This window comes from Miniopterus schreibersii (genome assembly GCF_964146895.1).
Source record: "Miniopterus schreibersii genome assembly, chromosome: 4".
Lineage (NCBI taxonomy): Eukaryota > Metazoa > Chordata > Mammalia > Chiroptera > Miniopteridae > Miniopterus > Miniopterus schreibersii.
Genome location: NC_138105.1, coordinates 16596378 through 16740556, shown reverse-complemented (window position 1 = coordinate 16740556; position 144179 = coordinate 16596378). Strand labels below are relative to the sequence as shown.

The window sequence follows — 144179 nt, the reverse complement described above, 5'->3', positions numbered from 1 at the left end:
GACATTGCACTATGTCATCAAGGTCATTCATAAAAGCATCACTTATTACCTGAGTATCAAAGAGTGAAAATAATGGTTTCATATCTAAGGTGATTTGAGCTCAAATGTTCCATCAGCCACAGGAACTGTTCCCAACACACACCATTGTCTTCTACTTTTGTGTTTCTAGCACTTGGACTCTAAAGCCAGCAAACTTTCTAAAGCAGATGAGAGGTGTGCCTACTACTCCTTTATACTGGTTTTTATTATTACAGAAGTTATACATGTAAAAAATTCAAACGGCATAAAACCATCTAAGGGAAAATGTGTCCTACTCCCTAAAAGTAACTATGTCAACAGCTTTTGGGATACCTTTCTAGAAATTTTCTCCATATGCATAGAGCCCCTCTTTTAAAAAAAAAGATAGCCCTGGCAGGCTTGATTCAGTGGTTGGAGCGTCGACCCTTGGACTGAAGGGTCCCTGGTTTGATTCCGGCCAAGGTCACGTACCTCAGTTGCAGACTCAATCCCTGGCCCCAGTCGGGGTGTGTGTGGGAGGCAACCAATTGATGTGTCTCACAGCAATGTTTCTCTCTCTCTCTCTCTCTCTCTCTTCTTTCCACTCTCTCTGAAAAGCAATGGAAAAAATATCCTCAGGTGAGGACTAAAAAAAAAGTATCAACATATAAATATATACCTATATAACATAAATGGGAGCATGCTACCACTGTTATATGCTTTGTTTTTAAGTGTAATAATAATTTTCAACATCTTTCCAAATAGCATACACACATTGACTTCTGTCTGATGCATAGTACCCCACTGTACAGTCGGGGTACCATCATTAATTTAACTAGTCTCCTGTTAATAGACATTTGTTTCTACAGTTTTGCTATTATAAATGTTGCTGCAACAGATTCACTTGCACGTATAGCTTGATACATATGTACCAATAGATCTGTTGGAGTAATTCGTAGAATGGGAATTGCTAGGTGAAATGGTATTAAATATGTACATAGTCATTTGCACTCCCACCACCGGTATCAAGGCTGCTTTTTAAAATCAGGTTTCCATCAGAAGCCACAATTTGACATCCACTTCATTTCCTATTCACTTATTACTTTGGCTGTTTGGGTTTCTGTTCAGAGAAAGCATGGCATCTGACTTTTTCAAAAACAAATGAGAAGCAGGTGAGTGATCTGCTTCCATATAATACTGTGTATTGTTTAAACTGCGTTCTGAGCAAGAGTTCCACCTTATTGCTGAAGAGATACTGGTGCTTGTTATTTAAGTTATGGTCATATGAGTGCTCAAGAAATGAAGGAGCTAGCTAGAGAGCTCTGGGGAGAAAGGCTCAGGGATGCAACTAGGAATATAAAGGCCAGTCTTCTGGATCCCACGTTCCAGAGAAGTTATTCCACCACAAAGACAGAGGGACTTTGAATATCACTGGAAACAGAGAGATACTTATGTAAGGGCTGGGAGGAGGTCCCAATTTAGGGCTTATTCAGTATCCTGTGATCTCAAACTACCTATCCATCCCTACGTTGAACACTTCCCCTCTTTTCTCCGAATCTTTTCAAAACAACCTTAGAGTACACACCGGTAGTAGGGAAGTGATGTAGGTTTTTCTCGCATTATCTGTAGTGCCCAGTGGATAAATAATTAGAATAAAAGAAGCTTTGCATCTGTTCGTCTGTGTTCATGCTCCCTAGTTTCCTGTCTGTTGTCCATTTAATTTAAAAGAAGAGTTCCTTGTATCAAAGGAGGACACGGGAGTTGGAACATTTTCCCTGCACTGGTAAAAGGGCTGCTCAGAAGCTCAAACCCCACCCTCATTTCAGGGGACAGGCCCTGCCCAGCTTTCTTAGCGGGCCTAACTTGGAAGTAGGTAGCACCCTCTCCTGGGCTAAATCCAAATGTTTTCTGTTTGTCCTGAAGTCGTCTAGGATAATAACCAGCATTTCCCTTTCTCTGGCAAGCTCTGCCCCATCACTGCCCCCTCCTGGCCCCTTCTATTTTTTATTTAAACGCTGCACTGATCCATTTGCCAATCCAAAGGAGTAAAGTTGGAGATTCCAAGCAAGATTTGTTGGGGAGCAAGAACTTACTTGACTACTTACTATGTGCAGGACCACAGAGCAGAGGTGCGAATGGAAAGAAAGAAAAGCTTGTAGTCAGCATAGATAAGGAATATGGAGCATGAATAACTAAATGCACACAAAATACTATTTTAAACAATTACAAGACAACAATAGTGGTGAAGGGACTCTACATATGGCAGAAATCCTAGAGCAGTGAGGCAGTGTTTGTAACCTGAAATGGCGGATTCTAGGACAGGAGTTGCCCCAAAGAGGGGGGCAATTCCTCTTCTCTAAGTAGTCTCTGGAAATAGATGTTCTGGAAGGTTCTTTTATTGAACCAGTTAACATAAAATTGCAAATTTGAGTCCTCTAGGACACCTTTACCACCAACTTCTACAGTCTTTTTTTCACCAGGCATTTGTTTCTCAATGAAATTTGCAGAAAACTAAGAGATGTTAATGCTACCCTCTCAGTTCTACTCAGTATTTATTCTACTGAGTAGTATTTATTCTAGTTTCTGTTACATCCAAACATTTATTCTAATTGGCATATAAATTCTGCTTTACTTAACTCCATCTACATGATAAAGACCATGTGCATTGTTTATTTAGCTTACAAGTTAAGAATTACTTATGTCTGTTTTGCTTGTTCAATTTCAATGCAACAATAACAAAAATAATGATATAGCTTTCGCTTAGTCCTTACCTGAAGTCAGGTACATAATAATTTTCCTTTTTTTCACCTGATGCTCACGATTACCTGATGAGATAAGAGCTAGCTTTAGTATCTGTATTTTTACATATGAGGAAATTATGGTTCAGATATGTTCAGTAACTTGCCAAGTAGCAGGGGTGGGATCTGAATCTGGAGGTCCAGCCAGAGACCTTGTTCATATCCACATGCATATTGTCTGCCTTAGTATTTGCAAGTAATTAATAAATGTGTGACTAAGGAAATGACCATGTTATCAAGTATAGTTTATTTCATAAAGATTAATGCGATTTGGGCATCACGAAATTGAGCTAGGGAGGAAGTAAAGCATTTCTGGTGCCTTGGGAACATTTTGTTAATAAAGAGGCTGTGAGAGCAGGATTGGCTTACTCTAACAAAGCGCACAGCCTAGACCTTCAGGGTCATGGCCAAGCCTTAATGAATGCTTACTGTGTCCAGGAAGTGCACTCGCTCAGACTGTAACCTGATTGTTTCATTTAATCCCCACAACAACCTCACCTTACAGAAGAGGCTCAGAAAGGTGAAGCTACTTGCCCAGGGTCACACAGCTAGTGATGGGTCGAATCAGGGCACTTGACCACCGCTCCCCTGGACTCCTCTCAGGTGCCACAGGGGGAGCTTCTAAGACCCAAACTCTCTCAGGCCAAGTGGGAAAAGTCAGATTGTCCCACAGACCCCTGGACAAATGTCCCACCATCTCCTAGAGGTTCCCCCCTGAGTGAGGTGGGGGACAAGCAGAGGGCCAGAATCTTCCAGGATTCTGCAAATGTGTGTGCTGAGAGAGACTCCATGTTCCTGAGGGTTGGAAGGCGTGTGTCTGCTCCAGGCTAACCCAGAATGGGCCTAGGATTATCATGTCAAGGCCCAGAAGAAGACTGCTGATATACTTGGACTGTAAGTCTGTAAAATGTGACCTCTTGTCTTCAGAAGCAGGAATGGGTGTTGTAATTTCAAAGCATCTAATTCTGCTGGTTGCACCATCAGTACTGAATAGATACACAGGGACGAACAACCGAATAATGGAAAAGGCGAAGGGAGCCCCTGGGTTTGGGTAGGAGTCTGCTTAGAAACCCCTTTCTTCCAGACACATCCAGAAAATAATGCTTCTGGCTGCTCTCATGAAAAATCTCCATAAAATGTGTTATCAATTGGATGCTGAGTTTGGGGCTCTGGAGGTAGAGCATCTGGGTTCAAATTCTAGCCACTCCCAGCTCTTTATCTGTGGCCAGCGCTGAGCCTCCCTAGGTCTGTCTCAGCCGCAGGGCCGTGCGCTGGCAGGTGAAACACCTGGCTGGAGTGAGCATGTGGTAAAGGCGCAGGGTGGTCACGCAGTGCCAGTGCCAGTGCCAGTGCCAGGCCAGCGGGAATCCTCGCTGCCTCTGTGCTTTACGACACAACAGCGATTTGTGTCCCCCGCGTGGGAGTGCATCCCAGTCCCAAACTGAACCCAAGCGTAGGGGAACAAACACCTGGCCCCCAATATAATTTCCTCTTGCAGCTCATTGCAGCCTGAGGAGATCGCCGGGGGGCAGGGCTTGGGAGCACCGGCAGCCCCATAATTTCCAGAGCCCTTCTCCTGGACTGACACGTAATTGTCAGATTGTTTTATGAGAGCAGCTTCCTGCCCCCTTCCTGCCTCGCTTCCAAATGTGCTCATTCCCGAGGAAGCCTCACTTCTCCCTCTCGCCCTTAATCACTCCTTTCCTGCCCGCCCAGCCCCGGGCCGCGATTTCCTAAATCACTCAGGACTGGCTTCCAGGCGGCGCCCAGGGTGGGCTGGGGCAGACGCAGCGTTTGTTCTAAGTGGCTGTGACCCGGGGGTCAGAGATGCTTCCATTCTGTTTGATGTCTTTCCCGGGGGGCCTTCCCTCACCCACTGCTTCTCCTTCCCTCCCGAGCTGGTTTTAATTCTAAAGTCAGGAAGGGATTAGGGAATTGGGTCCCGCTGCTCTTCCTCCCCAGGCGGCGGGAAGGCCCGGTGGAGGGCAGCAGCCCTGCCTCAGGTCCTCAGCCCCCAATCCCTCCCACCCGCAATGCAGAGGTTTGCAGAAAACTCCGTTTCGAATTGAGCTCTGTAAGATTTCACACGAGAGATTCCTCTCCTTATGGCATTTCCCCTTCTCTGCAAAAGCTCTTAAGAGGAAGTGAAAAGTCTTAACATTTTAATTTAATTTCCCCCATTTGAAGAATTTCCGAGGAAGTAGCATGGGACCTTTTGTATTTTAACTATATATTTTTTATTGCTAAAGCAATACACAATCATGGTAAAAATTTCAAACAGAATCATTTCCAGACATAACCACAGTTAACAGAATTTTGTATATCCTTTCAGGAATGTTCTAGGCACACACAAGCATACAAATGTATATATATAATTACATATACATGTATTTTTACACAAGTGGGAACACATTGGACATCTTGTTCTACAACTTGTTATTTTCACTTAGTACATTTTGGATGTTTTCATCCAATGTAGATTTCAATAACTCTAGATTTAATGTGTTTCACCAGCCCGCTATTAATGAATACTTAGGTCGTTTTGCTTTATTGCAAACAATGCTACAATAAATGTCCTAAATCTACATCTATATGTTATATTTTTAAAATAACTTCCACTTAGAGGTATATATATTTTTGGGTTAAAGGACCTGGGAAGTTAAAATTTTGACAGATATTGTCAGGTTGTCCTTCAAAAAGTTATGCCATTTTAAACGCCAGAAGGAATGTGTGAGAATGCCTGGTTTTGTACAGCATCACACATACATGAACACTCAAGCTTTAAACTTTGCCAATCTTAAAATAAGCACATTCTATTATTATTTAAATTAATATTTCCTTAAGAGTGAGCTTCCAAACTTCTTCCCAAATAATCACCTTTTTTTTTTCCTGTGATATTTTCTCCCATATAATGTTTGAAAATTTATTTTAATGGCAAATGTATTGTTTCTTCCTTTGTCTCTCTCTCTTGCTTTCTTCGTTTCTGGACATGCTTAGAAACTCTTCCATAAACTAAGTTGTGGTTTTTTTAAAGTGACCATGTTCTCTATTTTTTACATTGAACTCTTTAATCCAACTAAAATTGGGGGGAGAATAAATCATGCAACAGAGGTCAACTTTATTTCTCACCCACCTGACCAGTTGTTCTCATCCTGTTTATTAACAAGTGCATCTTTTCTTGGCATTTTAAAAAATGAAACTTCTTAATATAAGCAAAACCCTTATTCTATCATGATGGCTTTCCCACTCTGTGAAGCTCTTTAGAGAAGAAAGTAATCTGATCCTTGACTGACTTTAAAGATGCTGAGACCCATCTTCCAGAAAGCAGCACAAATTAATTGCTGGTATTTGACAAATCTTTGGGAAATGCATGAATCGTAGGATGGATTCCTGAGGCCGTGTTTTCCATTCATTCAGGGAAGCAGCACTCGTGGCCTCTATGTGCTGCGGCCTATGGGATCTCAGAAATGGTTATAAATGATACTTGCCCTCAGAAAGTTTATAATCTAACAGGGAAGTGTCAGGTCTTTCACTTTGGGTGAAAGTGTGTGTGTGTGTGTGTGTGTGTGTGTGTGTGTGTGTGTGTGTGTGCGCCTGCGCATTTACAACCCTTCAGTGCGCCCTGCTTCCTGGGGCCTTGACAATGTAAAAAAAGGAGATTCAAACTTATTGAATTGAGTCTTTTGAGAAATAAGCTATTGAATAATTGAAAGTTGGAACACAACATCAGAAAATATCTTAAGGTACCTGCCTTTTAAGAAAGTATAAGCTGTGTGTATTCCTGTGTGTTTTCATTTGTCTTAGAAACAAAGCCTTTCTGAGGAGAGCGCCCCCCTCAGGTTTAGAATCTCAGAGTTGGGGGGCAAGAAGGAGGGTAACTATTTTCTGTTATCTCCATTTTTCTGAACTAAAGCCCTGCGTTGTACCCCACCACAAAGCAGCAGAGGCAGAATTGTAATCCAGCGCTTTCTACCTAAGCATCATGGCAGATATTGTTAGGTGTCTACCCTAGCTACCCCCACCCTTTATATGCTGCGAACGCTGGTTTTGTATGGGGTGAGAATGCCCAGCCTAAAGTAATCAGGCCATCCCATTTCCTTTCCTAAGTCTCCTTTTTACACTCTTTTGCAGCTAGGAGACCGAGTTAGTTTGCTAGGGCTGCCATAACAAAATCCCACAGACTGGTGGCTGAAACAACAGAAAGTATTTCTCAGCCTAGAGGCTGGAAGTTCAAGATCAAGGTGTCAGCAGGATTGTCCTCTGAGCCTCTCCCTTGGTTTGCAGATGGTTGCCTTCTTGCTGTGTCCTCACATGGTCTTTCCTCTGTGTGCATGCATCCCTGATGTCTCTATATGTCCTAATTTCCTCTTAAAAGGACACCAGTCACATTGGATCAGGGCACACCCTAACGGCCTCGTTTTAATTTATTCACATCTTTAAAGACCATGTCTCAAAATAAAATGACATTTTGAGGTATTGGGGTTTAAGGCTTCAACATATGAATTTGGGGGTGGGGGCAGGGTCCACTCAGCTCATAACAGGAACCAAAACTAGTTTGGCCATGGAGACCTGGGGGGAGGTTTAAACCGAGTATGAAGGGGAAGCTTTTATCCCCCTGCCTGCTTCTTTAGTTTAGAAAGCTGATGCCTGGAGCTGTGGCAGCTATCTTGTGATAATGAGGTGGGGAGGGGGAAGCATAATCACCTCTATGCTGGGTATGATTAAGCAGAAGGATGGAAAGACCTGCAACCTTCACAGAATTGCTGAGCTGCTGAATGAATCCTGAGATCATCCATTTCCAGACTTCTTGTTAAGTAAAGAAAAAATGTCCTTACAGTGATTCTACCATTGTTTATTAGGTTTTCTGTTATTTGCGGCTGAAAACATTCCCAACCGATATGGAACTTCATTATTCCTTCACTGAACTGTACTGATTCCCTGGGAAAGCATGGCTGACCTGTCTCATGTTCATTTTAAAACAGTAGGATGCTGCTTAAATCTCTTCAGCTTCCCTCAACAGCCTGCCAGTGCTCATCAGCCAAGAATTGATCTTCTACCTTCCTGAGCCCCTTTACTTTTTCTGTTCATGTCAACTCCCTTGAGAGAGAGTTTCACTCTCATAAAGTTCTAAGGGCTATCGGGACTCTCAAGTTCAAGGATTTGATGAACAAATCTATATTCTCTCTGTACACTAACTCTGATTTTTATGGACCTCAAACAGAGCCCTTCTTGCTCTGATCATTAGAACTAGAGGTGGGGTGTCTAGGGAGGGTTTTTGATTTTCCTTTTAGGTCCTTCTTTATAGTGTTACCCTGTTCAGTTATTTTATTATTTAAAACATGAATACAAATCGTGATAACTTGGAAAGGGGGGAACAGAGCCTATCTCTTCATTTCCCTCTTTCTAAATGAGAGCCCTAATAGTTTTACTTTTGTTAGATGTTCTTTTCTCTCTTTGACTTACTGTTCAAGTAAGTGTTTCCCCATCCTGTGAAGAAAAGAAATGGTGGAAGAATAGGTGCAGTGGCATAGCAGATAAGAAGCAGCCTTTGGAGTTATTCTGTTTAGGTCTCAATTCTACCTCTGCCCCTATCAGTTTTGTGACTGGGCCAGTTACCTAGCCTCTCTAAGCTTCAGTTTCCTCATCAAAAAGATGGAGGTGTAATGAGGATTCATGTCATAGAGTTGTTGAGAGGATTTGATATCTACTGTCAGCCAAGGGCTTGGCTCAGTGCCTAGTTTATCATAAATGCTCGCTAAATGTCTGCCATCCCCGTTGCTATGAGGTTCTTATGCAGTGCCATCATCATGGATTTTATTTTTTTCAGATTTTCCTTTTTAAAACATTTTGTTTTGGAATAATGTTAGGTTTAAAGAAAAGTTGCAAAGAAGTTCAGAGAATTTTTGTATCCCCTTACCCTAGTTTCCTTCATTTTTAAATCTTACATTACCATGGTACATTTGTCAAAACTAAGAGACATTACTGTGAACTAAACTCCAGAATCCAGTCCAAGCTATCACATGTCTCCCCAGGCTCCTCTAGTCTGAGAGTTGCTTAGTTTTTCCTTGTTTTTCTTAAGAGAAACAATTTTCAGTAGCAAAAGTAGAAAAATCCATGTACTTCTCCCTTTTCTAGAGTCACCTGAGCCCACAGAAAAAAGTAGAGAGCATTGATCAAAGGAGGTGAACTGGGTCCTGCCTCTCTGAAGGTGTACATCTGCCTTTGGAGGGGATCCTTTGAGAAGACTCCACCTGCATATGGGTTCTTTGTGTCCGTGGAGGGCAGAATGGAGATACGTGGGTAAAGTGGAGAGTCCTGGGGGGAAACTTTGATGTATCTGTGGTAAGCCTGATAACTGGTAACTCTTGTTTCTTATTTCTGTTATGTCCTGGGCGACATCAGAAGCTCTGCCAACCATCATCCTCAACCCTGTTGGCTAGCCCTACAGCTATTCCCTTCAAGTTGTAGGTGTGCAGGGGGCAGAATTCATCTCTAAAGGAAGGAGAAAGTCTCCAGCTGAGCAGATCCACAGCCACGAATACTATTAGCTTCAGGGGCTTAGTACTTTTCCATTCATGGTCATGTTCAGACAGCCCTGAAGGACATCTGAGGCCCATTAAGTCCAGATTTACACCCTTCTCCAACAAATGGCAGCGATTCAGAAAGTTTGTTTATTTAACATAAAGTGCAATTTAAAAAAAGTTTTAGCCGCTAGGGCCCAGGAGTTTATGTGACTTCATGCCCCTCTTTCTGGGGTAGAATAAACAAAACAGGGAAATGGCAAAGCCTATAGGGTTTTTCCTCCTTCCTTGTGGATGGCTAGTCTTTTTTGTTTATAATACTGTGGGGCGCAGCTCCCATGGAGGAAGGAAAAAGAAAGATTGTTTTCTCTTGAGCAGAGTTGTTTGTGTTCATATTTATGGAAGCTGATTAGTTTGGGAAAACCTAATTCCTTCCTTATCACTTTTCAGTTAACTTTATTGTTTCTACTTCAAGTTGGGACATTTTATTGCCTGTGTTTGTGTAAAGTCTTGGGATGGATCTTAGAATTGGTGGTACCAAATTATTTCAAACTGTTCCTTGTGCACTCCACACACATGCCCGACTTGTTCTCCTAAGGCTCTGTCATAGCCTACAGGGTTGGTCAGTTCCAGCAGAGCTTTCAAGTTAACCAAACCCAGAGTAAGGAGATACCCGTGGAGTCAAGCAGTCCTTCTCAGAGTGAATTTCAGAGATTTAAAACAATTTTTAAACAGCTTTATTGAGATATAATTTATATACTGTAAATTCACTTTCAAAAATTGAGGTGCAGTTGACATATAATATCATGTTAGGTGTACAACGTAATGATTTGATATTTGTATACATTGTGAAGTGATCACCACAATAAATCTAGTTAACATCTGTCACCCAGAGACGCTCTAAAGAGTCTTTGAGCCAAGAGATGCCATTTTGGGGTGGATCAGGCATCAAGATCAAGGCAGAGGAGCAGAGAGATGACATGTAAATAACGAATGATCATAATGGTATTTGAAAGAGAAGCGGGTCTTGATATTAAATGTCTCAAAGTGCTATACAATTATCAGCCATTGGTGAGACTAATGTGTCAAAAGTTATTCAATATTTGACTAGAGGGTTTTTCTCCTCCATATTAATAGGTCAAATTTAACATTTAAAAACTCCAAGGGATTATCATTACTCTTGGGTGGTACTAGAGTTATGTGGTATTAAATATTGCCAGAAATAAGTGGGTCCTGGGAAGAGTTTGGGATTGTTTCTGTTGCAGTTGCATTACTATAATGGGATTTGGTCTACATGGAACCAAAACTTCCTGCCAGCACAGTTTCGTTAAAATCCATACATCTCTCAAAGGGTTTACAGTTGTTTTTTTGAATAATATGAAGAATTACCTAGTTCTCATGTCAGAGATGCGGGACACACTGAGAGGTTTGGCATAAAGTTGTGCAGCAAATTGTTGACAGGCAAATTCCTGGTCACAGCCTCTCCAGGGCTCTGAAAATCAGTGTTCTGAGCTTCTTTCCTATTCTGGAGTCTGCTGTACTTCATAAGTAGCACTAGGAGCGAGACTGAGGACCTAAGGGTCCTGGAGGATGAGCCACCATTGCTCTTGGAATAAGCAGTCTGGGGCAGGGGAGATATGCGGAGGTAAGGCCAGGTCCTAGTGTAAAAGTGGTCAGCCTGGAGCTGGGGACTCGCTGTCCACATCGCCCACCCCAAGGTTCTGCGCAAGGGTGTAAAAGAGGCTCCACCCTTGAACTTCCTTCCCGTGTGGACTCTCAGTCTTGTTTTCATGCTGCTTTCTCTAATGTCTTTCATCATGATTCTAATACCATCATGTCATTACCTTTGAGAGTTGTCAAAAAGGTACCACTTTTAGAGAACGTTCCATGGGAGAGCAAGGGTGTCTCCTCATGCCACCCCAGTCCCGGTGGCTCCTTTCCCTAAATGAATCTGTTTAATGACTCAAGAATATTCCATTAACCAAGTGGGTGCGGTTGCCAACGGTAATGTTCCAAAGAAAATAAATGAAAACTTGTCTACTCTGTACTGTTTTGATGGGCAGTCTCTTGTTAAAGTCATGGTGCCCGGCTGGCTGTTTCTTCTCAGGTTGTAGCATATTAGAACAAACTTACACTGAAAAGTCTGGAAATGTTTTCATTCAGTGATAATTCACAGTTCAAAATTTACAGTACTTTACACTCCTCTTTTTTTAGTGCCTAGGACACTGCTGGGTAAGAAACTAAACATTGAAGAAAGCACATTAACTCTTTGGAGCCATGGCTTGAAGATCTAAACAGTGAATGCAATTACAACGACAAAGCACTAACAACGATTATTTAAAAATGCAATCTATTGATCAGACCTTATATAAATGCTATCATATTTCTTTAAATGACACGTCCTTGTCAAATAAGTTTGAAGGAGTGGAGGAAACACCATCAAATGACCAATGATATACTTTTCTCCACTTTAGAAAATAAAGAATTCTCTTTGGTAGGAACTGATGACTCCAAAGCCATAACGTTGAAGGGATTAATGTACCTCTTCAAGCTCCAAACTCTCCTGCTTAGTATTATTCCTACTTTTCAGATGAGGAACCTGCTTCTCTTTAGCTAACTAGTCAAGACAGCCCCTGTGGTAAAGTAGTTAAGAGTCTTGACTTGGTCTTAGGCAGACCTGAGTTCAAGCCCCAGCTCTGCCACCCACATATTGTATAGTCTTGAGCAAGTTATTTAACCTCTCTGAGCACGCATTTCGCCAACTATAAAGTGAACAGCTGTGAGAATTTTAAAAAGGTCATATATGTGGAACCCTTGGATCCGTCCAAGGAGACAGACAACCAGCAAGATGATTAAGAGCAGCGACTTTAGAGTCAGCCAGGCTCTGTCTAAATTCTAGCTGAGGACAAGTCACTTAACCTTAACCTTGCTAAGCCTCAGTTTTGTCATCTAAAAAGATGTGACAATAATGTCACGTATATCATGAGAATTAAATGACACATACTAGAAGAATTTATCAGAAGGGTGAGGAGTCGCTCAAAGGTGTATGCTCTTGGAGAATAGGAACCAAGGCAGACCTGGAGACCCACTGAGCATGTTATCAAATAATAAATCCATTCCTTTTCTCTATGTCTTTTTCATTGGACAATTTAGTCCATTTACATTTAAAGTAATTATTGCTAGGCAAGGACATATTATTACTACTTAGTTAATTATTTTATGGCCATTTTGTAGTTCCTTTCTTCCTCTCTTGCTCTTTTCTTTGTGATTTGATGATTTTCTGTAGTGATGTGCTTTGGTTCCTTTCTTTTTATCTTTTATGTATCTACTATAGTTTTTTGTTTTGTAGTTACCATGAGGCTTACATAAAACATAGTTATAGACAATAGTGCAGTGAAGGCCTGGGTCAGGGGGTGGGGGTGTAGTGTAGAGGGAGTCAATGAGGAGAAAAGGGGACATCTGTAATACTTTCAACAATAAAGATGAATTTAAAAAAACATTTTACAGTTATAACAATCTGTTTTAAGCTGATAACTTATGCCTGGGTTGCGGGCTCGATCAATGACTCTCTCATCATTGATGTTTCTATCTCTCTCTCTCCCTCTCCTTTCCTCTCTCTGAAATCAATAAAGATATATAAAAAAATAAATAAGCTGATAACTTAAATTTAAATGTATATAAAAGCTCTACATTTTTATACTCCCCACTTCATTTTAGGTTTTTGCTGTGACAATTTACATTTTTATATTGTGTATCTATTAACAAATTATTGTAGTTATAATTACTTTAAATATTTAATTTTAATCTTTTAACCTTTATACTAGAGTTATAAGTAATTTACTTACCACCATTTCAATTTAGAGTATTCTGAATTTAATTATATATTTACCTTTACCAGTTAGTTTTATACTTTCATGTTTTATGTTATTAATTACCATCCTTTTGTTTCAGCTCAAAGAACATCCTTTAATGTTCATTATAAAGCCAGTCTAGTGGTGATGAATCCTTTTAGCTTTTGTTTGTCTGGGAAACTCTCTTTCCTTCAATTCTGAAGGACAACTGTTCCAGTAGAATATTCTTGGTTAGCAGTTTTAGTCTTTCAGCACTTTTAATATATCATCTTACTCCTTTCTAGCCTGCAATGTTTCTCTGAAAAATATGCCAATAGCCATATAGCGGTTCCCTTGTACATAACAACTTACTTTAACTTTTGACAATTTAATTATAATGTGTCTAATTGTGGGTCTCTTTGGATTCTTTTTTTAGTACGGTTTCCCGGATCTGGCTGTCTGTTTCTTTCCCCAGGGTCAGGGAAGGAAGTTTCAGTCATTATTTCTTTGAATAAGCTTTCTGCCTCCCTCCCTCTCTCTTCTCTTTCCGAGACATCTGTATTGCATATATTCATCCACTTGATAGTGTGTCATAAATCCTTTAAGTTATCTTCACTCTTTTTTTTTCTTTTTTTCTTTTTGCTCCTCTGATTGGATGATTTCCACTGCCCTATCTTCAAGTTCACTGATTTGCTTAATCTAGTCTGCTGTTGAACCCCTTTATTGAATTTTTCAGTTAAGTTATGATATTCTCTACCTCTATGATTTCTGCTTGGTACTTTTTTATATTTTTAGTCTTTTTGGAAATTCTCACTTTGTTTATGCATTGCTCTCCTGACCTCAGTGAATACCTTCATGACCATTATTTTGAACTATTAGATAAATCACTTATCTTCATTTCACTAAGTTTGGTTTTTAGAGATTTATTTTGTTCTTTTGTTTGGAACATATTCCTTTGTTTCTTCATTTTTCTTGACTCTCCGTGTTGGTTTCTGCACATTTGATAAAACAGCCACCTCTATAGTCTTGACAGATTGACCTTATGTAGGATATAAACCTCACCAATCAGCTTAGCCTGAGCTCTTGGTTGCCTCTCAAACCTTTGTGATTGTCCAAGACACATCTTTGTCCTTAGTGGTTCCCAGTAGATGAGGGTGTGCCAGGACTTTCAGTGTCCCGGAGGCATGGGAAATGCCCACATGCCTGCTCAGGTTCCCAGAGGACTACTAACTGCTTTGCCCCTTCAGCTCCCAATCCAGGCTAATTGGAAGCCTGACCTTCAGGCAGCAGCTGGGAAAGTCAGAACATTGTAGTCTAGCCCAGATCAGGGAGAAACTGGGATCTGGGTTTTTTTGTTTATTTGCTCTGTGTTGAGGCAGAGAGAACAGTTGTTGGGCATGCTTATGTGCCAAAATAAAACTGCCTCTTTATTTTGTGTGTTCCTAGGGGACTTGTGAATGCTGAGCCCATCAGTTCCAAGGGCTAAATGATTTGGGAGCCAGTCCCTTGGATGGCAGCTGTAATAGTTGGCATGCTAGATGTGTGGGCAGGCTTCTTACAGGGAGAAACTAGAGACTTAGTTTTACTGTTGGAGGGAACCATGGGGAGACAGTGGGGGATGTGCCTCCCAGCTCTCTCAGGCTTCTAGGAGGATCCTAATCAGCTCCCAAATGCAGGCTGATTAGAATCCAGAACCCCGTGCAGCAGCTGGGAAAGTCTGCAGTCAAAATCCTTTAGGGGTAAATGGGGAGCTGGGCATTTTGCCTGATCCCTCTGTGCTGAGCTGGGCAGTGGCTTGAGGTGGTGGTGGTGGTTGGTTAATAGGTGTGGGGAGTACTTGTGTGCCCATTTAACAACTGATTCTTTGTTTGTTATAGTCCTATGGGAATTATGAACGCAAGCCCATTGGTTCTCAGGTTTGGGGGACCCATTCTTCAGGTGCAGCCTTAAGAGCTGGGACATTAGATGTGAAATCCAAACCCTTTGCTCCCCAGAGAGACGCTAAGTTCCTTTCTAATGGTAAGGTGCTGTGCAAGAGGTGGGGTTTATGGTGAGAGTGTTTCTCAGCTTTTCTTACCTGTCTTGGTGTACTTTCTCAGTTCCCAATGTGTAGGAGTCATTCAACTAGTTTCTGAGTTTTCCTCAGAGGGAATTGATCTATGTATAGCTTTATGTTCAGTGTATCCATGGGAAGAGGGAAAGTCAGGAGCTTCCTATGCCACCATGGTTTAATGGCTTCAGAGTTTTAGTTTGTGCACAACAATGTGAATGTACTTAAGGCCACTGAATTGTATCTTTAAAGATGGTTGAAAAGGTAAATTTTATATTATGTATATTGTATCATAATAAATTTTTCAAAAATTCATGATGACTAAAATATCAAAATTGCCCTTTCGCATTACTAATAGTGTCTTTTGATTAACAGAAATACATAATTTTGTATTAATAATAGAAGTATTAATTTGTAGGTCAGTATTGTCCAATTGGTCTTCCCCAAGATGATGAAGATATTAATGTATTCTCCTAGAAACTTTATTGTTTTATATTTCATATTTAGATCTTCAGTCTTTCTGAAATTTATTCATGGATATGGTTTGAAGTACGGGTCAAGATCCGTATTTTCCATATGAATATCTAATTAACTCAGGCCAATTTATTGAAAAGACCATCTTTCCTCATGGCAGTGTAATCTCGTATGTGGGTCTATTTCTCAACCCTCTAGTCTGTTTCAGTGGTCAGTTTCTCTATCCTTGCATGAGTTAATATAGCCAATTAATGCCTTAATTAATATTGCTTTATAGTATGTCTTGGTATTTGGTAGTTTTAGTCCCTAAATTTTATTTTTAATTCAAGATTGTTTATTTTATTCTAGCTCTCTGTATTTTCATATGAATTTTAGAGTTAGCCAGTCAATTTCTAGGAAAAATAAAAAGCAACCATGCTGAAATTTCGTTTGCATTTGCATTGCATCTGTAGATCAGTGTGAGGAGACTTGACATCTTTGAATAGTGAACTTTCTTGTCTGCAAACATATTGTATTTCTTCGTTTATTTTGGTGTTATTTTTCTCAGCAATATTTTGTAGTTTTCTGTGTAGAGGTCTGGCACATCTTTAATTTATTATCAGGTACTTCGTGCTTTTTGACCCTATTATAAATGGCATCATTTTAATTTTTCTATTTGTTGTTTGCATAGAAGAAACATTTTAATATCAGTCTTAAACCAGTGACGTCGTTATATTTACTTATTAGACTTAATAGGTTCTTCTATATTATCCACATCTGCAATCATGTTATCTCAAAATAGTGACAATTTTATTTTCTTTCCAATCCTTGCCCTTCTATTTATATTTTCTGCTTTACTCTCAGTAGGACCTCCAGTACAATGTCAAAAGCAGGTATCTTGTTCTTATTCCACCTGTCAGGCAGAAACTTGCAGTATTTTCTAGTACTTGGGTTAACCTTTGCTGGGATAAGCCACTTCAAAACACAGTGGCTTAAAATAATAATGATTTATTGTTCCTCACATTCCATGGACTGGTTGGCAGTTCATTTGCTGGTTGCATATAGGTTCATTCATGTGGCTGCTTAGCTGCAGTTCATCTGCTGGTTGCAAGTAGGTTCATTCATGAAGATCTAAGGTGGCCTTACCCACATGCCTCTGTTGGTGAGGATTCGTGGCTTGGGCGTCTTTTTGTTCCCCAGGAGGCATCTCCTTACCCAGCAGCTAAGACTGGCTTCCTTAGTAGTGGCCTTAGGGCAGCTTTCTAAGATGCAGCTTGTCTTAGTAATAAACGGTGGCTGACAATTGCAATTAGGCATGGCACCTAGAAAGGAGAAAGCAAAACTAAAGACCTGGGAGTTGTATAGATAATTACCTTATGAAAATCTTATGCAAGAATTCTTTTTAAGAACTTGTCTTGGAGCTTTGCAAATAATCCTGGGTGCAGAGGAGTGGGTGAAGATCTAGGAAATGTGGAAAAGTACTTTACTTTTGTATTGTGGAGTTATCATCTGGAATTAGGGAAGAATGGATCTTCCCAGCAACTTGCCATTTGAAAATGATGTTTCTTCTAATGCAGACTAAAAACATAATCCTGGCCCAGGTGAGCCCCCCCCACAGTGATCAGTGGGACATCCTGGCGCCATTTCCATCATTTCTCAAAGTAGGATATAAAAACAAAAACAAGAAAACCTTTTGAACAACTGTATTATAAAAAAATGTGTAATTCATTAGATTTTTGTTTAGAACTCAAATAGTTTTAAAGGTAGGTTTTGGAATGCTATAAACTCCATTGATTTCCAAAGAGCCATGTGTCAGTCCCACCTCTGCTGGATATTATGCTGCTATAATGGCAAGTTTCTAAGGAAAATATTTTAATCAAAACTTTTTAAGGGGAAAAATGGTATTTGATAAATTGCTATCACACAGTGAAAAGTCAAGGGAGAATATTTTACAGATTACTAAGAAACCATTTGATTATACCTGGAAAATCCCGTCTTTAAAAATGAAAACATAGTTTTACTTAGAGACTTCGTTGTATATTTATAAGATTGATGTACTAAAAGTCCTGTGTCTGGATTTTAAGTAAAATGTAGCTTTGAAATTGTAGTGAATTCTGTATGTAGAATAAAATGTTAAATATACTTTCCTTCAGAAATCAAAGAAAGTCTGTTAGCAAAATTAGGTTCCATACTGTAATCAAGAAAAATCTTTGGACTCAAACAGAAGATCTACTATAAAAATATTGTCTCTTCCATATGAAATTTAAGTACTTGGAATTATTCAGGTAAAACCATAGGGGAAATTAAGAGTTTAATGTTAGTGACATGAACCAAGAGATATACATATTTTTAATTATTTTCATCTTGAAATGTAATGAAAAGAAAGATAGAATAATGAGATTGATTCTTCTCTTTTTTTTGTGTTTTTTTTTTTTTTTTGGTCTAATAAAGTCTATGGAGTTCCTAGATATGGTTACTGTTGTTATAACATGCATTACGTTTTCTCTTGATGCTATAACAAATGACCACAAACTTAGAGGCTTAAAACAATACAAATGTATTATCTCACAGTTTTGTAGGTCAGAAATCTAGGTGGGCTTCGTCTTCTGTTCTTGGTCTCACAGACTGAAATCAAGGTGTGGCCAGGTCTGAATTCCTTTCTGGATGCTCAGGGGATGAATCCACTTTCAGGCTCATTCAAGTTGTCAGAATTCAGTTCCTTGTGGTTGTAGGACTGAGGTCTCCATTTCCTTACTCGCTGTCATGGGGCACTTCCTTGAGCTCCTGGGGATCTCTCATGAGGAAGCCTTGTCAACAACAACAACCAAAAGGCTTTAGGACTTAAAAGAGGAGCGTTAAACCTTGTAAGCCTTGAAGTCTAAGCTCTCAGGGACTGTCAAGGGACATTAAGCCTATGGCTGTAAGACATAATGTCTCTTCTATTTAGTTATTGATTATTCAAACTCTCACAGAGTTTGGCTTGGTTGCTTTATGCTGTTGTCACTGTCACCACCTTTCCCAAAACTACCTTGTCACCACTCCAGGGAATCCTTGGTGCTGTGAGTTTTTACCCTTATAATTATCATTTTCTTGGCCAATTCCTCCAAATATTGTGGCTTTTTAAAGCATAGCGCCTTCGTTAGACAAGTTTGCTTTTGCAGATTAAAAAACACACACACATTTATTGAGCTATAGTTTACATATAATAAAAAGCACCTAGCCGTGGCCAGTGTTGCTCAGTGGTTAGAGCATCAGCCCATCACCAAAGGGTCGTGGGTTTGATTCCTGGTCAAGGGCATTTACCTGGGTTGCAGGTTCCATCCTTAGCCCCAGTCAGGGCGTGTGCAAGAGGCAACCAGTTGATGCGAGAGATATATCTATGTTTCTCTCTCTCCCTCTCTCTCTCCCCCTTTCTCTCTAAAAAAATCACTGAAAAAAAATCCTCAGGTGAAGATTAACAAAAATAAAATAATAAATATAAAATAAAAATCACCTGTGTTAAGTGATTTTGGTAAGTGTTTGATAAGTTTTGAAAGACTCATACATCCATGTAATTGCCACCACAATTAAGATATACATTTCCATCACCCCAAAGTTCCCTTGGGCCTCATGCCATTCAATTCTTACCCTTCATCTCCCCCATCCCAGGCAACCACTGATACACACACACACACACACACACATACACTTTTGTCTGGCTTCTTTAACTTTGTGTAATGTTTTTGAGAGTCGTCCATGTTGTCATTTTTATCAGCAGTTCCTTCCTTTTTGTTGCTGAGTAGTTTTCTGTTGTATAGATATACCAGAATTATCCTTTTTTTCTGTATCACTAAATTTGCTCATATTTTCTTAAACATTTTTATACTTACATTAATGAGAGATGTTGGACTGTAGTTTTCTTAAAGGACTTTGTCTTGTTTTGGTATCAGAATAATACTGGTCTCATAAGTTAAGTTGGGAGGTATTTGGGACTTTTATTGTTATCTCCAGATGGCTTTTCTTGGCCATTTGTTGAGCATTGCTTCTCCAAGAGGCCCAGAGATGTCCTTCAACAAGCTTTTGTACAGAGGAGGGCTCTTGGGTTTTGTGGCTTAGCAGCAATTCCCCATTTCTGTTCTGGGTGTAGCACATCAGTAGGGCACAGATGTTTAAATGCTATACACCAAATCTCCAAAATCCTGACCTTCCAAAGAACTTCAACCACCTTCTTGAGTCTGGCTGCTTCCGCTTCTCTGGTGCGAGGCAGAGGCTTCCATTCTGGGATGACCTAGTATATTCCTCCTAAATCAAAAAAGCAGTTTAGCTGTAAGAGGAGGAGTAAAAGAGAGGGAAGGGGGGTGGAGAAGGGGTGATGAGAGGGGTAGGATGCTCACGCTTTAAGAAATGAATTCAGGCCCTGGCCAGGTGGCTCAGTTGTTGGAGCATTGTCCCATACACCAAAAGGTTGCAGGTTCGATTCCAGGTTAGGGCTCAGACCTCGGTTGTGGGTTCAATCCCCAGTCTGGGAGCGTACAGAAGGCAACTGATTGATGTTTCTCTCTCACATCGATGTCTCTCTCTCTCTTCCTCTCTCTCTAAATATCAATAAAAACATATCCTTGGGTAAGGATTAAAAAAATAAAAAAGAAACAACTTAAGGCCTTGACTGAAAGTAGAACAGGGAAAGGAAACACTTAATGTTCCATTGTGAGTACCCAGAAACAAAACTTCAAGAAAAAAGTTAGTCTTCCCCTTAAACATTTTCTATCAAACCAAGGAAAATTTAGATCTACATATAAACTTTCAGGAAAGGAGTTTTACATATCATATGATGTCCCTCCTCAGCCATTTATCCTTTGCTGATGTGGAGGCAATCCCTCATCTCCATCCCTCAGACACAGCCAAAGATATTTGAACTACTATTTTATGGGGTTTTGGGGGCTCCAGGCAAATAAAATTCCTGCTGACCTAGGCTGATTCCCCATATATCCTGAGTTGGCATGCAGATCAGGCTCTCGGCGTTCTGGCTAGCAACATCAGGACAAGGAACACAGTATGATGATTTCCAGCCCAGGATGGAGTTTACTGCATGGTGCTACATAAAATCCCCTGATCTTCAAGTGCCTTTGTTGATATCTTTGGCCAAATAGTACAGCAAGAATCCTCCTCCTCAATATATAGGTTCTAATTCTTTTTCTTTTTAAAGATTTTTTATTGATTTTTTTTTTATTGTATTTGGGTTTTTTTGTTTTGTTTTAGTTTTTAGAGAGAGAAAGGGAGCAGAGAGAGAGAGAGAAACATCAATGTGAGAGAGAAATATCCATCAGCTGCCTTCTGTATGCCCCCTACTGGGGGTTGAGCCTGCAACCCAGGCATATGCCCTGACTGGGAATCGAACCAGCAACCTTTTGGTGCATGAGTTGACGCCCAACCAACTGAGCCACACCAGCCAGGGCAGATTCCAATTCTTATCATGTGAGTTTGTGTGTGTATAAACACACATACATGTGCAGTTTTAATAGTTATCATATGATTAAGACATTAGTATCTTGAGAATTTTGAGAGTCTGTTTCCCTGTGTTGTTTGGGGGACTCACCATAGACTCCTACAGAAGCTGGAACAAATTACCTGAACCATGGCCACTCACAGAGACTCAAGGATGTCAGTCCCCATTACCAAGTAACTCCACTGTAAACCTGGCATGTTGCTTAGATGGGAAACTAGAACCGAGTGGAAAGTTTATAGGACAAATTGATTGGTTGGAGGAGCTGGGGTTTGACTCGAAGTATAGCAAGATATTTGGGTAAACCAGTTCTCAGGAGCCAAGGAACTAAGATGGTGCTGGGAGGCCATGTAGTAGAGCCTAGGAGGAGTGAACCTTAGGATAGAGGGAAGGAATCGAGGCCTTATTTTTAAGAGTAGTAGCTTGAGAAAATAGAAAGTACTTAGGATGGGAGGTAAGTGACCAAGTTTAGGTTCTGCCTTTGCCACACTACAGTTTTGTAGCCGTGGGCCTTAGCTTCCTCATTTATAAAAAGAAAGTTAAAGAGGCTGATGATTAGATTATGTCTAGATTTCTAGTCTTAAAACTATATGTGAGGACATGTGTTCTTTATTATTATTTGCTTGTTTGTTTTATAATGTTCTTTCTAAAGTTGTTAGCTGGTTTGAGATGTTATAAGTGGAAACAAAGAAAGAAGATCTTGTCTATGCCTCAGTTAGAGGCAGGGGTCAGGCACAGCAGAAGACCCTCAGAGAGGGAGCAAGAGTTAGGGACTGCTCAACATTCATTCATTCTAGAAGATTTTTCTCACTTTCTTTAGAAGATTTTGTATTTTATTTAAGCATATGGTGACTTTCTTTGAAGGAAGCTAGATATCCCAAGACTTAAGCAAATTCCACATAAATTTTATAATTTTCCTTACGACCAATAAGATAGGTCCTATCAGTAATCATACTGAGCATAAATATTGACAGCTCTTAGAGTTCTCAGTATATCATTTCGCCAACCTACCCAACTTTCAAGGAATCACACCTGTCTCCTGGGAATTGCTCCCTAACCCCTCTCCCTCTTACGTCCCCACAGCCATCCACCCAGCCTCAGGGAGAGAAGGCAGAGCCATCCAATGCGGTCACTCTCTGGCCACCTTCTCCTTGCTGGAACCCTGCTTGTTTTGAGACTGAAAAAGCATCACAGGAATCATTTTGGAGTAATATTTGCTTCAGAGCTCAGAATTTTCATGAGTGAATATAGGAGGAGGAATAGATTTGGGACTGAGGAAGGGACAGCTGATGACTTTCAGGGTGTTTACCTATCATCCACCTGGCAATGTCCAGGGGGCAGTTGAACTTACTGACCCACAGTCCCCAACAGAAGTACAGATACAGCTGGTGATTCATCAGGGAGCAGGCTCCCTTTTAAAGCACGGCAACAGCTGTAGTAGCCCAAGGAGAATGGAAGAAGCCAAGAGCAGGCCCTTATGCAAGAGAAGAAAGAGCGGCCGAAAGAGGTTGCAAAAGATGGTCAGGGCTGTGGGCGAGGCCTGCGTCACTGTCCTTTACTCTCTAAAGAGTCACTCATGTGCCCCCTGTCTGTTCTACAATCACCAGTTTTTGATATTTTGTGTCAAGGATGTCAACGTTTCCAGGATATATTAGCGTTCCAGCTTGTCTAGCAATCTGTCTACATGCACCATTAGTTGCTAACTAGGTGAGATAAATATCTGGCCTTGCTGTCTTGGCCACAGTTAGCATCCCTTCCGTCCTGTGCAGATTGACAAAAGTACCCATTAGGCCTTTTGGAAAGGATCCAAGTGACTGGACAGCAATGCCGCAGCCCTGGTAACTTGCTGTAGGCCAAAGAAAATAGGTTAAGCATTAGGATCTATCTTTTTGACTCTTAATTTCTTATTTTGATGGGGAAAATGGGCTCTGTAACTTTCTTCTTGTAGGGAACCAACAGAGGAAGGGATTCTGGCTCTTGGGAGCAAGTGAGAATGTCAGAGACTCAAATGAGACCTAGAGTTTTTGGATCCTGCCCTTGGCCTTTGTGAGATCACTTGGGACCATGTCCCTAAGTCTCAGCAAATTCTACCAGGAATGAGATGGAGTCGGATGCCTTCTTCCAATAGACCCAAGTATCTGCCTCCCATTCCCATGATACCGGAGATAGACTCAAACACATAGGAATATTGGTTTGGTTGGGTGAATATTTTTATATTTCAGTTTACAAGTCATGAAAAACAAATGGACATGGTTTCAGTTTGAACTGTATCCCTAGGATTTATTTATGCATTTAAAGCAAGTTTGTTTTGCCATTCAGTAAAAAACAAAAGGAATACTTGGACTCAGTTCAAAATTCACCAAATGTGCAGTTTTGAGTACGCAGTATGGTTCAAGTCCTGAGCTGTCTCCTTCAGAGAGAAGTAGGGTAACATGTTCCCCTTTATTAGAAAGGCCTATGAAAAATCAGCTACTTATTATTCCTACTGTATTTTCCTCTGGGTAACAGTGAATATTCCTAAATTTTGTAAGTCTAGGCAGATCTTCCTCTCCTTGTCATGTCCTTCCTGTTTTGTTCGTGATCTGGCACAACTCTTGGGGTCAGATGGGGAATAATTTTTCAGGCCAAAAGTTGCTATCTCTTTTTCTGCTTGAGGGCTCAGGACACAACCTATGTAGTAATTCCTGAGACTCCTGCCCTCGACAGAAGAACGGTGACGAGGTTAACGAGGTGTCAGAAGATGACAAAACCAGCTCCAGTGCTACGCCTTCCAACTTTTTAATTAGGAGCCCTGATGAATGGCTTGCTTATATAATACCCTTTCCCTGGGTGACACCCCACCCAGCAAGGAGAGGTGAGGAAGTACATGATGAGATAAAGCGGGCCGTCCATCTAGCTCTGCTTTCTCCCAAGTTTGTCCAGCTCACATCCAGGGCCTGGAGCTGCCATAAATAACATCCTGGGGGCTTCCAGAGGCTCTCAAAGGCCACAGCTTCCACGATGACGTGAATTACCATGGAAACATGCGATAGCTGGGAGCTTACGATTTTTCTCCTGCAGACCCTTGGTTTGGATCCAGAGTTTCCCACAGTGTGTATGTGTGTGTGTGTGTGTGTGTGTGTGATTAGATGAAGCCTTAGATTTGGACTTTTGTGGAACTGGCTACTTCCAGGTCCTCATGGTCATGGAACCAGAAGGTTTTCTGGGGCCATTCTTACTAAACAACCTAGGAGACTTTCACTGGGAGAACACACATTTTGCCAAGTTTATTCCTCAGAGGAAGCGCGCTGAGTGTTCCCCTCATTGTGCCGTGATGGATGTGTGCTCTCAGAATTTCCAGGACCCCGTGGACATTATCACTGGGACCCAGCCACGTTTCTTTTTCCCAAGTGAATAAAGTTTTGTTCAGGAAACACATCAAGGCTAGAAAGACAAACAGCGTGATTCCATGTGGATGGATGAGGTGTGGGGAAAAGAATCCCTCCTCGGGAGAGAAATGGGGACCTTCCTTCATCCTTTACAAAGCGTGTTTTTCAGACTGTGCTCTTGGAACATTTTAAGGGATAAAGAAATCCATGGGGAGCACAGGGGGCTTTGAGAGAGGAGGCAACGACCATGGTTATGAGGGCAGTGATGGCCCTTAGTGCCGTTTCTCCTCTACTCCCCTTTTGACTTTCAAAAATTTTGATTAGTTCGGAATTTTTTACATATGTATAGATTAATGTAACCACCACCACAATCAGGGTGCAGAATAGTTCCAGCACCCCCCAATTCCCTTGTGCTGTCTCTGCACAAGCACACTCTTCCCTGCACCCTCAACTCCTAGCAACTGCTGATCTGTTCTCCATCCCTGTAGTTTTGTCTTTTTGAAAAAGGCATATAAATACAATCATACGGTATGTTACCTTTGGAGCCTGGCTTCTTTCACTCAGCATAATGCCTTTGGGATTAATCCAAGTTGTTATATGTGTCAATAGTTTGTTCCATTTTATTACAACATATGGATATACCATATTCGTTGAAGGACATTTGGGTTGTTTCCAGTGATTTCAGTACCTCATTTTAAGGAATTGCTGTAAAATATGTTTAACATAAAATCTGCCATATTAACCATTTTAAGTGTCTAGTTCTATCGTATAAATTACATTCACAATGTTGTACAAGTATCGCTGCTATCTGCTTCCAAGCTTTTTTGTCACCGCACACAGAAACTCTGTAGCCACAAAGCAATTACCCTTCACTCCCTCCAGCCCCTGGTAACTTCTAACCTACTTTCTTTCTCTGTGAATTTGGCTATTCTAGATATCACATAAGAATGGAATCATCCAATATTTGTCTTTTCGTGCCTGGATTATTTCCCTTAGTACCATGTTTTCAAGGTTCGTCTGTGTCCTAGCGTGTGTCAACACTTTGTTCCTTTCCATGGCTGAATAACAAGTGTCCATAGTATGTATATACCTCAGTGTTTATCCACTCACTTGGGCTGCTTCCACCTTTTGGTTAATACATATACTACTGCTATGAACATGGGTGTACAAGTATCTGAGTCTTTTCTTTCAGTTTTTTGGCCACCTCTACTTTTTCATTGACGGTGGGGGGAGCATATGTATCGGGAAATTCCATTTTCTAAGAATCCAGTATTTTGTCTGAATCTGGTCATTGTTCTTTGTACTTGATGTTCCTCAAAATTTGATGAATTCTAGCAAATTTTGGTTCACTAGTCTCCTCAGTATCCTGGAGGAGAAAGGCAGTCACAGTCCAGGAATGGGGAAAGTGGACTCACAATGGGCTGGAACCTGGGCCATGGAGCTAGCCTCTGTGTGCAGCTATCTCAGGTCGTGGTGCAATGGCTTGGCTGGGTTGAAGTTGTCTTTAGTAAGTATGTCACATGGCCTACTTTCGCTGTCCTTTGCTCCATTTCCCCACCGAGTTTGCTGTGCCATCAGGAGAGGACTTAAGGATGGGGGCAGAAAGTACCAAGTGAGAAGTAACTTTCTCACTCTGCAGGATCTGCTTTTATTTGTAGAATGTGCCTGCACCTACCCAGACTCAGACAACCCAGCTCATTTCTCACCCACTTAGAATAATTGGAAATAGGACGAGTCTGAACTAGAAGAAATATGCGGAATAGATTATGATTACCTTCTAGGATATACCTTTGGGACCAAGAGCTTAATAGACTTTCTTTAATTAAGAGATACCTCTGATTTATTTTTAAGCGGCTGCATTTCTATACAGCAGGGGCTAAAGTCATTTAAAAATGGTTGTATTTTTAACCAGTGACAAGTTTCTCCTTCAGTGTTGCTAGTTTGTTTATTAAATTTCTCCTGATAAACATCTTAGAGATAGTTCAGGCCAGCCTTCCTTATCATTAATTGCTAGCCCATAAAAACTAAACCTACAATGTTTTATTCTGTACAGACTGGCTTGCCTTCTTTGTAGCCTGAATATATAGTGGATTTTAAAAAACGTTATAAGCATTCTTTTGCCCCTAGAGGATGACAAACCCTGTCCTTCACCGGCCTCCTTCCACAGCTGCCACCAAGTCCAGTTCTCACCCTTGGAGTAACCCCTTTGGCTTAAAACCCTTCACATTTCCAGGAAGTTGTTAAGTCTAACAACCCCGTGACTCAGTCTGGCCACACTCTTTTAGTTCCCAGGTTTGCATGGGAGTTTATGCTCACTCTGGGACCAAGGGAAGGCCACTGCCATCCCACTGCAGAGAAGAACAAAGAGGAAGCATGGTTACAAATTGAGCCATCGAGGGCTTCCACTGACAGAGGTATTCTGCTCAAAAGCCCTGTGTGATTGGCACCTTTTTCACTGCATGTGAAGATGCAGCAGAGAGTTAGCTTTGTTAGGTCCCAAGTTCATTAGGCATTAGGATTTTTTCCTTAAATGGGATTTTTGGGATATTATATTTGGGGCTACCTCATCAACTTGATTAGCCTTTCAAAATAATGGAATAGAAGTTAAAATAGGTTTATTTATCAAAAGGGACAAATTACAACAACAACCATAATAATAACATAAAAGAGCCCCCCCCCCCTTTTTTTAAAATATTCTAGAGCACTGGGCTAAGTACTTTCCTTGCATTGCTGCACTTAAACCTCACAGCATCCCTAGGAGTAGGCGCTCACGATCTTCATTTTACAGGGGAGGAATGGAGACAAAGAGGGATTTCAACCCAGGAAGTCTGACTCCAGACCCATCTGTCGGAGCCTCCCTCTGTGAAACAGAAGACACACAACTACATCTTTCTGCTATTAAACACAATTTCAGTCATTTAATTTCAGCAAAACAACATCACCTGTCAATATCAATATTTTGTATTTTATTGGCATTGTAATTTTGTTTTTAAATTTTTTATAAGTAAATCATGTAGATAAATTCATTTTGGTTTAATAGCTATAAGAACTATAAGCATAAGAGTTTATACCTAGTTTTATATATTTGTGCATATTTACGTAATATTATAATAAAAATGGCTTAGGTCAACACTGGCAGTCCACAGTATTAAGTCATTAACACCCTCAACACATTAACACTGTTTACTTTAAATAAAATCCCTTAATAGTTTAAGAGACTGGACATATTTTGATAGACTGGGAATGACGAGGTGATGTGAAGTCTCAAAACAGAAAGTGCTGTTCAGTAACGACTCTGCAGCTGGTTATGAGATACCCACAGGGAGGGAGTTGACATTTATTTTCTATCAACACTTTGAAGACCAGATTCTGCTCTCTCTTGGCCACCGTTGTTGGGTCAAAAAGTCTGCTGCCAGTATAAATGCCACTTTATAGGTAATTCCTCTTTCCTTTTTAAAAAAAATTCCCATCTCCCTCTCCCCTTCCCTTTGGCAACTATCTTGTTTTCTGTATCTATGGGTCTGTTTCTATTTTGTTTTTTGTTTTTTTCGGTTCCATATGTAAGTGAAATTATATGATATTTGTCTTTCTCTGTCTGACTTACTTCACATAGCATGCTCTCTAGGTCCATCCATGTTGTTGCAAGCGGCAAGATTTAGTTCTATTTTATTGCTGAATGACATTGTACATGCCTCATCTTCTTTATGCATTCATCTGTTGTTGGACAACCAGGCTGCTTCTATATCTTGGCTCTTACTAGTAATGCTGCAATGAATATAGAGGTGCATATATCTTCCTGAATTAGTGTTTTTGTTCTCTTTCCTCAGCTGTTTTTAAGATATTCTCTATGGCATTCTCTGTGTTCACAACTGTGTGTCTAGATGTGGATACAGTGTAATTTATACTTCGTAGGACTCTATGTGCTTCCTAAACTTTAGGGTTCATGTCTGTCATCAAAACTGAAAATTTCTCAGGGAAAAGTCCTACCAACATCACCAGTCCACATATCCACTCTTCTCTTATATTACAACACCTCCTCTTATTGTATTTTTTTGTGTTTTTTGACCTCCCATTGATCTCACCATGTTACATTCTGGTTAATTTCTTTCAGTTAATTTTTCCGTTTACCCATATTCTCTCCTCAGATATGCCCAATATAATATTTAATTCATCCATTTGGATTTTTTAGTGGAAGGGATAGATGTATCCTATCATTTCCATTTTAATCAACTTTATTGAGCTATAATTGATGTACAATAAAGCACACCCATTTAAATTGTACAATTAGATGGGTTTTGATAAATGTATACATGCTTGAAACCACAGTTAAAATACAGAACAGTTCCATCACCCCTAAGAATCTTCTTGTGCCCCTTTGAGAAGTTTTCAGTAATTAATTTTTCAAATATATTTTTATTTTTTCTCTTTCTCCTTTGCCTCTGGAATTCCAATTATGTGTGTACTGAACATTTGGATATTGTCCCTCCGATTTTTGAGGTTCTCCTCACTTTTCGCTCAATCTTTATTCTCTCTGTGGTTTGGATTGGATATTTCTATTGCTCTACCTTAAAGTTCACTGATTCTTTCTTCTGCCATATCCAGTATGTAGTTGAGCCCATCTAGTGAACTTTTTAAATTTCAGTTTTTATACTTTTAAGCTGTAGAATTTCCATTTTAATTTTTTTTTAGTTTTCATTTATTAATTGAAAGTTCATAGCTGTTCATTCAATATGATACCATATTTTCCTTTAATTCTCTGAACATATTTAAAAGAACTGTTTTAAACTCTTTGATAAATCCAACATCTTTCTGTGTAATTTGGTGGTTATTCAAGGATTTCAACAGAGATGAAGATCACTCTCTTTTTATTTTCTTGTTTCTAGAGATTCCCCTCTCCCTAATTTTTAGCTATTTGGTTGATTTTAGGTTCTGTCTTTGATATTTCAAGCCTATAAGATTCAACTTTCTGGCACCTGATTTGTGCATGATTGGGAGGTTTACTCAGTTTAAAAAAAAACAAAAAGGTGCCCTGGAACATCATCCCGTACACCAAAAGGTTGTGGGTTCAATTCCAGGTCAGGGCACACACCTAGGTTGCCAGTTTGATCCCCAGTTGGGGTGCATACAGGAGGCAACCAATTGATGTCTCTCTCTCTCTCTTTCTCTCTCTCTCTTCTTCTCCCTAAAAATCAATGAAAAACATATTCTCAGGTGAGGATTAAAAAAAAAAAGTCAGTGAATTCACAGATAGGGCCACACATCACTCTGTTATTCAATAGCAAATTTCTTTCTGGTTTCTGTTCACTTTTTCACCAAGCCCCTTAGGGCCTCCTCCCACACATGCGTAGTTTAGTTCTTGGCCAAGGATTTGGATAGAGTTCATACTCAGAGTTTAATACTCCTTCTGTAGGTTTTCTGCTGCCAGTACTTTTCCTGTAGATTTCTAGATGTTTTCAGCCTTGAACTCTGATATCTGGTACCTTGGCTGGTAAAGCTGTGGTTTTCCACTGCTGTTATTTTTATAGCAATAGCTGTAAGAGTTGGGTATCACCGTCAGGCCAGGAAGACATAAAGTCAAGTCTTGCCCCTTCCTGTGGCAGATTTTTGAGATTAAACTTTCCTTCTGCTTCTGTATGATTTTGGACCTCCTCCAGGTTCTTTAAATAGTTATTCTTAAAAAATACTTTTTAAATCTTGTTTTTGTCATTGTTTTCTCTGGGAGAATTTTATGACCACTTCACTCCTCTGACATTTTTGGAAGTAGTCCACCCATTAGATTTTTAATTTAAATATCTCTGTTTTTCATTTGAAGTTCTGTTTGATTCCTTTCTGAATTAAATGTGCTTTGTGTTCTGGATAGTCTTTTTATTTCTCACCTTATAAGTCATTTTTGAAAAATGTATTTGATTACTTCAAATATACCTATTTTACAGTCTATATTAAGTTAACATCCAGTAATTCCAGTTTGTGAAATTCTTAGGTGATCATTGGTGCCGTTTGTTGTTTTTGCTGATTCTTCTCATTCAACTTTTTGTAAGTAATTTTTCGATTAGGAGCCAGTGATTGGGAGTGCATTAAATATGGAAAAAGCATACTTCCTAATTTGGGGGTTTGAATCTGCAGAGAGGTTTTTGTTTGCTTTTTCCTGGTGTCCAAAGAATATTATGGACCATTGTCTTTTATTAATTTCTAAGACTAGAGATTCCTAGGCCAGGAAGGTAATATAAATCTATAGCCCAATTCCACCTGAGGACAGACTCATGTTTATAAATTTGTAGAGGGAAATGTTTCCTTTTCATGATACAGAGCTGAGGACAGCCATATCCTAGGCCCACGGTAGACTTCCCCCACAATCCATCCCTTCCAGGCAGTATAGCTCTTTGAATATCCTGGTTAGCAGTAGTTTCAATTGTAGTTTTTACTTACTTCCAGCTCAAGACTTAGTCTCCTGCATCCCCACTCCCTCCAGGAGCTTTCAAAACCTCATTTACATGATTACCATGAGAAATGAGATGAACCCCAAATTTCCCAGTTCCCACTTACTGCTTGGATTTTTTATTTTCTCATTTAATTCAAGTTTTTATTCTGGGAACATAAGAGTAAAAAGAAAAGTACAATACACACCCGTACACCCATAATCTACATTTATTAGTTGTTAACATTTTGCCATATTTGCTTTATTTGTATGTGTATATGTGTTTGCTGAACCATTTTAAAGTAAATTATGTACATCATGACATTTTACCCCTAAATACTTTATTTAACATGCAGTGTCAAAAAAAATGAGGCTTTTCTCTATAAAACTATTACTATTTTCATACTTAACAAATTGTATTAGTCAGGGTTCTCCAGAGAAAAGGAACCAATAAAATGTGTGTGGGGTGGGGTGGGGTAAGAGAGAAAATGAAGTAAGTAAATGGGAAGGAGAGAATTATCCAAGAAATTTTACCAGAAAATTCCCTAGAACCAAAGATCATACATTTCTAGATTGAAAGAGCTCACTACAAACCCCAAACAGTCCACACCAGGGCACATTATTATAATATTTCAAACACTGGAGCCAAAGAAGACATTGAAAACTTTAAGAGAAGAAAAGAGGTAACACTTTTCAGAAATCAGAATGGTTTCATACTTCCTCACATCAGTACTGTTAGCTTAGGGCACAAAAGAGCAATTCCGCGGGAGAATAATTTCCTGAGACTTCCATACCCAGCTAAACTGTCAACCAAGTGTAAGGTTAGAATGAAGACATTTTTAGGCACAAAGGCCATCTAAAAAGTAAATTTCTCTTTACCATTTGTAAAAAAGCTCCTGGAGGAAATATTAAAAAGTGGGGTTGGGGGCTAAATTAAAAAAAAAAAAAAAAGTATTGCATAGGATCCTGGACTAGCACATCTAAAACAGAAGAGAGGGACAAGGAATCCCAAGAAACTAGTGGAGGGAAGCCACAGGGTGATAGTTCTGCATGAGGCCCTGAGAACAGCCTCACAGATTGGAGGGCTCCAGGAGGGACATCTCAGTGAGAAGTTGAACTGATAAACAATGTGGTTGATTGTATTTAGAGGCTTTTTAGAGTTTCTCAGAAAGTTTGGGGTTGAATTAGCAATGAATAGGATGAAAATGGAGGAAATGAAAACCAGATACTTGTATAAGAAAAGACATACAATCGTCCATGTGGCTTATATGTAACTAGTAGTTATATAATTTTACTAATGCAAACATTGAATCCTGAGCTAACCAGTGGTGCACTTTATAGGGAGGGTGGGAAGGGCACTGAGATGGGATGGAGGCTGTGTATATATATATATATAGCTGGTGAATAGCGTAAAAAGCTAAATCCTTATCTTCCATAGAATGTAGCCAATAAACATTGTTTAGTATTGAAGAAAAGTCAAGAAATGATATTTCAACATGTTGTTATCAGAATAAATGAAAGTGGTTGCCTCTGGAGAGCAGGACGGGAGTATGGTGGGGAGACCGCCGTTTTTTGTTATAAAAGTTGTAGGGCTATATGACTTTTAAAACTATCTGCATTAGTTTGATTAAAAAAAAGTTTTAAATATAAAAATTAAAAATCCATTAATTTCACAGTTTTAAATACTCTTTGTAATTAATTAGTTGACTGTGACAGATATCACAGTGCATCATAATATCACCATGTTGGTAAAGTTTCAAGTTATCCTCACCTTCTTCAAGGGCAGAGCATGCCACCTCCTAAATTTGCATGGTCCAATGCAGTATCCACTAGCCACATACAGTTATTTAAATTAATTAAAATAAAATAAAATTCAAAATTCAATTCTTCAGTTACACTAGTCACATTTCCAAGCATTCAGTAGCCACATGTGGCTAGTGGCTACCATGTTGGACAGCACAAGTATAATTTCCATCACTGTAGAAAGTTCTATTGAACTGCACTGTCCTAAATCATTCTCAGATTCATTTCTTTTTCCCAGCTTATTACCATTCTCTCATCGGCAACAGAGAGTAGTGATTGAAGATGTGGGCTCTGGAGTCAGAGTAGAGCAGCTCAAGTGTGGGCTCCATCCGTTATTAGCTGTGTGACTTTGGACGTATCACATAACCTCTCATTGCTTCAGTTTCTCCATCTGTAAAATGGGGATACTAATAGCACCATCACCTCCTAGAGGTTTAAGGAAAGACTGTGATAATGTGTTTAAATGAAGGGTTTAGCACCATACCTGGTGCATGGTAAGAACTCAGTACAAGTTACCTCCTGCAACTGGTATTGTCATCATCATCATCATCTTTCTCATGCTTTGCCATATATCCCTCGAGTCACGTCTGAGCTCGCACGCAGCCTGATGGCCAGTCCCCATACGAAACGACTGCTTCCACGTCAACGGCTGGCCTCTCTCTTTCTCTGCCAAGGACTTTCTTGGGTGTTACAGGGGTTTGTTTAGTCTGGAGGCAGAGTCCAGAAGTGCCTCGAGTGGAAGTGCTCAACCAGAGAAGGAGGTGCCAATGGATAAAAAGAACCCCACTTCCCTGGTTGGGGCAATTCTGGGATGTCTTCTCCACAACCCCTCAGAGGCTCACTTGTCCACGGCAGTGACCAGCTCAGCGAAGCAGCCTTTGTTGGCCCTTCTCCTGTCTTATTTCCTTTCTCAGGTGTGCTGCTTAGGATCTCCTCCCAATCTGCACTCATGTCGTGGTCTCAGGGTCTGTTTTGGGGGAACCCACACGAAGAAAATCGTCATCACCGTCACCAGTTCAGGTTCTTATCTCAAACCCAAGCTCTTACAGTAGCCTCCTGACTGGTTTTCCCATCTTCTTTTCCACTACAGCCAGAGCTCTCTCAGTTTAATCTAAATGTGGAGTTATGACTAACCTGGTGAAAGTCTCCATTGGTTTCCTCTTGCCCAGAGGCAGAATTTAAGCTTAGTTCTGTGATAAAGAACCTTCACAAATTCTCCAGAGCTTACCCTACCGGCCTCACCCTTGTTTACTTAGGCTGTTCACTACTCTTTAAACACACCATTCTTTGCTCCTCGGTGTCCTCACACACGCTGCCTCCTCTGATTGGAGTAATAACAAACATTCCTCCCACCTGTGCTCCTGTATGAATTTTTCTAGTGCTCTCCTGTGTTGCATCCTAATGATTTGTTTATATACCATGTATCCCAGCCACGCTGTGGACTTCTCAATAGGGCCTTTTCTTTCTTCATTCCCGGGAGTCTGGTTACAATCCCTCTTCCACAGCGGGGATTCAGGAACTGTCTTCTCTGTTTGGTTGTCAGGGAGGTAGGTCCCTGTGCCTTCGAGAAAAGGGAATGAGATCAATTCAGAATGGTTCAGATGGCATCAGTCATGTTTCTTACAGAATCCAGGATACTGAAAATTATCTGTTCTATCTCTGTTCGCTTTCTGTCTCTTTGGTTCCTTTGTTCTTTCTAGGAGGTCACTGTTTGACCACAGGACTTTAAGAAGCCCGTATCTGTGGGGTAATGTGGGCTACTGGGTTTTTCTCATGAGGTCTGTGTAAACATGTTTGTGTTTTCTCTTTCATAGCCAGATTAAGACATCTCCAGCCAGCCAAATCCCTCCCCAAACCCTGAGACTGGCACCATCTCTGAAGAGTCTCCAAGTTGCCTTTCTGTTTTTCTATCTTGTGAAGGATGTGGTTTTGGGTTGTGTGATTCTTTTTTAAGCCGCTTCATTTGTTTCTGGACTGATTAATAGCATAGCTACCCAAACTTGGACACAAATGTCAAAATCCAGAGTTTCTGGAAGCACAGAAATAAGAAGCTCCTGAGTTCATGTTTTCCATCTGAGTGAGACTCAGACACACAATCGCTGCTTCCTTGTTTTCTCTCTCAGCCTTGGCAGTGCTGGCAAACCTTGGTTTTCCTTTCGGATATAAGGGATTTGCTGGGAACAAAAAGCGTTTCCCTGTACTCCACCTGCTGGATGGAATGAATGAAAGCCTCAGGGAAAGATCTCAATATTTAGCAAATATAACCTCAGCCCTCAAAGTTTCAAGTCTGGAATACATTTCACAGTCTCAGATTTGAACCCAAGCCAGAAACATGCGTGTTGATACTAATTATTTGTGTCCTTTGGCAGAGGGTTTAGAAAAGTGTTACAATTCAGTCGCATGGGGAGAGTAATTGTGTACATAAAGCTTCGCCTGGTACCTACAGATGTTGGAGAATGGAGTCCACCTAACTTCCCTTGTCCATCACCTGCCTCTACCTTGCTGTCTGGCCTCAGTTCACATCTTCCCCCCTACCCCTTGCTCTCCACACTTTTCTGGAGTCTCACTGGCATTGTGTTCCCTCCTGCTACAGGGCCTTAGCACATGCCGTTGCCTCTATCCAGAATGTTCTTCACAACCCACACTCCACCTCTTTACCTAGCCACCTCTCCCTCCTCCTTCTGATATCAGCTCATTTCCTCCCAAAGCCCTGAGTGAGTTCAATCCCCCTATTATGTATTTTGAGGACACTGGACACTTTTCTTGTGTAAGCGCCTGTCCCACCTGCAATTTTACATTTCTTTATGGGATCCTTTGTGTAAATTGCTTCCTAAAGTGTAGTATATGTATATGACACAAATAGTATGCAGCGTTCATTCTTTTATTTTAAAGTTATATGTTTGTTTTAATGTGTATTAGGAAAAATATCTATAGAGTTAGCAGCCTATCCTTTTGTGAATGTTTTTGCTTACGCCAGGCCTAAAATAGATAAAGCTAGGAATTCACCTTCCACAAGCCATATGAATTAGAAGTACCATGGTTAGGCAATGGGCATGTAGGCAAACATTTTAGAAAGAGTATACGAATGACTGAAACTGGAAATAATATTTTCATAGATTTCCCCTCACTAGATTGTAAGCTCCAGGAAAGAGCTTTTTTGTGTGCCATTCTACCCCCATGTCTGGTACATATTTAGGCCTTAATAAATATTTGTTGGAAGACTGGACAAGTGATTGAATGAACAGTTTAATGATTCAATAAGGGCCCCTCCCAAGTGACATCAGGCCAGCCACAGATCAGATCATTAGAAAGAAGGGTGAGATTTCTTTTGAGTCTCATCTACATGGATTGCACACAGTAGAGAGAGGTTGGAACTTTGTCGACTTAGAACATTCAGCTTCAGAGGGACAAAGACTTTGCAGAGTCACAGGCTATAGGGGACCTTTGCAGTTATCCTGCTCAGAGTAGTGCCTCTAGCATCCTGGACAGGTACTGTCATATCTTCATTCTGCGATGAAGATCGGCATGCAGGAAGTATCAGAAATTTTGAGATCACACCTATGCAAGGGAAGGAGGCAGGATGGGGCAGGAGAAGTTGAAGCAATTTTCAGTAGAGGCCTCAGCAGACTTCATGAGAAATTCTGAAGCTGGAAAGGTCCTTAGAGCTGACCGTAGTCGAGGCAAAAGGACCAGGCCGTGATGCCCCTGTGCAGACCAGCCCAGAGGGGCTTGCAGCTGTCCTCCCCAGGGCCATCACTGAAGGCTGCTGATGTCGAAGGCCTGCTGCAGGCAGTGCTCTCAGCAGCTGGGAGGGTCGCTTCTGAAGGGCGAGCTGGGTGACACATCACAGAGTCTACCCCGGGTCTCTACCCACACTCTGTATGAAAAACTCCAGGAGGGGCAGATCAATCACACTACCTATGGATGGGCTTCAACCACGGTTGGATGCTATAGAAAAAATTTTTCTTCATATGGAACCAAAAAATACTGCCTTGTCAAGATCCAAATACCTATATTCGTTTTGATTATCAGAGCAAGAAAAGCAAAATGACCCTTGAGCTATCTGAAGAGAGCTCTGACATCTCGTTTTAAATCTTAACTAAACACACCTCGTTTCTTTAGCTGTTTGTTTTGTTTTGTGTATGTTTTTGCTGGCCCCTTACTATTCATCTGTTACCCTCTATACTACATTTTTTCTTCATTTGTAAAACTTCATTTACTATGAACATCTGGAATGAGATACAATAGTGCATATGTGGCCTGGCCAGCTCGAACTGCAACAGGGCACTTGCATCCCATAATCTGTGCCGTACAGAAGGGCCCTGGGAGTCGACTGAGGTTCTCATATCTCTTTCAAAGGAGTGGCTGTGAAGCGAGATCTCTCCAAATATGGATTCATAAAATTGATCGTTGGGAACCTAAATGGAAAATCCAAAAGAGAACTTTAAGCAGTGTCGTATTATTATATAGTATGCATGCTTATTTTTATTGTAATAAATAGCAAATGCTTGGTTAATCTTTATCCTAGGCCAGGTGTTGTGTTAAAAACACTTGCGTGCCTTCATCTCACTGGGTGCTCCCCACAACCCTGTGAGGCTGGGACCATGTGTACCTTTATCCTATAGAGGAGGAAGCAGGGCACAGATGAACTCACTTGCCCAGAGTTACAAGGTCAGTAAGTGGAGGAGCCAGGATTTCAACTCGGCCAGTCTGGCTGCAGAGTTACCTTCTTCTGTGTGTTACATTGGTTTGGGTTGATTTAAATCAGGGAATGACTTAACAACATGACCTTGAACATACATGGTGGTTTTCAGAGAAGCTCAGAGGGCTTAGAAAGACAGTAGCTTTTGAAAAAGAAAACAAAGCCAAAAAAAAAGATTGATCCTGAATTTCATGTAGAGACTTTCACTACGGTAATAAGCTTTTTCAGGGAAAAGGCCACATGTATCCATCTTTTAAGACTGTGTCTAGCAGAGTCGCTAAACCACGGCTATGCGTTATCAGTGTATTGCCTAGGCTCCCAATCCCCTCTCCTTGGCCACATCGTGCGACACTGGGGCTGGGCCCTGGAAACATCTCCCTTTGCCAGCTGATGCAGCTCCAGGTTTGTCAGTAGAGGGCACTGGAGGGACACTGCGAGAGGAAGGGGCTTTTCTTTGAGGTTCTTGTGCTTTCCTTGTTGCTCCTAAGCCCGTGGCCAGTGGGCAGCTTGCTGTGGGAGACCTAGTGGCCCACAACCCCAGCGAGCCCCTCGGTGTCCTGCGGGCCGCAGCCGTTCCTTCTCCCAGGGAGCCTGCGTCCCATCCTTGAGAGGAGGCCAGCGCTCACGTTGGTTCCTTCCCTGAGTGCTTTCCTCAGGCTTGGGGCCAATACCTGCTGTTCCAATATTCTCTAGACATCTCTTTACTCCTCTTGGTGGTTAATCATTCTTTCCATTAAAATTAAAACTCCCCCATTCAAATTGTTGGTGTGGTTTCTATCTCCCGACTGGGCCCTGACTGACACAGTGGTAGACAATAAATGACGAATGGATGGAGGAGTTTGTGAGGGGCTTAAGGAAAGGGGCCTCATTCTCACCAGTTCCTGCTGTGTGCTCTGCAGGACTAGCCTGTTAGGCGTAGCCCTCTGCCCTCCCGAGCCTTCCCAGATGCTCAGGGTGCTTGGGAGTTCCACATTCTCAAGCAACCCATGGAATCCGCCTCTTCCTCACCTCAGTTAAGTATTATATGACAGATTCCGGTAGCACCAAGAACAGAGAAACACGTTTGCCCCTCATTTGTCCTCTCTGTACACCTGCCCTGGGTTTGCAGTTTTGTCCCGTATCATCAGGAATCATCTGGCCAGCCCTAAAACCCGTGCCTTCCCAGGTCAGAATCCAGGTTTCTCAGGTAGATGTTCTATTTCGAGAATGCCATCAGTTTTACTGTTCATTGCTACAGGCAGTTGCTGAATTCTTAACAGAGCTGACAGACCTAGGCTGTGAACAGTCCTGTTTTAACAATCCACACAAAATGAGGTAGTGTGTAACAACATTCCTGCAACTTATTTTGGAGAAAAAGTTTTGGGCCAAGGCATATCAGTAAAATAATCTAACAAGATATCTTGCTCTTATGTATCTCTGGGTCAGACAAAAAAAATTTTTTTCCCCTAAGGCAGGAAAACATGAAATATGAAAATCACAATGAAGTGTGTTTCGGTGATGACTGGCACAAGTCACCTGCCTACATCTACACCCCCAAACACAGCAGCCAAATGAACCAATCCTGAAATTGAACACAGTTCCAAACAGGGAATGCCCAACCCTTCATTAGGGTTGATAGGAAAGCACATCAAAGACATGGTGAGGTTTTGCTTGATGATGTAATAAAACAGACACCAATGTTTAGCTGCTGAGTGTGTAAATTTAGCGTGTGTGATACTGGGAAGCTAGGGGAGAAGGAAGCAATTTGGGAAATACCTCCTCCCCACATCACAAACATTCTCAGAAGACCCCCAAAAGTAGGCCCTACAATATATGCATTTTATAAAGCAAACCCAGCCCCTAGTTTCAGGCCCTGTGTGACCTGGTTTCTCTTTTAAATTTTATAACTAGGGCAGAAAGCTAACAGTGTAGTATGTCATGGTCAATATGTCAACCACAACGTGGGTACAATATTACCGAAAGATCCCAATAGTTGTTTAGTAAATTTCCCTTTAACTTGAGAGAATGTTAGATGAATCCCTGGGATCTAGAGCCCCGATGTCAGATCCCCACACCTCAGGCTCTGAGTTCTCTAGATTTTAGAGTAAATTTTACGTATACAGTGGCAAAAGAAGTTGCTTTCTAGGGGTGGAGGACAGATTTAGGGAGCAGAGTAGGAAGGGGGGTATCACTTTTTATGAGCCATAATCTCAATTTTAACATTTGCCAAATCCCTAGTAATTTTGAAATGGAGAACATACAAGTCCCACTGCTTGGTTGGGCTTAAGTATCCCTACATTGCACTACTGCTCCTGAAAATAATTTTTGTTCACTTGTGAAAGTGCAGCTGAAGGCACATCTTTGTTTGACAACCCAATAGTGCTAAGGGTTCAGGATTCCCCTCCCCTGCCTGCCCCAGCTCTCAGATAGATATGAAAAGTGATGACTTCATTTATATTTTTTTCTTTGTGGTCCAATTCACCCATAAGAGGCCAATTCTCAGCTACTGCAAGCCCCTCAAATGTTTAGGGCATGGAGTTAGTTACTTTTTTCAATTGATTCAGCAAAGATGAGAATTTTTAAATCCCTGGGTAGGATGCATTCCAGTAGCAATGGCGTTTATCTTGTGACTGAGTCATGGATGGTAAAAACTCTTCTTTGGGTAGATAAGAGGGTAGATAAGATGGTAATCTTCAGAAAGTGATGGGGGCTGGGTTTCTAGCTTTTTCCTGGCTCAGCCTACTTTTCATATCTTGTTTAGAAATGCTTATGAAGTAGGAATTTAGGGGCAAAAGAGAAAGATGAAGTGAAGACTGTGGGATTCAGGGAGGGAATGGCCCAAAGTGATGAGACTTCCAAACGAGGAGAGAGGATCCAAGTCCCCAGGCTCGGAGGGCGGAAATCTGCCAGGACCAGCGTTGAGGCAGCAGAGGGTGCCTGTGGAGTCTGCCACGTTGCATGCGTTTTGCACGATTGGTAGCAAACCTGCTAAAAGAATTCACCAAGCTCTTAGAACAGGTGGTTTCTGGGTAACAGGATGTCCAATTGTCTTCTTTCTTTGAGAACAAACTGTGTCTTTGAAAACACAGACGTCATAATACAGGATTCTAAGTGAGCCTTGTCTTTGGGAAGGAGAATGTTTACTTTAAGCCATTTTTCAAACTTTGATTGTGACCCATTAATGTTGTGTCCCAATTTAATTGTTCTTGACCAGCATATTTTAGTAGAATATAATAGAAAAATCTGAGTGCATCTCATATATAGTTTTGTGACTTTTTTTCAATTGTATGTATGTAAAAGAGTATGTCCGTGCTGGGTTGTAATGGAAAATGTCATTCTTAGTGTGGATCAAGCTCCAAATAGTGGAAAAATACTGCTTTAGGCAACTTTAAAAGGAAATGGAGAGACTGATTGTGATATGTAATTAGCAGAGTGAGCACACACGGCTCAATGTTTTTTACTGGTGCACATGCATGTGTGACTATGGGTGTGTGCGCACATGTATAAGTGTGTGTGTGCATATATGAGTGTGTATATGCATGTGTGTGAGTGTGCATGTGCGTGATCTGATTCTACCGAGAGGTCTAGGAAACAGCGTACTTTCTCCTAAGAGTAAGAAGTTACAAGATTCAGAAATTTAAGAAGACATTGTTTAGTATGATAATTTCAGAAAATCTGCTGGGGAAATCTATAGTCCCACATCAAGGCTCTTGAGATGCAAGAGATGTGCCTCTGACCATTGACTTAAAATTGTAAATAAGTCTCTGAATTTTTTTCAGGTCACAGTACCCTTGCCTAAGCACAAGCTGGTCAGCTCTACAATAGTAGCATTGTTTTGCATGATTTATACGATGAAGCTGAAGAGTGGACCGAGTTAGTTACGGTGCTTGGCTCTTCAGGGGGCAAATTTCCTTACTATATGTCCCTAGTGGATCCCTAGGAAAGCACCAATATTGCCTCAGGTTTCCAAACAAAATGAAACATGTTGCTGCCTTACCTTTTCCTATCAGTCTTTAAAGTTTCATACCTGGTGACAAGGTAAGGGTGGCAAACAGAGCAGCCCCACCTCGGGGATGCCGGGGCAGTCCTTCCCTAGGAAGGTGAGACACCACGATGCAGAGAAACCCAGAGACGTTTTACCTATTGGAACATTTATTAATACTCATAAGGTGCAAAAAAAGAGAGACAGTGATGTAACATGACAGGCGTCTTCCTCATCCGAGGTCTGCTTTGCCTCCCAGGAGCTCTGTTGGTCTAGGCACCACGTTCTACAAGGACCCGGTCTTCTGTAACATGTGATGCCCCACTTAATTTTTGTACGTGCACACTGTTGGCCATAGGAGGCTTTGTTACCATCCCTTCCAGGGAAACAGGCCACCACCGGCTCCACCAGCACATTGGAAACCATCAAACGGGTACACACACGCCTGATGCTTTGTACAGAATGTCAGGCAGCTCATAGCCGTCGGCCTGAAAATGAACCCACATGAGAGGCACATGGCAGGCAGACGGCTGCAAGGCCGACTCAAGGAAGAGAGAGAGCCACAGGCATGCTCCGTGTTTAAGGGGCTAGCGCATATCCAAACAGCGTGGGGAACGGCTACCCGCTGCCTTCCTACCAGGTCCTACCTGATTTGAAAGTGAGCAGTTGAAAATCTCAGCTTTCCCTTGCCATGCCCTCTGACACTTTGATAGGGGTTTATCTTATGCGGGGGGTGCTAATTCTTCCCAAACCTGGGTTTCAGGGACTTGCTGTCTGTCCAGCAGGAACCTGCGAAAGTCTGTTTTTACTTGACTGAAAGAAAAAAATCCACAGCGTCTCCCATCACAAATCTAATGCCCTGGGAGAGACTACAGCAGTAAACCCAACAGACAAGGTTCTCGGGGGCCCCGGTACCCAGCACAGTGCTGGGCACACGGCCGGCACTCAATAAATATTCGTTGAATGAATGCACGGGTGAATGACTGGCCTGAGGGGGTCGAGGTCACAGTAGAGTTTCTCCTACAGTGCTTTGGGTCTCTGAAGCCACAGACTTCTGCCTCATCTGTTAGCAACAGTATTTACATTTTCTTGGCCAATGTTATCCTTGAATTTGATTCATACGCTAAAAATTATGGACCACTATAAATATCTTGGATTTTCTCTCCGGGTACCTTTTTCTAGCCAAATCTTCATAGTCAAGAGATGTTAAGCCACACTGTACTATCTCCAACTTGCCTGCAAAGATTTACTAATATGACATAGAATAGTGTTATCCAAGTTATAAAAACAAAAACAGTTGTGAAATCGTTTTGCTGTAGAGACAAACGCAGGATGGTATTATTTACAACGGTGTTAACTTGATTCAGTCCTCGATTCCACTGTTGCTTCCAGCTTTCACAAATTGTCACTGTCCTTCCATTCTCAATATGACAGTTCAACCAGGAATTGTTTTTCAGTTAATCACTTTAGTTCCTCATAAAACATGAGCTAACACTCTCATCAGTTTTATCCACAATTAACCACATCATTGCTTAAGAATCCCCATTTTCAAAGAAAAATGTCTAAATAGTACAGTGGAAAACAAAGGAAAAAATCTCATTTTACAGGTAAGTGTAGTGTGAGTAGTAGATAATTGAGTTGATTATACATCGTATCCTATTATCATTCTCAGTGGCTGGATGCTAATCAGTTTAACTGCCTTTGAGCTATATATTTTTAAATGTGATTAAAACATACAGTCTCACAGTAAATTTAAATGGCTTATTAAAGGCCTTTACAGGGCAACGGTATCATATGTCAAAGATGAATGGTGTTTCTAATTTGCTAGCCACTTGGGTCAAGTTTACTTTAAGCAGGAAGCATATTTATACAAGTAATCGTAACACAAATGACCTCTTGGGAAAAGCTGTTTGTGAGGGTTTAACATTTTTGAAGTATGCTTTTGTTTATCTTCTGAATGGGCATTTTATAGGCAATGGGCCAAAGCGCCTTAAATACATGCTCCTTAGCACGGCATAACCGCCGGGATGCTGCCCGAAGGCTACAGTGTTTTCAAGGGTGAGGAGAGGGGTGGGGCGGGAGGGCTGGGCCAGCTTCATTGGCCTAACATCCTGCAGGACCCAGACTTAAAGGATGGTAGGGGGACAGCAGCGACATCCACAGCAACTGGGCGCTTGTTAGAAACGCCCAAACTCCACCCCAGGTCCACCGAACCGGAATCTAATGCAAACAAGCTCCCCCTTCGTGGTTCACGAGCACTGCCCCGGGACCCCAAAGCCTCTACTTTCTGGTGGCCAAGCACACCTCCTGGCGTCCCTTCTCTTTCCTTCTCACTTGTAGAATCATCCTCTGTAGAGGACAACAACCCCTCAGCCCCGTCTCCCTTTCCCATCGCTCCCACACCCACTCCTCAGGCCCAAATGAACTGACCAGCATCCGATGCCTTTTGATCAAGAACCCGCTTCTTGTGCTGACATCTGACATCCCCCAGGGGCTCCTGTTGCCAAAGAACCTTCGGAAAGTCAAGGCCGCGCGAGGACTTCCAAGGGCCCGCGTTTCGCCTGCTTCCCGGCCCGAGCCTCCGCCAGTCGCTGGTTCTGCACCGAGACCCAGAAGGCAGCCCCCCTGCCATCTTAATCCCTTTCGGGACACTGCCTTCCTCTAACCTAGCCGTAAGCCTCTCTGCTAATATTCGTGGGGTGGGGTAGGGTGAAAGGGAGCATGGCCGGTGTCTGGGAGAACTGCGGACAGGCTTTACTCAGCAGAGGGACCCCCTCAGCGGCCCCCTGAACACGCTTCTTTTGGCCCCACCTTTGCTCTGAGAGACTCAGCCTGCAGCGGGCGCCCAGAGGCTACTGGACCTCCAAACCAGACCCACACCCACCAGCCTGTTGGCCCCTAGAAGCGATTTGGTCCCCTCTGTTCCAAACTGTGCTGGGGTAAAGGGCTCTGCGAGAAAATGAACGGCATTTTAGAAGCGCATTGCTTACAGATTCGGGCTCTGTGGGCCAGGGGTTAGCGCAGCCAATGGTCAAGGGAACATTCTGGGGTCAACCGGCGAGGACCCCTTCAGGCTCCTCTGGAGTGCTCAGCACTCGGAACAGATTTCTCTAATCAGAGGAGACTGGCAGGGGGAGAAACAAGATTGCTTTCTGGCCATAGTGAGTCCGAGGACCGCGCTTGCAGCTTCCATTTTTCTTGAGCCCAACGAACCAATTCTTTTCTGCGTGCTTCTTGGATGTGTAGGTGTTGTAATGGTTTTCCTCCAGCCTTTCCAGGAACAAACACTCCTCATTTGGTGTTTGCTAAAAAGGGAAAACCAAAAGAGAATAAAACTATCAGTGAGTGGTTTTAGGTGGTGGTGGTGGTGGTGGTGGTTCTCTGCTTAAAGCTGTGTGACCTTGGGCAAATTACTGAGGCTCTCTGTGCCTCCGTTCCTTCTTCAGTAACATCAGGGTAATAAGGGAGCCCATCTCTGGGGGTGGTAATGGGGACTTAGAACAGGACCCAGCACATAATGAGCCTTCAATATACATTTGCTATTGTTATAAGCTCCCCTTCCATTTGTGGTCTTCAGGACCCTATAGTCTGCCATTCGGAGATCCTGAATGACTCTAAGCACATTAAGGGTGGGCTGAGCCTTTTGTCTCTGTGGAGGGTTGGCACACAGGCATGACCACGAAAAATGTCCAAACCAGGTAAAAGCAGACGGTGATGCAGTGGGGGCTTTTAAGTTTGGACTTGAAGAATAAATGGAAACCTACTAATATTACTTTTTATCCTGGCAATTGTCACTAACAATAGCAGGATTGTACCTTAGCATTGTGGGCAACATAAATGCTTGCACAAAATGTGACCTACGCCTACAACACATCCTGGAACTTAAAGTTTTTTAAAAAATGAAAAGAGCTTTATCTTTTAATATTTATCAAAAGAATTGTACTTTTTAAAAATTACAATTTTACTTAAAAAAAATGAAAAAAAAAAGAAACCACCCCAAAGCCCACCCACCCAGATATAGACAACTGTTAACAGATGATAAACATCTTTCCTTGTGTCTTTACGTTCATACACACAGCAAGAAATAGATGAGACCAGATGGATATAGACTTAGGATGCTATCACAATGGTATGCTATGTCTGCTGTTTTAAAAATTGGCAAAAAGCCTATGAAAACATTCAATCTCACTAGCAAGAAAATGCAAATTAAAATATGATTTAACATAAGTTGGCGATGCTATCTGCAAAGAGAAAAAAGGTTTACAAGTCTTAGTGTTGGTGAGAGTGTAGGAAATGGGCATTCTTGTGCACTGTTGGTGAGATAAATTGGTGGAAACTTTCTGAGGGTAATTTGGCAATATGTATCAGAGTTTTAATGTGCATTACCTTTCACTCAGCAATTTCACATCTAGGAATGGGCCCCTAAGAGATATCTGAGCAAGAGTAAAACTATATTTTCAAGGATAGTCTTTGGATATAATGGTAACAAACTGGAAATAACCTAAATACGCATGGACAGGTGATTGGTTAAGTAGATAGTGGTACATACATACAGTGGAATCCAACTCAGTTGTAAATTTGTTAAGCTGGAAAGATAGCTACAACATATTAAATAGGGCAGTTGCTTTTTTAAAAAGTCTACCAACAATTATTTTTTTACTTGGAATGTATCTCTTAGAGAATGGGAGGAACCCCAGTTATTTGGACTTCCTATTCATCAGGATTTTAGAATTACGTTTATTATATTTGGATATAAACCAGTTAAGTATATTAAAATATTTATATTGACTTCGCTCCAATTCCAGGTCATGTGGTCTCTACATTGTCTCTTCACCCACAGTGCTTGGCGAGCCCCTTTCTGGTGGTTTCCAATCCTGTTGTCCCGTGTTCTCTGTTTGTAGGCACGTTTGTCTATTAGACTGTAAGGCCTTCTGAGGGAAGAGGTGGAATCTCGTCAGCCTTTTATCTACCCCTAGACACAGAACCTTGCAAATAAAAGGTGCTCACCGTCTAGGTGGGGAATTTAATTTGCCTCTTGAGATCATGTAAAGCCCTCAGTCAAGTTACCTTTGATCGGTAAGGAACTCTGTGACAGGAAGCAGGCTGCTGCTTAGTCACCTGAGTTCAGTGCAGTAACAACTGGGTGACACACTGGATCATCTTAGAACAAGGTGGGACATAGACGTGACATTTAATTGGGTGACTCTGATGCCTTTGAAGGAACTAATCCAGACATTAGTGTTTGATGCACAGTCAGGGGTGGGAGGAGGTGGGCCGTTTTGGACCTGCGTGGGAGGGCTCACCCTCTGATGTCCCTCACTGGGCATCAGGCCCCCGCTCTGTGACAAGGCTGAGGATGGCCATGCCCCCCATGATGTCTCCATTATACTACGGTAGCAGCCACACAGAGAATGACTGAGTCACAGGCTGAGTCAGCAGGCCAAGTCGGAGGTGCTACGTCTGTCCCCCAACCAGGATTTGTCAGCTCTCCTTGCACATTATGAGCAATGCCAAGGGCCTGGGAAGTAACAGTTGATTCATGGCAATTGTTTTCATTATTTTCTTTTCTATATTTAGCGTGCTTCCCCCCAATGACATAGGTGGTGTGTACCCGCTGTAGGAAACTCGGAAAATACAGGAAGGCATCCACACATTATAAAATCAGCCATTTACCACCCTCAGAGATAAATGAGTTAATGTTTTGGTATATAACCTTTCAAACTTATTTTTTAAAATAAATATGTTCTTTACATACACACACACACACGCACACACAGATTTGTACCAGGATGGATTGATACCTAAAGTCGGTTAAGAGTATGAGACTGAGCTCTGAGATATGTTAGAACGTGTCTTTATCAGTGGGGAAATTATGAGGCATCGTATATTAAGGTCACCAACTGAATATTTCAGGTGAATTGTAGTGACAGCCAGGACTATGGTGGGAGAAGGGCATGTTTGGAGCCTACAGAAGATTGGATTTGGGAGGTTCTCTCTCAGTATTTTTACACAACTAAAAGAAGGTTATACTAAACATCAAAACTGATTTAAAGAGGGAAAGCCATAAAACTCTAATATATAACCTAAGAAATAATGAGGGCAAGGGATGTATAAACAAATAATTTGTTTCACGGCTGCTGCTGATGGGGCTCCTCCCTGCGCCGGCCGGGCTGGTGGGCGGGCTCCGCTCGTTGCCTTCCCGCCTCGCCTCAGCCCTGTATTCGGGTAGCTGCTTTCCATTACCATCATTTTAGCCAAGGCTCGGGGGGGGGGGGGGGGCACTGACTTGCCCAAGTGGCAGAGGCATGAGATTCAATTACAGGCCTGAGAATGAATGGTTGATTGGTCAATGGATTTTATTACCAGTTGAAAGAAGCACCTTTTAAAAATAAAAAATCTGCTCGCTATGTAGTGGTCACTGCCTGGCTCCAAACCCTCTCATGTTGTCCCACTTGATCTGTATTTCAGCAAACAGCCTACTAGAGCTTACCTATAACTCTGATGATCCGGGCTCCTGACCCCTAGTGGGGAGCGTGAAAAAAAAAAACTGAACTGTGTTCTCATTCCCAATTCTGGCTGAGATTACAGCTTCAAGAGAGGGTTTCCTGCGCCCACTGCCTCTTGACAGTTTGATGTAAATTAAAGGGAGCCCCAGACTAAAACCCCACCCCTGGCTGCCTTTCTGTAGACATACATCTTAATAAAAGGGAAGAAACGGGTTTGGCTTGGCCTATGAGTTACAGCCAAGCCTTAACTATCGGTTCTTAGGATACAGAGAAAAGATCATTGAAATCCAGAAATAATTTCAAAACCTGGGGCCATTGGCTTCCACTCTCTTTCTTGTCAAATCTTGTACCAGAGATACCAGTAAGGGGAAACTCTGACTGCCTCTATTTCTGTTCTTTTCTCACAAAGACCACCATAAGCGGAGTCAAACCTATGTGAAGCATTAACTAGAAGAGGGATGGAGACGGTGATTTAGAGAATGTCAGCTACTGAATAAGTTCTTTGTGCTTCTCGAGGGCAGGGATGTGGTTTCATTCATCTTTACATCCCTGTCAGTACCTAGCTGTACTTAGACACTGGAGGCATTTGATAAACGTTTGTAGAATTGACTTATTGAACATATTATTTAGGAGACCCTTTCAAAGTTTCATGTGTGACATGTTAACTGCTAGAATCTGGGCTGTGCAGTTCTTATAAAAAGCACAGGGGGCCACGCCTATAACATGTGGTGGGTACTCAAGAAACATTTTTGGAATGAGTGAGTGAAGTGGAACTAGGTCTTCTGCAATGAGTGATGGATGAGTTACCAAAATTTCAATCAATGTCTCCTCTATGTGATAATCCGTTTGAGTATTTTGAGAGAATGCCACAAGAAACTCTTTTATGTTTGTGCCTAAAATAAGGCAGGGTGGAAGGCAGGAATCCTACTGGAAAAAATAACAAACAGAGACTAATTGTTGCTTTATAGTGTGTATCACTCAACGTAACAAGATTTCTGGAAACCTCAAACCTTGGCCGAGTCTGGAAGCGTGTCAGCCTCATACTTACCGAGCCGTACAAAAGTCCGTCGGAGTCCATGGCCAAGTACTGGCCACTCTCGGTGCTCTTTATATACACCTCCCCCACGCTTTCCGCGCTGAGCTGCAGCTGAACTGAAATAAAAATAACACGAGCAAAAGTAAATAAACACTAGGCCTTTGCCAACAGGGCCCGGCGGCCTGGACAGTTAGCCATGGAAAATCCTGCTCATTCATTTCAGGGCCCTCAAGGATGAGCCTCAGGTGAGTCAAAACATAGAAATACAGCTCCTTTTTCTTTGCCCTCCAAAGAAAGCTGTCCATTGGGAATTATGTTCTTGAGAGAAGGAGAGATGAACCAGGCGTGCCCGCCCGTCCTCATTTGTCACAGAATGACGCCTCTCTCCCTTCTCTCTCTTTGTCAGCGGGAGGAAACTAAGCGCAGGAGGAAGCCGCACTCACTTCCCCGGGCTCCCGTTCCCAGCCAGCCTGGGGTCCTGTGGAGCGGGCCCCTGGGCAGCCTCAGTGTGTCCCGCCTCAGTTATCAACCTGCCTTGGGGGTGTCTCTTGACAGCCTGGGCCTTCCAGGAATGAGAGCTTCCCCTGGGCAAGTTGAGTCAGTGCCCCCACCCTCTGTGGCAACCAACTGGGTAGAGGCAGAGGGGAACCCTGGCTTCTGATGGGGAGAGTGAGGCTCTTACCTGGAATTGCAGGGTAAGCGGTGCTCACCTGGGGAGTGATTTTGTTATCTAGGGGACATTTGGCCATGTCTGGAGACCTTTTTGGTGGTCCCACCAGGGGTCGGATGGTGCTGTTAGCATCCAGCAGGTAGAGGTCAGGGATGCTGCTAAACATCCTACAGTGCACAGTGTGGCCCTTCACAATAAGGAGTTATTCAGCCGAGGTTGAGAGACCTCGAGGTTGAGGGCAAGGATGCGAGCTACCCTGAGTTACGCTCTCCCCAGTTACGCCCACTGATACTGTGCGCTGCTGGGTACCTAATCGGAGTCCAATACCCATTGGGTAAATTATTCATTTGTTCATTCTTTCCAGGGTGGCTCTGGAGGGAGGTGCTTTGATGGTTCACATTTGGGAATCAAAATTAATTTTGGACTCTTCTGGACAATTCTTTGGTCACTAGACTGTCACAACCATCGTTACGACTAGGAGTGAAATCTCGACCAGGGACCAGTGAGCACTAAGTGGTTCCACCAGGAGATGAGTTGACCTAGAGGTCAGCTTTGTCAGAGGCCAAGGGGCAGAGGGAGCTGAAAAGAACACAGGGTTTTGGTTGGCACATCTAGACCCCCTCATGGCCTTTTCTTTATTTTCCTTATTTATTTAACTTCTTTGAATAAGAATGATATTCTCATGTTTCAAATTTGGAAACAATATAAGAGGAGACAGTGAAAAGCCTCCCCTGCCCCTCAAAGCCTCCCATTTGCAACCAATGGGGATACAGCAGTAAACAGAACAGATGAGACCCTGTCCTTCCTCCCAGGACACCTTCTCCTGGGGAGACAAAGACAAACAAGTAAACCCCTCCTAGATACATTTTAGATGCATCCTCTAGACAAATTTCATGCATATATGAGAAAATACATGTTTTCCCTCCTGCCTTTTTTTACACAAGTAGTAAGATACTACACACACAGTTCTGCACACTGAGTTTGTTTGTTTTTGGAGATCTTTCCATTTCATTACCGAAGGATTTAACCTCACTCTTTTTTGCCAGTTGAATTGTGTTCCATTATGTGGCTATACCACAATCATTTAACCACTTCCCTTTTAATATGCCTGTATTTTCTTATTTCCCTCTGTTTTCTTTATCTTCTGGTTCATTCCAAGGGGGATACATAGTTGCATTACGCTACCAAAGATGCAGTTTTCTTGTCCTTGGAAGTCTTTGCTACAGAGACTCCAGGCCTCCTCTAGCTTCCTCTGGTAAATGGAGTTTATCTCATTTATAGGAAGGAGAATGGAAGCCACCAGTCTCCTTTCCCACAGGTCCTCCTGACTTCAGTTAGCTCTGAGAGAACAGGCCAAAGGGCCTCCGTTGTGATCTGGGCCCTCCCCGTTCTAGCCTCAGATCACACCACTTGCTCACTCAGTCACTGCTTCACCCGTTTGACTCCTGCAACACACCAAGCTCTTTGCCACCTCAAGATCTTTGCATGTGCTCTACCCTATGTCTGGCACCATCTTAGCCCTGATACAAAGTTGGTCCTTCTGCTCCTCAGGCCTCAGCCTAACACCCCCTCCTCAGAGAGGCCCTTCCCACCCAAGTACCCTGTGTATTCTATATAGAAGGTTCTTTCACCCTTCCCACCCCACCCCCCACCTCACTATCCCTGCCACTGCCACCTTGGTCTGCACATCATCATCTTTCTCTGTCCCTTGTTTGTTTCTTTCATGGCACTTTTTACAAAGTATTAATCACTTTAGGGGTTACTCATTTATTTCTGCCTCCCTAAGAAAATGTGCACTTGGGAGAAAGGACAAGGGTTTTGTCTATCCTGTTCCCAATTAGGTCTCCAGTACCTCACAGAGTGCCCTGCCCTCAGGGGACAGCCAATATATATTTGTTGAATGAGTCATGCTTTGCTAATATTTGCAGAGATGACTCTCCTGGCCCATCATGAATAAGCTGTGAACTTTGAATTATGCTTCCAGTATCGCCTTGTAGAGTGAAGTAAGATGGGACCAAGTTGAGGATTGTAAGGCTCAAGGATGGGCTCTGCCACCAACCCTTCATGTGACCTTGGCCAAGCTATTTAACCTCTAGGCCACAGTTTTCTTATCGGTAAAAGGAGAGGCATCTGGATTCCATCTCTAAAGTTTTTCTAGCTCTAACAGTCTATGAAGCAAGTAAATACAGTTGATAACAATACTGTATACAATAGAATATTATTCAGCTATGAAAAGAAACAAGGTACGGATGCATGCCACCACATGGATGAATCTCGAAAACATGCTAAGTGAAAGAAGCCAGTCACAAAACACCACATATTTGGTGATTCCACTTAAGTGAAATGTCTAGAATAGGCAAACACATAGAGACAAGAAGTAGATTAGTGGCAGCCGGGGGCTGAGAAGGGGAGTGGGGGAGAGAGAAGGGAGAATTCTCTCTTAGGAGGTACAGGGCTTCTTTCTGGAGTGCTGAAAATGGTCTAAAATGGATCGTGGAGATGGTTGCTTAACTCTGAATATAAGAAAAACCACTGAATCGTTCACTTTAAATGTGTGAATTGTATGGTATGTGAATTTCTCTCAATAAAGCATTTCTTAAAAATTCTCTGTGTTTTCATTTATGGTTTTAGATAACTTTCACATACATTTTTCTATCAATTTCTCAGCATAATCCTGTATGTTTAAGGGAGACCAAAGGAAGGGGATAACCATTTATTGCATCTACAATGGGCCAGGCAGCGAGGGCGCTAGTTTCTATTTTGGTACAGATAGTGTAAAATTAAGGGTGTAGGCTCCATAATCAGACTTCGTGAGTTTAAGTTCTGGTGTGACTGTGTGTTAGCTGTGAGATCACTGGGCAAGTTATTTACCCCTGTTTCCTTACCTATACTGACAGTACCTGCTTCATGGAGTTGTTGTGAGGATTAAATGATCCGATGCATGGAGCGTGCCCAGTACTAACTATCATTTCTCCTGTGCTTAGGTGTCTTCATCGCTCCTCACAGAACCCCCTGGAGGAAGGTGGCTCTGGCTGTGTCCTACAGGTGAGAAGACTGAAGCTTGGCTACAGTTTGACTTACCCAACGTTATACTTATAACCAGGGGTAAAACCATGGCCCAGGTTTAAGCATTCGAAATATCCTGCTTTTCCCTCTCTTTCATAAAATACACTGAGCTCCAGTTATGGGAAACATTGGTCCCAATCAAGCCATACTCACTCCCTCCTTGGATTCCCTTGTGTTCAAGCTCAGACATGCGCAAGATAGCAGATGGTCATCCAGGATCCCTTTTTTTTTTTTTTTTTTTAATATGTCCTTATTGATTTCAGAGAGAGGAAGGGAGAGGGGAAGAGAGAGAGAAACATCAATGATGAGAGAGTCATTGATCGGCTGCCTCCTGCACTCCTCCGACTGGGGATCGAGCCCGCAACCCGGGCATGTGCCCTGACCGGGAATCAAACCTCAATCTCCTGGATCCTAAGGTCGATGCTCAACCGCTGAGCCACGCCCGGCCAGGCTCCAGGATCCCTTTTGTAGCCATAGCATGTTGTTAGTTCCCTGGGACTTTTTTCAATTGACCACCCCTATAGGTCGGTATTTAGTCAAACACATTGTAGGTGCAACATAAATCCCAAAGGGCAAATCCTTTTAGGTAATCGAAGAAGGTGTTTTCTTAAAGTAGACTTTATCTTTTAGAGCAATTTTAGGTTCATAGCAAAATGAGGGGAAGGTGCAGAGATTTCCCATATCCCCCCTGCCCCCCAAATGCATAGCTTCCCCCATGATCAACACTCCCCACCAGAGTGGTTCATTTGTTACAGCTGACGAACCTGCACTGACACATTCTTATCACCAAGGAAGATTTTTATAAAGCTTTTTATTTCGTAGTTCGTGCCTGTTCTATGCCTTAAATAGTTCCCATTCATCTTGCTGTGGGGTGAGCCGGGTTGACTTTGCCGTCTGTGGAGTCCCCTTTGGCTGTGCAAAGGCCTCACGGAGTGTGAGCCAGCGCTGCTTGGCACACGAGTCAGTTCTCGGCCATGAGCCCCAGCACCAGGGTTGTTACACTGGTGAGAGTTCGTCTCAAGAGTTTCCTCTGTAAATATTATTTCTCCAGGATGTCCAAGTTTCATAGCTCATTTTCACTGGATTTCTTTCTGGCTAAGTTTCCTAAACATATATCCTTGTGCGAGCAGGGCTGGCAGGAAGGAGTAACACCCAGCCCGAGCTGCTCGTGTAACCGGCTAGGTGTCCAGCTCCCTGGTGTGACTTCATTCCAGTTTTCCAAGCCTACATCCCCCTGCAGCTGCTGCCAAGGAAGAGTAGGAAGGAGAGAGCTCGAGAAAGGGGCTCAGAAGGAGAGGGAGGAGCTGGCCGCACAGCCTGGCTGCCGCCGGAGCTCCTCCCTTTTGGAGCCGAGGAGAGAGCCAGTCAGTCAACACACACGCATTAGCCAGCTATGGTGTGCTGGGAGCTGAGCTCAGGGCTAGGCAAGGGCCCTGCCTTCCGGGGCATACGCCCAGTTAGGGGTACAGGTGGCCCTGTGAATGGTAAAGCAACGCAATAGCAAAAAACCCCAAACACTTGTTTTTGTGCTAAAAACAAACAAGTGCAACAACTACAATACTCTTCCTTTCTCTCTCCCTCCCCCCCCCCATATATATATATGTTTTTTTCTTTCAAGGAGAAGCAGAAAATAATGTACAGTGAAAACAAATTGCAAAAGAATATAGTAAATCCTTGATGAAAATTTTGTAAAAATCACAAGCCAACGTGCACAGCTCATGAATATATAGGGAGTAAATAGAAAAATGTACCCCAGATACAGACCAAATTCAGACAGCAGCTGCTCTGGGGGGGAAGAGGAAGACTAAGGCTGGGGAGGGGAGTGAGGGGACTTTCCCTTCATCCCAACTCTTCATTTCTTTGAAAACACAATTCTGAAGCCAGAGCTGTCAGCTGGTAACACTGGTTAACTCTGGGGGACGGGGCTGCTGGTGTTGGTAGAATTCTCCTTTGTGCTTTTTGGGGGATGGTTGACATATAGAGCCCAGTTCCTCATCAGTGGGCAAACACTCAGAGCTGACCAAGACTTCTGCTTCTAGCTCCCGATGACCCCTGGGATGCTCTATGACCCAGCTCGGGCTTGACCCCAGGGACCATCTAGTTCAGAACACGGGTATCCATAAAGGTGAGTCTTCTGCGGGGCAGGCAGGGGACCAGGAAGCTGGTGAGGCAGGACGGGGGTGAGGGACCACTAAAGCCACGCCTTTCCTCTCAGTTTCCTTCCCCAGCACCTTCCACCAGGTTAGCACCAGAGCAGGGATGTTAGGGCTCGCTACCTGTGGGCAGCAAGGACAGTGGCTCTAAAGCACGCCGAACCTGAAGGGGTGAGTACTTTTTTGAAAAATGAGATACGTCACTGAGTCCATAGGGTCCTTATTGTTCCCCAGTTCTGAACTGGGGACAGCAACTTTTGACTTAGCAGAAGGAATGGAAAGCAATATTTTAAAAGGTACTCTAGCGATAGACATACATTTCTCAGAGGAATCCAGCTCACAGAGCATTGTAAAACGGTGCCGTATGAAGGTTGGAAGCGCTTCTCTGGCGGATTTGTGACCGTATTGCCAACAGAACCCGGGAGCCTGTTCCTTTACTAGGAATGCATTAGGGTGTGCTGGTTTGGAATGGCCTATTTGTCAAAAATACATGTCAAATTACTGAAAGGTATAAGGCCCCCTTGTGAATTGTGCTCCTCCCGGTGCCCGGCTCATCCTTTGGACGCCTTCATGGGTCTTCACTTAGGGGAACCTCCGTAAAGGGGAACCCAGAGCTTCTGAGTGGATATGCCAGCCCCCTAACTAGGTGTTTCACCTTCTTTCTGAGCAACTGTAAGTCTGTATCTCCGGTTTTTTGTTCTGCTCTCCAGGGCCTTCCATTAGCTCTTAGCAGTAGTTTATTTGCAGTAAGATATGTGACTCCTGCTTGCCAAGGATAGAAAGGAAAAGGTGTTTTGAGCTTGTCAGTGCCAAGAGAAGTGAGCTTTGGGGCTCTGCAGCTTGTATTCGAGCCCCGGGCCATCCTCACTCTCATCTTCCTGTCCTGCTCTAGGAATTTTATGGGGGTTTTTAAATTGCTTTTTTAGAGAGAGGAAGGGAGAGGGAGAGAGAGGTAGAAACATGGACGAGAGAGAAACATCAATTGCCTGCCTCCTGCAGGCCCCCTACTGGGGATCGAACCTGCAACCCGGGCATGTGCCTTGACTGGGAATGGAACCGATGATCTCTTGGTGCGCAGGATGGATGCTCAACCAGCTGAGCCATGCCGCCCTGCTCTAGGAATTTTAAAAAGTTAGATTACAACTGGTACATTTAGTGAGACAAATGTGCAGAGGGAAGTTCTGCTTCTGTAGCATCCGTGGCCTTTAAGCCTGCTTTCCACTCTGTTCTCCACAGAGAGGCCAAAAGAGATTACGTGCCTGGTTTATTCTGGGTCGAGACTTCCCGTCCTTTGCCGTGTTTACCCAAAGTGAGGTCAGCCTCATCCAGAGCTCCGTGAGGTTGTTTTATGTCAGTGGCATTTATAATTAAAACGCAGCCACAAGCTGGGCTCCGTAAAACATTAGAGAAAGACGGCGAAGGAAAAAAACCTGAGTTTATGGAAAAAAAATTCCAGTGGTTTGGAATACATATATACCTGAAAAAGACTTTTCTTAGAATGTGTACAGGCGTCTGCTTCCCCTTTAGGCTCTGAAAAGGGTGCCTGGAAAATTTTGTTACAGTCCATGGACTGTGTGATATATTTTTAAACAGTTTATCTAGAAAAATCCTTCTGTATAACCAGATAAGGGTGTGTGTAGGGTGGAGGGGCAGGGAGTCTTCTGGCGTCACAGCCCACGGAGGGGAGAACACCCTGCTGGGGCGAGCTTTCCTGCCTGGGGACCTTCTCTGCTCTCTGGCCGGCGGGAGGGTTCCGCTTTGCCAGTGCTGGTCGTGTGAAAAAGCCGTCTTGACTTTCAGCCCAGGCTGGTGGGGGGCAGAGTGCCCTTCCCATTAGCTGCCCAGTCTCAGCAAACCCGAGAAAGGACATCTGACTGCCTGGAAAACGAGGGGCGGGTGGGATTTCACCGAAGAGAAGGAGCCTGCCCTTTAGAAAGGGCTGCAAAGTAGCATTCTTTGGACCAGCCAACTCCCCTAGTGCCTTTAGGATGTGGTTTGATTTATAAATATTTGATTGGCACACACTTTGCTCAGAACATTTCCATCTGTGTGGCGAGCTGTGCCGGTAATCCTGCTCCCCACGCAGCCTCTTACGTGCTCACTCGGGGAGGCGAGGGGCACAGGCCGCAGGAGGCGGCGGCAGGTTTGCGACCCTTGTGAGCTTATTACTGTTCTCCAGTTACTGTAATAAGTCCTGGTCCCTGTCGCCAGAGCGGAAACCCCAGCAGAAGGAGTGGAATCAGACGCGGAGCTTTCCCTGCTGCACCGGAGACAGCGTGCTCTGCGGGAGGTTAGACGGGGCAGGGCTTGCCGGGCCAGGGCCTGGCCACATGAGACCCACGTGCCAGGCCCTGAGGGTGCCAAACCTAGACAGTCCCAGAGCCACTGAGAGGAAGAGTCACCCTCGGTTTAGCGAGCAAGCACGGCAGCTATCTCACTTCACAGACTCCAAAGATCAGTGAGAGGAGGAAGGCCAAGGAAGCTTAGCCGTGAGGATGAGCATGCTGAATACCACTTTCCAGCCCTTATCGAGGGCCCGGTAATGTGTCAAACACTTTTGCAAACATTTTCACATTTAAAATTCCTACTTTCCTACGAGACATGTACCCTTGTCATCTTTGTTTTTTCTTTCAATTGCAATTTGTTAAGTATAGTTGGAATACAATATTATATTAGTTATGTTATTTTCAGGTGTCCAAGATGGTGATTTGACATTTTTATACCTTACGATGTGATCACCCCACTGATCCTAATAATCATCTGTCACTGTGTAAACTTACCACAATATTATTGATTATATCCCCTTTACCTTTTTCACCCATCTCGCCATCCCCCTCTCTTCTGGTAACCATCCCTTTTGTCTCTGTTTCAGTGAGCCTGGTTTTTTGGTGGTGTTATGTTTTTTTTAGATTCCACACATAAGTGGAACCATATAGCATTTGCCTTTCCTTGTCTGACCTATTTCACTCGGCATGATACTTTCTAGATCCGTCTATGTTGTCACACATGGCAAGGTTTCATTCTTTTTTCTCGCTGTGTAATATTCTGTTGTATATATGTAGCACATCTTTTCCATTCATCTACCTATGGGCACCTACGTTGCCTCCATATCTTGATATCGTAAATAATGTTGCAGTGAACTTAGGGGTGCATGTATCTGTTTAATTAGTACTTTTGTTTTCCTTTGGCTAAATATCTGGAAGTGGAATTGCTGAGTCATAAGGTATATCTAGTTTTAGTTTTTTGTGGAATCTCGATACTGTTTCCATAGTGGCTGCACCAGTTTGCACCACCAATAGTGCACATCCTCGCTACACATGTTATTTATAGACTTTTTGATAATAGCCATTCTGACTGCTGTGAGGTGGTGTCTCACTGTGGTTTTAATGTGTACCTCCCTGATGATTAGCAATGTTGAGCATCTTTTCATATGTCTGTTGACCATCTATAATTCTTTTTATATATATATTTGAGTTAATTCTTCATTTAATTTCTAAAACACTACTATAGTTGAATGTTAAAACAAAAACAATAGCAAGTAGTGAGCATATTATGATTATAGTTCTTCCCTCATTCACTACTGTATATAAAAGGCCAGCAGCGAGTGTTATTCCCTGGCCCCATTAAGAGGCCTGACACTGAACACCCACCCCTAGGATGAGGTTCATGATCCCCATGTGCTTCCCCATTGTAATGGCACCGTCTTTCTTGATTTGGATCAAAGTCCACCAGTTCTACCTAGTCCATTTCATCAGTCTCTTCTACTTCCTTCCTTTCAGGTAGGAGTTTTTCTAGCAAAGAGAGTTTGTCAGGAGAGAGAAAGCGATTCTCAGGAAAGTTTACCTTGAATTCGATGATTAGATGACCCTTTTCATATGGTCTACGATACATCGGCATGCCTTCATTTAGCACACACTTGATATCTCCATGCTTGACAGTCTGACATGGATGAGAGGTGATGACTATGGTTCGGTTGTGAGGCGTAGCTACTGGTTTTCAAAAGCCACACAATGCTTCGGCCAGCTGTATGTCCATACACAGGAAAAGGTCTTCTCCTCGTCAAGTGAAACCACCATGGTCCTTTTGATCTAAAACAATGATAATACCTCCTGGCTCCAGTCCTGGTTCTTGGTCTCCTTCACCATGGAATGCTATCTTCTGGCCATCTTTCATGCCTTTATCAATATGAACTTCTAGAACCTTCTCCTCTCGAACTACCTTCCTTCCGTTGCAGCTTTTACATCTCCCTTTAGGACTGATCCGTTCCCCATGGCCCTGGCACTCCATGCACACAGACCGAATTTGCTGAACCATTCCAGGTCCTATCTGATGAATTCTTACTTGAGGTCCAGTACCTCGGCAATTGGGACAGCACTCGACTGCTCCTTTCTTACCACCTCAGCCTTCACATTAGTCACAAATGACATTCTTCTGCAGAGCTAGTTTTCTTGTTGCACCATTATATAAATCTTCTAAGGTTACTGAGACCTGATGCACAACATTTGTACCTCTCCTTTCTCTCTGCATCCTTCCTCCTCCAAAAAACATGTCAAAGATGTCCATGGACGAGCCAAAACCGCCACCTGCTCCACCTTCTTTAACAGCTTGCTCTCCTCCTTTGTCATATAATTACATTTTCTTTGCATCAGATTGCACTTCACAGGCTTGGGAAATCTACTTAAACTTCTTTCTTCATTTGGATTCATATCAGGTGGTCCTTCAAGGCCAGCTTCCTGTAAGTCTTTTTCAATTCTTCCTGGGTGCATTGGGTTTCACCCCCAAAACATCATAGTCAGTGGTTTCTTTCACCATTTTTGACAGCCAGGGAGCGGGCCGAGGGAGGTGTGGAGGAGCTGGAAAGAGCACATTGCTGCACGCAGCTCGGAAAGCCGCCGCTCCTCCACCTCTCACCGAGTGTTCTGGAAAGTTCCCTATAATTCTTCATTCTGACTGGTATGAGGTGGTACCTCATTGTGGTTTTAATTTGCATTTCCCTGCTGATTGGTGATGTTGAGCATCTTTTCTTATATCTGTTGGCCATCCATAATCATTTTTTTGAGAAATGTCTATTCATGTCCTCTGCCCATTTTTTGACCAGATTGTTTATTTTGTTTGTTTATTATTGAGTTGTATGAGTTTCTTACATATTTTGGGTATCTGCCCCTTACCAGATATATTCTTGGCTAATATATTCTCCCATTCCGTGGGTTGTCTTTTTGTTTTGTCAATGGTTTTGTCACCCTTGTTTATAAAATGAGGAAACTGAGGCATGTGGAGGGGAGGTAACTTCCCCAAGGTTGCACGGGACTAGTAAGTGGCGATGGGACCTGCGCCTACATGCATCTGACCCACAAGACAGGTTGCATAGATCCAGTATGTTTATTTAATAAGTTTGTGGGGCAAAACCAGTATCACAGTGTTGACTTTGGGGGCTGTAGTGGGTATGGAGAGAGCCTTAGTCTTGGAAGAAGAAGCTGGGAATTCTGTGCCGAGCTTTACCAGTTACTCGCTCGTCACAGGCCCTGTTAGCTTCGTGTTCACAGAGTGATGACAATTTGTAACCTCTCTGTAGCTAGGCAGAAATGAAAGAGTCTGGCACAGAGCCTGGCACATCCAGGTGCTCAATTGGCATTTAATATATTGTTGAGTTTGGATCTATCTGCCACCAGTACAATTCATGGACTCATCAAATTAATGTTTATTGGACATTATACCAACTGTCAGGCAATGTGCTAGCCACAAAAATTACATTGTTGGACTCTAAGTCCCTGTCCACAAGAAGCCCATGGGGGGAGAAAACCATTAAATAGTCACACAATAAATGTGGAATTAAAACTCTAAGGAATGCTGCCTGGTACACGAGGCACCCCTGAAATGTCTTTCCCTGCACCTGTTCCTCTTCCAGGAAGACATCTCCATTTACCCATCTCCCAAAGAAGAGCCCTGGGTGTCAACATGAATCTTTTCACAGCCCGTACCCATGCCCCTTCTCACAAATGGGCAGCTCTTGCCCTCTGCATTTTCCTGGCATTTGTAATATGGTAATGGAACGAGTGCTCACAGCCCATAATGGTAACTGCCCACCATGTAATGTGAGGAGTTGTAAAGGGGCAAACAAAAACATCTACTCTACAGGCCAGAAATCCCCACCAGTGGGGACATTGCACTCAGGGCTGCATTACAGAGGCCTGTGCACAAGCATCCATTGTAGGTTTCTGCCACTCCAGGGGAGGCCTTGTGTGAGGTACCTGGGAACTTCAGGTAGAAGATGAAATTGAAAACTTCCCAATTTTGCCCAGGGCAGATCTGCTGTTTGGGGACAAAGAGAAGCTGTGAAAGGAGGTTTTTTTTATTTGTTTTTTTTGTTTTGTTTTGTTTTTGCATTGTAGAGCTGGCAGGCACACAGCTCTATCTTGCATGATTTATGTAGATTTGTTTAAATATTTAATTGGCTTTTAGCAATGATTCTTCCTGAAGGAAGTCTTAGAGTGTGGCTCTCTACCTGTGACCACAATCTCTAATCATGCTCAAACTAATGTTCAAGGAATATAAACCATCCCCTTGCTAGACTGTGCTAATCAGTTAGTCAGGGATCATCCATTCCAGGCAGGTCCAGGTTGATTCTGTTACTTGAAATTCAGAAAGGTTGTGGCAGTACCGCCACTGGGCAGGAGAGGGCGACATAACCACATTCAGTGGGTGCATCCAAGCCAGGGCGTCCTCGGAGCTGCAGGATCTCATGAATTTTCCGCCTTGTGAAGTACGCAGGGCAGTGTTAGGATTCCCATTCCACAGGTGGGGAAACTGAGTCTCAATATGTTCCACAAGATAAGACAGCTGGGAACACCGGGGACATCTAAAGTTCCAGATAGGAGAGGATGATCGGAAGGGTCACGGGGCTGGGGGTTTGAAGCTCTTTTGCAGAGCACTTTACGTGGAATGGAGGGAATGGCCATTGTCCAGCGCTGCTCCAGTTAGAGAGGGCCAACGAGGAGTGTCAACTCGAGCTTTCTGACTCTTAACCCCAGGCCCTGACACGGCCGAGGGTGTGCGGATTATGTCATTCCCCTGGCATCTCACAGTCTGGGGAGGGATTTCTGCTCCCTCACCCCACCTACCCTGATTTCTGTCCTTGGCCCTTGTTCTTAGCCCTAGAATAAGTAAATAGGTCAGCACCCCAGCTCTGCATGTTGTCCGAAAGGCATTGACTCAAACCCAGAAGTTAGACCCCCGGCCTTGCTGGAAGGGAGTACGACGGAAGAGGAAAACACAGGGAAGGTCCTGAGTGTTATACTGTGTTTCCATATGCTGGGGTGACTATGCTGGGGTGACTGCTGGGGTGACTATGCTGGGGTATGTGCTGGGGTGACTATGCTGGGGTGACTATGCTGGGGTGACTGCTGGGGTGAATATGCCGGAGTGAGTATGCTGGGATGAGTATGCTAGAGTATATGCTGGGGTGAGTATGCTGGGGTGACTGCTGGGGTAACTATGCAGGGGTGACTATGCTAGAGTATATGCTGGGGTGAGTATGCTGGGGTGACTGCTAGGGTAACTATGCAGGGGTGACTATGCTAGAGTATATGCTGGGGTGACTGCTGGGGTAACTATGCAGGGGTGACTATGCTGGGGTAACTATGCTGGGGTGACTGCTGGGGTAACTATGCAGGGGTGACTATGCTGGGGTAACTATGCTGGGGTGACTGCTGGGGTAACTATGCAGGGGTGACTATGCTGGGGTAACTATGCTGGGGTGACTGCTGGGGTAACTATGCAGGGGTGACTATGCTGGAGTATATGCTGGGGTGACTGCTGGGGTAACTATGCTGGGGTGACTATGCTGGAGTGTATGCTGGGGTGAAGATGCTGGAGTGCATTTGCTGGGTAAGTCCTGGTGATGACCACAGTGACAACACCACCAGCAATATTAACCAGGATGTGCTTACTTTGGGCCTAGAGGTTGTGCCAAGAATTTTCATTACATTATCTCATTTACTCCTTTCAAGAAACATGTGAGGCAAGTGATATTATTATTTTATAAGTGAGAATAGTAAGGCCAGAAGGTTTCAGTAACTTGCCCGGGTTCACCTGGCAAATAGTGAATCCAGGACCCCCTCGTCCACACCCCTAAGGCCGCCTTATGCTGCATCCCAAGGGTTCCTGACATCCCAGGTGAGGCGGCTGAGCCCTCAGCACTCCTACCTACCCAGAGTGCAGTCTCTATGTTGATGATGGAATGACAACAATGAAGACATGAGCCATTTGCACAGAAATTCCAGTACGTGGAAATTGTAATTGTAACCTCACCTCTTGTTACCCCAGAATTCAAGGTTTCCCGAAACAGCCAGCTCAACCCTGAGGAGGGCTTCACCAAGGTTGTCTTTCCCCTGAGAGTCTGAGGACCAGAGAGCATTCCCATTGGTTCAGGAAATTGGTAAAACTTGTTAGAAACATTTACAACTTTAGAGAAATTAAAGCTTGTTCCCCTGGTGTTGAGTGGGGCAGATCACAGAACTTGTGTGGCTTGCCTGACACAACAGACTACAATCTAAGTCGATTTATTTGCAGTAAACGTTGCTTCTGTACAGTTGACAGAAGCAACTAAACAGAGTCTTTTTTGCCTCATTCTGGTGCCTATTTTTCATCAGGGATCAGGCATTCAGAAGGCCCATTTGAAGACAAGCCATCAAGGCAAAGCCCTGTACATCTAACTCTGCAGCTGCAAGCCCCAACCTCAGCCCTCCTGCTCCCCAGCTCCAGGGTCTGCATAGTGGCTGGGAAAGAAGGGACAATGCCAAAGGTTTTGTAAACACTGGCTTCCCTCCCCACTATCCGTGCATCTGAGGGTGGAGACTGAGCACAATGCAGTGGTCATTTGTACTTAGATCCTGCTGTTTGTGGTGCATATTTCATGGATAATTAAGACTACCTCATATATAGACCATCAGATCAAAGCCAGTCATATGCATTCTATTAAAAAACATTTTTTTTTCTTTTAAAGATTTTTCTATTGATTTTTAGAGAGAGAGAAAGAGGGAGGAAGACAGAGGGAGAGAAACATTGATGTGAGAGCAAAACGTCGATCGGCTGCCTCCTGCACACCCCTTCCTGGGGATCAAGCCTGCAACCCAGGCATGCGCCCTGGCGGAAATCGGACCAGTGGCCTTTTGGTGCACAGGATGACACCCAACCAACTGAGCCACACCAGCCAGGGCTGTGGATTCCTTTTTAAAGCCATCCTACAGAACATTACTCTCTACCTGTGCTGTGTTCTGTCTTCTAATTTCATCCATACTTTCCTTCTCCTGATTTGTGAGATGTTTGGCCCTTTTGAGCCTCTTAGGAGGGACCAGATCTGACTTCTGGCTTCTCTATAACATCTAATGCCTCAGTGATAACTCAGGGAATTCCCGATAACATCACAGTAGAACTCAGACACCTAACGCCAGAAGTACTAAAGCAGAAGGAAGACATTTTTATTCTTAGATAGTCAAGAAGCTTCTTTTTTCTGAAGCTATAACTCCATGTATCAACGCCGTCTGAGAGCTGGATTGGCAGGAAAGCCCGGAAGAGATATTCAGCTTTTGGCTTGAATCACCCCAGCTCTCCAGTTTCTTTAAGGTCTGGGGAATGACTTTACCCCTCCCGGTTACCACAACCACATCTGCATGATACGCAGAGCAGAAGCTCATAATTTATGATGTGTAAGACTACGATTTGAACTAGGGTTTCACAAATCAAGCCCAGTGGAAAGGTAACCTGGAGAGTCAGTAAACTTGAACCTGAGCCCACGTCTTTTGCGAGGCCTACTGCTGCTGCCCCATGCGGCTCTTCCCCTCCTGGAGCAAACAGGACCCTGACCAGCCTGGGGGGGGGGGGTTCCCTGGTTTCACTAGTTACAGAAATCTGCATGACTCAACATTGGCCGCCACATCTGATCTCAAAGCAGCTGTGTAAGTCAAGAGAGTCCCCTTTAGGTAGGCTCTGGCCCTCACAACTCAATTTTCTACACCCAGACCCTTTCCACATTTATGTCACACCGCCCCTGAGAGTGTCATGCCTTAATAGACCCTGGAGAAGGGGGTACCAGTATTTAGATATCCTCTCTTCCCCCACCCTTGACTAAGGAAGACACCAGAAAGGTGAGAGGCTCCAAGACAGATGGGTGCTTACTGTGCTGGTCGCTCTTGTCCCTTGTCCCATCCACTGTGCCATCTGGGAGGATCCTCAGGAAGTGGCCCCCATTGCTGCAGTAGAGAAGTTTGGGCTTCTTGTAATTACCCAGAGGCAGATTAAACTTCTCGGTCAGGGCGGTGAACGTGGTGACGTCCCCTTCTGCCATGGCTGGGCAACTGCTGGTTATGTGCTTTCAGGGCTGTAAGAAATTAGACAGATACGTGGAATGTTCATCCAGCAAAGGTGCAACGTACACCTTCAGGAAGGGAAAGAGCCTTGGGCGCAGGGCTCTGGTGGGTTGCGAACCACAGACAGGCCAGGCAATGCCCACAGTAATGGGCCCGTGCGGTGGCCGGTGGTTAAGGAGGGATGGTCAGGGCATGGGAGGGATTGTTGGGGCATTTCTCACTTCCCAATTGGCCACAGCTTTGGATCAAGCTGTGCGTTTTTTAGAACTTTAAATTTAATCATTTGGCCAAGGGAAAAAAAAATAATGTGTTGGTCTCTCCTTCTGATCCACACACATCCTCAAATTAAATACCAAAGTTGCACTAAAATAACACCTGGGGTCCAGCTGAAACCCACAAAAACCGAGAGGCCGGGCTGAGGTTTGCCCTCCACCCTCCCACTGTTTTGACTGGGTACCGCCAGGTCCAGGTGCAGAGATAGCAGAGAGCCCGGCCTCGAGGCCCGGAGGACACGCACGGAGACAGCCGCAGGTTAATGTGTAAAGGAAAATTCCGCGTTTGCTGGTGGGAACGGACCTGGAACTGGGGAAGGGCGCGTGGGGGCGTTACATGGGGTTTTTAAAGGGCAAACACTGTACCAAGGGAAATTTCTGGAGGCAGATCATTATGAAGGGCATGCCAGTTGCCTGCTTCCACAGCTCTCCACATACCCTTATCACACAGAGAAGGTGTCCCTTGTACAAACCCATCTTTGTCCTAACTATTGTCTAAGGAGACATACTTATGACGCAGAAACCACCAAATTGCATATTATAATCCTCTAATGTTATATATACCCACTCTATGTAAATTTATAATATATTAGTGTAAAAATGTATCAATTACACCTCTAAGGATTAGAAAGCAAAGCCAATCAACTCTAGAATTTTAAAGCATCTATTTGTCCCCACCATTTAGGAGAATGACATGCTGGTGACTAAAGGGCAAGAGGCGGAGAGACCAGGACACTAACGTGGGACCCTCATAAGTGTGAGTAGGTGCTGACTGCACACATTGGTTTATCAAGCGGCCTTATAGTAGTAATGATCATCATAATTATTAATGTATTCTGGGCTAGAGGTTGACTCATATAATGCTCACCGTAACCCTTTGAAACAGACACTCGTATCACCCTCATTTTTAAAAAATAAAATGAAGCCAAAACTTAGAGATGTTCAGTGGTCCATCCAAGGTCAACAGCTAGTAAGAGGCAGAGATGAACCTCAAAATGGGTCTCTTGAAACAAAGCCCTAACTTGCCTTTAATCACCAAGAAAAGGTTCCGTGACCTCACCAGTACTGCAGTGTTATGGTAGTGCCCCCCCATCCACGGTTTCCCTTTCTGTGGTTTTAATTACCCACGGCCAACTGTGGTCTGAAAATATGAAATGAAAAATTCCAGAAATAAACAGTTCTTAAGTTTTAAATTGTGCAGCGCTCTGAGTAGCCTGATGAAATCTCACACTGTCCTGCTCTGTCCCACCCAGGACATGAATCGCCCTTTGTCCAGCAGCCGGCTCAGTTATCAGATGGACTGTGGTGGTATCATAGTGCTTGTGTTCAGCCACCTTATTTTACTTCATAATGGCCCCAAAGCCATTCACCTAGCTCTTATTACAGTATATTGTTATAATCGTTCTATTTTATTTTTAGCTATTGTTGTTAATCTCTCACTGTGCCCAATTTAGATATTACATGTTATCCTAAGTATGTATATATAGGAAAATGTGGTATATAGGGCTTGGTACTACTATCTGTGGTTTCAGCCAAAAATTAAGTTGTTTATTTGTGACCCAGATGTTGGTTATTACCACCACCACCAGCCTCCACTTCTCCCCCATGCCAGCCTGGCAGTGGACTCCAGGCATCTCCTTATTTCCAGGAGAACCCACATTGCTAGGTGTTAAGGAGCCCTGTGAATGTCACAGAAGGCCAGCTAGCCTCCTGCACTCTCCACACTCGCCATCCACCCATCCACCCACCCATCCACTCATCCATCCACCCATCCACCCATCCATCCTCCCACCATTCATCCACTCACCCATCCACCCATCCACTGGTCCACCCATCCATCCACCCATCCATCCACCCACGACCCATCCACTCATCCATCCATCCACCCATCCATCCACCCACCACCCATCCACCGATCCACCCACCCATCCACTCATCCATCCACCCATCCATCCACCCACCATCCATCCATCCACCGGTCCATCCATCCATCCATCCATCCATCCATCCATCCATCCCTGGAACAGCCTCATGAACTACTCTACAGAAATTAATTCCACCATGAATGAAGACAACAATTTGGATAATTTGTCCAGGTGATTTTGGAATTAGGATTTGTGTTGGAAGCCTCCATTTGCTTCCTCTGCTCCAGGCATTTTAATGTTTCTGGTACATCTCTTCCAATCTGTAGTCATATGGACCAGTCACACTATCCCCAGTTTCAGTTATAGTTTGAAGTCCTTCCATGGACCCCAAAGAGAATTTTGCATGTATCATATAAACTATATTTAAAGACGACCCCAAATATCCTCCTTACATTTGGTAAAACTCTGTCCAGCTCTTTTCACATAGTACAATACCAGGTAGAAAATTAATTCTATTTCCGTCGATTTCACAGGGAAGACTGCAGAGTTTACCTTGCACAGCACATTGTGTTTCCTTCCCAAACCCTCACTCTTTCTTCCAAACCCTTCTCTTTCAGCCTCTATGTCTCTGTACACCTCTGTTTTCTCTCTCTCTCATTCTGTCTCTCTACTCAGCCCTTTTCCCACCCAGCCTCACAATCTCCCTCTCACTCCACTTGCTTCTGGCCCTTCTGATAAAGCAATTTAGTTCTTCCAAACACGGATCTCTTCAACCATCGCCTCTCCGTTAGCATATAACACTTAAAAGATACCCCTTCCTTAAAATACAACTAAGAGATCATCAATATTTTTTGTTTTATCGACTTTTTTCCAAGCACTTACTATGTTATGTCATTAATTTGTTGCAGGGGGTAGTAATTATATACTAGTGTTGACATTTAACTGTACAAATAGCCATTTGTATCATCAGTCTTTAGTGGCAGAATTGTTTCTTATCGTCCCTGGGTTTTCTCAAATGGAAGTCCCCCGTGGCCCTGGTTGTGTGTGTTAAGATCGGCCTCCCTTTTAGACCCAACATCCGTGGAGAGTCTCCATTAAGACGTTTTCTAAGTGTTGGGGATGGATTTGGCTCTATCTGTTTGCATTCTTGCTTCCATCCTGTTGGGGTGAAGGGGAACAGATGCACGGGAAGGCTGACTGAGGTTGGAGGCACCACCTCTGGCCAAGGATTATACTAATGCTCCCATTCCTGGACTTGGTCACTGTGGGACTCTCTCCAGCCAAACAACCTCTGCTGGAGGCCAGCAGGCATCCCCTCCTTCCTGATTACGGTGCAGCCTGCGGTTATGCAAGGCTGAGACTCTGCTCTCTGCCTCTCCCCTCAGTAGGAGGGTTAGTAATGGGGTGGTCGTACTGACTTCAGATTGCTCCCATCACTGCTTAGTGCAGATCCATACCTGGAAACCTGATCAGGACATATTGACTCCTGAAAGTAAGCTTTGAGTCAATGTGAAATTGATAAACTGTAGAAGCAGCATTTATGAATCAGCTGAAACTTAAAAAAAAAAAAAAAAAGAAATCCCTTTTGTTGCTGAAGGAAACCCTAGAGACACAAAAAGCCCTTATTTTTATTTTTTTGCTTCATTATAATTTACCGATATTTTAAGCAGTGGTTGGTCCATAGTTCCTTGCCAATCCAGTATTTGTTTGAGGGTAGGCATAAAGGAAGTCTATGACGTGATAAAACTATTAGGCAACAGTCTCAGCAGGCCCTCGGGGATTTACACAAATTGCTCTAATAAATGAATCCATTAACTACATGAAATCAGGCATTACGCATAATGGAAATTTATAAGCTCTGCTTCTTGTCGTTATTATGTTTTTGTTGGCTTCAGGGGAGGGGGTTATCTGTGTGTGTGTGTGTGTGTGTGTGTGTGTGTGTGTGTGTGTGTGTGTGTTGGAAGATGGAAAAGATCAAGTGGACTTCATGCCATCGTTGTGTGCTAAGCCCAGCCCTTTGAAATTTGGGGCACTGGTGAGACTTAGGGAAAACCTGAAGATTTTCTTGACTTATTAGTGACACCAAAGTGAAGAGAACACCAAGCCTTTTGGAACACCTGTGTTAAGGCTGACCTATTTTGCCAGTGGTAGCTTCTGAGGAGAATGCAAGCTCTGACACATGGTCAGGATGTTAAGTATACACCCTGGCCCAGGAAGACAACAGTCACTTTTCAATGTGGTGCACTGAGCAACTCTGTACAGCTCCTTCTCTGCACCAATTGGCTCTGGGAACCTGGGCGAGTCATTTACAGCTTCCGAGATATGTCCTCTAACAATCTCCACCCTGCCTGCCTCACAGTCATCTGAAGGGTTAAGTGGGCTCACTATTCATGACAGCGCTTGGAAAGAATAGAAATGTTACCTGACCTGTAGGAGATATGAGTAACTGGTTATGTTGAACTAGGCAAGGCCTGAGGTGGTCTAGGTCAGCTGTGATTGAATGCTTAACTTAAAGTAATTTTTCAATTGGTATGAAAATAGAATTTTTTATTCCCTCTCATATTTGGTGGAAATTAGCTGAGCGCCCCCCCCCCCCCCATCATGTAAGACACCAAGATAGCAGAGAAATGGAGGAGGCAAAGGTAGAACATGGTTATGTATGGAAGAATCCAGGCCACCATTTCAGGCTCAGTTCTCAGCTTATACACAGTTACTGACGTGACATTTGGGAAGCCTGCTCTATGTATGAGACATCTGTGCTCAGTTTGACCCTGCTGATTAAGCTAGAAGGAAAGACTCACAGTTCTAAGAATCAAGGGAAGGCAATCGCTGTTGTTTATTTATTTATTTATTTATTTTTGCTTTTAACCCCTGTCACTGCCAATGCAACACAGAATACCCATGAAAAGAGATATTTTGCAAAGTGTAAAAAGCCACCCAAGGTAGATGCATAAGCATCTGTTAAGGTGGTAATTGGATATGTGTCCTCAAACACAGCATATGTAAAACAGGCTTCACCTTTGGTTCCAAATATGCTTTAAGTCCTTGCTCCCTGTCTCTATGAATGGCATCACCTCAAAGCTTAACTGTTCCTTATAGATATTAATTAACCTAGATCTTGTTAAGTCAGAATGCTTGTTAAATGTTAGGGGTAACTACTAAAAGAAAAGAAATAGAATGCATTGGATTCCAACCAGCAACTGGTAGGGATAAAGGAAATAAAACAAAATAAATAAAACTACTCATTCAAAAGAATCCAGAAAAGGAGAAAAAAATAGAAAATAAAAAAATTGCTCAAAATTAGGTGGTAGAAATAAATCCAAATGTATTTATAATCACAATAAATGTAAATGGACTAATTTTACTAGCTACTGGATTTTTAAAAAAAATCATCCACACTCTCATTACAAGAGACACATTTAAAACACAAGGACACAGGAAAGTTGAAAGCAAAAGGGTGAAAAATGGATACCAAATGTTAACACAAAAGTTGATATGGCTAAACGAATATCATATAAAGTAGGTCTAAGGCAAAAAGAATGATCGAGGATAAAAGGGATCACTGCATAGTGATAAGTGGAACAATCAACAGAAAGGTATAAAAAGTCTAAGCTCAATAATGACAACGCCTCAAAACATATAAAACAAAAACCGACAAATGCCTAAGGAGAAGTTGACAAATCCACAATGATAGTGGGATATTTTAATACATTTCTGTCATAAATAATAGAGCAAACAGACAAAAAAATATTAAGGATATAGAAGATTGAAATACACAACAAGTTTAATTGAATGATCATGGGACAAATTTGCACCCAACAATTAATGAATACCATTCTTCTCAAGGACACCAGGAGCATTTATAAAAATCAATCATGTATCAGATTGTAAGGCAAGACTCAACACAAATAGAAGAATCCATTTTGTTCAGACTATTCTTTGGGTTGAGTAGAAATCCCTCCCATCCCTTCCACTGGAGACAAAACCTTTCAATTGTACCTTTTCAATGTCTCCTGAAATCATCTTCTTCATTCCCACTGTGGCTGCTTTAGTTTGGATGCAACACCCTCTCTCACCTGGGCTGCTAAGATAGGCAGCAGTGGTCCTCTTCTTAAGCACGGCTCCTTTTAATTCCCTTTGACTCTGCTGCTAGTGACCTTTCTCACACATGAATCTGACCATCACTCTCCTGCTAAAGATCTCTGACTGTGTCAGGGGGTTCCCTGCTGCCATCAGGATAAATATAACCCAGGCTCTGTCATGACGTATGAGGCTTTCATCATCCCCTTGTCTTTTCTCTTACTGACCTGTTTTTCTTGCCTTACTCCAGCAGCATTTTTTCTCTCGCCCTTCCTCCACCCTTCAACCTTGGCCTGGCTAAGTCATACTCACCCTTCAAAAATTTATCTCAGATATTTCTCTTCCAGAAAGCCTGTCTGGACACCCCCACACACACACTCGCCCCCCCCCCCCACCCTAACTAACCTCCCTACTCTTCCTCCACACCACACATACCACTTTAGATTAGTTGATTCCCTAATGCTTCCATAGCCGCACTGTATTTACTCTTGTACAGCACTGGGTGTGATTGCCAGGCATAGTCCCTGTTTAAACCCTTCAGGGGTTTCCCATTGCTCTGGGGGAATGACTGAGGTCCCAACATGGCCTTCAGGGCTCTGTGAGAGCCAGTCCTGGCTTCCCTGGCTTCCTCCCCACCACCTCATCTCCCACCACACTCTTTCTCCAAACTAGCCTTTCATTTCATTGAAACCACTGTGTTTCCCTGCTCCAACCTTCACCCATGCTGTTCCCACTTTCTAGAGCACTGTTCCTCTTCGCCTTCTCCCTGTTCCACTCGCCTGTTAACTCCTGCTTTTTCTTCAAGTCTTAGTTCAATTGCCGAATCCTCGAGGAAGCCATTCCTGACTTTCCTTAACTGGGTCAGGTTCCTCCAGTTCTCATAGGACCCTTTTACATTTCCTCAGAGCTCTTATTTCAGTTTTTAATTGCACATTCATTCTTTTGATTATTTAATTAATGTCTCTCTTCATGACAGGGCTGTCAGCTCTGTGATAGTATAAATCAATGTCTTGCTCACCATGGTATTCCAGCATCTGGCAAAGTGCCTGGCACCTAATATGTACTTGATGAATATTTGTTGAACGAGTGAATGAATATAATTTAACTATGTTTACTTGACTGTCTCCTTCATTCATCTCTAAGGCCCTGGGCTACGCCTTTTTTTTCTAGACCCAGCACTTAGCAAATGCCTGCACATAATCAGTGTCCTGTGGGTGCTCATTGATTGAATACCAGGCCAGTTCCTTCTTAGGATCCTCTAGTGGAAATGTGTTATCAGGAGACTTAATCCTCAGGTACTAACAGAGAAACCAAGCCAAAAGCCTAAATGTGTTTTAGTTGGGTTAAAATTAGGCTAGAATATCCTACCCTTGGTTAAAAGCGGGCCCCAACCTGGATTCCATCTTGTAGAAGATACTTCCCTACTTCTTCAAAGGAAGTATTATGGAAATGAAGACTCTAAAGGAAGGTATCAGACCCTTTGGTGTCAAGTCTAGCCTTCTTATCTGACCAAGAGAAAGTCTGTATTTGGTCTGGTTTTGTTATTTCTGCCAGGGAATGTCAGGTTGGCAGGGACCCACTTTATACCTTCTGGTGAGGGAAAATTTACAGAAAGGGAGACAGTGTGTTCTTCTTTCTCTTTTTTCTCTACTCCACCCTCTGTGATCTGTATCAGGTCTGAGGCCTGAGGTAGGGATGTAGCCATGCTGAAGGGCCTGGAATAGCATCTCAGCATGCTTCACCCCAGCCAGTCTGTTCCACAAGCTGAAATCTCACCTTCTAAAGTTGGCAGTAAACTCTGGGTGTGGCCATGGGATGGCCTTGACAGTGGCATGCAGGAGATGGCTCCTACAAGCTTGTAAAAGCCAATTATTAAGTATTCAGGAATTTTGCAAGCCGGTTGTTAAACCATTGTAGCTTGAGATCAGCCCTGGTGAGATTATTTACACCATAGAAATTGGCAAATACTATAAAGCAGGGATTTTTTTCTCTCTATTTCTATCCTTTCTTTTCCTTTCCTCCTTCCCCTTCCTCCCTTCTTTCTTTTCTCTGATAGCTGGTTTACCTACATACTACTAAACTTGGGCTTGAGTCCTGGCCAGACACTTGCTAGCAAATTACTCAGTCTTACAGAGTCTCAGTTTCCTCATCTGCAGAACAGGGATCCATAACAGCAGCTACTGCACAGAGTTGCTTTAAGTGGTAAATGATAATACATAAAAAGTGCTGAGCCCAGCCCTTGAAAACTTGTAAGCATTCAATAGATGTTAGTGTGGTTATCATCCTCCATGTACCATATTGCTTAGTTTTGTCAGTCTGTACTATTGATTTTTGATTGAACAGACTTGATTTTAAACATTGAGCACTATTTTGGCAAAATTTAAAAAATATCATTTTCTATATATAGGTTAGAAATTTTCATCTTCACTCATGTGTAATGATGTTCTCTTCTCATTTGGTTGGGTGCTGACTATGACATACTAGTGACCAGTCCAGTTCTAAGTATATTTCATTGGTTTTTGCGTGTTACTATCCAGGAGGAACTAGGGGTTCAATAGCCTTTCTCGCCTGCTCTTTAATTTTGGGTCATTCTAATTCTAAAGAATTCCCAAACAAGTGGGAATAAACTGTCCCCTGGCTTCTAGAATTAAATATTATTTGAGGGAGATCAACATGTTATACCCTAGAATGCCAATAACTTCTACTCAATACCTGCCATGGGTAGAATCCTGAGATATCCTGGAATTTAAAAAAGAAAAGAAAGAAAAGGAAGTCCTGAAATCCCTAATCCACAATTATAAAATGAAAAAGGCTCTGAACACTAGAAGTTCTTTTGTAACTCAAATTGTGGCCAAACCCAACCCAAACTGTCCTGCGGCTAAAATCTTGATTCATTCCACTCTGTGTTAATATTTATATAATCCAGTGCAGAATTAGTAACGTGTTTGATTATAGGGTACTGTCCCAGACCACACTGGAGTTGTTCCATTATATACAATATATGTACCATACTGCCTTTCTAAAACCCCCAAAATTCTGATTCTAAAATATATCAAGCCTCAAGCCTTTTCAGATAAGGGATTCTGGATCTGTAGCAGAAATTAGAGTATCTGCCTTTAAGTAGTTGACACTCTGGCCATATGAGACTCATCAAGCCATGCTTCAGAAAAGCGGGGCACAGAAGCCTGGACCAAGTGTAGCCAGCAGGAAGTGGGGGTGGTTATAATCCAGCTCTATCACCCAGCAGCTCAATCCCAGTCTTAGCTCTCACACTCCTTAATAAAGACTAGAAAATCTGAGCAGACACCCTCCCCCCGCAAGGATCTCCTCCAATATCCTTTACTTCATCCCCTGGATCTGTAATTCTCTGCAGTCTGGCTTTCCCCCCATCGAGCATTATTCAATTGGAGGTCAGAAATTCTTTTAAGTGCTTAAGAAAAAACAGCCTCCACTCGGAGAAAAAATGGTGCACTCCCTGGTGCAGTGCTCTGCTCTGTTCTGTCTGAACTTTAATGCTACACCCCAGTCCAGAGCCTCCTGCAGGCTCTCAGTCATCCTGGAGACCTGCACACATCTTAAACGGAAATATCCTTCCTGCAGACTGATGCTTTAAAGCCCGGGGGCTTCGAGCCAAATGCAAAGTGATTCTGCAGAGGCCCTAGCAGTGCTCACCCCTTCTTCCAACCTTCCTTTTTTAAAAAAAATGTTTTTAATTGATTTCAAAGAGAGGAAGGGAGAGGGAGGGAGAGAGAGAAACATCAATGATAAGAGAGTCATTGATCGGCTGCCTCCTGCATGCTCTCTACTGGGGATCGAGCCCAAGCTTGTGCCCTGGCTGGGAATAGAACTGTGACCTTCTGGTTCATAGGTCGACGCTCAACCACTGAGCCACCCCGGCCAGGCCCAACCTTCTCTTACTGATGTGGCTCCAAAAATCTTTTGAATCTGTTGTACAAGTTACAATCTCTAGAACCAGCCCAGCAAGTACATTTCTTTCTCGGAGTCTGCAGCCCTTCCAGCTCATAGAAAGATGGTCAGTTTGCTGGTCTTTTTTTCCCCCCTTATCTCTTGACCCAGAAAATTTGGCTTCTCCAAATTCAGTGTTTTGAAGTATATTTTTGTTATCTCTTTGGAAATGCCAAGAGCCAATAGCCTGCTTTGGACATACCATAAATAATAAAATATACCCATAAATAATGAAATAGTAACCTTTTCTTGAACATTTACTATGTACCGGGTATAGTCCTAAGTGTCTCATACATTATTTTAGTTAATCCTCAAAGAAATTCTGTTAGGTAGGTATTGCTGCTTTTTTTTTTTTTTTTTCCTTTCTTTCTGTTTTTTAGGCCAGGAGGTAAATGACTAGAGTAAAAATTTCTATTTGGTCCCCTGCCCTAGCTGGTTCAATGTCCCAAAGTTTAACGAACAGAACAGAGAAGTTGCCCTGAACTGAACTCAGGGCATTTGCTTTTTCACCTCACATTCTGCAACTCAGGACCAGACACGTGGAGAACTTAAATAATTTCTCTAAGGTCACACAGCTGAATGAATGCTAGAGCCGAGATGTGAAGGGAGGGTTTTCTGCCTCCAGAGTCCATGATTTTAATTGCCAAGAAATGTGGGAAAGAAGAAAAAGCCCATTGGACTGAGTAACCCTTAGCTTCTCTGCTGTTTTTGCCCCACCGGCCTCATGATTCAAGTTGACAGTGTCCTAAAGGAGATACTTGTCATTGAAAGGAGCCTTTGCACGTTCCTACCTTGACACTCAACTGTCCTGTTTCACAGCAGTACAGTGACCCCCTGATTGTCCCTCTGCTGCTTCCCCCAAATGACCCAGCATTACGCGAGTCCATCTTGACCTTTGTCACAGTAGAGTGACTTGCCATCGCTTATAAAAGGGCTGGGTTCAGGCCAGGGAGTGCATGGTCCTAGGTTGGAAGCACCATGAAAAAGGCAAGTTCTCATAACCCGAGAGTCATAGGCCTGGGTTTTGGCTTCTGCTGTTTCATTAACTATGTGTGGGACCAGGCAAGTCATTGGATGTTTCTGATCCTCAGCTGCCTCAGCTGTAAAATGAAGCTGTTCAGAGTTCCGATCTGGTCACGGTGCCACGAGGAGAGGCGAGTCAGGCCTGGGAAGGCCCTTGCGTTCAGTGAGTGTCTGGGAAACAGAAGGTGCTGTTGTTGATATTTTTGTGTGTCGATTATTTACATTTTGATAGCAATTGGGCTTTTACGAAGTATTTTATGTGAGTAAACAGGCATCTCCGGTGCCTGTTGCGTCGACACCACGTTAAGTTCTTTGTTTATAATCATTTTGTATTTGCTATTCCTTTTATTATCTGGATAGATGCACTCTTTCCCTTTTGCTCCAGCCGAGAGAACTGTCCCACAGAGAGACTGAGCAAATCTGTGGTCTAGCCAAGAGTAAAATCCTCAGTCCCCAGACATCAATTTATTGTGTCACCCTCTGTAGGGCAGCCTCATTTCCGAGGGCCCCAGGCTCACTCAAAACATTAAAAAATAAAAAGAACGAAACTCACATTTCTGCCAGACAGATGATAGCCAGGCGTCTCTGGAAGAATGGTTAGCAGTCCCGAAGGTGCTGGGATACGAAGGAGGAATGTAAACTCTGCGGAGCTCATTTCACATGTCAGAGTCTATTCTGGTTCTTGAAAGTGGGCCCCAGAGGCCCCGGCTATGCCCCAGGAGCCACATTCCTGCAGAGGCATTAGGCAGCAGGCAGGGATCCGGCGGGGAGCAGGGCCCAGGATCCGCAGGGGACCCAGTGAGAGTCACAGCCAAAGGGCAGGAAGAGTCAGCTGCCCCAGAGCCAGCCTTCCAGTGACTAGTTTTTGCAGAGTCTACATTAGGATAGTATAAACCTTGTTTCCTCTCACATTTTTTCTTTTTAAGGACTTTGGCTAATTTTAGAGCTACGTTTTACTTGCCAACTCTCTCTGATCTCACATGAAAAGTCCAAAAGGGGCCATTCTCCCGTTTGCAGTGCTTGCCCTGTTTCGGCACCTCTCATGGCTCGCGTGCTCCCGTGACCACATCACTGGCATTCTGCACGCAGGTCCGCACACGGCCCAGCTCTTGGCAGGAAGCAGGTGGGTTTTATGGGAAGGAGATGGAGCAAGAGAGCATGACTGGTGTTTGATAAGGGATGGAAGGGGTTGGAAGTGAGTTGAAATCTTGTATCCAAGAAGCTAAACTAAGAAATAAATCTTCCTTGGGTATCTGGCATCTCCAGGAAGGCACACATTGCAGACGAGTTGACATTTATCAGACAAATCACAAGGGTAGGTAGGTACCGATAACCAGGACAGTACACTCATCTGTCAAACGTCGCCTCTCACGGGAGTTCCCTTTAGTTTTGGCAGGTAGCTCAAGGCATGGTTTCAACTCCTCATGATTTTCCTTCTTGTTTATTTCTTTTTTCTAACTGACCTTTCAAAGCCATTTGTATCCCCCACCGTCCACTACTCCTCTCTCATGTTTTACAGATCAAAGCACCACTATATTGGGTGGGGTGGTTTGAAAAATGGAGAATTTCTACGTTATTGGCCTTGGAAAGCAGATTAGGCAATAAAAGTAAGGAGAAATGTCAGAGTGACTTCTCCTAACTTCTCTGGGCTGCCATCCTTTTGCACATAATTCCTCTCAACTTTTAAAGATCCTACATTCCTTGGCTCCTCCTTGGTGGTGTCTGGTTCAAGGGGCTGCTCTGGAATTAGATAAATCCAGACATTTAGATGGGTCCACAGGGTGGGGCAGACAGAAGGCAGAACATTTCCCAATGTTTTCATGATGTTGTATTTTTGAATTCTTGATGTAAATGACTTTTCTATAGGTCTGTTCATATAAAAATAAACTAATAGGTGTTGCTTTTCAAAATTGCCATCCAAAGGAGTTGTAAAATTTCACATTCTGTAGGGAGTTTAATTGACCTGATTTTCAAAAACGTTTAGCATAGCATTTTCAGCAGCGTGACTATTATGGGCTTCCCTGAGTCTAATTATGTTGGACCCACCGTATTTAGGGTAGTTCTCATCACTTCCCTGTCCTCTATCTCAGACCCAAATTGTTTCTTGTGTAACATTGATGATAATTGATGATTTCATTTATGTCTTTGTTTACTTGTTACTGTCTGTCTCATTCCAATACACCACACACCCACACACACAGAGACAGGACTGTAAGCCTCATGAGGACCCAGGTGAGGTTTGTCTTGCTCACATTACATGTCAGCACCTAGATCTGAGCCTGACACATAGCAATTGCTCAATAAATATTTGGGAATGAATGAATTCAAGAAGTCTGTTTTCAAAAAAGCTGTTGGGTGGTTTTTTTTTTAAAAAAACTAACTTACCAAAAATAATCCCTATGGGAAAGGTGCTATTTAAGGTTAGTTTCCATTCTCTGCAGATCCTTTTAAGTTCAGCGAATAGTGTTTGTCTAAGAATAGTGTTTACCAGGGAAGGGGGTTGGAATCACTGGTTACCCATATAGTACAGAAGGAATAGTGTGAGGCCTGCCAGTTTTGTCTCTCATGTACCCTTCTCTTGATCCATCCTTTCTTTCCTTCTATATTTACTAAATGCTAATCGAGTATGTGCCAGGCATAGTAAAACAGGGGTCATAGTGTACCTACCTCACAGGATTGCTGTGAGGATCAAATGAGATCATTGTAGTTAACAGTTCTTGGCAAAGTACCTGACATATTAAGAGCCTGATAAATGCTAGCCATTAACAATTTTACCAGAAATATTATTGAGCAACTATCATGCACCTTCTGTTTCAGAGTCTCCAGAACAAGCAGAAAAGATAGCATCTAACCCACCAGAGGGGCTTGTGATGATCTATGTCATCAGCCTTTTTTCCATAATATGTTTCCTAGCAGAGGGTTACATGGCGGCTTCTTTGTTTTATAGGTGGGGAGGGTCACTAGCCAGGACAAGAGTAAGGAAAGGACCAAAATATCAACATTTTGGATAAAGATACAATCAGTATTATTGATTTTTTCCCCCCTTTTGCCCTTAGGCTCCTTATATGGCTTGGCCCAGCACTGTTACTGACCCTGTCTTTAAATAAGAAAAATATTTTTTTGCTATTTTGTTCGTCATGGATTTTTTTTTGCATAAAAAATATTTTAAAAAAATTTTGCAGTGAAATATTATTTATCTTGATTTCTGAGTAAATTTTGCACCTGAAGCAAGGGCCTCCCTCGTCTCACCCTAGTCCTGGCCCTTTTAACTAGTCTAAGTTTCTCTAAGCTCTCAAAACTGAGCCCCTCGACCCTAGTCGCGGGTTATCAAGGTTACATACTCACTGTCCACTGTCGGTGCCAGTGCAGCCACCCTCAGCTCCTGCCTGAACTTCCGAAATAGCCCCTCTTTTGTTCTTGGGCCCCTTGGATCATTTCTATACACAAAGCCGGAGGGATTCTTTTTAAAAACCTACACGAGATTGGTCACTCCCTTTTTTAAAACCTCCGGTGGCTTTCCATTTGTATAAACGCTTACCGTGGCCTACAGGACCCCTGTGTGGTGCGTCCCTGCCTCCTGCCACTCCCTCCCTTTGCCCACTGCGTCCCAGCCACGCCGCCTCCTCTCGGATCCGTGGCCCAGTGTGGTCTCCACATGGCCACCTTCAGATAGACTGTTCGCTGTCCAGCAGTGCTTTTCCCACCACGCTCCCCTGGCTGGCTCCTGCCCACCTCTCAGATGGCCCTGGGGCAGCGCCTCCTCAGGGCTCTACCTTGACCTCCTGATCGAAGTCCTGTCCCCACTCTTCCTTCATTATTCTGTTTTGTTCCCTCCTGTTCTCTCCCTTCCCAACACGTCCCATCATTTGCACTTAAATATCCGTCCATGGGTTTGCTTGTTTCATGCCTGTCTCCCTCACTGGGCTGTAAGCTCCTGGGGGGCTGAGTTAATTGCCCTCTTCTCCCCGGTCCCTACTCAATGCCTGGCTCAGAGGAGTTGCTCAAATGTCTGCTGAATGAATGAGGGAGGGAAAATCATGACCTAAGCACGTTGCCACACCCCGAGAGACTTACTTTCGTGTCCCATTCTGCTCTCTGTCATAATGAACTTTGCTCTTCTAAAACAAGTGTTTTCCCCCTAGATTACTTTTATAGAAAAAAGTGAAGCAAATATAGAGATAATTATTGATTCTCACTCATGACGTCCCTGTTCCCTATCGCCAACATCCTCCTGAGAGCCTGCTGCAGGATTCCTGGGAACCACAGGAAATAAGTCCACTAACCACTTGAAATGCTGTTACAGAAATAGACCAGACTTAACCTTCCTCCTGTGCAAGGGCCTCTTTCCTCTGGGCAAATGTTGCAAAGCAATTGTATCTGCTCTTAGGTGCCTCCCTCTTCAGTCACCCTCCCAGCAGCATTTATCTGGACATGCTCACAATCCTGTTCTGAGATTGTCCCCCCACTGCCTAGGCCATCGCCTGAGCAGATTGCTCATCTTATGATATGTATATGGTTTGAAAATCTGACCATTTATAACCTGACTTCACTCAATACATTAGGATTTTCCCCCTCAATAATAAACATAAACCTACACCTCCATCTGCAAGGTCTGCGTAGTATTATACTATGTGGACATGCAAAACTGTGTTAATTAATCCCCTTTCATTGAGCATCTAGGTTGTGTACTGGTGTCTGGGTTGGGGCTGGTACCTGCAACCTCAACAAGCCTCCTGGGGGGTTCTGATGCACTCCGGAGGGTGAGAGCCCCTGGTCTGGGGTAACTTTTTTTCTACATCAAGACAGAGGAAAGGAATTCAGCCTGGAAGGGAAGGGCCAGTTGATTATTTTTGCCCTTTTTACAAAGCCACTGAAATATCTCCGAATCTACTCTCCTTATTTTCTTTAAAAGCAGTGGCCCAGGGGACACTGCCCATTTTGATATGTTTATTTTTTTCTCTTTCTTTCCATAACTCATATTTCCTTTACTGAATTATTGTTTGTCCCTGCTGGAAGGAGGAAAATAAAACAGGTGAGGCGAAATGCGTGAAGGCCCCAGGTGCTCCTCACCCTGTTCTGCTGAGTGAGGCAGGGGCAGGAGGGCTTCCTGTCTGCAGTGAGAGGCACCGGCCTCCGGCAGGCACACCAACACGTCTTGACTTAATTCGGATTACTCTAAGGGTCTGGTTTGCTGTTTATGGTGGTGCCTGATGGAAAGCCCCAAATTTCTCTAAACTGAGCTAGAAACCAGTTCTGAAGAATTAACTGGTGCCTAATCACAATATACTAGCCCATGATAAGATGAAATCAGGCCTCCAGGGTGAGGAAGGTGACATGGCTCAGAGTTTTAAGGAGGTTCTGTTATGTTTCTGTTTCTCTCTGCCTCCTATTTTATTGATAAAGTTGTTCCCAGTTGTTCAAAGATCTGAGTACTCATTCATTCACTTGACACATATTTAATGAGCACCTACTGTGTGCCAGACATGAGGGATATAGTGGAGAACAGGATAGACTGAATGTGGCCCTCTTGAAGTTCACATTCTAGTGGGGAAGACCCACCACAAAAGGGATTCTCAGTGAACTGAATGTTACAGTGGCAAAGCCCAGGGCACCATGGGAGCCAGATAATAGGAAGTGACCTACAGAGCCTGGGAGATGGGAAGACTTCCTGGAGGAAGGAGCATTTATATGCCTAGTGAAGAGGGAGAAGTTATCACATGCTAAGGTCTGAGCCTAGAAAGAACATGTTTCATTTGGGCAACTGAAAATGATCCCCCAGGGATTAGAAGAGAGAGCTGTGGTTGGAAACGCTGGCATGGTCATATCACGCAGAGCCCTGTAGGCCTTTATCTATGGGACTGTGGAAAACTACTGAACAACGCAGGCTGGGGTGAGACACGGTCAGATTTGAATTTTGAAAATGTCACTCTGGCTGCTAAGTATAGAAGTATTGGAGAAGAGGCAGAAGCAGGGTAGTTAGATGCAGTGGTCCAAGTAAGAGGTAGCAGGGCCTTAGGTAGGATGGTAGATGTGGGTGTAGGCCAATGTGCTGTCCATTCTTCACAGCCTCCAGCCAGGATATCTCAGCTATACTGGCCCAGTGGCCTTCTCTGAGAGAGACGGCAGTATTCAGCCAGTGCACAGTACCAGGAGAAAAGCTGAGCTTAGATTTAAAAATCTCACCACCAAATATGCCAGGAATATAATTTCCAGGCCAGAGAGTGCTTCTTTGGGAATGTGGGACGATTTGGAAGCGAGGCCCCATGCATCTTAATAGATGACAAGTAGTGCTATGGAGCCAGAGTTCCTCTCTGCTTGACCTGCTGGGCCAGGCAGTAAGGACTCGTCCCTGCTCTTCTCCATCCGGTCCTGACTCACCAGATGACTGGACAAGTCAGCTGTCCCTCAGCTGCATGTGTCTGGCCTTAAGAACTGGAATTCCGAGTCATGCTACTATTCTTTATAGAACCTGCAAGACGGTGTCATCTCGGGGAGGTCCGAGGGCAGGTCAGACACTCTGGAGGGGAGGGAGGGTAACAGCAGGCTCTCAGTGTGCCTCCTGGTTTTATGATTCGTGGGGCTTGGTGCCACCAGAGGAGATGGCTGAGGTCATCTTCAGGGCTCTTCACTCATTCACTCAACAAGTGGTCATTAAGAATCTATGTTCCTGTCCCCATTCTCAGATGGTGAACAAAGCCCGCAGTCTTTCTGCCACGGAGCTTATATTCCAGCGATTCCTGAGACGCAGCCAGTGGCCCACCCTGCCTCCAAGCTCTTCTGGTCTGAGTATTGAGCAAGAAGGCCCAGGGTTCCCTGGCACTGAGTCCATCAGTGGCCTCTAACAAGACTGAACTTCCCTTTTTCAGATGTGCCGGGCTCGCTCTCACCTCCAGGCATTTGAACTTGCTTTTCCCTTGGCCTAGACCTCTCTTAGCCACCATTGCCACCTACCCTCTGTCAGCCCCCAGGATATTCCTACTTCTCCTCAGACGTCACCTCAGATTTACTCAGACAGAACTTCCTTGCCCACCGGCCCAGGTCCAGGCCCAGTGCCCCAGCAGGGTGCCCCTACCCCTCTGTTTCTCACTGGAGCTATTACTGGGCTGTTTCTCCCCCTTGACTTTGCTCCATTAGGGCACAGCCCTTGCCCATTTTTTTTCTCCAGTGTCCTCCACAGGCCTGGTACATAATATGTGCTTAATGAATATTTGCTGAAAGGAAGGAGGGTGGGTGGGGGCGGGGGGGGGGGTGCCGATCCGTGCCATGCTGTGCAGCTTTCTTGTTTTGCTGAGAGGAAACACTACACTTAGAAGTACTTTCAGGAACCAAAGCCTGAGAAACTATACTAATTTGCCAATTGCCATACTGAACCCAAGTATGAGTATTTTTTTAAAAGATTTTTTAATTGAATTTTTGAGAGAGAGGAAGGGAGAGGGAAAGAGAGAAAGTAACATCTATGTGAGAGAAGCATCTACCCACTGCCTCCTGCACGCCCCCTACCAGGGGATCGAGCCCACACCCCAGGCATGTGCTCTAACAGGGAATTGAACCAGTGACCTTTCCGTGCACGGCCGACACCCGATCAACTGAGCCACACCAGCCAGGACCAAGTATGAGTATTTTTGATTGATTAAATCCATCTGAAATTAAGCCAATATATTTTCTAAAGCCGTTTACCCCTCCCCCCAAAACTGACAGGCCAGAGAGATGAAGAGACTTGGGAAGAGATGAGTTTGAATCAGTCTATTATTATTCATTAATTCATTCAGCAAATTGTTATTAAATACTATGATTTCTCAGGCACTGGGGCTACAGAGGCAAACAAAAAAAGCAAACCCCTGCTTTCATTCTCTATTTTTAAGTTTAAAAAAGTCAACCGCCGAATAAGAGAATCTGAAACAGTGCCAAGTCCTGTTTCCCCCTGTTGGGGGGACGTTCCCTGTTGGGGAATGTGGGTGGCATGTTTCAGGGAAGAAACGTCAGGGAAGAAATCTTCTAGTTGTTAGCCCAGAACAGGCAAGGGACTCAAAATATGACCCACCAGTTGGGGGGCCACAGGGTTGAAGAACTAAGTTGAAGAACTAAGATTTCTGGCTAATACTTTGGAAACATACCTACTTTGAAAAGAGTTTTGATTTGGGGGATGGGAACGATAACTTTGGAGTATAGAAACCTTTCAGTGGAGAATGTTGGGTGCCACAAGGCTTTCCGGTGCAGAGGGAGGGGTGGCAGGATAAGAGAAGGAAATTGTGAGGCCTGCAAAAAGGAGACAGGGCAGTGAGGACTAGCTGGACATTTGGCTATTTTGGTCGGTGGTGGTAAAAAGCTGTTGAAATCATCTTGCGTGCTGCTCCCTCCAAAGCTATGCCACAGATGTTCATGTTTGCTCTGAGATTTCTGCTCTCTGGTTGGTTAGTTTCTTGACTTGGGAGTTGGTTGGGGTTTCTTGTTTCCTCTGTCATTTCCTTTCTCTGAGGGGGTTTATTTTCTACATATACAGAATGTTTTGTCCTGAATAATCTAGATGTATAGCTACAGTGTCTTTTTTATTATTATTTAAGTAGTATTTTTAAAGTTGAATCAGTGTTCAGTCCATAATTCCTATCAAATGAAAACTGAATATCACTACTGAAAATACGAAACCAGTATCACTGGCCAGGGAAGGTAATTGTAAAATTGAATAGGATCAAAATAAACCATATTATAAAATTTTTAAAATAAAAAGTATATAATTAATAAGGCTAATTTACCTGTATGTCTTATTAAGTACTTCTTAAATGTCATCTCGTGATTTCATGTAGCAGCACTTCAGCATAAATATTATTATTCTCAGTTTCACAGTTGAAAAAAGTGAGGTCTTTTAATCTGAAGGATCATTTACTCTTTTCTTTGCAAATGGAATATTGGAACTAAAAAATAGAATTGAAATTAACTTTTTTTTAGAGAGAGAGAGGAAGGGAGAGGAAGAGAAAGAGAGAAACATTGATGTGAGAGCGCAACATCAATCGGCTGCCTCCTGCAGGGGATCGAGCATTCAACCCAGTCATGAGCCCTGACCGGGAATCTAACCGGGAACCTTTTGGTGCATGGACGACTCCCAACCAACTGAGCCACACCAGCCAGGAAGAGATTATTAACTTTTAAAATAGACACCATGTATTGTTTAACTGTTTGCTTTTGTAAGTAAAGATAAAATCTAAAGAAGCATGAGAAAACAAAGCAAAAAAGCAAGAATAGAAAGGAGCTCTGAACTAGGGGTGTCAGGTAGAGCATCTACTGTTACCCCTTGGCTTCCTAGGTCACCACATGGATGCACTTGGCGGTGACATCACCTCAGTTCAGAACGAGGAACGGCCCAGTAAGAAAAGGGTTACATGGAGGCATGGAAGGAAAAGAGGGACCAGGTGCTTTGCTTTCCTCTTGGCTGCAACTTATAAACTAAATTCAAGTTCACTTTCCTTGTTCCCTTAGACTGAGGGTGAAGTCCTGCTGGAGGCCTGAGTATAGTTCTTTGGGGCCTTTTCAGGGTCAGAAAACTCACATGCTTGCAACTCTGTTTACATCAGCAAATCCAGCTGCATTGTGCAAGCACTTGACCGGCCCCTGACTCCCAACACAAAACAGATGTCTGGGCAGCAAAGAGAAAATACACAGGGCTCCTGAACTGGTAGGACTTTGTTTTGATGAGTTGGGAAAACGACAGGGGACAAGAGGCACTGGATGTGCCAAGAGTTGACAACAGCAGTGACCAAATAGACCAAGCTTTGTGCTGGCTTGAGCCACATGGGCTCCGAGAAGAGATGGTCAGAGGGACTGTAAAGGCCAGACCGCATTCCTTCTGGAGAAAGATCGCTGTGTGGGGGGGGGGGGGGCGGTAACCATGGGGTTTTAAGCTGCCTTTTGACCGGGATGTGGAAAGAGATGGGGTCCCCTAGGTCAGAGAAGGAGAAGTGGGATCAGAACCAAGACTCCACTTGGTGCTCAGTCCTAGAAACTGCTCTTCTACTTTTTGTCTGCGTAACATTGTTGAATGTCATCTATATGGTAGATTGTGGAATAAATCTCTCCTAATGGTTGCTCAATTAGATTAATCATTATGTTAAACATTTTTCAAGGAATGTTTATCAGCTAGAAACATTAATAAATAATGAAAAAACAAATCCTCCTGAAAGAGCCAGGCACATGCACTCTTCCAGTGCACCCCAGGGGGGGGCCATGTCGTCTGCCCACTCATTTGAACAAACTAACTTGCATTCCCTCTCATGCTCTACTCTACTGATATTCTTTTAGTAGATCTGTAAAATTGAAAACTGTGATAAAATTCTCCCTTGAGAAAAGGAGGAAATTAAGACAACGACAACTATTTAAGATATTAAAAGCTGTGGTTTTAAAAAGATAACACCTATCCGTGTGCACTGGGAAAAGACTGCAGATTACACACATGCGCCTCAAAATGTGACAATGGCCATCAGTGGGTGGCAAGGTTACAATGATTTTTATTTTCTTCTTTTAATTTTTCCATATTTCCCTGATTTTTTATAAGTCGCATGTATTATTTGTATAGTTAGAGACGTTTTTATTTTAAAAATCCATTAAAAATACTATATTACCTCTTGCTACAGTCTAGGGGTCAATAGCCTGAGTTAATGCTGCTGCTAAAAGTTTCTCACTTACGGCTCTCTCTAGGAAAACAGAGCTTTTTCTCCTTGGATAAAAATTTGAAAATTTCTCAGTAGGGAGCAGTAGCTGACCTCAAGATTCAAAATGGTACCCATGAGAGCGGTGCTAGCTAAGGGACTGGGCTTCCAATCCCTCGTTATGTTCTCAGCATAGAAAAATAAGTTTTCTCCTCTAGTGACCATTTTTCTTCATCTGATCCTCACTTCTTCTTGTCTTCTGCCATCAGACTCTTAGTTACCACAAAGTAGGTCTACATTCCCTCCCACTCGCATCTATAATTTGCTAACTGTGGGGTCTTGGCCAAGTCATTTCTAGTCTTTGCGCCTCTATCTGTTCGTCTGCAAAGTAACCGGCTTATGATGGGGATTAAATGAAATTGTGCAGGCGAGCGCAGGTGAGCACAGCACCAAGGCTGGCTGTTCCCGTCACCCCACTGACTTATCCCAAACGTCTTTTCCGGCTCTTATGCAGAGAACATCTCTTCTGATTTAGCCGGGCCCTGTAATCTCAAGGCATATACTGAGAGCAATGGCCTTCCAGAAAGGGCTCAGGAACGCTAACAGGAAAGGAAAGACTTAAAATGTAGTTCCTCCTTACCTGTCACACAGCTGGTTTCCCCACAGAGGCCTCCAAGTCTTTGGTTGAGCAGCAAACCTCGCTCAGCAAGGAGCCCCCTGAGAGCTGGCTGCCGGCCCCAGTGCTGCTTGCCTCAGTAAGTCAGGGCTCTCTTTAAGCTGTTCCTTTTGGTTTCTCTGACTCAGAATATCTTAGGTCATTCTGAGACTGCCTTCTCCTCCCCACCTTCCCTACCTGCTGTCCTGGACATTTGTCATGCTTTTGACTGCTCGGCATCTGAAGCCCCCTCCCATATTTGAGGGATGCCCACCCCCACAACACACACACACAGTCTGGCTGAGTCATTCCTGCAGTGTGGTGCTGGGCTGCCGTGCCTTCCCAGTGAGTCTGTGGGCAACCCCAGGTTCTCTAAATTCTCTTTCTGCTTAGATCGGTCAAAGTGAATTTGGACTGTTTATAATTAAGAAACCTAGCCAGTTCCTACTTGTCCTTCATACCCACTTTGGCATAAATCCTTCAGCTGTTGGTTCCCCAAACTTGCTGAGCTTCCCACGTGATATCGCTTATTACACTGGTTATAACATTTTATTACAATTGTCTGCTTCACCTCCCCTAGACTGTTAGTCCTTAAAGCCACCAAGATCACTGCAGTTATCCATCACGGAGCAGAGTGCCTGGCACATAGTAGGCCCTCTGCACATGTTAAATGAATGAATGAACCATGAAAACCTTCCTACACAGGAGGGGACCAGCACAACCACAGTACTTCCACTTGGAGAACCAGTTAACTCGCCAGCTTTTTTGATAACCTGGCATCATTCCTAGCCTGATTCCAGGGAAACCAAGATTTCCTTTAGGCTTTGGCAAGGAATAAGATATTCCAGCAGTGTCCCGAGTGGGAGAGTATGATGTTGGCCACGTCTTGAAGTGGGTGAGTAATGCCCTAGGCAGCACTTAGCTCTAAACCCTGGCTTACACCGCTGTCATCTCCTGAAGCTCCCGGCTTAAAATGGAAAGTGGCATTACTCACGGCGAGGAGCAGACAATAAAAAAACATTGAGGTGGGCCCGACGCAATGGGGTGAGTGTTCCCCGGCGGCGATGAGAGCATCTCCACGCTGAGTGCTCACGGCCCTGGCAGACGGCTCAGTCATCGCAGGCTTTTGAACTACACCTTAGACTTAGTTCATCGCCCAGCACCTTGCTCCGTGGGGTGTTGAAAGACATTGAGTTTCTCACCCGACAGCAGGCATGGTGGTGGGAAATGTCCCTGAATCAACATCAGAAAGCGGCACGCAACGGTGGCTATGAACGTAGACTTTGGCATCCAACAGACCTGGGTCTGAATCCCAGCTCTTCTACTTACAAGCTCTGTCACCCTGAGTAAACTACTTAACCTCTCTGGTCCTCAAGTTACTCATATGCAAAATGGGTTAAATAATAGTACATACTACAAGGCCATGGGAAAAGTAAATCAGACAATCTGTATAAAGCCCTTAACCCAGTGCCTGGCAAGTAACCAACATCCAATAGGCGATAATGTTCTTTTACCACCTTCCTGCAACAGCCTCCATTGCTTCTCTATCCTTTATGTTTGTATTAATGCTCCTCAACTTGCGATGGGGTTACATCCTGATAAACCCATTGCCAGATGAAAGTATCGTAAGTAAAAAATGCATTTAATACACCTCACCGACGAGCATCATAGCTTAGCCCGGCCTGCCCTCGGCGTGCTCAGCGCCTGCAGTTGGGCAATCACCTCGCAGTGAACTCGCGGTGGAGTGACAGTGTTGACCCTCGTGGCCACACGGCTCACAGAGCCGTGCGGGCTGCTGCTGCCCAGAATCACGAGAGAGCAGCTATCGCACCGCCCATCCCTGGCCCAGGAAAAGATCACAATTCAAAATCTGAAGTACGGTTTCTACTGATGCCTATCACTTTCGCACCGTCGTAGAGTCGAAAACTCCTAAGTCAAAACATTGTAAGTCAGGGACCGTCTATGTTTCTCTGTTAGTCTCACTCGGCCTTCATACCCTTTCTCCTTCAAGGAGTCATCCTGTACCTCTCAAGCCCTTCTGAGCTGAGGCGACACCCCGGCCTCCTGCCAAAGTCACTCACTACTCTCCATTCCCATCTCGCCTTCCTCTCACTTTCTAGGTGCCTGTCGGCTTGTGTACAAAGACCCCACTGCCCAATATCTGACCTGTCGTTGTCTCTACCCCACTTCAGAATCCATGACCTGGCACATGGTGAAGCAAAGCACATTAGGATACATCAGTCTGATTTAATGAAGCCTCACGGACAGGATGGGCATAAGGACGTAAAATGATCAGGGTTGAACACAGTTTCCAGTGCCCCAGTGTAAGGCACATGCATTAACCCAAAGCAAAGTGCACCAGAGTCCAGCTGATCAAAGTTGGGCATGGAGCCTCAGTGGTGTTGATCACAAATGTAAGCATTTTCTTAGGAAAGAACACACTACCAGCTTTTCTAACAATAGGCTTCTTTAGTGAATTTATAAATAAGATTCAGATTTTTTAAAAAAGAATATGCTCTTGGCCTCAAGTAGATTACTATTTAGAGATAAACACTGAAGTACATGTGCCAAGGCTCTTAGCATTGCACTCAGTAGTTTTTATTTATTTATCTATTAAACATATCTTTATTGATTTCAGAGAGAGGAAAGGAGAGGGAGAGAGAGAGAGAAACATCAATGATGAGAGGCATTGATCAGCTGCCTCCTGCACACCCCCGATTGGGGATCAAGCCCTCAATCTGGGCATGTGCCCTGACTGGGAATCGAACCCCGATCGCCTGAATCCTAGGTCGACGCTCAGTCGCTGAGCCACGCCCAGCCAGGCTGCACTAGGTAGTTTTATACCAATGACCCAGAGACTAAACAATCATCAGGACCTCCAGGGTTAAGAAAACCTCTCACCTTTGATCAATTTCTAGGTTAACCTTAAGCTATCATTTCAGGACATGTTCTAGTCACTCATTTATTCAAGACATTTAATGAATAGCCTTTTATGGGCTGGGCACATTTGTGGTTATCATGGAAGATATGCTAAAAGGATAGGATGCCAGTCCTGCCCTCCAGGAACTTAGAGCCCAGCAGGGGAGGTAAATACACGTAAATAACTCATGGAGTGGGTCGACATGATGAATGTAACACATAAGGCATCACGTTTCAATGGAAGTTTTCAGGAGGCACGAATTGCTGATGGTGGAGATATTGGGGAGGAGGGGTTATTTGAGATGGTTTGTATACATGATTAGGGTCTCAAAAGGCCAAGATTGCAGGTACACTAGACAGAGGACACTACATGGGCAAGGAACAGAGTTGGGAACATGCAAGGTGAGAATAGGAAACAGTAACTTTGAATTAAGGATGGTTTATGTATAATGAATTCATGGGAGAGGGAGGTAAGGCTGGAAAGATCATTTGTAGCCAGATCTTATAACACACTTTCCTGCTCAACATCTCCACATGGACGCCCAATAATTATCTTAAACTTAAGATGTCCCAGGCAGAACCATTGATTCCTTCTACCCAATTCCCCAGCTTTCCTTTCTCAAGTATTTCAAAACTTAGTAAAAGCCCCCGGTGCCTCAGCCCCCCGAGAAGTCATTCTTTCTCTCTCCTTCACTTAGCCCCATTCAATTCACCAGCAAGTTTTATTAGTCCTGTCTCCAAAATACATTCTCTGACCTCTTCTATCTTCACCATTACTGACCTCTTCTATCTTCACCATTACTGCTACTGTGTTTCAAACTACCATGACTTCTTATCTGCCTTCTTGTTTCAATATTTGCCCTTCTATAGCAGATTGCTTAGGTCAGATCACACCCTTTGCTTCCTTAAAACCTTCTAGTGGCTTCCTGTTGCTCTATCCGCAGGAAGATTGTGTCCTGCAGGTTCATGACCAGGCTCCAGCCTCTCACGGCCTCATCCCACACCTCTCCTCCCTTTCTCATTGTGCTCCACCAGCATCATTGGCTTTCCTTCTCTTCTTTGAACTCACCAAGCATGGACCTGCCACAGCATTTTTGCATTTGTTGTTCCCTCTGCCTGAAACACTGTTCCCTCAGCCTGATACGCTTCTCTTTCCTTAGACCTTTGCGTGACCACCTACTCGTGGCTCATATCTCAGCTCAGATGTCACATCCGCAGAAGGATCTTTCCTGACCATCCTGCCTAAAGTTGCCCCCTCTCAGCTTTTCTCTGTCTCAGAACTCAAAAATTTCCCTTTATAGCACTTGCCTGAATGCTCTCCAACATTCGTTTAGTTTTCTGTTTTATCACCACCACTTTCTTTAACATGTAAGCTCCACAATGGCTTTGTCTTATTTACTACCATCTCTTCAGTCTTTAGCACAATCCTAGCCCAATAGAAACAAAGTAGTTATTTATGGAATGCAGATGCCTGGGCCCTACACCCAGAAATTCTGATTCATTTGTCTGGTTGGGACCAGGCAAAAAAGGAAGTAATTTATTTGAATTTTTTTTATCATATGCCCATTTTTTTGTTTGTTCCTCCCCCCCAATATTCTATGTTTATTTATGCCAAATAGCACCATACAGAAAGTCAGTCAGTTTAAAAATATGAAGGTAAGCTTTCACGTATCTACTGTGAGAATGGAGACCATTCATTCTCAGCAATCACACTGTCAACATCCCAGAAAATGCCGACATCACTCTGAAGGGACGCACAGTTGTTGCGAAGGGCCCCAGAAGCAACCCCGTCAATGTAGAACTCAGTCTCCTTGGAAAGAAAAAGAAGAGGCTTTGGGTTGACAAATGGTGGGAAAATAGGAAAGAACTGGCTACTGCTCATACTATCTGCAGCCATGTGCAGAACATGATCGAGGGTAGCCCCGGGCTTCCGTTACAAGGGCAGGTCTGTGTACGCTCGCTTTCCCATCAATGTCATTACTCAGGAGAATGGTTCTCTTACTGAAATCAGAAATTTCTTGGGTGAAAAACACATCCGCAGGGTTCGGATGAGGTCAGGCATTGCTTGTTCAGTATCTCAAGCCCAGAAAGATGAGTTAATCTTGAGGGAAACAACACTGAACCTGTATCAAATTCAGCTGCTTTGATTCAGCAAGCCACACAGTTAACAACAAGGATATCAGAAAAATTTGGGGATGGCATCTATGTTTCTGAAAAAGGAACAGTTCGGCAGGCTGATGAATAATATCTAAGTTGTCCAGCTATAGAAAGAGCAAGATGCTGGATGATTCCTCACTTTTTTATTTCATTACTTTTATCAGATGTATTGGGGTAACATTGGTTAATAGGATCATATAGGTTTCAAGTGTACATTTCTGTGATGCATGATCTGTGTATTGCTCTGTGTGCCCACCACCCAAAGTCAAGTCATCTCCATCCCCATGTATTTGGCCCCTTTCACCCTTCACTACCCCCACCTTTCCCTCTGGTAACCACCATACTATTGTCTGTCTCTGTAAGTTTCAGTTTTATATCCCGCAAGTGAGTGATATCATATGGTTCTGGGCTTTTTCTGACTGACTTATTTCGCTTAGCATGATATTCTCAAGGCCCATCTATGTTGTCGCAAATGGCATATGTTGTCTCATCCTTTCTCATGGCTGAGTCGTAGTCCGTGGTATATACCTGCCACATCTTTATCCAGTCCTCTATCGAAAGACACTTTGGCTGTTTCCATATCTCACCGTGAATAATGCTGCAGTGAACATAGGGGTGCGTGTATCTGCAAATAAATGGTTTCGAGTTTTCCAGCTAGATACACAGAAGGGGGATTGCTGGGTCATACGGGAACCCTAGTCTTAATATTTTGAGGCACCGCCATACTGTTTTCCATAGCCATGTGCACATTTTTAAAGCCCCGTTATAATTAGTACAATCCCCAGGTGGTTCTGATTTGTAGACAGGGTTAAGAACCCCCCGGCCTAGAGAGTGGAAATCTCTCTAGCATGTTGCTGCCCCAAGTGGGGTCCTTGGTCCAGCAGCATAGATATCACCCAGGTATTTGTTGGAAATGCAGGATCTCAGGCCCCACCCCAGACTCACAGAACCAGAAGCCGCAGTTTAACAAGACATCCCGGGTGATTCGTATGCGTATTAAATTTGAGACTCACTGACATTGCGGAAATGCGGAATTCCCGAAGCGTAAATGCTTTGACTTTGGTAGGTTGAGTTTGCCGTCTCTGCAGGACATCGAGGTGGGTGTGTCCCTCAGACAGTTGGAAATGTGGTTCTGAAGCCACAGAAAGAGAAGTCAAGAGGAAATGAGCATCTTCACTAAAATGCTCATTGAGGTTGGAGCAGGGGCTTGGTGAGGTCATCAATGGAGAGGAGAAGACAGAATTAGCGGGCGTCGGGGTTGCCTAATATGGGGGTGAGAGAAGGGGAGCTGAGTCAAAGAAGAAAAGGAAGAGACGAGTAAGAATGCTTATGAAGGTCAGAGCAGCAATCAGGGTCAAGAAAGGGGTGACCACAAGGACCAGATTCTGCAGAAAGGTCAAGAAACATCAAGATCAAGAAATGATCACTGAGTTCTGCTCCCATGGATGGGTGGGTGGGTGGGAAACAGGGGAGGGAGAGAAAGGCCTTAGTCAGTGATGAGGAATGGGAGGCCGCGAGTCCACACCACCCTCCCAGGAAGGACTGTGGTCGCACCAAGAGAAAAATCATGTCTAGAGGAAGTAAGAACGGAGAGAATTGGAGAATGGAGAATTTTCTCAAATGAGAGACCTCAGGATGTTTTCCAGTAAGAAGAAACCTACAGGGAAAGGGACTGGATAGATTAAAGATCAAAAGACAGTTTAATTGATAAGACCAGGTCCTGGGGAGGGGAGGGGAGAATCAGATTAGATTTCCATGCTTGTTAATGTACAGACTGACCTAGACGGGTACAAATAAAATAACCTCGGGGAAGGAAACTGGGTGACCAGGAGAGGCGGGGTCGGCTTTCTTTTTATTTAAGAAAAACAAAAAAGAAGTAGTAAGAAACACCTCTGTGCACTCTACCCAGGCTTAACGAATGTTAACGTTTTCTCGAATTTAGTTCAGATTTTTTTCCAGGAAAGAAATAAAACATTAGAGAGTTGAAGTCCTCCTTATTTTCTTTTGTCATAATGTTTCTATCTCTTCCTCCAAGGCAACTACTATTGTATATTATGAATTGTGTGTGTGTGTGTGTGTGTGTGTGTGTCTAAGGCATAAACAGTGTGCTCTGTATGTATAGTTCTGCAACTTGCTTTTATTCAGTCAACATTATATCTGAGACTATCCATTTTGATAGATTATCTGTAATATTTGTTGTGTAAGTGAATTCTGTAAGTAACTTCTGACCTTTCCAGCTGCCTTCATGGTATTTGCCTGAATTCTCTAGGAGTGGACATTTGTGTCACCTTTAGGTTTTCACTATTAGCCGGACGGCTGCCGTGAACGCCCTTGCACATGGGGAGAGATGCTTTTCACTGTCCACTTTTGAACTTTCTGATTTTTCCTGTTTTGCCACATGCATTTTTAACAGCTGTTTTAAATAAGAAGGATTGATTTCCTTAAAAGACCCACAGATTAGTGTTTTTTTCAAAGTATGATCCAAGGAACACCAAAATCAGAATTATGTGGGACATTTGTTATAAAACGCATATTCCTGGGCCCTGCCTCAGACCCAGTGGGTCTACACTGTAATAAACCTCCCCAGATGATTCGTAGGCATCCTCCAGTGTGGGAAGCACCAGCTGGACGGATGGTTCCTCTGAGACGGGATGGGCATGAGGGGTAGCAGATAGATGGTGGGAGGAGGAGTGTGCAGGGGGAGGGATGGAGAGTGCCATTGACTGACAGCTCCTCTCTGCCAGCACTGTGCTAGGCATGACATTTAAGTAGAAGAGAAAGGAAATCCATGGGGATTTATCAAGATTATATGTGCAAAAGCTTCAAAAGGTCAGCAAAGGTGAGCATGACAATTTAAAAAGTCTGTGGAGTCCACTGCTTAGTGGCTGTGTGCCCTTGGGAAGTCACATAACCTCTCTGAGCTTCAGTTTGCTCACCTACAAAATGATGATATAATACTACCCACTTCAAAAAAGCTCTGTGAGGATCAGATTACTTAGGGCGCATAACCTGCTGAATGTGAAACTTCTTACGTGGCCAATAAGTGAAGACAATGGCAGTGAGAATGATGCTTATGGCTGTTACTGTTCGACCCCTTTATAATCAATGCATATACATTTTATAGTTTGGTTCATAGCCTCATTATTTGAAAATATGATTGACTCATACAATCAGCTGCAAGATGAAGCTTCTGAAATGTATTAAAGTAGAAAATGGCAATTTTCTATGTTGTTGGGGGTGCTAGGGCGGAGTCAGAAGGATCGACACTTTAAAGTGTAAATATATAGCTGAACACACACACTCATTCCTAGTGGGCACACAGCCCAAGTTATACGGCCAAGGAGCCGAGTGTGTGTCAGTGGAGGGGCCGTGGCGCAGCACTGTCCAGGCCCCCTTCCCACAGGCACCTTTTATTCGGGCAGGGCCAGGGCTCAGAGGGGTGAGGGGGCCAAAGCCAGAAGGGAAGCTGCCCTAGGGTTGGGGATTGCCAGTAGACCAGTGAGCACATCACGATAACCCAGAGGTGATCAGTGACTTTCCTTCCTGAGTCTCAGCCACAGCCTTTCTGTGGCTCGCTTCACCCAGCAGGAGCCCGGATGCATCCCTGCAGCTGAGGGGAGCGGCCAAGATCCCTGGCTGAGCTCACACACAACAAGCGGAGTCCCAGCTCTGCCTCTCAGGAGCTGTGTCACTTAATCTTTTTTTGGTGTTTTTTTTAGTTAATGGACTTTATTTTTGTAGAGGGGTTTTAGGTACAAAGATTTCCCATATGCCCCCATCCCACACATGCACAGCCTTCCCATTATCAACATGCCCACCAGTGGTACGTTTATTACAATCAACAAACCTACACTGACCCATCACAATCGCCCCAATCCATGCTTCACATCAGGGTTCACTCTTGGTATTGTACATCCTAAGGATTTGGAAAAATGTAGAATGACATGTGTCTACCATTGTAGTATCATACAGAGAAGTTTCACTGCCCCAGGATCCTCTGTGCTCCACCTACTCATCCCCCCCTCGCCCTCCCAACCCCTGGGAACTGCCGATCTTTTTACTGCCTTCATAGTTGGAATGTCACATAGTTGGAATCGTACAGTATGTAGCCTTTTCCAATTGCCTTCTTTCATTTAGAGATACGCATTTAAGGTTCCTCCATGCCTTTTCATGGCTTGATAGTCCATGTCTTTTTATCACTGAATAATATTGCTTTGTGTGGACATGTAACCTGTTTCAGGCTTGGCCTCCTGGGCTGTAATAAAGGGTAATGGATAGTGCAGACTGGGAGAACTCATGATAATGCTCATCACGGCGGGGATTCAGTGCTCAGTACCAGGCACTGTACTAAGTGCCTCTTTCTGAACTACCTTATACGAGCCTTCCAGAACCCTGTGACAGAGGTACTATGATCACTCCCACTTTACAGATGAGGAAACCGAAACCCAAGGAGGTTAAGTAGTTGCTCGAGGCCACAGATCTAGGAAGGGATCAGTCTGGGATTCAAACCCAGACATTCTGACTCCAGGTCTGAATATCGGGACTATAACCTCCTACGAAAGTTCTTAATAGTTTTGGCAGATGGTGGAAAGATGTTACCAAAGGTTACCTCTTATTATTGTTAATATTTTTGAAGTAGAGCCATTTAAGTGGTAAGTTCACAGTTCTTTTTGAATAAGAAATACAGGGTGTCCAAAAAGAAATATATGCACACTTTAACATCTTGATAGCTCAGTTTTGGAAATGAAGTGGATTTAAATGAACACCACCTTTGTAATTATTCAAGGGGTGTGTCTACATTTTGGGACACCCTATATCGGGCACTGAGATGTTCAGAAATTGCCCAGTGCTGCACAGCAAGTGGGCTGTAGAACTGTAACTAAAAGCCAAGGGTAAGGGAGCCTCAAGTTGCTCGGAGGAGCGTACTGATGGATGTTTTCAGGCTGACATTTGTTGAGTACTTCCCGGATCAGTTATCTCAGTCAGTGCTACAAGGACTCACCTTAGGAAACCGAAGTGCCCCAGGAACGCCAGTCCTGCTCTCCACACTTTCCTGCATCTTCTCCCATGTTGCCTTTTCCTACCCCAACTCCTGTTCCCCATCTCAGTCATGGGCCACCATTGAATCTTGGGCACGTATCAAAGCCAAGAAGAAGCCCAAGGGCACCTGGGCAGTTCAGCGTCTGGCCCGAGGTGTGGGTGCCATGGCAGCTGACTGCAGCCCTTCCTCACCATCCTGGTGGCAGTACACACCAGTCCCCAGCGGGCAGCCTCAGCCTGGGCACACCTGCTCACCCCTGTCCCCTCCACTTCCTTCTGCCCTGGATTTCCAGACAGAGTCAAAAATGGGTTCACATCAAATAAGATTTGTTTTCCCCGAGGGTAATTTTCCATTTATAGACAGCCTTCTCTCAGGAGGCACTGTCCTCCTTCCTCTGTCTCAGTTTTTTCTGGGTATTTGGGGATAAACTCTGGTGGTTGTTTTTGAGCCTTGTGGTCAGCAGCCCAGCCGGTCATTCATTCAGAATGTCTCCAGAAAGCCAGTGCTTACTCTTACAGGAGTTTATGCTCCTTTCTGTGGCCTCTGAGACTTCTATGGAACTGTGCCCACATAGCCAGTGTGAAGTGTAAACGAGACATATCTGATCTGGGCCAGTGTGGTCCTCACTCATAGACATCCTGGTGAGATGATGAGGGTGACAATTATAGCAGTCATAGCAGCTGACACTGACAGCACACTCCTCTAAGTGCTGAAGGGATTCACTCATCCCTACAAAGTAGACAGTGCTCTCATCCCCTTCACAAAGACAGGAAATGAGCACACAGAAGTGAAGGCCATGGCCGACTAGGCCTCACGTGGGATTCGGCCCTGCTGACCTCTCTGGCCCGACTCTCCTCCTCCAGTCCTATGCTCTGGCCCCAGCTTTGCTTTGGTCCCTTAAATCCACTCTGTGTTCCCCTGCCACAGTCCCTTTGAACATGCTCTCCCCCCTGCCTGGACCACTGTTTCCTCCACCCTACAGCTAATTTGCCCTGACCCATCTTTCAGATCACGACTGCAACTTCTTCAAGGATGCCCTACTGGACCCCCTGGCCAGGTCGCCAAACTCAGATGGTGCCACCTGCCTCTCCTCCATGGCACTGGTCAGAGCTTAAATTCAACTTTTATTTGTGTAGTTTTTCAATTAACATCTGGCTCTTTTTCCAGACCGTAACTCCATGAGAGCAGAGGCTGGCGAGTGCTGCCTTGCCCATGATTCTATCATTGCACTTACAGCGCTGGACTGAATGATTTATTTATTCATCCGTCTCGTCCCTCAGTCTGTGAATTTCCTGAGCTCAGTGTCCAGGTCTTTTTCTAACACAGTGCTCAGCTCAGTAAATATTTGCTGAGCTGAGTTAAATGAACTGGATTTAATTGAACAGTGTAACTGGGGAAAGAGCACCTGAAAATTCAGAACTTTTGATGGAGTGAGCCTACAAATTACAATCATTCAGAGCCATCACTTTGGAAGTCAGGAGTGATTTAGAGAGAAGCTTAGCTTTTTGAAAAAGCCAAGTTCACTTATACTTTGGGCAGCAGACTAGAAGGATCCATGACTTTTCCAAAGAAGTATCATATTACGTTTATAAATCCAAGAGAAGCGAGAAAGGATGTCTGCCTCTTCGAGGTTCATCTGAAGTTTAGTAAAAGTCAGAGAGAGTATAAATAACTAGTGGGCCTCATTGGAGGCTGTGTTGGGACTTGCCTTGTCACAGCCCTTGGCCTTGTGTCATCCCCTTATCCGTCTGGGATGACCTTGCCTGGCTCACCCCCCAGCTGTCATTGCTGTCTTCAGCTCCCCAACTGTGGTGGTCTGGTTGCAGGAAGCACCCCCTCTTTGGGGCTGGCCCTTTCCAGGACCTGAGGCCCCTCTGTCTGGGAAATGGCTCCCACACCCGAACGAGAGAGAGAAGGGCGCGTCTCTTCTGTCTGGAGGATGAGTGGGGTGAGGAGTGGGCTGAGGGCTACAGGCCTGGGGCTCCCCCAGCGGGGTTTGTGAAGCCAGCGCCAGGTTACCGCAGGCTGCCACATCCAAACAGGGCCTGGCCTCAGCTCTGCCCACCGTGGCTCCAAGCAAAACAGGCAGTTATTTGGAAAAGCTGTTTTCTCTCATCCTGCCTCCTCCTTCCTATCCTAACAGATTATGAGCCTGTTTCTTGGAGGATTGAATAGCCCCTTTTAAGAAGTTAGACAGAAGCCATTTCTGAGTTGAGAGGATTAACCTAGTTAAATTTAATAGTAGCAGGACATGATAGATTAACAGGTAATTTGAAAGCATATTATTGAGGCTCCGGTAACCCACTATGACGCTCTTACATTGCCAAGCATTTTGCAATAAAAACACCACCTAGTTATTACACACGATGGATTAAGGTGACACTATCCTCATCTTGTCCCTTGTTCTGAACCTGCTCCTAGCACATTCCCTGGAACGTAATAGGTGCTCAGCAAACATTTGTTAAGTGAATAGAGAAAATATGAGGCTGACTTAAGGTTCTGACAAGTTTCTAGAGTGAAACAGAAAGCCTCAATCTTTTTGTTTGTTTGTTTATTTTTGTTTAAAATATTATAGATGTCCCTTTTTCTCCCCAATGACCCATTCCACCCCGTCCCATCTCCCTCCCCAGTCCCTTGCCCCATCATTGTCTGTGTCCTTGGGTTGTGCATATATGCATATACATTCTTTAGAAAGCCTCAATCTTAAACATATTTTGCTCAAATGCATTGGGTGAGGACACCTAGAACTGCCTGCCTTTCTCCTTTGGCTTCTAGACCTAGTTCCCACTCATCCAAAATCATGAATGCATTCCCGACAGTTAACAAACGCAACTGGAATCCGGTGACTTAACTCAGATCTAAGGAGGGTATTTTTTGAAAACAGTAACCAAGGAATCATTTTTAAAGAGAAGACAGAGTTCTGTGTAACCTGAAAATATAGCGCAAATATTGAAAAATACCATGTTGGGGTTTCAGTGGCTAAGGCAGAAGAAACTCAAAGATGTGTTGAAGTTAGAATTGGAGCAGCTTTCTGAACACTAAAAATCAGACTTATTGGTGGGCTGGGCCCTTGTGCAGTGGAGCCCGGGTCCAGAAGAGGGCGCTCTGAGCTAAGTGTGCCGGCTGCCAGGCTGAAACCCAGGGCCCCTGCAGCGAGGCTGTTTCTCCTGCATGTTTTTGTGTTCACTGTAGGAATGAGAGTGGGTTTTCCCCCACCTCTGTGGCAAAGAATGATCTTCTGAAAAGACAATTAAACCAATGATTTCACAGATTAAATACCATATCCCTGGCGTGCAATCCTGTTTAAAAATATTACTTAATGGACTTCAACCTTTGGTCTCCCTGAAATCTGTGAACAAATTTCCCACACCATGACTCTTTACATCTTTCATTGGGCCCTGGGGAATCCGTATCTTCTTCAAATATTGACTCTGGGCCTAGACGATGGATGAGCAAAGGGTAGAGGTAAAACCTCTCTCTCTAGTTATTTGTATTTGTTCCATGCTTGCCAGGTGAATGAGAGTCACCTAGTCATAAAGATGTCCTCTCCAAAACATCTTGATTAAAAAGAAAGCTGTATAGGGTGGGGCCAAAGTAGGTTTACAGTTGTGAGTACATGAAGCAGAGTTTGTTCTTGTATTATTATTTATTAATTATTGTATTATTTTCCATAAGAACAGCTGTAGACCTACTTTTGCCCGGCCCTGTATCTTTGTAGATGGAGATACTTTAAAGTCTTGTTTCCAATTTACAAACTTCCTTGGGCATTCATCTCCCTTGCAGTTTTCATTCCCAGGAGCGAGGGAAGAGCAGACAAATTCAACAAGTCCTTTGAGAAAACAGCACACTGTGTGCAGCTCTGTGACTGGCAGTTCCAATGTTAAGGATTTGTCCTGTGGGAGGACTCACACCAGTGCCCAGAGATCAATGTATGAGGCTCACAGCAGCCCTGTCTGCAGTAACAATAATTTGGAAACCATGTGGCACCGATAATGGAATCATAAAATAAATTATATAGCCAAGCAAATACCAGGCAGCCATAAAAAAGAGCCAGATGTATATAGACATAGATGAGTGAAAAAAAAAGCTCTAGAACAATATGCATGAGTTATCCCCTGATTTTGAAAATGATATGTGGATATGTGGATATGTAGATAGAAACCTGAAAAAAATGATTACCTCTGGAGGAGGGGATGAAGTGGGTGAAAATACATTGCAAGTAGTTTTCTAATGTAAAGGAAAAAGCGGTAACACCCAAAGCCCTCTGAATGTGTTTAGTCTTTTGCTTCAGCCCCAGACTTGCTAGATCCCTTCACCTGCAGAATCACCACCCCCTGTTCCCTCCCCGCTCTCCGCTCGGCTTGGCCCAACGTCCCAAAGGTAAGCCAGTGTCTCTAGCACCCCTCAGTCATCCCCAGCCTCCTGCCGTCCTCCTTCCACCAAAACTGTCCTTGGAAAAGTTGGCCCATGATCTCTGAAAGAACCAGGGTTGTAAACCTGTGACCCATGAGCCAGATGTAGCCTGGCTATGGGGTTTGCTGGACCCACCATCGGTTGTGGTTGCTATTAATTGACTTGACAGTTACCATTTGGGAGAATTTGTCTAGAACCCCAGCTGCCTGGCTTCTCTTTAGCCACGAGGGTATCTGGCCCATTGCACCCCACCTTCCCTCAGGCTGGAGATGAGAGGCAGCCTGACCCAGGGTCTCCACAGCTCTCTTGTGGACTCTCCTGCTTTTAATCCCATTCTAGGCCACTCTCCTCTATCTGGTTTCAACAGTGGCACTGGCTGCCTCTTTCTCTTTAACTGTCCTCTCCTGGCCTCCTGCCCTGGCTTCTTTTCCTTTAGGCTTCCTTCGAAGCCCAGCATCCCTCAGACAACTGTCCTGGGCGTCCTCTCAACAATGTGTGTGCTCCCCTCATCTCCCTGGGGGCCCTTGTCTGCCTCAGGTTCCTCCCATGTCTCCAGAATCCCGAATTGCCTCTGCCTTAATTAATTACAGGACAGTGGTTACAAAGCATCCCAAACTATAGACTTCAGTCACATTCCCTTTCCCTCACTACCCACAGGCATCTCCTAACGATTCGACCTAAATATTCCTTACATTTTTACTCCTTTCCTTCCCTGCTACCAGTGCCTTGGATCAGGCCAACAAAATCTTGACCCCTGTCCAAGGCAAGTGCTTCTGATTTCTCTCTCTGTAGCCCATTCTTTCTACCTCATCCACAGCATCTCCAGCCTTGTCCTCCCAAAGCACAAACCCAATCGTGTCTCTTTCTTGCTCAAACATCCTTCATCGTGCTTCACTGCCCTCAGGCCCAAGTGCAAAGCTTCATTCATTCACGGAACAGAGCACACACCCTATGTCAGGCCTTGGAGATACTTTTGTGAAAAAAGTTGTGGTCCCTGTCCTAATGGGACCACATTGTACCTGGGACTTTACACACCACACACATGAATTAGAAGACAAAGAAAGAAAAAATTCAGTATTAAGGAGCCAAGACGGAATAAAGAGTAAAGCCAACTTTAGAATAAATGGTCAGGCAAGATGCCTTGAAGAGGTGACATTTAAGTTGAGACCTGAAAGAAGAGAAGGCACAGAGGTCTGGGGTAGTTCATTCCAGCCAAAATCCCTCCTTCTCACACCGACTTCTCTTCACTCCCTTCCTACCTACTTTCACTCCACACGCACTGAACCACTGTCTAGTACCTGTATATGTTGTTCTCTGGGGGTACTTCTGCCCCAACTGTGAATTCTCAAAGGAAGGAACTGCCTTGTTTACTTGGGTCCCTAGTGCCTGGCATTTGGTAGGCTCAGTAACTGTGAGATGAAAATCTAGATGGATGGATGGATGGATGGATGGATGGATGGATGGATGGATGAGTGGATGGATGGATGGATGGATGGATGGATGGATGGATGGATGGATGGATGAGTGGATGGATGGATGGATGGATGGATGAATGGATGGATGGATGGATGAGTGGATGGATGAGTAGATGGATGAGTGGATGGGTGGGTGGGTGGATGGATGGATGGGTACATAGGTGGGCTGGCAAATGGATGGGTGGGTGGAAGCACATATGTTTTTGGGCTGAGCTGGGTGTAATGTCTTTGGGGGACAATTGCATAACCAACAAAGCTGAGGCTTTGAGTTTTCTGGAGTTGGCTTGTGCTGGGGGAAGACTGGCTAAAAAGAGTTCTCACTCAGGTTTCCTGACACTTTAGTTACATGTCATTTTTCTATTTAACCATCCTTATTATTGTGAAATTGGAGTATTTTATTTTTACAAATATAGAACAATAATATTTTAAAAAATTATCTTCAATAAACAGCTCTTAACCAGATCTTGCTTCAAAATTCTAAGGGGAAGTTTTAGGTAGGAAAAGTGAGAGGCGGTGCACACAGTGCCTATGTGCCCAGCCTCTGCAGCTAGATCACAGGTTCACACACTTCTAACTATTTACTCACAGAAGGTCCTAGGAAGCCTCTCCAAGCCCTCGGTTCCTTTATCTATAAAATGTGACTAACAACAGAGGGTTGTTGGGAGGATTCAACGACACGTGGAAGAGTGAGTGCAGCACCTGAAACAAGATAAGAGCTCAAACCCCTGGGGTGCCACTGTTGGCAGAGTGACATTTTTCTAGCCTGACCCATCCAAATGCCTCCCAAGGCTTCTTAAAAAATCATAGCTGAAGATGACAAAGGACATGCACTTTGAGCTCTTTTTCTGGTTCAAGGGGAGAAATTCTCTTGCTCAGATGCTCCCTGACTCCAGAATGGGCCCTGGAAATGGAGGCAGACACAGCAACACTCTCAGGCTCAGGTCAGACTCCAACCACATTCCTCTCCCACTGCCCCGTGACGAGCTAATTCACTGCTGCACTAACCAGCCATAAACAGGCCCAAGTTGCAGGACCACCCGCTTTCTCACACAACATGCCTGCAGTTTCTCTTCGCTTGCCTGTGATCTTGGGCTTCCTCACAAGACCTCACCTGTTAGGTGGCTGAGAAACAGCTTCAGTTTCATCCAGTGCAAGAATTTTAAAAGTCCTACTCCACCCCAGATCTCTCCATCCTTGGCCACCCTCCTGCTCCTTGCCCAAGTATCATCTCACTGTAAGAGGAGTGGGGTAACTCAGCCTCTCCTTGGAGGAGTCAAGGCCCTCACTCAGGGGCCTCTGGGGCCCGAGGTCTTGGTGGGAAGCCCTTTGCCTGCCCTGTGACTGCCCACCCACGGCCTTTACTGCTCAAGTTGAGGTCCTGGTCTCTTGTGGTTTGGTCAGGGCCCAGGGTGGCTCCTTGGCTGACCAGCACTTGTTGGCTGTGGGCCTCGCTGGGTCTCTGCCTCCCCGCCCAGGTCTGCCCCTGGCCTCTGGCTCTCATCTCAGCATTCACAACACACAGGAACAGCAGGAACCCCAGAGTGTAAACTACACCCGCTTGCCACCAGATCACACCCCTCCTCCCTCTCAACTCTCTGGGACTGCCCATGTTGCAAGGCCGGCTGCCCTGCCCTCAAATGCCCTTACACAGTGGTAGAAGCTCCATAGCCTGTCTGCCAAACTAGCCCTCACTATGTTAAAGGGGAGCTCAAGCAATTTTGCAAATCTCCTCTCCACAAATCTGGGAGGTTGAGCCAACTGTCCTCTCTCTTTATTCTGTGTTCCCTTTCCTTCTCGGGCTCTAGGCAACAGGCCTCCTAACCCGGCCTCTAGGAAGGAAGGCTCCAAATGGAACATGGTTTAAAGGCAGCAGGATGGGGCAGAAGGGGTCAAAATACATTTCTTCATATTTGCAAAATAGTCTCTCTCATCCAACCATTCCCTTTCCAGGCCTGTCATAGCTAATAGAACCAACGTCCTTCAAGGTACTTTTATTGGCTTCAGTCTTGGGTATGTTTATTCAATAACTGTTATTGAGCACCGAAGACATGCAGGCACTGTGCTGGGAACCAACTCAATAGCTGCCTCACAAACATAATACAGATGTTGTCATCTGCACATGAAAAGATGTTCAGCATCATTTGCCATCAGGAAATCACAGATCAAATGTAAGATAATAGTTCACATCCACTAGGGTGGCTATAATCAAAAGATGGATAATTACAAGTGTTGGCAAGGATGTGGGGAAATCAGAGTCCTCAGATTGTTGGTGGTAATGTAAAATTGGTGCAACCACTTTGGAAATAGTTTGGGAGGTCCTCAGATGGTTATCCATACAGGTGCCCTATGACCCAACAATCCCACTCCTAAGGATATACCCCAGAGAAATGAACTATATCATACAAAAAACATGTGCACCAATGTTCATAGCAACAGTATTTATAATATCCAAAAGGTAGAAACAACTCAAGTGTCCATCAATGGATAAACAAAATGTATATCCATACAATGGAGTATTACTCAGCTATAAAAAGGAATGAAGTCCTAATTACATGCTAGCGCATGGATGAGCCTTGAAAACATTATGCTAAGTGAAAGAAGCTGGTCACAAAATACTATCTATTATGTAATTCATTTGTATGAAATATCCAGAATAAGCAAATCCATAGAGACAGAAAGTAAATTAGTGGTTGCCTGGGGTTGGGAGAGGGGGGAATGAGGTGAAACTGCTTAATGGGTGTGGAGTTTTTATAGTGTGATGAAAATGTCTCGAAAACAGATAGTGACAATAGTTGTACAACTGTGAATATAGTAAGCCGTTGAATTGTACACTTTATATGGGTGGATTATATGATATGTGAATTATATCTCAGTAAACCTGTTAAAAATGTTCTTATCTCATTCTATAATCGACTCTTCCCAGTTTCTTAGCACTTCTAGGACAAATTTGGATTCAACTTTTAGTCATTTCAAGATTTTCCCCAACACATTTATTAGAATCCAAGGCTAGGCGGCTAGACACCAATTTAATGATTTTTTTTTTTTTTAACCATCATTTTCTATTAGAAGGTAAGCTCCAAGAGAGCTGGGGTTTTTGTTTTGCTTACTGTTCTACCCATCAGGCTTTACATAGGGGCTGGCGCACAGTAGGGTCTCAATAAATATTTGTTGAATTGGTGCCTTCATGGAGCTCCCATCCCAAATGGACACAAAAGCCCAGCAGTGCCTGCTAGTCATTCATTCACGAAGCTCACATTTATGGTAGCCTCTCTCGCGTGGAGTGAATCAATGAAGCAGACACGTCTGCCCTGAGGGAACTTGGAGCAAAGGAAACCTGTACTGAGCTGGTTTAGCATTTTGACCAAACACTCAAAAGAAACATTCAATAACGTTTACATACACTGAAAGTGGGGATTCTGTTAAAGTTCCCCTTAGTGGGCCTGTGTGGGAAGTTAGGCTTAGTTGAGACAGTCCCACAAAGAAAAGAAGAGAAATTGTGAGGGATAGAAGAGGAGTGACAGGAGGGTCATCAGGAAAAAAGGAAACTGGGCGTGTTCCAATAGAACGATTTTGCTGGTCAGGAGGCATTTCCCAGTTGTGCTTTTAATTTCTGACTGAACTGGGGAGTAATATCAGGAAAGGGGAAAGTGCCAAGTACCATCCTTCATCTCCAGTGCTGGGAAGTCTTTGAGAAGAGATGTGAAGGGAAAGAGTGACTCAGTGGCTGGGAGCAAGGGTGTTTCCAAGAGAGGAGGAAGGTTTTGTTAAAGCACAACTGCCTTCTTCAGGGTGGAAAACTATGGGAAGGACAGCCAAGAGGTCAAGGCAGAGCGCGAGAGGATGTGCGATGATGACATAAGTTGGAGGCCAAGGGGCCAGCCTGTAGATACAGAGCCCACAGTGGGTGACGGAGATCTGAAGGTTAAAAATCCAGGCAAGGAAACTTGTCCAGTTGGCTTTTTCCACATGTACAACCCCCTTGTTCCCCCTTGCTTGCCCCATATTTTTATTTGAACGTGCAAGGTTGGTAGAAAATGTTAATAAGGAAGGTGTGTGAACTAGGGCTAGGAAGTGATTAATGCACAAAGATGGCTCTTGAACAAGGCAGGGTGGAGGCAGAGTTAAGATGTGGGAGGAGGCAAGCAAGATGTGGGAAGACTAAAGTTCAGGGTCAAGGATGATGTTAACATCTGGCACAAATCACCAGCTGGAGTTTGGGAGAAGGGAGAAATGGGCCAGAGAAAGACCCTGGAGTGAGGAGGCTTCTGAACTAGAAAATGAATGGGCAGAGCTGAAAGCATCACCCTGAACTCGTCACCAGGGATGCGTCCCAGGAGTTCGGGGGACCTTGGGACTCTGTGTGAGCCCGGGCGCAGAGCGAAGCAAGGTTTTATTTCTTCTGGAGGGCAGGTGCCACCGTGATGTTTCTGCCTAGCCTGGCTGGCTGCCCACCAAAAGGAACAAATGACAAGTGGATTTACTCAATGGCAACATGGTTAAGGACGGATTTGGGCACAGGATGTTGCCCAGGGCAGATCCAGGCCCTGCAGCTCTCTAGCTCTGTGCCACTGACCATGGGTTCAGGCCCCCTGCTCTGAGCCCTGTGTGCTCCTCTGTATAGCGAGGGGGATAAGAGAAGGGCTATTGTTGGGACGAAATGAGACAGCCGGGGCAGACCTCCTGGCACAGTAGGGCACTGAAAATATTTCACCAAGCCTCTGAGGCAGTTTTCTGTTGGTATTTTAACATCTCTAAAACCGGGACGTGCAGTATTTTTTCCTTAGGGGCACATAAAATGATGACGTATCTTACAGTTTATGGTGTCTTAGATTTGATAAAATATGAAGGCAGACACCCAGTAAGTGGCGGTTGAGGTGTTGTGTGTTGTGTTTCCTGTGCTCGATTCGTGGCTCAGTCCACGTCTGGGGTTTCCTTCTGCTCTTTATGTTGGTCGGGCCTTTTCCTTGGGGGACAGGAGCCCGGGCCCTGCAGTTAACCCCACTGAGGGGGAGTCTTGACTCAGCTGCTACTCACTGTGAGACCTGGGCTAGGCAAGGCCACCTCTCTGAGCCTCATTGTCCTCTCCTCCCCAAGGGGGATACCAAGATTACCTACACTCACAGGGTTATTGTGAGGATCAATGAGATAAAGGCATGTAAATTGCTTACTTAGCACGGTGCTGCATTGTATAAACATTAAATAAGGATGGTACAAATAATTAAGTAAAAGGTGCGATGATTATTCTTCCTGAGATACCTCAGGAGCCCCTCTATACAACATCCACCTCGGACTCTCAATGGGAGGGGACCTAGGAACCCAAAAGAGCCCTCGTGCTGGTGCTGTCGTAGGTGTCTAGGACTGTAGCCTCCCGCTGCCTCACCTCGAACCCCTCCCCCCTTCCCCCCTGCTCCCTCCCCCCTCCCCACTCTGCCCTGCCATCCACCTTTCTGAGCTAGCTTTCCATCTGCCCAGCACTCTCCGCCTCAGGACTCTGGACACCTTCCTTCAGCAACTATTTACTTTGGAGAGAGGGCTGGCTCGCTTCCCCTGGAAAAGGCCACCACAAACCCTGGCCGGGGTTTTTCTCAAGCAATTACTGACACAAGACCTCCGCCAACAAGGCTTCTCTCTGTCCCTTCATCTTCCTGTCTCCTCTTGCACCCTTGACCGCTTCCCCCAGCCTTCTGCCTCTGTCCTTGCTGGAGTCCCCTGTACACACAAGTGACCTCAGTGCAAATGGTTTGTTTTTCTCAAAGCCTCTTACCTCTACCTAATAAGTCTGTGTATCAAAATGAATCAAGCTTTCTGTTTATAACGTCAACGACTCGCACACCCACAGCCTCGCCGTGTCTTCAGATCCCCATTGGTCTTTCCCATCCGAAGCTCTCCGTGGTCCTGAGAGCCTTGCCCAGCCTTCCTCTGCAAGGACAGTGGACAGGCGGACAGACATCAGGCCTTTCCTCTGGGGAAGTGCTGTCTCACGGGTACACAGGCTTTGCCAAGTCCATTCTTGAGCACTCAGCATTCTCATCATTTCGTGAGCACTGAAAACAGAGCTCACTACTTTTCCCCAGGTTGGCTCTCTAGTGAGACCCCCCCCCTTCTGCATCTGCCTGGATCTGCCTTTTATAACTGTCCTTCCTTGTCACATCAAACCCGAGGTCAGCAAGACCGAGACTTTCATCTGTGGCTCTGCTGGCTTACCCTCAAGGTCTGGTTATCACGGGGTGGGGTCGGGAGAAGCAACTGGGCCCTGCCCCTCGGGGAAGCTGAGGAATTAGGATTTGTCACTGGGTTTGTGACACAGCAGAGTGACTCTCATGGTCGAAGGAGCATATCAAAAAATCTCAGCTTCTCCAAACTCATTCCTGCTCAGTTAAAAATCTTATGGACATACTGCAAAGAGCTTAATGGGCTGGGCGTAAGATTTCATGTAAAGCAGCAGCAGCTGGTAGAAAGCACAGCGTGTTAAGACAAGGTTCCCCACATTGACTCAGTTATCGGCCTGTCCGTCTGCCTGTCTGTATATCCTCTGACATTCAGAAAATAACATGTGGCATGTAAGATATCCACATGAGAGCAAGATGAGCCAAACTCCAGCCAAGTGAAGAAATTAAGGGAGAGAAGGCTGCCCTTAGCAGCCTCTCCCAGGCCAATGGGGAGAAGTAATCGGAGGGCAGGAGTGGGCATTTTCCCACTACCAAATGTCCCACACTACAGATGTGTTCTTTTGGGGGCTCTGAAAGGTCACACAGTGCCTGATGTTATCGGGCTTTGGAACCTGGGGCATCACTCCTCCAGGCTCTCTGGGCATAGCCCCTGCCTCATTCATGCCCAGAAAGGAATGGAGGAAGCACCCTGGCTGGCCTGGTGGTGCCTGCCTGGGTACAGCCCTCTGGCAACCAGCCCTTTCCCTTTGCCAACCTTCCCATCTCAGCTCTCCCCTCTGGCCCCTCTCCCGCCTCCTTGGGATGCCACAGAGGTCCTGCCCACCTGAGCTCACAAAGGCAGGTCTGTCTGGTGCAGAGCAGGGCAGGCCCGCGGGAGGGCCTGGGCTCCACACCACTCCCCTTCCTTAAGGAAGCGAACAGGTCCAGTCCAGTGAGGCGGAGAGAGGGTGTTCCCCTCGTTAAATAGCTCCTCGCAGGCTCAGGCAGAGGCAGTGGCTGTGTGTGAAAGGAAAGTTTTCGCTTTGGACGCCTGGTCCCACGGGGCTGTGTGAATGAGGCATGTCACCACCCAGATCAAATCAGATTAAATGAATCTGGATTCAGCAAGCCTCCATCTGATCCTCTGCCACTGACTCAGCCTGAAATATTTAGCTTTCCTTTGAAAACCGCCAGTTTCCTAGTGAATTTGTGCAAGAAAACAAGCGGCAGCCAAGCGTCCTGCATTTGCCATCTCTCAGCAATTGGGATTTGCAGTGTGACCTTGAGGAGACTGCTTTGGGCTTCACTGTCCCCATTTACTCCATTGAGATGCCCCTGTGAAGGACTTTTAAGTACAAGGGACCCGACAAGACACAGTAAGGGAATAGAAGGGGAGTTGTGGTCAAAGGCGTGGGCTCTGATGTTGGCTTCCTAGACTTAAGTCCAGAAAGCCAGTTCACCTCCCTGAGCTTCAGTGGCTTCACCTGTCGAACAAGGCCAGCGGTCGTGCCCGCCCCAAGAGCTCGTCAGAAGGATGCAACGAAGCCGCTCGAGTAGAGCCCTCTGCGCAGCGCCTGGAGTCCATATAGCGTCTGACGGCTTTAGCTGTTGTTTTTTTTGTCACACTTATTCAGGACCAATGAGACAAGCTCCCTGTCCGTGACGAAAAGTGAGAGGCAAAATCGTGAGACAGACTGTGATAAGTGCTGTGACGGAGGTGACCACAGCAGAGGAAGAAGGGGTCCAGGAGGATTTGGTGGCAGCTGTGGCAGCTCAGCCGCAAGGACAAACAGGCTTTACACATGTGGCCGTGGAATAAAGGGAGCGATCGCCTGACCCAGGGCCCGGGCCTGGGCAGACGTGGGCTTCTCCCAGCAGGCGGGACTGGCGCTGCGGGCCGGGCCGTGTGGATGCGCGGGGTTGGTCGGTGCGCGCTAGCTTAGGGTCCGATCGCGAGGGTCCTGGAATGGTGCTATTCCAGCGAGTTTCGACTTTTATCTGCAAGCAGCGGGGATTCGGTGGAGATTTTTGAGAAAGGAATTTGGAAGATGCTTCTCGTAACATTTTACGGGAAGATCATGGATTGGGGTGGGGTGGCAGGGAGAGGACACAGATGCAGAGCAGAAGCTGAGGGGTCCAGCGCTCTGAGTTTCCATCTCTGAAAAAGCCATTAGTGTTCAAGTCCTTGCCCAATGTTGTCTTCGGTACTAGACAGCAGGCTAGCCCGGGGCAGGGCCACCTGCTTCCTCCACACTGCTGTGCCCCCAGCACGGTCCCTGGTGCTCAGTAAATAGTTGTTCTATTGAAATAGACAAAAGATCTTAAGCCAGAGCCATGAGAACAGAAAGGGAAGGGTGTGTTTAAGTCCCCTGGGTGGGGGCAGAATGCAGGGGATTTGGCAAATGACATGTACTCAGCCAGGAGTGATCGGGCAGCTCAGTGCGCGTGTGGGGAAGCCTGGGGAGTGGATGGAGTGGCTCCCCCCTGAGAGAACAGACAGAACCAGGAGAAGCCCATTCAGCGAGCGAATGCTGGGCTCACAGCGCAGTGCGCTGCCTCTGAGGCCAGGGTCACCTGTCCCCATGGACCTGAGCGTCGGGCAGGCAGAAGAAACAGGGCGCTGGAGAGAAGCTGGAGTTGAAGGCAGATGTGGGAGAGTCAGAGCAGGGAGAAGAGATGAGATCTTCCAGGGAAAACAACTGGGAGCCTGAAGAGCTGGTGGATAGAGGCAGCCACCCTGGGGGACACCCCCATTCCCAGAGATCCCCAATGCAGCCAATCACCTTAGAGGAGAAGCTGCCAGGAGACTAGAGCCCCAAGGGTACAGGATCACGGCATTCGTGGGGGAAGATCTGCACCATCCCTTCCATTATCAGAAACCTTCCATTGCTTCCCACTTCTCAGACGTTAAAGCCCAAAGTCCTTGGCGGAGCATTTCCAGAGCATTTTCAACTAGATTCCCAAATCTAGTCGGAAAAGCCTGGCCTCCCCCTATGTCCTTCCCCCATGCCAGCCACCTGGGGCGCTCCCTCTCCCTGTTTTCCAGGTCTTCATGAGCTGGTTCATGTGGTCCCCTCAGCCTGGAAGGTCCTTCCCTTCCAATTTCTACTAATTAAACTCTTCTTATCCTTCAAGGCCTACACCAAATGCCACCTCCACTGCAAAGCCTTTCCTGATCTCTCCACTGAGAAGGGTCCTTCCCTCCTTCAAGCACTCAGTGCAGCGCTTTACCCAGCAATTATTTCATTCTTCCCAAGGTTCCCCTGAGTTGTTGGCTTGTCTCTTCCCTCCACCAGCTTATGACAACATGAGAGCAGAGAACACCTTCTATCTTTGAATCTCCCATAGCGCGATCTCTTATACACAGAAGGCACTCAAGCAACACCAGCAAAGCATATAAAGAAAAACAATATTTAAGAACAGTTGATGCCAGTGGTTCCACACTTCCAGTGATTTACTTGGAAGTTATGGGGAGACTTACGGTTCTTTGACTTTAGGGGTTTTCCCTGTAATTAACATCTTGGTCCAATGTTGGGTTGCCTTACAATCAGACATGCGATTTCTAGAGCCATTCGGATACACTATTACTCATATACAGTGGTACCTCGGTTTTCCAACGTCTCCGTTGACGAACATTTCAGTTTAGGAACGCCGTAAACCCAGAAGTAACTGATTCGGTTTCCAACATACCTCGGAAGTGGAACATGCCACACGGCTTCTGCTGAGGGCAGGATCCTGAGGCCTGGCTGTGGGCTGGGATTCCTCGGTTTTCGAACGTTTCAGACCTCGAATGGTCTCCCGGAACGGATTACATTAGAAAACCAAGGTACCACTGTACTGATTTTTCTGAACATTTTCTATAGTTAGACAAAAATGGAAAAACCTGGCATGGCGGCCAGAAGTACTTTATCATATGAGCTCCCCATGATGGCAGTTTAGAGAAATCCCTACATAGTTCCACTAAGATCATAAACATATTTCAAGAGCCATGAATTAGGAGGAAAAAGTTTCCCAGTACTCAGTCTACAAACTCAAAAAAGCATCTGTTCATGGAATCATCTATCTTCTTTTTCTGACCCTCTGAACAGGCTCTCACAGTATTTAGATTAAATGAATATACTGATTTATTTCTCAACAGTTTGCTGTTTGTAAGGAAAACATATATTCAAGAAATGTAGTAGACACAGTTCAGTGAGCACCTACTATGTGCCAGTAGGGAGTCTGTGTTAATAAACGGTGCATGCTGCATGAATCAGATTAGTTCCTTCTGTGATCTCTGTTTAGGGGGTTATATATTTTTTATTTTGTTATATAAAACTGAGAGCAATTTAGGATTGATATAGACAGTTCTGCTTTTTTTCTATCTTTCTTTTTTTTTGCTTGCTTTGTTTTTATTTTAGGATAGACAGTTATAAAACACAGCTGGGTAGATGGAAAGAAACGCTACATTTCTTATGTAGCTGTGAACAACAGAATTTAAATATAGTGTCTCTACTCCAACAAACCTGGTTCTTGGCAAGAAAGGGAAAAAAGGCTTAATTGGTTTTTAACACTTTAGACTTCAACACACACACATAAAGGTAATATAGCCAGAGGATATGTTGAGTGATTTTTAAATTCATTTTCCTTAGATCCCACAGTGTAGGTTGAGAGGGAGTTTTCCAAAGCACTGAACTTGTGTGAAAGTCTTTCTTCACCTTCATAATAACAGCAATCACCATTTCTGAGCATTTGTTCCGTGCTGGGCAGATGCTCAGGAGAGCTGTACCGTTTTACCTCGTTACATCCTCTGAGGTACATGCCATTTACACATGGGGAAACCGAGGCTGAGAAAAATGAACCTGCCTGGGTCACACAGCTGCTTAGAGGTAGGATTGGAATTTAAAACCAGTTGTATGACTTCAGAACCCATATTTTAGCCACGACTGAGATTTTTCTTAACTTACTTCCATTGTGACAGAATTAAACCAAAAATATACCTGAAAGATGAGTAATGACAAGGACATGGGAAAATGAGAAGTATTCTAAATGACATCTCTTAAGATTTAAGTGATTCTGAAGGATAGATGCAAGAAACACGCTAGTTGGCCCACCCAAAAGAGCCCTAAAAATAAGTAATACTCCTTCCTCTTTGACAGTGATATAGCTATGCATAAATGATCTGTAGAAGCATGTTCAATACAGCATTATTAATAATAGTGACCACAAACTGAATATCCATTGGCAGAGGGCTCATTAAATACATTATAGAGGAATGTGCTGCCACCATTAAAATTTCTATTTTAGCCCAGCCGGGCGTGGCTCAGTGGTTGAGCCTCGACCTAGGATCCAGGAGCTCGCAGTTTAATTCCCGGTCAGGGCACATGCCCGGGTTGCGGGCTCGATCTCTAGTCGGGGGCGTGCAGGGGGCAGCCAATCAATGACTCTCTCCTTATTGGTGTTTCTATCTCTCTCTCCCCCTTCCTCTCTCTGAAATCAATAAAGACACATATATATTTTTTAATTTCTATTTTAGAAGAATTTTTAAAAGAATGGAGACTGCCCATGATATATTGCTAAGTGAGAAAGTAAGTTAACGTCTATAAATTCAGTATGATTCCATTTTTTTATATACACACACACATGCATAGATAGGTAGACAGACAGACAGACATAAACACGAGGAAAAACGGGAAAGGCATCAGTATTGCCAACATTTTATCAATGATTATCTCTGGATGATGGATAAATTTTCATTTTCTTAAAATTTCTTAAATATTATTTTCTGTCATGACTTCCATTTCCTATGATGAAATATTAATTATATAAAAATAATTTTTGAGTAACACATACTCATGAACTCAACAATGTCATTAAACAAATAGTTTTTGAATATCCACTATACACCAAGCATTGTGTAGTCAAAACATTAAAACAAGGAAAACATATCCCTGCTCTGCTGACGTTTTGGATGATCTCCTTCAGATCTTTTTCTGTGCAGTTTTAAAAATACAGTGGTGATCGAAGCAGGCAGAAGTCGAGGCTGGTGCATAGCTGGGTGTCCCTCCAGTGGAGGCCGACCAGCCTCCGAGCCCTGACTCTGCCACTTTCACCACCGGACATCATTTCACTCCCTCGCAGCCTGAGCTCCGGCATCAGTGAAAAGCGTTAAGAGCAGCTCCTGCCTGGCCGGGCGTGGCTCAGCGGTTGAGCATCAACCTGGGATCCAGGCGATCAGGGTTTGATTCCCGGTCAGGGCACATGCCCGGGTTGCGGGCTCGATCAATGAGTCTCTCATCATTGATGTTTCTGTCACTCTCTCTCTCTCTCCTTTCCTCTCTCTGAAATCAATAAAGATATATTTTTTAATAAAGAGCAGCTCCTACCTCATCAGCTTTTTGGAAGATTAAATGAGTAACTTCAAGCAAAGTACCTTGAAGTATGCAACAAATAATAGCTACTATTATTATTAGAATTATTATTACTCTGTGTAGAATGGCTACATTGCTGTACTGTTTCATTTTCCATCCCCTTTGCTCCGAAGAGCAATAGCACAGTTGTATTTCTCCTGCAGAGCAGGGACCACTGTTCAGGTCGTTCAGGCATATAACGACCTTGGAGTTTTCCACGTGGTTGAGATCATTCAGTCCCGGCCATTTGGCCTCACATCCCAGCCAAAGCTGTAAAGGACAGAGAGAGCTGCCATGGTTCAAAGAGAGACTGGAGTATTTATACACCTTCCAGAAAATCTTGGGGGCCAGTGTTGGATAAAGAGCTTATTTAATTGTGTTTGGAAACCTAATAAACATGGCTAGTTATAAAGCAATAAGATTATCTAAACTCTACTGCTTATAATAACCAACTCTGTGACTTTGGGCCTTGGTGCTCTAGTGTCTTTATGAGTGTGGGACACTGCTCTATGAGCTCTTTCGAAGGAGCTGTCTGAGAGCAGGCTAATTCTGAAAGAGCCAGCCTATTTCTAGTTGTGGCACTGCCTCCCCAGCCTCAGCCACCATCATCTCCTCTCTGCGTGACGCCGAGGCCTCCTAACTCATGTCTCTGTCTTCCTCCTGCCCCTCTTAGAATCAATTCTCTGCTTGAGACCAAATGAGGGTCTCAAAATGTCAATCATTGCATTTCCCCTCCAGATTCTAGTCCCCCCATGGCTTTTCACTGCAGTCAGAATAAAGCCCAGACTCTTTGCAGGACCCCAGGCTGTGCATAATCTGGTCTTCGCACACCTCTCCACCCTCATCTTGACTTTCCCCCCTTGTCCACTCTGCTTGGGGTATCCTGGCCTTCAGTTGGATTCCAGAACATACAAGCTCTTGTCCACTTCAGGGCCTTATCGCACCTTCTTCGCTCCACCAAGATAGTCTGCACCCCTTCTCTTTGTATGCGGGGTGCCCCTCATCCCTCTGGTCTTCACTTCTGGTCACCTTAGAGCAGCTTTCTCTCTCTACCCATTTCTAACAGCTTCTCTTGTTCCAGTGCTTTGTTTGCTTCCTTTATAGAATAGACCTTATCACAATTTCTACTTATTTTCTTCTTTCTTTGTTGGTGTACTTGGTGCGTGTATGCACCCTCTGTCTGTCCCCACTCCCCTGCCCCATTAGAATGTAAGCTCCTCAGAGTAGGGGCCACACCTGTCCCTTTGTTTAAGTATTCTAGAAGCAGGGCCCCTCATGGAGAAGGTGCCCAATAATATGGGAGGAAGGAAGGAAGTCTCCCAAAAGGGGGCTACTTTTCCAGGCAGCCCGGCTTCCGGTGAATGTGGGCAGCGTGTCCTGCTCAGCCCTAGCATTACTGTGCAAGTTTAAAAATAAAACCCCTGGCTGGAGTGAGAGCCTTTAAAGAGGATGGGAGAGATAATGAAAAACATGAGTGGCCAAAGCGGGCCCAGCAGGATGTGGGACTAGCCAGGAAGGGAAAGGAGCCTGACTCGGGGGAAAATACTGACTTTGGGGCTGCAATAGTCTGACGAATGTCAGATGTGTTTAGAGTTTTTTAAAATAAGTGTTCTTTGTAATTTCTAAAACAGGGGGCTCCACACCCACATCTGACTGCCATGCCGTCAGAAGAGGGGGAAAGGCCAGGAGGTAACAGAGGCGATGAGCCTGCTTTGGCTCGGCCTGCCCCTGACCTTCTCCAGGGTCCATCCCAGCGTGGGATCTGAACCTCCCACCACAGTAGGGCCCCAGCCAGACATCCCAAGGTGTAACCGCCTTCCAAAGGCTTGGCTCTGTTCTGGGCAGCACAAGGCGGGGAGGGTCAGGTCAATGGGTCACTAGAAACAACTCGGACATCGCCTTGGAAACACTCTCCCCCCACTTGCACTGCCAGTACTTGGATCCACCCAGAACCAGCTGTATATTTAACCCTTGGGCCTCAGTGGGAGGTGGGGAGGCATCTGCGAAGGGTCAAGAAGGGATCCGCCTCCTTGATGGGAAACCATCAACCTTCAGACCTTAGTAAGAGGTCTAACAACCCAGGAGAGTGACAAACTGATAATCCATATTCTCAGCTGACCCTGGTGTGCAAGGAGGGGCAGAGCTGAGTGTGGGGCTGCCAGCATCCCCTCTCCAGACTGTGGGCTGGACCCCTTCCCACACTGTTCTCTGAGCTGCTCCAGAAGCTAAGGGATGTATTCATGGTCAGCTGGTGCAAGGGAACATTCACAAACCTCTAAAACAGTGGTCAGCACCGGGTGCTTCCAATGCCCACAGCTATGTGATGGTCAGGAGGGCCACAAAGGAAGGCAAGGACATAAGCAAGTATCTTGAGAGAGATAGCAGGAGCTTTCACACCACCCTTAACGAACCTCCACATCCACCCTCTAGAGAGGAGCTCCGCTAGAGAAGGAAACCAAAGCATGATAGGACCAGTTCCCTAGCCAAGGTCACTCAGGGAAGGGGCAGAGCACAGCACAGCCTAAATGCTAAATGGCCTGCAATCTACCACCCACAGCAGGACATCGCTTTCATCCCTGCAGTCAGTTTTCAAATGATTTAAACTCAAAGCCCCGGGCCAGGGGATGGATTTTCTAGGAGTCCTTGCCCTGAAGAGCTGCACCCTCCTGGGTGGGTGGGAATCCTCAAGCCTTTCTGTGAACTGAGCAAAAGGAGCCTGCTGCAGTTCACTCTTTACTCGGTGGTTGGAGACGCCTGTAGTTTAAAACTGTTGCACAAGGAGCCTGTGTCTGCTCTGCGCTTAAACTCTTTAAGGGACTTTCGTTTTCTTGGCTAGTTCTAGGTTCCTGACATGAGGATTTTAAGTGCTGAAAAAACACAGGCTGATACTTGTCCCTTGGAACAAAAAAAGACTAACAAGGGAACAGCAGGGCAGCCAGTGACCTTTATGTCTCAGGGCTTTTTTTTTTTTTTTTTTTTTTTTTAGTTCAAATACATTCTTATGGAGGCTTCCAAGAAACCTGAGCCAGACAGCAAAGCTTGTCAGTAGCAATAATAAGTAATAGTTTATTGAGCAAATACTATGTGCTGTGCGTTGTGTACTAAAATATTTTGGGCGTTTTACATGTCTTGTCTCACTAGATTCTTAAGCCAACCCTGTGGGATAGCAGCATCTAACGCTGATAATATAACACTCACATGCATTATAGACTTCACCTGCATAAACTCACACACTCCTGTCAACAGCCCTAGGATACAGGTGCCATAGGATCTCTATTTTACAGAAATGGAGAGGCTGTGTAACTTGGCCAGGGCCGTGCGGTTATCAAGTGCCAGAGCCAGAATTCAAGCCCAGTCTTAGCCCAGAGTCCATTCTCTCAGCCACATACCGCTCTGCCATTACACACCACAGACTGTCCCCGAAATCATGGCGGGGTTGTGAGAGGTGGATCAGAATGGGAACTGTCAGAAGGATTCTTGGTCTCCCGTGTCAGCTCTCTTTCCAAGGAACTTGGGCTTCCCCTTCCTGACCCTCAGCAAAGACACCCAGGACAGACCTGGGAGAAAGGCAAAGAGCCTGTGTGGCCAACTGCGGAGATTTTACCCCTGGGAAGAAGCTACTCTGAAGCCAACCTGCATCCCGTTACTGCCTCAAATATCCCCATTATCACCTCAAACACCAAAACACCACGGAGGCTTTAAGGAGGAACATTGGCTCCTGTACACACCACCTATCACTACAGGCCAGGACACCTGGGCCACTGCGCTGGTGACTGAACCAGGGAAGCGCTTCCCTCGTTCCCCCGGGGCTGCGGGTTTGCTGTGTGGCCTCCAGGGAGTGGTTCTGGAACATTCATACTCAGCTCTTCCCCAGTTGCCATTTCTAAATTCTGATGGAGTTTCTGAGGAAGGACAAGAAGAGCCTCCTTTTCTAGAAGCTCTTTATGCCCCAGAGGTACGGGTGCAGCACTTTGCACACATCGATTAATCAATGCCAGCTGCTCCCGCTGCTCCCATCAGGCCGATGGTGGAGGCGGAGGTGAGCGCTCGGCCTGCCTCCGTGGGTGCTGGGGCCGGAACCCGCTGGATCGATGCCTCCCGCCTGGGTGCCTGACGTCACTCATTTGCCTTTGATGCCCATCAGCCACACTTTGGAGAAGGTGACTTTCAGGAAGGTGAGAAAGCAGCCAGGAGACCTCTTGGGAAACAAGTTATTCATCTCTCATGAATAAGTGCAACTAGGCTGGATTTTCCCAGCTCCCAAAGTGAGTTCTCTAAGGCAATGAGAGTAAGCTAACTAAGCCAGAGAAGCTGACAGGTTGCATGGGGTCCTGGGACTGAAAATAGCGCCAGTTCTCTCCTGTCAGCAGGTTAATCAGCAAGCTTGGGGCCAGGCCAGACTCATCTCTGGAGGCGCCTGCCCACCAGAGTCATGGTCAGAGGCCCTTAATAGGAACTTGTCGACTTGGCTTTCCGATGTCACATGCCTCTTTCCAGAGCTGTGTGGAGCAGCAGAAGGTAGGAGGTCCCACTGCTGTCCTTGGTCTTGGCTTACCTACTCCTGAGACTGAATGATCACTCATTCATTCATTGCACCAATATTTATGGAGCACCTACTATGTGGCTCGGCCCTGTCCTGGCACTGAGGATACAGCAGGGAACTAGACAGACCCTCATGAGGCTCACATTCTAGTGGAGAGAATGGGTAATAACAAGTTTTTTTTAAATGACAAGATAACTACAGATTGGGATGAGTGCCGTGAAGGAAACAGAGGTAAGATACGAAGTAACCAGAAAGGATAGCCTCATTAAGGAGTTGAGAAGAGAGATGAGGCTGGCCTGGCCCCAAGCTTGCTGATTAACCTGCTGACAGGAGAGAACTGGCCCTATTTTCAGACCCTTCCCAGTGGGAACCATGCTTGACTAAGGGGAGACCATGGCTAGAACATTCTTTGGGAAGCAGCCTAGCACTTCACTCCCTGAAAGCAATGCAGCCAGCCCCAGGTTGTGAGCTCAAGAAGCCTGATGTCTTGCTTCAGGGCTGACCCATTGCTGGCTGGCGCCATCAGCATCTCTATGCCGACATAACCTCTGTTGAAATGAGAGTTTGCCCTGAAATGAGAATGGCTTCCTTCTCTGGCTGTCTATGGCTCTCAGCTTAAGAACCTAAATAATCAACAGAGCCGCCATGGTCTGGCCCTCACCTGCCCCTAGGGCCCTGGCTACCCCCACCCCATCCCACCCCACTACACACACACACACACACACACACACACACCTGTCTTCCTTAGCGATGCCACACTTCCTCACACCATGTGACCTTTGCACGTGTTCTTCCCTCCACCTGAAACACTCTGCCCTCGCCCAGTTAATGGCTGCTGATCCTCCAGAGCTCGACCCAGGTGTCCCCTCCACCCTAAGCTTTGCCAGATCCCCTGGCTGGGTCCGGCACTCCGCAAATGCGTTCACGGGGCCACTCAGGAGAGTTATGCATGATTGATGGCGGCATCCCCATCTAGCCTCAAACTTTCATGAGGGCCGGGAGGGACGGTTCCGGGCTCTGTCACAGCCCAGAGTTTAGCATGCTCCCTGTCACACAGGAGGTGCCCCACAGAAGAGCGGAATGAGCCTGAAGCGGTCATTCATGGCCCTCAAGTGTCCCCGACCCCATGCTTCTCCTCTTTCCCCTCCTGCCTCCTTTGTTCTACACTTGCCCTTCCCTCCTCCCTCTTCATCTTTTCTATTCCTTCGTTCTTCCTTCCGAGGCCTTGGGCTTGCTGGGGCTCCCAAGAACACTGTCGAAGGCATCAGAAAAGCACTCAGAGTTGAAGAAGAGGGAGAGTTGCCACAACCTGGCACAATGCATTGGCCTGCACCTTGATCACCCCAACGTCAGGGCCTAGCGGGGGAAGCTAGGGACCCGGCTCCTGCTGTGGTCGTTTTCTGGGGCTGCCATAACAAGTACCAGGGACTCCTTCCTTCAGCAGCGGAAACTTGCTGTCTCCCAGTCCTGGAGACCAGAAGTCCAAAACCAAGCTCTGGGCAGGGTTGGTTCCTCTGAGTGCTGTGGGGGCAGGACCTGTTCCCATCCTCTCTCCTTGGCTTGTAGATCCATCTCCCTGTGTCTCTTCACATCACCTTCCCTCTATATGTGTCTCTGTGTCCCACTCTCCCTTTTTCGTAAGGACACCAGTCACCCTGGATTGGGGCCCACCCTAATGACTTCATTTAAACTCGGTGACCTCTGTAAAGATCTACCTCCAAAAAAGGTCACATTCAGAAACACTGGGGGTTAGGACTCCAACATATGAGTTTGAGGGGAGACCCATTCGACCCATAACACCCGCCTCCCACCTGCCCATTGCCCCAGCCCTCTCTCATTTCCTGCGTGAGGCAGAAGCCGGGAAGCACTGGGACATGCCATCTTCTGAAGAGATTGTGGGGCAGACTGGGAATGGGGGTGGACAAGCTGGGAACGGAAGCCAGAGGAACAGCTAAGAGTGAGGCAGAAAGATTGACTGGACTAAGCTCAAACTACTCCATAGACTAGTCCGGAGGCTGCGCGTCTGCACTGTGGTAAGCGCCAGTGCTGGATTCATACCCCACACCCGCCACTTACTAGCAGAGGGGCCTTTTCCCTCACGTGTAAATTGTGAACAAACAAGGCACCTAACCGCTGGGATGGTTGTGAAGGTGGAGTGAGAGGACAGCACACAGGGAGGGCTTGGTGAGGTGCCAGGTGCTTGATAACTCAGGGTGCAGTAGGTGTGCGGCCACTGTCATTATTACAAGTGGAGGTCTAGTCCAAGGACCGTGGTAATTCAGGACGAAGGTGAACTACCACGAGAAGAGGCTAACTGCTGTTGATTCAGGCCCACGAGGCTGTGTTCTCATTAACAGTAATGAAGACCAGGGAACCAGAACAACTGGCAGACCTGGGCATCTACCATGGTGGCCTGTGGACCAAAGCAGCAGAAGCACCTGGGCCCTCCCCAGGAAATGCAGAATCCTGGGTTCCCCCTGGAACCCGGCTGGATCGGGACTTCTGTGGGGAGGACCCAGAATCCTAATTTTATAACAAGCCCCACTGTGATTCTTCTGCACGTTAAAGTTTGAAAATCCCCAGAGCAGACCACAGGTCCTGGAGGGGCAGAGATGAGTCTTGTCTATTAGTAACCCCCACATCTACACTGTCCTGGTATAAGGTGGGCACACCCCTCACACCTTCCTTGGATGGAGTCAGAGAAATGGTCGTGAGCAATACGTGTAAAACAAATTTCTGTAAGTCACAGTTTAAATGTTATATTTCGAGGGATTTCATTGGCAAATCAAGTCTTTACATCACTGTAAACTTCGCTGCGCCCAGACCCTAAGTTCGGGATTATCCTGTCTTCCTCGCTCCACAACTGTAGTCACCCATCATGACCTCAAACTTAGCTCATGATGACCTCTGACCTTGGGCCTGAGGGATGTAAGGAGCCCTGGCCCAGCACCCTCTGTGCCTCTGTCTCTTGTTAGGCACCATTTCCTCCCTTCTTGGGCACCACCACTGCCTGGCTCAGGAACACCTGAGGCCACCTTGTCCCCATGCCTGCATTCATGTCTTGTTCCTATAGACCTGGTCCCAAAGGCCATAGGTCTCAAGGTGAAGGTTATGCCTGTGGGCCAAACTGGGGTCCTGAATCTCTTGGCAGAGCTTCCAAATCCTAGCCTGCTTTCTAGATCATCAAATATCACCTGTTGTTGAATTCCTGTCACCAAACTCCACCTGCCTCTCAAGACACCTCCAGTGATTCCCCCAAAACACAGATGGCGTACCGGTTAGGAACACAACCTGGTGTGAAGCTTGGCTCTGACATTTGGTAGCTGTGTGATCTTAGGCAAGTGGTCCAGCCCCTAAGCCTCAATTCCTGCATCTATATCTCCCCCTGCTTCACAGGGTTGCTATGAGAATTTGGCGAGGTCATACACATAAAGCCAAGCATAGTGCCTGGCACATAGCAAGGGCTCAGGAAACACTGGTGACTGACACAGAAGCTCTTCTATTTCTGGATATTTAGAGACACATGCAAAACTCCACACAAAGCAAAAGCACCTCCAGGCTGCCCAAAATGTGGCACTGGTGTTCACTCATAACACTTTGAGACTTTGGAACAAATTGGCCTGTGGGCCGCCTTTTCAGAACTTACCTTTCAATAATAATAATAATAACAATAATAAATAATAATAGCAAATACTCACATAGTAATCACTATAAATCAGGCACTGTGCTAAGAGCATTACTCATTTGCTCCTTTCAACAACAAGGTTGGTACTTTATTATACCATTTTATAGATGAGAAAACTGGGGCACAAGGTCATAGAACTAATAAGGTGGCAGAGTCTGAATTTGAACCTCAGGAAGTCTGGTTGCAGACTCTACATACTCAGGCTTTCTTAAATAGTGAAATTTAGGAATCAAAATAATTACTATTCACTCTCTCCCTCTTCTGTCCCGGTAGGCCACTGGCCTGGGGGGTTGTCTGGCTCCTATATCTTAGACACCTTTACTTCCCACCTGAGTTGGACATTCTGGCAGCCCAGGCTCATTCTCTGTTACCTGCCGTCCCAGGTAGGTCCCCTCCCTTCTCTATGGTTGAGTGGGCTGGATCCTGTCACATCTCGAGTTGTCAGTACTCAATAAATATTTGTTGATTAGCAGACCTTTCTTAAGGAAAAATACTCATTCATGTACAATTTATGTGCCATGTATAGGTGTTAGATTTACCTAAGCCAGGATATGTCTGTGGCGCAAGTGACTGCATATTATTGTTCCTATATCTTAACCAGGGAGTATTGCATTAGCCAGGCATGCCTATTAGATGAGGTGACAGGGGCACCTTCCACTCTGCAGGATCCCTCGTCCTGGAAGCTAGCACAGCAGGGCTGGCTGCTCCGTGGTCCTTAGTAGCTTAATCAGGGTCCGCAGAATGCATGTCAGCAAAGTGAACAAGCACACTGTGTCCTGGGATCAGACTCCTGTCCCTTCGCTAGGTGTGGAAGGAGCAAATGGATGTCCGTCCATCACCATCACTGAAAACACCATCATTGTGGTTGGTGCTACTGCAAAGTCCAACCACTTAATCACCTGAATTCTGCTTCCTTAAAGCCTTTTATTGAACCAGGCAAGCCATGTAGGTGTAAGTGCACAGCAGATTTGGGAGGGAGTTTACAAGAAACAGTGTTTTCTCCCTTCATTTTTTGTGTATTAGCTTTGCCTTTGATTAAATACTTCATTTGCAAATCCATCTACTCCTACTAAGAAAGGCAGGCTCAACAGGAGAAAGTCTCCCTGGGTTGGCTAGCTGCCCTGGGCAGCAGATCCTGTGATCTTGCCTCCAGATATACAATCTCAGAAGGGGACTTTCCTCGGAAGCCCAGGATGACCAACACAAAGAAAACAAATGAAAAGGGAATTTGGGACTATGAATCACAGTCTGAACCCAAATCCACACTTGTTCACAAAAATGACCCCAGTGAACAGCTGGCTAGCTCTTTGCTAGACTAGACACCCCTCTGCAGAGCCCATTTCTTTTCAACCCTCTGCCACCCTCAGGCTGGCTCACCCCCATGCAGAGCCTGGCTCACTCTCTGCCCGGATGCCCGAGTCCTCCCACTGGTGTTTGTGGAGCTAAATCATAAACAATCGAATCCCTGTAGGGAAGGGAAGGGAAAGTGCCAGTCACCAGAGCAGAAGGAGGGCAGAGAGTGGGGGTGCATATAAACAGCCAGGGGAGCACCATGTATGCATTCTGCGGAGGTACAGAGAGCTCTTGGACCTGAGAGGTGGGCTAAGCTGGGTGCCTGCCCTCTTGGGTCTCTGAAAAATGTGTACTTGATTGAATGTCTGAAATTCCCACCCCAGCGCCTGGAGGTCTGAATTTTTTGAGCACTCCTGTCTGGACGCCTTGCATACTTTGGTCATGTAATCGCGATGTGGGTGTGGCTTGGCATAAGTGCCAGGGAATGTGCCCACTGGCTTAGCCATTCCAGCTCCTTCTCTGCCAGTGCCTATCCAGAAGGGCACCCAAATGAGGATGCGATTTTCCCAAGCAGATCAGATGGTCAGGTAACTGGTGGGCCATCAGAAAACCTCCCTATCAGAACACATGCAATCCTGCATTTCAGCCGGACTTTTGTATGAAAAGGGTGATTAAAATCTAAGGTGCCCACCCAGTAGACACGCTTTCTGAGGCAGCTGAATTTCCAGACTCCCCAAGGGGGTGAGTGTGACAGACCAGAAGAATGCCAGCCACTCACTAAGGCCACAGCTTTCGGCTTCTGCCAACCACACAGGCCCCGTCCAGCACTTGAAGTCAATGAGAAGGTCCGCCCCCTCCAGTCCATATCAGCCTGGCAGTGGGGGTGGCGATAATGGGGCAGCCTGGTGCAGGATCATTTTTACAGCCTCTGAACTCCAGGTGCTCTTTTTCCGTGCCAGTGCCATCGGCCGGCCCTTCCCGCAGAGCAGTCTGCATCGCGGTTTAAACCCAGCCCGGGGTGAGCTCCTGGGTGCTCACTTGCAAGAATGCTCTTTGCAGTGGTATCTGCATAAAACATCTCCCTGCCTTAACTTTTTCCTTTTTCCTTCCCTCTCCGTGTAGCCTTACACTTGCATTGGACAGACAGACAGACACACACACACACACACACACTCAGATCTGGATATTACCTGCTCTTGTCCCCCAGAACAGAAACCTGATTCTTACCTGAGGGCTTGCAGGCTGAGGCTGTGCCTCTCTCCCTCCGAGAGGAAAGGGAATCCGCCTGGCGTCCTCTGCTGTGTTTGTCACTGTCACTGCGCTGCAGTGCTTCCCTGGCAACCTCAAGCAGTGTCTCTCTCTCTCTCCCTCTCTCAGCGACTGCAGCTGTGTCGGGAGAGGGAACGGGCCGGGGCATGCACGCCAGGTTGCTGGTCCGCCTCCAGACACCGTGCCTCAGAGCCGGCTACCGTCCCCGGGGCTGTGTGGGAGGCGGGGAGGCGGCCTGAGGGGCTGAGAAGGTCGGCCTCTAGGTCTCTCCCTGACCTTGTTTATCAGCAGAGGGGCCCTGCCGTTAGACAGCCACCCACAGAGACGAACGCAGAGCTCTCAGTGCCCCGCTGGGGCCGGCGCGCGGCAGGCCCAGGAACGCAGAGCTCTTGGCCGGCGGGGAAGGGAGGCCGAGACAGCAGACAGTGGCTGCAGCTCTCCCGGGTGTTATTTTAGCGTGGTTTGTCTTGGGGCAAATGGCTGAACCAAATGGACTACTGGCCCGTCTGAGCAGAATCCTGTTTATTTTGAGGCCTCAGTTGCCAGGGAAACAGCAGGTCGTGGCTCAGAGACGCTTCTCTGGAATCAGAAAGCTGCCTGATGAAAAGGAGTCCTCTTCTGTCCTGTCCTCTGGCGTCCCTGCACAGGGTGTAGGTGACTCTGTGTGGCAGAGTGTGTGTGTGTGTGTCTGTCTGTCTGTGCCGTTCCCAGAGCCAAGCCTTGCAGAGGGTGTTTTGCAAAGTCACTCAAGGCAGTGGTCATCTGGTTAGGGCTGGGGAGGGGCTGCAGAGAGAGTATTCCTCACCAGTGGTCAAGCCTGCCCCTGCTGCCTAGGGGGACCCTCAGGCGAGCCCAGCTTCAGGGATGGGGGTTTCCTCAGAGGACCATGCACACCGTGGCCAGGAGCGGGGTTGGAAAGGCGGGAAGCTGACTGTGCAAACAGTTCTTTGGCTAGTCGGTGGAGACTGCAGAGGGACTGCAAAGATATGGGTCAGGAGGTGTCTTTGAACGGGCCAAACGCAAACATGATGAAGAGTCCTCTCCTCGTTGGTGAGGCAGGCATTTGAGCCTGGGAGGTCTGAGTGTGAGTGCGTGTGTATGTCTGCGTGTGCACGCACGTGCACAAGCCTGCCACCTGATGAATCAGATAGACGGGTACAGATTGACCTATTGGAAGTAGAAATATGCGCTCTGGTCTCTCCCTCCTCCAGGAAGCTGGAGGTGGAAGCCTGTTCTCCACACTCATCAGGCAGGCTTTCCTGGGCCCTCTGCAGGGATGAGCCTCGGAGGAATTCGTCTCTGCCCCTGAAACAGGCAGCGAGAGGCACAGCCATCACATAACTCCAACAGTGACGAGCAGGAGCTCTCCTAAAAGGGACTCGAAGGTGCAGAAAGAGTTTATTAACTAGAACCTCCATGAACTGCCCCTTCCGTATAGTCAGGTACCGACAATTTGCTTTAAAAATAATAATCTTGCCCTGGCTGGGGTGGCTTAGTTGGGTGGAGCATCGTCCTGTGCACCAAGGGGTCACTGGTTCGATCCCCAGTCAGGGCAAGTACGGGAGGCAACCGATCAACGTTTCTCTCTCATATCAGTGTTTCCCTCTCTCCCTTCCTCTCTCTAAAATAAAAAACATACATCCTCAGGTGAGGATTAAAAATAATTATAATCTTCCTGAGTATCTGCATGATTCCTAAGGGCCTTCTGAATGACAGAAAGAGAAAAGTACTTTGGAGAATTGTATTCTCAATATTGGAGATTATTATGCTGTATCCGGTATGGTGTTAACTTTTTTTAACCACGTGGAACAATATATTTTAAAGTCAGGAAACACCCTAAAGGTCCGAGGCCAGAGATGCCATTCAGAGTCTCCCCCAGGTGCAACCCTGGTAAAAGTCCTCCCTGTGACTGAAACCAGGTCTCCCCGCCTCACGTTAACACCCTTGAACCTGCCTACTCTGTGGGCCATCAGCTCTTCAGGTCTTTGAATTTCCTCCCTCCCCACGGAGACAGATTAATGGGATGCTCCAAACCACACCTTCCTTGCAAGCCAGCAGGGTTGTTGTGACAATCAAATGTGCAAAAGTGTGTGAGCACCTTGAAAACTGCAATGCAGGGTGAGTCACTGTTGCAGTTTTATTTCTCCATTACATCCAGCTGTGAAATGCTGTTCAAACAAACCAACCAGGCAGCTCTGGGGCAAACGATAACCCCTAGCTACTGATATAAATGAATTTCGGGTGTTCAGAAATGTTCCTTCCCAAAGGCTGGGAAATAACGACTCCTCGGCTCCTTGGAGTATTGGCTGTAATAGAATTCCTCTCGGTGTTGGAATTTCTTAAAATTGCACTTTAACATCCCTCAGGTTCCCTGTTTATTTCAACTTCCGTGTCAGGTAGCTACATTTATCTTTTAAATGATATACATTCAGATGTTTTGAGTCATGAAATATGTCCGTGCCTTTCGGTCTCACTGTTACTTTGTGTGGGAAGGGACTTGGAGGCTGCCTAGTTTAAAAGCCTGGCCTCGGAATAGCTACAGCTCTGGGCCAGGAAAGAGTCGGTTGAAGTAGTAATAGCCGTGGAAACCATGTGTTAAGCATCCGCAGCACACTAGACCCTGCAGAGCACGGGACGGAAACCCTGTCTTCCTTAAAGTGCTTAGACCACGTTTAATGACATTTCTGCCGTGATTAAAGCCGTATCCTCGAGCCTACTAGCACTGCGGAGGGCGGGCCTGAGAAAGGAAGAGAGGGACAGATTTGGAGGACCGACCAAAAGCCTGTTAGAAGCCCAGCAGGCAGGTTTACCCGCAGAGGTGTGGCCTTGGCCGGAGCCCCCACGTCTGGGACGTGGCTGCTGCCAAAGGTGAGATTTTCCTCCTTCCGAGTCCTAAGAGATTGGCCGACTCTGAGCATTTCCAATCGCTATTACAGAAAGTGGCTCTAAACCTCTTGTAAGCGCTTTAGAAGGGCAATAAAAGTAGACTGTGGCATTTCCATGATTTTACTTATTCTGTGCTCAGTGCCTCTGAAAATCAAGACGCAGAACTATCACTTTCTAACTGCACCAACAGGAAAAAAGACTCCGACCATGAGGGAACCGGCAGGGTTCAACATGTCCCCAATAAATAAAGTTTCTTTCTCTCCAGGTATAACATAGAAGCCCTGGCTCCCTGTCCTTGAATCTTAAGACTGACATTCAATATCTCCTGTAAAACTTCTCCTTTGTGCATCCTGTTTACACAAGCGATACGGTTAGGGGGAATGCGCGCCAGATACACTGCATTTTCTTTCTAATCTCATTTGACCTTGATCAGACACAACAAATCCTAATCAGCTGACAGGAGAAATCAGATGCTCCCTGCCCCTCTCTCCTGCCAGCGAAGGATTTCCTTCTGTTTATGCCCAATCGTGCAATTAGATGAAGGGCGCGCTGGCCTCCTGGTGAACCAGCTGCCAAGATGACAGAGGGCAGCGATTTGACAAACAGGCAAAGGGAAATGTGGCAGACGCCCACGGGAAATTGTATTAGTTGCCCATGGAGACCTCATAGCCACAAATATCACCAGAGCTGCAGGACAGAAATGGGGTCCAGCGGTTTTCAAGTGGGAAGGTGCCTCGCCCTGTCCCCATTATAACCCGGGAACAAGAGCTCGCCCACTTTGTCAGCCTCACTTGCCATCCGCTCCCTGGCAGGGTCCTTGGAAAGGGTCATACCCACGGGCGGTGGGCTTCCTCTCTCCGATATTGACCGCCCATCACTTGTTTTCTTTTGTTTTCCTTTATCTCAGTTTTTCAATCTTTCTTTTAAAATATTTGATCTTTAAATAAAAGTAATGCTTCGTGCACATCACAAAAATGTACAATGCACAGAAAGATATAAAATGACCCTCACTAGCCCCCTTTTCCCCAAAGGTAGCCACTATTAACTTTTTTTTTTCTGGACCCTTTCAGGAGGAAAATGCCTTTATACTCCTGAATGTGTGTGTGCTTAAAAACCATTTATTATGCACAGTGCCCTGCATTGTTGTTTGTTTTTCACTTAATAATAGATCTTTGCACATTGGTCTAGTCCATCCAAGCACCAATATTCCTTGCCTGTATTATCACAATATCCTCCTAGCTGACTTTCTAGCTTCCACCCTTACCCCCTACATTTCATTCCAGAGGAATCCTGCTGAAAGGTAAATAGATCATGCCCCTATTTGCTCAAAACTGTCCAGTGTCTCTACCTTGCACTAAGAACAAAAGCTAAGCTTGTTTCCACCACCTGCCTCTCCAAGCCCATCCCCTATTCACCCCTTGCTCACTGTGCTCCAGTCACACTGCTCCTCATTACAAGCCTAGCATGGTCCTACCCCAGGGCCTTTGCACTTGCTGTTCTCACAGTCTAAAGTGCACACATTTATTTTCTGCTCCTTAATTCTTTGCATGCATGACTCTTGCTTACCATTCTGGTCTCATTTTAGACCATCTCCTCACTGACCATCTGTTCTAACTCAGCCCCTCATCACTGTCCTTCACAGATTTTTTCCTTCATAAATCCTACTACTCTCTGAAAGTTACTGTATTCAGTTATTTATTTACATATTTGTTTTATCTCTCCCCCAAACACATACACACACACTGGAATGTAAATTCAGTGAAGAGACACGAATTTTATCTGCCTTTTCACCATTATGTTCCCAGTACCTACACCAGTCCTTCTCAAACTCAAACATGCATCAGAGCCACCTGGGTGGTTTACTAAAACACAGAGGGCTGGGCCCCAACCCCAGAGCATCTAATTCAGTAGGTCTTAGGTGGGCCTGGGAATGTGCATGTCTAATGAGTTCCCAGGTGGTGCTGATGTTGCTGGTCCAGGGACCACGCTCTGAGGACCGCCAGTCTAGACAGTGCCTGGCACATAGTGGGTGTTGCATATATATTTATTACATGAAGGCATAAGTCTGCACATAGGATCCACCAGCTTCTTTGTAGTGGCAGTTTTCTTTCCACTTTTATATTTATTTATACTTAGTGCACTGTGAGCCTCCTCACATTCTTTGTGATAGGACGGCGCCCAGTTTTTCAGCTCCATTGACTTGTCAGTGAATGATTTAAAATCTACAGTTTACAGGTCCCTGGGGAGCCAGTAAGAATCATATCTCCTATGTCTCGGTAAAATGTCAAACTGAAAGGTGGGGTGACTCTTACTTGACACATGACAGAGAAATTGGCCCAAGAGTCATTGCTCAGGACTCCCCTGTCGTGGTTTAACAATAAACCTGTTGACTCAGATTCTGTGTCAGTGCCCTGGAGGGTGCGGCGGAGCTGGTTTACCTGGACCCCACATTATGAAATGTGGAGAGCCAGTGGCTTTTTGTGAGTCATTAAAATAAATAAATAAATAATAAATAAATAAATAAATAAATAAATAAATAAATAACACTTGATACCCTGACAAGGTCTATAACCCTGTTCCCTGTGTATAAATCTCTCTCTCTCTCTCTCTCTCTCTCACACACACACACACACACACACGCACACACAGGCACACACATGCATTTATGCATTTTTTTTAATTTCAAGGAGTTAAGATACCCCAAGTCTATTTTAATCCAAAATTAAAAACTCCTGATCTAATTTTTGACTAGCTATTTGGCAAACACACGCACACAACACAAACCTGGATTCCCCTTTTTTGCTTAAATTCCTGAGGAGCCCTGGCTGGCATGGCTCAGTGGTTAGAGCTTCGGCCCATGCACCAGAGAGTCATGGGTTCGATTCCCAATCAAGGGCACATACCTGGGTTTTGGGTTCATTCCTGGCCCCTGGTCGGGGTGCGTGCAAGAGGCAACCAGTCCATGTGTCTCTCTCACATTGATGTTTCTCTCTCTCTCCTCTCTGTCTCTCCCTCTCCCCCCTCCCTTCCACTCTCTCTAAAAATCAATGGAAAAAAATATCCTCAGGTGAGGATTAAAAAGAAATTAATTAATTAAATTCCTGAGGAATCACAGCTTTGAATATAATAAGACAAACCTTAGAGGAAAACATTACAGAGAAGCATTAGAGGAAATCATTCGTTATAATCGTAGGATGGGGAATGCTTTTGGAAGCATGATTGGAAACCCCAGAAATGAAAATAGAATAGTGAGATTGAGCCCATAAAAATTTAAATGATCTGTACAAAGAAGAAGGAAAAAACTCCTCCTAGTTTAGACTCTGTGGAGAAATCTATGGATCCTATCTTTTCCAGTTATATTTTTTCCACTTGAAGCATCTGGGTGGCCCGTGGCCAGCTCAGTGAGTCAAGACATAAGCTCATCAGAGCAGACAGGGGGAGACCACATCTTTCAGCAAAGCCCTGTCACTGGGTTAATTATCTCCTTAAACATGGTTTGGGTTTTTAACAACTTTATTGAGATATAATTCATATACCATGCAGTTCACCCATTTAAAGTATACAGTTAAGTGGTTTTAGTATATTCTCAAAGTTGTACCACCCTCACCGCTATCTAATTTTAGAAGATTTTGTCATCCCAAAAAGAAGCCCCCATTAGCAATCATTCCCCATTCCCCACTCCGACCAGGCCCAGGCAACCACTAGTCAACTTTCTGTCTTTATAGATTTGTCTCTCCTGGCCATTTCCTATAAACAGAATCATACAGTGTGGGGTTCTTTCCCTTAAAAAGCATGATGTCTTTGAGGTTCACCTGCGTTGTATCATGTATGCGAACTTCGTTCCTTTTTATTGCTGAGTAGTATTTCATCGCATGGATGTGCCACGTTTTATGTATCCCCTCATCAGTCAATGGACGTTTGGCATCTTCCCCTGGTTCTCAAGAATAACGATGGTTTTAATGTTTTTCTATTATAACCTCATGGAGAAGCAAGCAGGCTGGGATCCTAAAGACCTCAGAGCACCTCTGTCACCAGTCCGGGCCCTTCTCTGCTCCAGAATGGCCTGGGATGTGACTCAATCTCATAGTGACTCAGTTGTGAGAACACCAGCACTCGGACCCTGTCACTGGATATCATGGAGACTTGTGACGTAAATCAGATAGGATTAGCTCTTGAGAAGATGGTCACCCATATGAATAGGTTAGTGGGCATCACAGAAACCGGATACCCTCGGGCAAAGGGCTCCCCCAGTACCACCAGTGACTGGATCAGCCAAGAAGCCAGTGGCTGGGTGTAGAGGCACAGATAGTATAAAAAAATGTGACCATTTTCTCAAGAGTTCAGCTTCCTTTGAGATCAGAGTTTGGTTGTTTTCCAAATCCTGCAAGCCACCTCGGAGGGAAGGCTCCTGCCTGGTCACCCTGGTCTGGGGGCAGGAGAAAGGTCAGGGCCATGCCTAATGATGGGAAGCCAGAGGGGCAAGTTCACATTGCCCACGCTCCAGCTACTATTTCCCCAAAGACCACTCTATCCTCATTTAACCAAAAAGCACCTTGCTCTCCACAGAGCCCCCGAGGCACCTCCTTTTGTACAATCCCCATGACAGTGACCTTCTTGTTGGCTCTGAGGTAGGGGTGTGACTCCCCACCACTGGGTACAATCTAATAAGGCCCCTTGTTGAAGCAATGGCTCAGAGCTCCGGTGGCAGAAGAGGGATGGATCTAAAACATCTGAGATTCCCCATGCTTCCTGACCAATCCCCCTTGCCTCTAGCTCTTTAAAATCAGGCAGCAGGAAGCTCCACTGATAAGCATGTATACAATTAATTTAATAGGAAATGGGATGGCAAGCATGCCTGGGCTCTAACTCCTATGTCACTACTTACTAGCTGTGTAATCTAGGGCAAGTCAGTTCCCTCAGACTCAGCTTTCCCATCCAGTAAATGGGAATAATAGCAGTAATTGCCCCATAGGGTTATTATAAGGATTACCTGACACAGTGCCTGTAGGGGCTCCAGCATACATTCAATCAATGTTTGCTCTAGTTATTATATTACTTCCAAAATCAGAATTAAGGACCTCAACTAACGTAGCCATTCTCTCTAAGCTATTCAGTGAGGCTGGTTTTCTATTGCTCAATTAATTGGAAGAACTTAATCCAGCATCTGCTATGTGTTAGATACCACAGAGAGGGCTGGGGGCGAAATTTAATTTCCCCCCAGAAATGTAAAATTCAAGTTGGGAGAAACACTTAGATACATGAAGTTCTTAAAGAACATGCACACAGATAATACTGAGAGTCAATGCCATCCATGTTCAGAGAGGGAGACAGCAGAAAAGGCTGGACGGGCCAGATAAGGCCTTAGACAGGGGGCAGCACCAAGTCTGGCCCTTGAAAAGCAAGATGTGTTCACCTCAGCAGAGCAGAGGGTGACAGAAGCGGGGAAGGGGAGGCCTGCGTGAGCACAAGGTGTCCAGTGGTCACAAGGGGTCTGGACATGGTGGTTGGTCTGGGGACTGGTGTCTTTCACGCCGTCAGGGGTCTCTAGAAATGACATGCCATGGGGTCTTTCGGTCTCCTGTCCTAATCATTGTCCTTACTCTGCACCAATAAATTTGTGGCACCAATAAATTCCCTGTGAGGGAAAGGAAGGAGTTGCGTGAGAAGAACTTTGACTCTTAACCGAGAGCATCCCACAGAGCAGCACAGAGAGACAGCCTTGCCAAGCTGCGTCCAGCCCCCTTCTCCTAGGACCAGCTCCTTCATCACCTTTGGGGACCCAGCCCTTCATTGCCTTCTGCCCACGTGGTTTTTGGACAGGGATGACTACAGCGCCAGGGGTAGGGAGGGATGGGCACAACCCCCACGTTAGTTCAGTGAAATGGGCCCCTGAGACGGTAGCTAGAGCTGTGGTAGGGTGGCCGTGCCTGCGGGCTGTCAGCCTGGACTTGGCCGCCAGCCATCCTGCCTCCACGACAGCTGAGCGTCCCTGAGAACAGAGGACATAGGGGAGCGACGCGGAGAAATGGGGAAACGCGGATTCAGGACTCACAGTCCGCGCAGCGGGGTCTCACCACACGGGAGCCCCTCAGTTCAGTTCCACGAGCGGAATCATTTCCTTTCTGTTTTGCTTATGTCCCTACAAACTGGGTTTCAGTCACTGTTACTAGAAGAATCCTGACTTACTCTAGTAGTTGTCTTGTCCCAGCAGTATTTTGTGAGCTTGTCGTCGGCAGAGATGTCTGTAGTCCGCGGCCGAGGGGCAGTGTGTGGCCGGGAAGGATGGGGCGTGCGTGTGAGCGATGGAGGCCTTTAGACATGTCCCTAAGTGGGCACAGGCAAATGCCACGTGCCTGGGGGTGCAGAGGTGTTGGGAGAAACCCCGACTCTGCAAAATATGCTCCCCTTCTTTCTGCCTTGACCCTGCTCACAGAGCAATTCTCCCCAAACCCCTGATCCTCTGGTTCTCAACCGAAAAAGGCGTCCTGGGCTCTGTTGCGTCATTCGCAGGGCTCTAAGAAGTCGGGAGAGATGGGACGGGAGAGGGGAGAGGAAGCTCTGAACATCCCATTTCTGTTTTTTTCCCCTTTTGCCCAATTACCAGGAATCAGCCGGCATCCTTTTATTTCCTACTTCATGCAGGGCTTTTAAGAAGGAAGCATTAACTCGGCTGTAATGGGATTTGTCTAACGATTTCCTGCGAAACGTCTACTTGGGTCTCAGCAAAGATCCTTCGCTGGGTGGGAATCGCTTCCTGCCCCCCCGCTGAGAGCAGACCTACCCCATTGTCTCCCCAGCAAAGGGGCCTCGGAAGGAGAGAGGAGAGAGGGGGCGCAGGAATCTTTACTCCAGCACCCAGCGCACGCTCACAGAGGCTCGGCCGGCAGGGCTGGGGGCGCTCATGCTGAGCGCGAGCCTGAGCCCCCCAGAGAAGGCCGGGTACTCACCTCTTTGCTTTGGCTCTGGGGCTCTTTCTCTCTGGGGTCACAGCTGCAACAGCCTAGAGTCCCCCGGGCCTACCAGGCCCCCCGGAGGAGGCAGGCCGCCGCAGGAGGAAGGGAGTTCCCACTGGCCATCAGAGGGGAGTGTCCTTCAGCAAAAGGAGGGGTCCCCTGGAGTTCAGGCTGTTGGATCTGCTGTCCTCCCCCTCCTGCTCCTTCTCGGGTGTGAATGGAGCTCAAGGGAGCCCCAAGAGAAGCGCTGAGTGCCAGCCGCACGCCACACCCACCCCGAGACAGGTTGTTTTCCCAGCCTTGGAGCCTGGGGAGAAGGCAGCGAAGCGGCTCTGGGGCCACCCTCCTGGGCCCGTCAGTGCGCGGCTGGCGCTGGTGTACCCACGAGACGCCCAAGGACAAGCACTTGCGTATTTATTCCCCCCCCCTCCCATGTGATCTTATTTTTGGACTGGACACGGAAGCTATTTGGGGGCTGGACAGCCGCCAGGTGAAAGGACAGTTATCTGGTCCAAGTCGTCTCCATGCCTCTCGGAACTAGCCCCTGTTACCTTTCCCCACGTGAGGCAGAAGGGGAGGGGTCTTGCTCAGAGCCTTACTTTTAACATAGCCAAGCAATCAGTCCAAGTGACTCGCTTTATTTCAACTAGTTTCTCCCTACTCGTCGAGGCTTCACTGAGGGTAAACGTAATGAACAAAGTTATTGCTTCTGTGTCTCAGGCTGGTGGACTCGTCTAGTCCACATACACACGGCCGCCACATCCACACCGTTTTAGACACACAGGCCCTCCTATCGACCCTGGGGTGGGACCCCAGCCCTGGGAGACACAATGTCAGGGAGCTGGGCTCTAACAGTGAGTCGCACTGACTCTGCCTTCCTCCCCCGGCTGTTTCTGCTTCTAGCTCATAGGCCTGTAAAACCTAAACATTTATTGAATAGCTCGATCGGATTCTTCCCCTTCGGACTTGAATGGAAAGTTCTGAGACACTCCTGCCTGACAAGATGCCAACTGAGTGTCATCATCTTCACCGTCATCACCGTTACTTTCTGACCTCTGGCTAAATGTCCTTTGGATGCTGAACATCTTTGTCTCCCTCATCCTGACGTCAGCCCGAGAGGGAGGTGACCTTGTTCTGATTGGCACCCAGGAAGGCGGAGGCTGGGTGCAAAGGCAAGCTTGCTGAGGACAGATGTCCCAGCCACGCTCTGTCTGACCCCAGAGCAGGAGCTTTCGGCCACTTTGCTCACTGTCTCCTGAAGCAATAAATTATTGAGATTCCACTGTTACTTTCATTTCATAAGAGGAAAAACAGAAACCTCACAGTTGATTCAGTCCCATGACTTAAATCTTCAACTCCCACCCCCACCTTCACTTCCCCCAACCTCAATTCTAAAAGTTGAGAAAGAGTGACTGAGGTTTTCATCTGTTTACAGTCCCGGGCAGTGATTCTAGGTACAGGATGGAGAATCTCTGGCCTCCATTCTCCAAGGAGCCGGTTTCCTATGAATAATTCACTGTGCAAACAACGCACTCCAGAGAAGACTGGGCTGGGCTGCCCAGGCAGGGCTCCTACTGCGTTCAAAGCGAATTGCCCCTGGTGTCTGATAACCTGCTAGGAGCCAGAGCTGGAGCCCCACAGCCTGTCCTACGCTGCCCTCTGCAGGCCACAGGGCTGCCTTACCCCCAGGGTGACAGACGGGAAGACTTTCCTGGAGGCCCTCCGAGGATTAGAGAGTCAATCTCCAGGCTCTCGATTTCTGTGGGTGCTTTTCCCTAAACTGGCTTGCCTGAGAACGTGTCTGGGTTCATGATAACCCTTTCCTCACTGGAGAGCATGCCCCTCACTCCTCACAAATCTTACTAAGGTGCCATTGCACCAAACGTAAAAATCTGCCAGCCCAGGTCCCCAAACTGGAAGCTTCCTTTAATAATTTAGTTCAGCTTCCCTTAATAACTCATTAAGGGATTGTTTTTTTGTTTAACAACTTTGTTTCTTCCATCCCTTGAATTGAAGGGATAGTACTGTGATAGCAAATTGTAGAGGATATTGGAAATAATAACAAAGCAACAGGTACATTTAAAGAAGGATGTCACAGCTTAAATTTTAAAGTCCAAAATTACAATATGCTGTAACTTATCTTGAGTCCATATGGCCTTAATGATGAACATTTAACATATATTTTTTTAAATATGTCTTTATTGATTTCAGAGAGAGGAAGGGAGAGGGAGAGAGAGATATAAACATCAATGATGAGAGAGTCATTGATCTGCTGCCTCCTACAAGCCCGCAACTGGGGATCGAGCCCGCAACCCAGGCATGTGCCCTGACCAGGAATCGAACCCTGATGGCCTGGATCCTAGGTCGACGCTCAACTGCTGAGCCACGCCCAGCCAGGCTGACATATTAACTTTTAAATGTAGGTATAGGTAATGTTGTTTTTCAAAATTCTTTTGAAAGGCACAGGAGCAAAAATGGGTGAAGATTGCTATACCCTAGGGTTGGCTATTGCTGACTAATAACAGGCTGCCATCAACCCATCTAACACCCATTGAGCACCTAATATGTGTCAGGCATTGTTTTGGGCACTAGATATAAAAATGGTGAACAAAAAACTGATATGTTACATGTCGAATTCTTAATGTGTGGCTACCTCTATCTAGGAAGTTGAGTGAGGGACAGATTAATTTAATAATTACTCAAATAAATGTCAGAATTCACTTTGATAAGTACTTCCAAGGAGGGGTATTTGGTAATCAGAGAACGTATAATGGGGGTCGACAATATATAATGAGGATTGATCTAACTCATGGGGAAGGTGTCAGGCGCCCTCGAGAAATGAAATGTGGACCAAGAGTAAGGTATCCAGGACTGTCTGTGAAAGGACTGTGAAAACCCATGAAGAAAGGCCATTTTAACATGGGAGGATTGGGTGGAAACAGGATCAAACTTTGTAGTCAGTTGTTTTTGAAAGGACCTTTGCCCTTATACAAATACAACGCATATTATAAATCAGTGGTTCTCAACCAGGAGCGATGTTCCTCAGGGGATACTTGGCAATTTCTGGAGGTGTTCTTATTGCTGCAACTGGGACTGTACTTGTGGTACCTAGTGGGTCAAAGCCAGGATGCTGCTAAACGTTCTACAATGTACAGGACAGCCCCACAACAAAGAACTATCTGGCCCTAAAATTCAATAGTGCTTAGGTTGAGAAATCCTATTATAGATGAAGGCAGGGCTGGCCCAAAAAGTGTCTGTCTACGGTGAATATGGATTCATTCATTTGTTCATTCATTCATTCCATTCATTGATTCATTCTACAAATCCTCATTCAATGCCCATTATGTTTAAGACACTATTTGGGGCATAATCCAGCTATACCAGGCACCCCCTAACCAAAATCATTTCAAATGGCCCACCTAGTTGTATTTCTGTTACCAGCCTAAAATTTCCATCATTCGAGTGATGGCAAAACTGGTCTTATTGCCTGTAGAAAGAAGATATTAAAATGTATTAGTATCATTCACAAGATGGTCACCGAAGCATTGTTTGTAATAGTGAAAACACCCTAAATGGCTGTTAACAGGGAACGGTTACTTAATTATGGTAAGCTATACAATGACGTACTAAGCAGCCAAAGGAAAGAGGCAAATCTCTTTGAGATGACACTGAAAATAACCATGAAGATATTATTAATTGAAAAAACTTTTCAGAATAGCAGGTAGAATATAATTGATCTGATTCGTGTATTTAAAATTGGTTTATGTGTGTGTTTGCAAGTATATGCAATTGCTGGAGAAATCCTCACCAAATTCTTAATAACAGCTACCTCTAGGGAGCAGGAAAACCCCGCTGTAACATGTTCATTGGGAACAGCTCTTAGCTAATTTCCTTCTTTCACCTGATTCGAGTGTCCCCAGCTTATCCTCTCTCCATCACTACCAGTTTTCACCCATCACCACTTCTAGAACTCCTTGAACTTCCAGGACAATATCCATTTCTTATTGTTAAGTCCAAGGCCCTTCCAAACTTGCCTCTAGTCAATTCTCACAGGCTCTTCTTGGGAGCCGCTCTCCCTGCCCCAGCCCTCCTTCCCCCTCACCTCCCTGGAGCCTGAGCCTCCTTGAACTCACCAGGACTCATCACTCTTTCAAAACAGGGTCACCTCTGGGGCTGGAAAAAAAAGCCCTTCTCTTTTTGTACCGGTTGTAGACAGCATAGGCTGGGTTATACTGTGGTTATAAACAATCCCCAAGTGACAGTGACTTAAAATAACAAAGGTTTATTTCTTACTCATTGACGTTAACATGTCCATGGACAGGTTGGCTGGCGAGCTCTGCTCCATGTCATTCTCAATCAAGGACCCAGACTGAGGGAGCTCCAGGCCTCTGCTTTCAGGGGGGGAAAGGGAGAGAGGTTTACTAACACGCCAGCTCCCAGAAATTACTTGTAATCACATTTCATTGGCCAAAATCAGCTTTATGGCAGTTATTTTCTTTCAGACTTCAAAGATATTTAAATTCCACTAATTTCTCACATTCATTGTTTCTGTCAGGAAGTAAGCTAACAGTCTCTTACTTTTTTTTCAAGTAACAGGAGCTGCTTTTAACATTTTGCTTCTCTTTGTCTTTGGTTTTCATTTCTTTTAACTATGATATACCTAGACACAGCTTTTGATTTATGCTGCTTGGAGCTCCCAGGGAATCTGTGGCTTGATGTTTTTAGTCAATTAGGGCAATTTCTCAACTATTTTCTCATCAAATATTGCTACTGCCCTATTTTCTCTCTCTTCTCTTTCTAGAACTTCAGTCTGCCTTTATCTTCCATATCTCTTATTCTCTCTGCAGTAATTTCTAGCCTTTTGTCCTTTCATCCTAATGTTTTCTTCTCACCTACTTCCCAGTTCATCGATTCTCTCTTTAACTCTGTCTGATCTGTTGTTACACCCATCCACTGAGCTCTTCACCTCTGTTATTATATTTTTCAGTTCTAAATCTCTACTTGGTTATTTTTCAAATCTCCATTGTCCTTTTTATTTCAAGGTTCCAGTTCTCTGCCAAATTATTAAATCTTGTCTTTTATCTTCTTTGCACAGTCAACATAGTTACTTTAAAGTCTGTGTGTAATAACTCCAGTAACTGGAGTTCTCTGGGATTATTCCTCCTGTGATTGTTTCCACTAGATCTGTTTCATGTTGTCTTATTTTCTTATGTCTGGTTATTTTCATGTGTGCTGAGCTTATATGTGAAAAATTATTGGTAGAAGTACCGTGAGACATAATGGTAACATTTGTTTCTGCTGGGCACCTGGGGATACTAGTAATCTGGGATCACTTTAATACAATTTAAAGAATTTAGCTCATTGGAAGCCAGGCTGAGGCCCTGCAAAGTCTAGTCTAGCTCCAATTCGTCCAGTCATAAGGTGCAGTCCTTCAGGGTCCTAGCCTAAAATGGGGGTTATTCACCCCCTCTCCATTGGTGAGCACTAGATTCCAACTTTTGTCCACTGAGGCAGGCAAAGCTATCTAGCTGCTGCTTAACCTCTCAGCTTCTTAGTTGTCCTTCTAGAAACAGTATATTTCCCAAAGGGAAAGAGGCCCCAGTTGTTGGGATCACCTCCCTGAATGCTCATCTTTTCCCAGATCTTAGTTTGGCAATTTTTTCATTATCTTTTTTAACTTTTGGATGCCTTCGGGTTGATTTTAATTTTTTTGTCCAGCTTTTCTTGTTGTCCTCAGCAGGAGAGCAAGCCCTAACAACCTTGTCTGCCATTACCAGATGGTAGGAAATACAAATGTAGGAAGTGAGCCAGGTGTATGTGCACATGCTCACCATATGTGAGTGGTGGGTACGAGGTTAACTAGAGAACATGGGCCTATTTTTGCCTTATGAGGATGAGAGTCTCACGTTGCCAGGTTTTTCAGGGTTTTTTTTAGAAGTAGGAAATGCAGGCTTTTTAAAATGTGAAATCTCAATTTTCAATGGTGGCTTTAAAAAATTTTACTCTCAACAAACCAAACAAGATCCAGCTGCAGTCTAAACCCAGCCCAGTAGGATACCAGTTTGAAACATCTGGGGTCTGTGTTGATGGGAGAAGAGGGGTGAAGGTTGGTTCTCCTTCACCATGAACTTTAGCTCCCAGTAGTTCAGGCTGCCTTCAGTAAATCCAGTCTCTCATACAAAAATTAGCATCGAAACCAATTTATGTCTTTACTGAGATCTCTTAAAAATGCCAACGGGGAGTATGGATTCCGTTCATAGCACCAGCAACATTTCTGAAAAACCTCCCATGTCTCTCCCAAATCTTCCTCGTGACAGCTCAGCAGCTACTCCGGTCCCCTTTCCTTTATCTCTTGAATTCCCCCAAGTTAAACCCACCTCTTGCTTTTGGGTCTCTCACCTTCTGATCTATTCTGCTTTAGTGGGTGACACCCTGCCCTTTCTTTGGTGCTCATCAAGTCACCCCACCCACAGCACTGCACAATTCAGAATCCTTTCCCATGTTTTTCTACGTTCTGCACAGGAAAAGCCTCAGAACTTAGTTGGCCAAGACCAAATCTTCCTTCGCAGGAAGTGGGGGCGGGGAGGAACAATGCTGTAAATACTCTGAAATATGTATTTTTTCCTGTCTCATCAGCTCTGCCATCTGGGGTGGGGTGAAGCCAGGATGAGGAACGGAGCCCATTTCCGGATGCTTTGGCACAAAGGTGAGTTTTCAAATGGCTGTCGCTTACCCTCTGTTGAAAGGAGAGGGACCCCTGCCTGAACCACCACCCCTCCCGCAAACGGGGAGGGAGAAGCCAGAAGGAAGAGAAATCAGAAGTGGACTTCTCCTGCTTTGTCTAATAATAGAAAGCTGGCAAAGCATGTCACAGAATAGAAAGTATTTGATAAAAATAGCATCCGTTAAGCTTGGGACTCAAGTGAGAGATTCACGGAAATGGGATGTTGAAATGTATTTCTTCTTGGAGTATTCCCATACTGGTATAACAATTATGTCTCTCTCATTAATGAGAGAGGTGTGTGTATTTTTTAATAAAAAAGAATAGTTCATTGAATTTTAGAGAAAGGAAGGGAGAGGGAAGAGAGATAGAAACATCATTGTGAGAGTGCAACATTGATTGGCTGCCTGCACACCTCCTACCAGGCCGGGCATGTGCCCTTGACCAGGAATTGAACCAGCAGCCTCCTGGTGCACGGGAGGACACCCAACCAACTGAGCCACACCAGCCAGGGCTAATGAGAGAGGTTTAAAATGCTGCTACTTTTCTCTGACCAAAATGAATTTCTTTTCCAAGGTCTGAAAGTAGAGGAGGTACTAGCACAAGGCTGAGA

General features: G+C 44.9%; 1 protein-coding gene and 2 pseudogenes across 5 annotated transcripts; 1 reads left to right on the top strand and 2 right to left on the bottom strand.

Annotated features, from left to right (window-relative positions):
- Positions 1 to 41528: 41528 nt before the first annotated feature.
- On the bottom strand, positions 41529 to 137235 carry FGF1 (fibroblast growth factor 1). Of its 3 annotated transcripts, none has more exons than XM_081134895.1 (4): positions 136840 to 137235; positions 64985 to 65186; positions 48935 to 49038; positions 41529 to 44685 (listed from the first exon to the last, which is right to left on the bottom strand). In XM_081134895.1, exons 2-4 carry the CDS (start codon positions 65151 to 65153, stop codon positions 44491 to 44493), a joined length of 468 nt encoding a protein of 155 aa, XP_080991021.1. In that variant the 5' UTR covers positions 65154 to 65186; positions 136840 to 137235; the 3' UTR covers positions 41529 to 44490. The 3 variants fall into 3 exon arrangements, with proteins under 3 accessions (XP_080991021.1, XP_080991022.1, XP_080991023.1); XM_081134896.1 differs by lacking the exon at positions 136840 to 137235 and adding an exon at positions 126965 to 127720; XM_081134897.1 differs by lacking the exon at positions 136840 to 137235 and adding an exon at positions 76935 to 77241 and having other exon boundaries at positions 41537 to 44685.
- LOC308555984 (dnaJ homolog subfamily A member 1 pseudogene) lies at positions 58435 to 59623 on the bottom strand (annotated as a pseudogene). The gene has a single exon. The product of its transcript is annotated as a dnaJ homolog subfamily A member 1 pseudogene (transcript).
- On the top strand, positions 92243 to 92837 carry LOC308555572 (large ribosomal subunit protein uL6 pseudogene; annotated as a pseudogene). The gene has a single exon. The product of its transcript is annotated as a large ribosomal subunit protein uL6 pseudogene (transcript).
- Positions 137236 to 144179: the final 6944 nt, after the last annotated feature.

Excerpts from the sequence above, each read along its gene's own strand:
- FGF1 (XM_081134895.1), bottom strand. The coding sequence starts at position 65,153 with ATGGCAGAAGGGGACGTCACCACGTTCACCGCCCTGACCGAGAAGTTT. Across the intron at positions 49,039-64,984 it reads GGACAAGAGCGACCAGCACA|TTCAGCTGCAGCTCAGCGCG; the intron begins GTAAGCACCCAT and ends TTTTTATTTCAG. Across the intron at positions 44,686-48,934 it reads ACGGACTTTTGTACGGCTCG|CAAACACCAAATGAGGAGTG; the intron begins GTAAGTATGAGG and ends TTCCCTTTTTAG.